Consider the following 144179-nt stretch of genomic DNA (forward strand, 5'->3'; position numbering starts at 1 on the left):
TTAATAACAACTGCTTTTGGTTTAGCCAGGGCTAGAAACAATGGAAAAAAATATCATTATAAACTTTCAAAACTTGGCTGTGATTTTGCAGGCACAAGTAGTTTTGGAAACTTCAGATAAGCATCCAAATACTTGGATCCATGTCCAAATAAAACCCGTACTCTAAAATTATGAGGCTTGTGCATCATCAACACATACTCCTCCGTTTACTTCCATTAGGAATTACTCAACATTTTATGGATTTTTACATGCCCCAGTTGGTTCACTGTGCTGGCTGGGATTGTTATAGTCGCTCTGCCTTTGCAACTATATAGACATCAATAAAGATGAATTAAGCTAGGCAGTCAGATTCTAATTTATGCTGATCATGTTGGATGGCTCAGGGCACTTCAGCACACATGCTTAGCCAGTGACCTTTCACACTCCCCTTCTAGATCAAAGCACTTTATTCGTCCACTTCCAAGGAAATCACAAAGACAAAATTCCCATTCAGCATGCCTTTATTAATCTACAAAGGGCCAAATCCTGACACCTTTAATCTGCTCCTACTCGTCACTGCGATGATTTAAAGAATAATACATTGCCTTCAGAGTTTTGAGCCCAAATCAGCATGTAGAATGGACAAATTCTCAGTTGATATAAATGATGATAGGACCACTGCTTTCCAGACAGATTCTCTGTATCTCTCAATATTCCTTTGAGCCCAAACCCTCTGTCTGTGAATTGCTAAGTCCCAAGCAAAAGTTAAATTTCACTGATCCATTTCTTTTACTTTTCTGGTTTCAGCCGAGCACTCACTGTCTTCTTGCAGAAATTTGTTGCGCTGGGTCTTGCCCGATTTGGGCAGTTATCATTGGGATACACAGGATACACAAGGCTGAGCAGGTCCTCAGCGCTTGGTAGGATCTAATTAGATAATGCCTAATCTGGGTTTCTGATAATACACACTGCTTCAGAACTCAGCATATTTAGACAATTTCTACCAGTGTTCATGCAAGAGGATCTATTTGTTGCAATCTGTTGGGGTCTCTGAGTCTCATTCTCGGGCTTTAACAGGCGAACTCCCACAAAACTCACTTCCAATTTACAACTGTGTCAATGAAAGGAGAATCAGGACATCTGATACACACACACATGACAATAAAAAGCATTTTCAGCAATTGCAGATTGGTCACAATTTCAATTTGCCTCCTCCTGATTAATTTCCATACTTCTAAAAAGACAAACTTCTGTTCACTCCTTATGTTTTATGTTTGCTTGTGTTCGATGCTACTTAAATGCACTTTTAAATATCAAGCAAGCTCAGTTTCTTTTTGATGCTGAGCTTTCTTTCCAATCTATGCTCTCAGTTTAAATCACAATTAAGAAGATGCACAATACAACTATTTATTTTTACTGTTTAATTTTTCATCAGTTCCAACAGCAGTTGCTAATGGCTGCAAGGATAAAGGAATATGTTAAAAAACATTGCAATGAATCTATTTCCCTCAACAGAGCATTTAGTTTTCTGCTGAGCACCTTTTCACAATGATCCATGCTTCCCACAGAATTGTCTGTTTTAATGAAAATATGTTTAAATAACATTGAAAGTTAAATATAACAGCTAATACTTTGAACAGCTGACAAAATTGATATTTGGATCCTGCTGAAAATAGAACTTTCCCCACTAAATATGTTTTTCAGGATGGCGCAAGGAATTTCTCTTTTATTAATGTTTCACCTGGCACACGATATGCCAGCTGAAAAGTGAATTAGTGATAATTATCAAAGATTGAAATTTCTGCCTACATTCATTTTTAATGATGGTTTTGAAATATTAAAAGCAAGGAAATGGGCAGATCAGATGACAGATTCATAACCCAAATGTGATGTCAAGGACGGGTTTAATAAAATGAAGATGAATACATGCTTTTAATGAGCCAGGAGAGAGCTAACATGCTAATGAAACATCAGTTTTCAGACATCTGACCAGAGAGAAGTTCCTTTCTTCTGCTAGAGTTCAATTGCAGGTGTCCATCACACACTTTAGAGGATTAGATAGCAAGAGGAGCATCTCTCGGGCCACTACTGCCATGTGTCTCTTTGGAGCACTGACATTTTCCTGCACACCATCAAAAACCACCGAAGACCACTGTCCTCAGCACATGGTCTGGATACTCCAAAGGTGGTTGTTTTACATGCTCAGAGCTCTTCTAAGAGGCCTGCAATGGCTCTAAGGGGTGTGAAAAAAAAACACATTTCCTAGACATAAACGCACACTAGTACAAATGGTGCAACATTAAACTGCTAGAGTCACAGCGAGTCAACATATGTGCAGACATACTGAGCCGAAAGGCTGTTACTTCATCTTGAGCTCACACTCTTGTGCCTGGCTTTTGCAAACATAACCATTATGGACAAATGGGTGCATATATGGAGTTTAGCATCATTTTGCAGTCTCTGTAGCACTTTGTCCTTTCATGGCCACAAAGTTTTCCACATGGTGTCTGTAGGATGGCTACAGGACAGAAGTGTGCTCTCATCTTGGTTTTGGAACCTTGCTTTGTGAATAATGGCTTTTGGTAATAAAAAATGGCCTTGACAGTAGACATTGCTGCAATCTTATTCTACCTTTGCAGTCTCAAAACCTTTTGTCTCAAACATTCAAGCCAAACAAAAGTCAATGTGATGTTTTAAGAGCTCTGTCCACTCTAAGAGTTTTGTAGACACAGTGACAGGCATTGTAAGAAGAAAGATATTTCTAATCCCCAGCTAGTTTCATTACTTCAGTATATTAGTTGTCTTGTCTCTGTGCCTTTCCCCCAGCAAGAAGGCTGCAGCAATGCTAAAGAAGAGTATTCCTGATGCAACCACATGTATTTGCTGTATGGCCTCGACAAACTGCTTTATCCTGAGTCTCACTCAAATTCATAGTGACTGCATTTGAGCATCTTGCTGCCAAATAGGTTATTTTAGACAAGTACTAAAAAGAGCCATGTTACTACCCCTGCTCAGGCCAAAACATTTGGCAGCACAATGAATGATTTTCAGCCCACTGGCCTGGCTTACATGATTTGAGTGCAATTCAGCATATCCTGGCAGGATGCTCACATTGTTGCTTGCGTATGGGTTTGTGCCAGCTAGATACTTTGTTCCTATAGAGGATGAAAAGGGGCCAGGAACCAAGTAGATGTTTCATCTTTAGAAGCCTTCTCCTGTCTTTTTCTTACTTAAAATGGTTTTCATGTTATGGCTTATTTACCTGCAGGACAGCATAACAATCTCTATGGTAATCTCTACGGGAATGAAGCAGAGGAGTTCATTATTAATGAGCTTTTGGAAACTGAGATCCACAACTCTTTGGTAAGAAAATGGTCATGAGAAACCTTGCGGAGAGTTAGCAATGGGTATCCCTTACAAACAACTCCCTGGCCTCAGAAACTAATATTGAGCATTGGAAACCCAAAAGGGGATCTCTGCAGGTATGAGAGTGTCAATTCTCTTCTGGACCCCTCCATCTAAATGAGGAAAACTTCAAATAAAACATCTGAAAGAGAAAAATCTGGGTCGAGCAGTTCACACCCATGTTACACTCTGTTATCAGTCATAAATTCAGTAGCATTTGTGCAAGGTATAGGGTAAAACTCAGTAGGCAAGCTGGAACTAGGGATATAAATGCATAGCACTGGCAAGGTCAAAACTCAGATGGTGTTATCAACCCATGAAGTTCTCTCATGAAATTGTTTTCCCAGCAGACACGTGTTCAGCTGGCTGCAGCAATAGTCAAAGGAGATGTCCTGCAGGGGTGAAAAAGCCTCTTATGTTCTCAGGTGCTACCATTACAGGCGTTTTCCTGGTTTCTGTGTAATGTTCACATGCTCCAAAGATGCTGTGCACTATGCAGGCAGGGACATGCTGCTGCAAACCAGAGTGGAGGACATGTCCCTGGACTTTATCTAACATCTAACCTTGCTTTGATGCTATCTCAGAAGGGGAAGGTCAGGGAAAATTGCTATGTTTTCCCAACAAATCAAGCAGATAACCAAAGTCCTGCAATACTGGTTGGCAAAGAAGAAGGTCTGACAGCCACTCACATTGGCAATGCTGCAAGGACCTGGGCTGATGAGGTCTCTGCTGAAAAGCTCTGAGTGCCGTACAGCTGACAGGAGCTGAGGCCATGATCCATGCAGCTCAGTGCCAAACATTTCAGTGCCCACTTTCATCCAGCCTGTGAGTGACTATAGAGCTTTAGCCTTGGGGTTCAGTCTCAGTGTGGTAGCAAGGGGCTGGTCTACAGAATAACCAAAGCACCAGAGACCCCCAACCCTCTAAACAGAAAAGGGAGGGAAAGAGGGTAGGAAGGAGTGTTCATCTTCACCCCCAAGGGCCTGGTGTGTCTTTCCAGCTCTTCAGTGCCACATAGGAGACACAACCACAGGGCTCACTGCTGCACCCCAGAACTATTTGTGGTCCTCTTACTCCATGTCCTTTCCATCCCTCCCCTTTGAGTGACCTGACACCAATGACATTGTCACACTGCATGACACACTGGCAGGGAATACAGTCACATCATGCAACCAGTACGCTGCAGGGCAAGCCCCACTATTCCACGTCAGAGGCTCAACTGCTTTCAACATCAGTAAGGACACAGGGTACAGCAAGCTATGAGGGACGATGCAGTATCATTATTAAACATACTAAGTAATCCATAGAAAGCTAAATTGAAAGTGAGGAGCTAGCTAGCTTCCCAGGGGAAGTCAAAGGATGAGTGTATATATATATATATATATGTAAGTGTATATATAAGTGTATATATTTATAATTTATATTTTTTTATATATCTGCTTATATATATATATATATGCATCTATGTAGAAGATGAGGAAGGTTTTAGAAAAGTATTTGCTAACACCCTGTATTTTATCTGGTACCCTGTTTCCTCAGACAGTGTGACTGACTGATGTGTGGGGGTTGCTACACATCTATTTCCTATTGCAGACAGAGCTATTACTTAGGTAATCAATATTTAATCTCTATTAGGGGGAGTAATTTTTAAGGCTATTTTAAAAAGCACATTTGCAGCTCTTGATATAAATCATAGCCACACAGATCTGTGCTTTACTCAGAATCTTCTCCTGCATCTCAAGGGAGGAACCAGACTTTTTGTGGAGAGGAGAGGAAGGAAAGTAACCCAAGAAACTGTGATAGCTCTATTTCAGGCAGTGGAGTGAGTCTAAAACAGAGCAGGCTTGATGGGAAAGGGTATCAGCATCTGTCCTGTGGTGAGCCAGAAGCTGCAGCCAGAGCAGGCTGCAATGATCTCTCTCCTCTGCTCCCAGAAAGGAGGCTTGGTCAGAGAGGAAACATTTTGCAGAGATGTCAGTTCATAGCTGGAAGGGCTTGTAACAGACTGGCAGAGGGAGGCTCAGCTACTAAAGGCTGTCTAGGAACGTGGAGGATCACAATTAATCCTTTCTCTTCCTAATTCAGAGTGATCTGGGATGAAAATGATGGCCTGGGTCAAATAGAGCAGACATTTGAATCGGTTCTGGTCAGACCTTTATTGTTTCTCATTCAAGGTATAGTTTGAAAGCAGCTTCAGCAGACTGAGTAACCATGGGTTTGCAGCATCCCCAGCACACAGCATCCGAAGGGAAAAGATATGAACTTCCCTGCTCCTGTATCTCAGTGGTTGCAGTAGTCAGACTGGTCCCAGTTCAGGAAGAGCTTACAGTGGTGTGTTTTTCCCTGGGCTCCCACTTCCAGCCTTGCTGCTGCACAGTCCACCCCATCTGCCTCAAGGGAGCATGAGGACTCCCAGCTTCTCCCTTTCGAAGACCTCCATCACCATACGGCACTATACATTTTTATGCTAAAATGCCCCTTTTCAACACTTCAACTATACAGAAGGTGAATTCAGTAGGAACTGGATGGTGTCGCTTTCCTGGATTTGAAGTGAAAGTTGAAGAATCAGGAAAAGAACAAGGATAAGACACATATGTGTGCCCAGCACTGAAATGTACCTGACAGACCAATTTTCCTACCTATTGCAGTGATACTTCTTATTGCAGTGAACTTCTGACTGCTCTTATAGAAATACACATAGTATTGGGACAAGTTTAACAGCAGAGACATTTTGTTTAGATGTGACTTGGCTAAAGACTTTGAGAAAACATTTAGGTATTTGGCATAAAGAAAAGGGGACGAGGGGCTGAGATTTATCAGAAATAAACACTGAGTCAACCCAGATTCATTATTTGCCGTCACGGTTCAAGGCCAGCAGAATGCACCAGGCACACAAGGGGCATGCCGGCCCGAGGCTGCTGAAAGCTAATATTGTGCAATATTTCTGCAGATGTGGAATAGCAAACTATCCCGAAAGCCAGTCCTCAGTTCAGCAGAGATCAAAATCAGCAGTGAAAATGAGCACAGAGAGCATCAGAAGGCAATATATAGTTCCACTCGTCCCCAAAATACCTAAACATTTATGCCCTTCGTTTTGTTCACTTCCCGATCTTTGGCTTCTGACTGCCACCAAGTGCATTCTGGTTTGCTTCTGGGCTCCTGTTTGGAGAGGATCTCAATACTTTCCAGAATAAAAAGCCCCCAAATACTCAGTGTCATCAAGGGAACAATTTATTCCAGTATCTGCTCCTTACAGACAGTGCAGATGTGCCAGGTTTGGCTCTGCTTTATAAATACCAGGGAAACAGGTTTTTCTTCTCCAAAGGGAGCTAACTTTGTAAAGCATCAACTGCTGTGGTCACCGCATCTCATGCCTGGCAGGAGTCAAAGGCAGTATAGAATATAGAATAGTTAGGGTTGGAAAGGACCTCAAGATCATCTAGTTCCAACCCCCTATCTTGACTTATTTCTAGACTAATGCTCTATGCTTGACATTTGCATCAGCCTGAAGTGGCAGTCCAGTGTAATAATGAACTCAAAGCCTTCTGTTGTGACAGTTCAACGCCTGATCATCTGTGGAGTTACCTTATGTCTGACAGCAGCCTCTTCTAGAAGCTGCAGGTGAAAATACAAGAAGCGCACAGCAAATGCTCATGAGATAATTTATGTATAGGAAAAACTTCAACTCCTTTTACAGGTGGGAGTTTCTTGCACAGATTGGTAGGAGTTTGTATCCCCCCTGAAAAGGAATGTATTGGCTCTTACCTGCTGAGTATGTTCTCAATAGGTAACGGATATGCCTTTTTGAGACAGTTTCACATGTTTCTCCTGATGGGAGAGGACATGAGAACAAAACACCCTCTGACAGAAGTTAACCACCTATTTTAGCATTCACCTGGAAATCTCCAAGATACTGAGAGTGAGGCGGGTTTAAAGAAGGGATGAAACAAGATGCCTGAATAAATCTGTGATGGTAGAAACACTTACAGGAGTCACAGAAAATAAATAGGAACCAAACTCTTTAGTTCTTCAGATTTTTCAATATCAAAGATTAAGACTGAAGGCTTGTTCATACTTTGTAGAAGATAGTTTGTATGCAGCTTCTTCAAGCAGTTTGTTTTAAATTCAGAGCTCTGTGTTGGGACACTTTATTTATGGTTGCAGAATCAAGATAGGTCTTGGCAATGCCTTCTCCTGCAAATGACAAATATTTGTAAAATGGTTTGAATTGTATACACAGAGATACTGGATTAATAGACACAAGACAGCAGAAGCTGAGCTTTTCCAGCAGTGTCTATACAGTAGTTTTGTGCTGCAACTCTGTGATGCACGGCCTTGCTTCAGAATTTACTGTTCCAGGCTTCTGCTCCAAACAGGGCTGTAAATTACCATTTCAATGGCTTAGCTTTAATTAACCATTTTCCCAAGGAAGATTCCAAATTGTAAAACTGGAGGCCATGGATATAAATTTCCAGGGTTTGCAATAGTATATAACTCTCTGCCTATTTTATGGGGGTTTATTATGTTTTTTAACTTTCCCTAATCCCATCTAAATGATGATTTTTTTTTTCCACCCCTAACTCTTAAGTGACTTTCTAAAACCTGTATAATGCCCAATATGTTTTGTTCCCATTTGAGGGTTTACCTTATTTCAGACAAAAAAAAAAACCCAACCAATTTCAGTGAAGCTGAAATGTATGGTTTTAGTTTCAGGGCTACCTCTCTCTAACATAAAACTACTAGCTTTTATTGAAATATATACGATTCTACCATAAACGCCCCCTTTATAGAATGCACCTGGTGAATATAATGGAAAACATATTTGTTTCTTAGAAGAAACTGAGCAACTGTTCTGTAATAACATAGTCTATTTGATATTTAAAAGGTCATAATTTTACACAAAGAGAAGAAAAATGCAGGCACAGTAAAAGGCAACGTTAAAAAATGTATCTGCACATCTTACACATCTGCTTTTGTATTGCGCCAGTAAAAGCATCTGACTTGCATACAGCATTCTTTAGTAACAGAGAGACTGAAATAATGTCTCTGTTCCTCAGTGGACCTCAGAGTTAGCATTTCCCAGTCCATAACAATTTAACCTCACAGTCCCTTGGGAGATAAGAATACGGTTCCCATTTTTCTAGGCGGGAGAACTGAGGTGCAGGATGAATAAACACATTTCCAAATGCCACACAGGAAGCCCGCAAGAGAGCTGGAGCAAACCCAGGTTTGCCAAGTGCAAGATCAAGTTCAAAGAGCGTCGTCTGAGTGTTTCCACGTAACATAGTATTAGGACCTCCAGTAGACCGTGTGCTACCTGACAGCACAAGGTCATGAAGAGCTTCACAGGTGAATACAAACCTACTTTACATACAAAGTGAGGTCCATGGGATGTAAAGTCTCCTGTGGTCCTGGGAGCAAGTCCTGACAGTGGGTATGCAGCACCAGCAGGATGAGCTAGGTCTTCTGCATTCCTAGAGCAGGTCTGAAGGGTCACCCCTACTTCCAGTCAAAACATATGGGGGGATCACAACAGCCTTTGAGATTTTCCACATCTAATTTACACTTAAAGAAATACAGATTTTATATACATTACATGTATGACAGCTCTTAGTGCATGACATGCAGCCTGGCTCGGTTGCTTCCTTTTAGATTCTCCTTTTTTCAAGACCAATAATAATGAGATAAATAAGACCAATGGTGAAAATTCCACTGATGAGCTCAGACTTGCTCTTAAGGCATAAAGGATAACTTATACCAGATACAAATTAAGGGTTTCAGGAGCCACAGCACTTAGTATTGAGAATCCTGTGGGAAGGTGGAACCCAGGAATCCTCACACCTGGGTCTGGACAGTCACATTTACTCCCCGTTTTGTACCCAGCAAACCTGTTTTTTGAAGGCAAAGACATTACTTCAAGAGATGGGGCTAAAGTTTTTTCCCAACCCAAAACTTCAATGAAGGAGACGTCTAAATACATTGAAAATATATCATGATACCTTGACAAGCAAGAGCAAATGGAGGAATCCTCTGAGGATGGGGAAATTTGAATGTAGCCTTCCCTCACGCTACCAGACTGCCCTACCCTGTTGGCGTTGAGGGAAGCAGAAGGTGCTGCTATGCTCTTGGAGGAGACAGGTACCCTTCATGTTCTCAGCACATTTAGCATTTAAATTAACTTTCAAGTGTTTTCATCAGCTTAATAACCCTAGATTATTGATGTAAAGAATGAACACAAAATTCCTATGTACACTTATGTGTATGGAAGGAAGGAAGGAAGGAAGAAAGGAAAGAGGGAAGGAAGCAAGGAAAGGTAAATGGATGTACGTGTGTTTTCTAATCTGTTTTTAGCATCCTCAGAGTTGTTCATACCAGCAATAGCAAACACTGCTTTCTTTGGACTACTGACTGCAGGTGATCTGGATGCATGAGCAGAAAGATATTTTCTTTCCTGTTTTGCTCTCCTTTTTGAACTCTTTTGGCGATTGCTTTCATCCAAGTTTCAAAATTTTGGTTCCTTTCCTTTACAAAACTTCCACATTTGTAAAATAAGATTAAATTCTGCTCTTTCTCTAAAAGTCCTTTCATATAGCAATGGCAGGCAAATATGAAAAAACAGTGTGTGCTAGCACTGGAAGCAGGATGAGATTGTCAGAGTTGGACTCCAGGGTTCAATATTTCAGTGTTCAACACTGTTGCTGTGTAAACCACTCAACAACTTTGTGCCTCGTTGTAGTTCTCCGTGAATTCATGCATAAAATGCTATTATTCCTTTCCCTCTCTCTTTTTTTTCAACTGAACTTTGGCTGTGCTTTGCATCACACCAAACACAATTCCTGCTCACAGGAAATACAATCTGGCAAGCAGTATTGTTCATTTAGTTTGTCTAGCCTTGGGTGTGCAGGTGATACAGTCTAGGGCAAGTACTGCATCTTCCTGTTTCTTCTTTAAAGAGCACATTTCAGGAAATGTAATATCACCACTGCCATCACAGTCTGGACCTACATGAGGAATATGAACAACTCCTATTGCCATGGGACTTGGCTGTTCGTGCTGACCTCCTTGAGACAGCCTTAAGAGGTAAGGAAGCATTAACACCAGCACGTAAACATGGGGTCTGGGTTTTCTGAGGCTAAGGGACTTGGCGAAGGTTACCTGGAAAGCCTGTAGCAGAGCAGAGATTTAAACCCTCAAGTGTAGGATGCCTTCTTCACTTCCCTTGGCTGCAGGAGCTGTATACTGTATCGGAGGAGGCTGAATTGAAGACAGTAGCCTGTTCACGGCACTGAGATGTCAGATTTGCTACAAGACCTGGAAAGGCTTCAGGGCCAACAGCAGCGCTGCAAAATGAGAGCAGAGGTGAATGTCCCCTGAGAAAGCACCGTGGCAGAGTGTTATCTGGGAGAGGATGGCTCTTACTCATGGGATACAGGTTACGTGTGGCACTACCAGCTTGTTGCAGTCTCGAACTGGGAGAATTTCCTCTCCCTTATCCCATTTAGTAGTATTGATGAACTTGGGTTAACAAGGAAGAAACTGGTCCTCCTTTTTTGCTTTGTTTTAGTAACTTAAGCTTCAAGGAGTTTTTGGCTTCATTGCCTTTGACTCCAGAATTACAATAAGCAAGAGTTTGCAATGGTGCATCAAATATGCTGGGGTTGTTTACAGCTTATACAGCAAAAAATGCTTGCCTTCAATTGAGACACTTCCTTTTCCTAAAGAAAATAAACAACTCCAGAGCCGAGCTCCCCAGTAAATGGTGTCCCCAGAAGCTGAGGGTTTCATGGAGAAAAGCCTGATGGGGCCCCCGAGTCCCTTGCCCAGGGCTGCCTGCCCAGGGGCAGCTGCAGCAGCCAGGCTGCCTGGTACTGTGGTCTCTCTGGGGGATGGATCCCCCTGCTCAGGTCCTGGCCCAGTGGGCTCTTCCCTCCAGCTGCTTTTCGTTTTCCTTCCCTCTCACTAGCGGATTTATCTCCCTCCCCTCCGTATCTTTGCCCCTTCCTTTGTTTTTCCTTTCAGCTAATCCCTTCCTGCTTTTCCCCCGGCCCCTTCTGTGTTACATATACACACACACTTTTCTATCCAGGGAAGTTAATTTAGATTAAGGGAAGGGGCGGATTTAAGAAAGAATAGCTCTCCCTGAAAAACTCCACGTAGAGGTGCCCTAATTCTGGAATAAAGGCATTTTCCAATGAACACGATCCTTTGTATATAGCAAATTAAACCAATTCAGTTTGAAATCCTTCTGCTAGGGTTGCAAGTGCTCATCTGATTATGCCCAGATTTAATTGGGAACATCTCCTCATGCCAAATTTGCCATAAAGACAAGATCCTGTTCCACTCCCAGGCGTCCACGGATACCCCTCCTAAACCATTCAAAGAAAGCAATACATCTGCCACCCAACCAACCATGAAGAAATCAGGGAGCTAACATAATATTTGCAAGCCAAACTCTGCTCACTTTTCTGCAGTACTTGTCTGTTTAGACTGCAAACTCCAGGGTGAGAAAACTTTCTCCCTGTTTTTTTATGTGGTGCCTGGCACAGAGAGATCCCAGCCTTCATTGTATGGTCATGGCACAGCAAACAAAGGAATCAGCAGAAAGGATTGTGCTTTCACAAGTGCCTCCCGGTCCCAGGCAAACTTAACTCCCTTTGACATCTGCAGGGCAGCAGTTTTCACCCCACCTGAATTTGGGAACCAACTTATCTGGATGCTTTCTGGAGGTGTCCTCTGCAGAAATCTGGGAGAAATGGCTCCTTGGGAGAAATGAGAGCAGAAGCCATAACCTGACCCATGGTAAAGCTTTTCCCCAGTAAATTCGTGAGCCACAGGACTCAGTAAATTACTTTACTGCCTCAGTAAAGTGCCTCAGGCTGGATTTCTGAACACATTCACATTCACTTTCCTCCAACATAGAGGAAATGTTATGAAGAGCAATGAAAACAGGGGGAAAGAGAGGGAAAAGGGGTAGAGAAGGGGTGGGAAGAGAATGTGCCAAGAATTTGCATGGAGCAAAGGTGGGGAGAAGCATGGAAGCCTAGCTGAGTGAAGATACAGCTAAACTGGGTAAGTCTGTAGGCACTGAAGAGCCCTGTGGCTGCTCAGTGCCTCACAAAGTGCCCACTCCAAGTTTACGGTAGTGATGGGATGCAGACTTTGTTTTTTTTTTACTCCAAAACTAGACCTTTGTGTTGCATACAAGCAGAAAACTTCTGTGCAACACAGGTACTACTGCAGAGAACTCCCAGTCCCAGCATTATTTATGTCTTATGCAGATCTTGGTTTTATTAAATGTGTGAAGCATTTGGAGATTCTAGGTGGATGGCTGCTGCTTCAATGGACTAGAGCTGCCCGGTTTTCCAGACATTGCTGGTTTTCCAGTTGTCCTGGTTCTGCTGGCCGTGTATTTTGACTGAGGAGGCATTCCTGTAAAATGGGTGCTGGATTACAAAATGAAGCGAAGCTCCCCATGAAGTCTTCCACAGCCACCCATCAGTGTGCTCCTTGCACTGAGACAACATGCGTGCATCAAGGCCAGAGTTAACAGACGTGAATTGGAGGCATGGCTCACCTCGCAGGTAGTGGTGACTGTGTCCATGGGTGTCTGACAGCTTTGAAAGACAATCCAAAGTATGAGCTCAGCCTTAAGGTGATAGCATTGGAAGAACTCTTTGGTTTTTGCAGCAATCTGCCATAATGATCCCTGACATGAAGATTTCCAGTTAACAGAGTTTTGTTTGTGTATCCGTTTGCCTATCTGTGGACGACATTTGCTACTTCCTACATAGGAAACACCCCTCACAAGCAGCCGCATGTTTTCCTACCTCTGTAAATCTGTTTTCTGTACTTTTGCTTGCTGTGCGTTACAGCCTGCTTCACAGTTACCCTGCAGTGCTCACAAGAACACTACTAGTCCTGAAAAGCTGGCTGGAAAGCTGGCCAGACCTCTCTTTACCATTGGAAAATGCACTGAAGTTCCAGATTTAATGGGAGAGACAGGAAATGACCTGCAGCATCAACAACCATTGACATTAATTTCAGCTGAAAGGAGACACCAGCAGCTGAATACCCGCGCAAGCTCATTTCCTCTCCTCCAGCTGTCGCAGGCTCCAGTTCAGCTGAAGCAGAGTTCATGGCTGTGGTGAGACAAGTTGGTCACATCTTTGCTTGTAAAGTAAACAGGAGCACAGCATGATCTACGCTTGTGTCCTTGCCCACTTTATTGTTTGGCCCAAGCACGGTGGCTGGCGCCAGGGAGAGGAGGTCAGCTCGGTTTCTCAAGGGTTTCTTGGTAATGGGGGCTCCTCAGCAGTCCAAGTGACCATGCTTGGTGGCCCCAGAGGTCCCACCCTGACTGCATGTCCCTCTTATCTCCCTTGCATTCATCTTTTTGCTCTCTGAACCACCACAGTCTCGTACAGCACATTAAGCCAGGGGTGCCCATGAGCTAGTGGACAAGTTTACAGGTTGATGGCCCCAAGTGACATTCTGATCTCAGAGACTCAGAGCTCAGTCCTAAAAGGCAGTGGATTTTCATTGTACAACAGAGGCAAAATCAGCATTTTCCTGAAAACCAAAAAACCCCCATGTAAGCACAACATGTTTAGGAACAGGACTGTGGCTGCCACAACTAAGAAGCTGTATGCTGTCTCCTACAGTTATTACTTGCTACTGTTAAGACAGAGAAATTTGTGTGCAATTGAGATGCAATTGTGAATAGCGTCCTGTTTTATTGCAGGTGCTAAACAGCCAGCTGAATACTGCTATTACCAGTCCAACATTGCTAAGAATTGAGGCATTGAGACCCAGGCAGGCTACTTGACCATCCTCTCATTTTTTTCTTTGAGGAGTTTTCACAAAAATAATGAACCTGGAAAAGGCAGGAACAGCAATCAATTGTTTTCCAGCTAAGCCATGAAGTGCACAAAATCCAGCAATACTTTCTCATATAATAGATACTGGGATCTCTTGTCCTTGGCCCAAGAGGAGCCTACAGGTGTCTGCTGCTGGCTTTTCTCTTGGTCGAGGCTTTCCTAAAACTTCCACAGATGTTTGCCTTGGGGTTGAAGCCTCTTCTTAAGGAGCTCGGTGCAAGCAGCTCTCACAGCACTTTGCCAGCATGGGCTGCTCTGCCGAGCTGACTGAAAGTTTCTCTAGATATTTTTCTTATTTGGAGGGTGATTTTCTCAGTAATTAAAATATGTGACTGAACTTGTTTATGTTTATTGTGGAGGGGGATAAAGCCATCTATGCAATTTCTCCTGTTCTGTTACATATATGTACCAAACAGGAGCTTTGGAAAATCCCACCCTGAAACCAGAGATATAAAGTTAGCAGTTAATCAATCCCAAGGGACTAATCTTCAGCCATTGTCAATCGACATCACTTTGACATGTGCTGGCTCGGGATCTGGCTCCATGGTGGGGGATTGCTGGGCAGCCTGGGACCAGAAAAGGACCCAGAGATGAAGACACCACTGCCATGGGGACTGTCTGAGCTGCTGTGGGTAACAGCAGGTCCCATTGTGGGTCTGGAGCTGGTGGAAATCAGGTTTCTTCTTATTTACATATTAATATTAATTTTAACATTAAAATTACAATGCTGCTTCTGCTTTGGGTGTCAGAGTCTGCTTCATGTCCCTGGAACAGCTCAGCAGTTTCTGGGGTTGCCTTCCCTTTTGCCATCCCCATCAGCAGCGTGTGTTTTCTGTTGGGAAAGAGAAAGAAATGAAAGAGGTTGGTCTGGGGGTGGAAGAGGTCACTCATTTAAGGCTTGTTCTTAATCCCTTTTCTGCTGCAGACTTCCTGTGTGTCTGTAAAAGCAGATCTAACCGAGGACCATGACACCTCTAATATCCTTTAGCAGATGATGTCTCAGCTGCCCCTTTATGAGACCTATTTTATCTCCTGTTCCTGCAGTGAAAAAGGCAATAGTAGAGGCATCCCACTTTTCTGCACGTTTTTTCCTCCCATATTTCAGGTAGAAAGGCATTAAAAAAAGCTTTGTTTTCCATGCAGTTTCACACTTTAAATTTCTTTCTTCTGGTTTTCTCAGTAGATTTAAATAAACAGCAGTTTTCTGTAAGGGTTTAGAAATCTTTTTCATCCCTTTTTCAACTGCAGATAGAGGAGGTTGAGGGAGTAATGAGCAGAAAAAAGGTAGCAATTAGAAAGGAAGGAAGGGAGAGAGGAAGGAAGGAAATGAGAAAAGCAAGAAAATATTTAATTCAATTAAAAATGGCTGTTCAAAAAGTACGACTTTTTTGTAAAAAATTGAAAACAATTGAAATTATTTTTCTGCAAAATATTTCATTACTGGTGAATCACATCTGAAGTATTCTTGCAGTAATAACCATTTGTTTCCATCCTTATTTATTGCTGCGTTAAATAAAAGTGAGCTGAGACATGGGCGATCACTTTGATGGAAGGCATTTTCTGAAATCTGTGTGCTGCCTGAATTCCAGCCCAGCTCTGTTTCAGACTTAACCCAAATTGACTGAAACCTGCAAAGTGTTTGAATTTCACCCATCACTGCCGTTAATCCTTCCTTTCTTCTGCTCACAAAAGAATAAAGGTTTGGTCTGTGTCCCTGGGAGGCATCAGAAGGACAAACCCCCTCCTTATCCCAGTTTTAACTGGTTTTGAGGAGATTCAGCTCCCAGAATGCTCAGGTATTGCTGGCCGGACTTTCTACAGGACTCTGAGCACGCGAAGGTGCCTTCCATTCCAGCTACAGGCAGCATCTATGCTGCTAATAGCCTTTTTGACTGATTGATGGGATGCAGATGCTGGTCCTAAGCCTCTCCAATCCTGCATCCCAAGGCAGACCTGGCCTGTCTCCCACAGGGATGCTGTGGTATGAGCAGGGCCAGCACACAGTAATGTCCCCCGCTGTGCTCACCAGCCACTGGCAGCATCAGCTCTGCCCTATCCAGGGGAGGCATCTTTGTCTTCAATAGCCATTAATTGATTTTTCTTCCATGAATGTGCCTGGTAGCCCTATGGCAAAGAGTTCTTCCTTTTAACTACACACTGGGGAGAACTCTTCTTTGGGGTTTTTGAGGGCTTTTTTTCTAAACTTGCCACTAACGAGTTTCATCTGATGTCCCCTAGCTCTTCTAATAGAAGAGACAGTAGTCATCTTCTATTCATATTTTCCAGCCTACTGGAAATGATCTCTATCATATCCCCTTCAGCAGTGTCTTTCCCAGCCTGAAGAATCTGAATGCATTTAATTGCACTCCTAGTCTGAGAGCTGAATTAATCTGTTTAATTATCTGTTTAGTCTATTCTTAACCTATTGTTAGGGTTTGATGGCTGGGAGCCACCCTGGTGTCTGGTCTGTGCTAGATTGCTTTATAGGACTCACCAAGAAGGGGACGCTCTGGACATAGAGCCTGGATTTGTCCCATGACATTTTGGATGCCAAAGCTCACCCTGAACGAATGATGCCAGTCCCACATATTGATTTGAAAGGCAGTCTAAAATGGTTACTTTCCTCATACAGTCTAATAACAATAATGCCAAAAATGATGAATCTGCACTCAAGGACACCTCTGGCCCAGCAGAAGCACAATGAAAAGATGTTGCCCTGGGGCTGCAACAGAACAGGAGCAGAACCAAGCAGGACACACTTCCCTTCCTCTCTTGTCATCACCCTGTGGTCATTTTTACCCTTTTGTGTATCCCTGTAGGGCCAACATCCCATGATCTTACAGGTGACTCTCATGCTGGGGTGACCCTTCACTGGTGGGGTGCTATAAGCCTGCTAACAGTACACAGCACCAGACTACACTGCTACTTATTTGTTCTTTCCTAACTCTAATTAATTGAATCTCATTCATTTATAATCATATTAAGTGCCAAACAATAATAAACAGAGGAGTAAAGCCTTGCTGGAGCAGAAGGAGGAGGGCTCAGCATCCCATGGAAGCTTTGTGGGATCAAACCTCTAAGTGGTCGCGATTCAGCGATGATCCAGCTTATTCAATCTTCATCTTCCAGAAACAAATGCCTGCACATGTCTCTCATACACACCACCTCACCGGGCACCACAAATAACTGCTTATGCTTTCTTTTCATCTATACCAGATGGTGGCTGTGACACTGGAAGCCTGTCTTTTTTCCATGCCATCCTCACAGAACTTGACAGCGTGAAGAAGAAAGGTACCTCTACCTTGGACAGACCTACCAAACCCACCCTGAAGACCCCACACCCTGCTCCTGCTAATTGCACCAACATTGTCTTGCTGCATGAGCCATTCCAGCTCTCTGTTTTCTTTCAAAGTGTATTTGTTTTATATCTGACATGTTTATATATGTTAACTGTTTGCTATAGATATCTGTCAGCTTCAACTGGCAAAAACCCCCGAAAAGCAAGAAGAAAAAGAGAGGTTGGCTCTGTGCCAGAGGTATGTTTCTTAAAAGCACTTTGCTTTTTGTCACATGGTTTTGCACAGAAAGAGAAACGAGGAGAGGGAGGGTGGACTGGCAAGGGATATTACGCTTTAAATGCTGTGAAAGAATTTCATACGAGAATGTACTCTACTTTTCAGATACTAGCCTAAGAGCCATAAAAAGTTATTTTATAGTCCTAGAAATGATACACAAACATCGGTATACTGTTTGTCATAAAAACTGCCCTAAAGAGGGAATCGCGCATTATGCTTTTCCAAATATGACATTTATGAGCTGCCTTTGATTGTTACCAGAATGTTTCTTAATGAAGTAGAAAATGTGTGTCTGTGTGTACATGTGTGCGTGTGGCTGCGTGTGCGTATGCATTTGTGTGTGTGTGCAATAAAGGTATGTGTCACTGGGAAAGAGACATCTTCCAAAATATGTTCTTTATTCAGCCCAGAGGTTTTCAACTTTCTCTCTTTCAAAGAAGAAAGACCGCAACCCCTCCTGCCAAGGAGAAAAAAGGCAGAAATGGCCATGTCTTCATATCTAGGGAGAAATTAACATGATTTCCTAGGTTTTTTTCCTTCCTTGCTTTCCTTTCAAGTAAGAATATGGGCTGGTACTGTGCACTATCCTCTTCCCTTTGAGACAGCTGCACCACTTGAGGATGAAGGTGGAGAGACGTGAATCTGTCCCCATGCCAAAGACGTTAGCTCAGGTTTCTTTTATAATAATGTTTATAAAGGGCTTAGATTGGAATTACATGATGCTTATGCCTTCTGCTAATCCGTACCCACAGTGCCTAATCACTCATAGTGATGGGATTCATTGCCTCCTTGGCATTTCTTGCTTTGTGAGGTGAACGGGCTTGTTGGGATGACACACTTTTTTCTATTGGACCATTTCATCACCCTCCCTTCCCAAAAGCTGGCTGGGGAGTCCGATGGTGACTCATCCTACACATCCCTGCTTTTAAAAATGCCTGAAGTTTTCCCAAACGGGCAACTTTGTCTCTATGAGACTTGGGATGCTCATTTGCTGGAGCAGCCTGGTTTTCAGGTCTGTTTTATTTTACTGCATGGGACTGCTCCTCACAGGACAGAAAGCCACCAACGTCTTGCAGGCAGACTCAGTCTCCTTTCATTTATGGCTAGGGCAGGGCTGAGTCCAAGCTAATAACCCAAAATGAGACACAAATTATTGCTGTTTCAGTGCAGAACCATATTCATGTAGCTTTGAAGCATCTGACCCATTAACAGTGGGTGTTTGAGCTGAAATTAGACCTGTTTGAAAGAAATGATTGAAGACTTTGTGCCTGCAGTTATGAAATGAGGGGTCCAGACGCCTGGGTTTCTGTTTGTGCCTGTTACTTGCACCTCAGTGATTTATTACCAGAACTTGGGATACAGCCCATACTGGGCAACCCCTTCTTAGATCTTGGGTTACAGATAGCGAGGGAAGGCAGACAGACTGTTTGCAAGGAAATCAAAAGCACTTTGTGTCTTAACTGCTGCCTGAATCATCTCACAAAACGAATATGGTACAGCAAACTGCTACCCTGCAGACAAATTTCATACAAAATGACTGCATAAAGCACCAGTGTTTATACATGAGGCTGATGTTGGTTGAAGGGCTGTTTGAAATGCCTGTGGCTAGTTATGTAATTATTTGAGAACGGTAGAGCACAATAAGGGAATATAAACAGTGAAGAAGACAATATGATTTCACTGGATGCTTACGTGAATCTGTCATCTTTGTTACAAATGTCTCTCTTCAAATATAAACTGTGCAATCTGTGGCCGAGAAATCATAGGTGTCCAGTTTCATTTGATGGGGAAAAAAGAAGATGGATGGGCGGTGTGAGAATAACTATCTTACATGTGGAAGGACTGTTGGGCATTTGGTGTTTGGCTGCTGCAACATCAGCTCTTTGGGCAATGTCTTGATGCTCAGTTGATTGGGTACCAGGTTTGAATCTGTCTCTGCACAGCTAGTTTATCCTCACATATAAGATGAGCTCTACAGAAACGTATGGAAATAATTGGTATATGAGAAAGAAAGAGCTAGTAGTGGACCTGTGGAGGTAATGGATGGGTGAACCATGTGGACTTCATAAACTTCACAATATCATCAAGAATGAAAAACAGGCGATGCATCTTTATGGGTAACTGGTGACAGGTCTGTGCTAGCAATTTCTGTGACAAGTAGGTTGTTTTTTCCATTTAATGTGATATCAACCAGAATGGCAGAAATTATTATGTGGAATCTTTTGGAAAGATAATAACTAAGAAAGATAATCCTGCGGTTAGTGAATCTGACTGCCTTCCCAGAGAGGTTTTCTTTTCAACCAGACATATTTCTGATAAAACACCCACTCTCTCACTGGTTTATTTCTCCATTAGTAAAATCAGGATATATACTAAAACCGTGTTTTTTCTTACTGTTTTCTATTCAGACTGAAAGTTCTTCAGGGAGAAGCTTTGTGCTTTTGCAGCACCTGATACATGGGGTCGTGTTTCACAAGAAGCCTCTGTGCTCAAAAGATAATAAATATACGTCACAATTTCTTCTGCCTCTTCTCTAGCTGAAATCATGTTTTTTATGCAAAAAAAAAAAAAAAAAAAGTAATTCAACAGCAAAAAAACTTTGGTTTTGTTTTTTTTGTCTTTCTTTTTGTCTGCATGATATGCTATGTATGAATGGAAGCCTGCCAGTCAACACAGCAAAGGGATATGGTTTAAATAATTATTCCAGTAGCATAGCTTCTCCTTTCTCCAAAATCAAGCACGTTATAATCCAGCAATGGTGTAATTCCTAGCAGGTTTGAAAGTATGTGAGAGCTGACATATACCACTGAGTGCAAATAAGGCATAGTCAGGGGCTCTGCCTGGAAAAAATAACTTAGGATTGGTATTTTCTGGACCAGGGCTTGCATTTGTCAGTGAGCTTATCTGTCTTAAACAACAAATGAAGCAGAACAGTTGAAAGAATAAAAAACCAAGGAAGGAAAAACAGGCGGTTTCAAGACTGATAAAGTAATTTCTTTCTTTCTTTTTCAAGCTGATGGCATCTGTTAAAGTGAAAGGTGAGGCTAGGAGTCAGACTCCCAACACACTTTGCCCGTGGATGGTTTGTTAGCACAGAAATTCAATGTCATGGTGACTGTACAGCATTAAGAACTGTAGCATTTATAGAATCATAGAATCGCAGAATAGTTAGGGTTGGAAAAGATCTTGAGATCATCCAGTTCCAACCCCCTGCCATGGGCTGGGATGCCTAAACTTAGACCATGATGCCTAAGGCTCTGTCTAACCTGGCCTTGAACACTGCCAAGGATGAAGCATTTACCACTTTTTTGGGCAGCTCATTCCAGTGCTTCATCACCCTCAAGGTAAAGAACTGCTTCCCTTTATCTAACCTGAACTTCCCCTGTTAAGGTTTGAACTCATTACCCCTTGTCCTATTGCTACAGTCGCTGATGAAGAGTGCCTCTCCAGCATCCCTTGTAGCCCCTGGAAGGCTGCTATGAGGTCTCCATGCAGCCTTCCCTTGTCCAGGCTGAACAGCCTCAACTTTCTCAACCTGTCTTCATACACAAGGTGCTGCAGTCCCCTGATCATCCTGTTGGCCTCCTCTGGACTTCTTCCAACAGCTACATGTCCTCCTTATTCCTGAGAAAAATCACAGCAGGTATCCCACTAGGAGAAAACATCCAGAGTAAGAACCAGTTTGTCTTGTGTCCAGAGCTAAAGGCATCCAGGTTTCTATACATATCGCTAAGCTGCCATTAGCAGAGTGGTAACAGCCACCTGACATCCAGTGGCAATATTGAGGCTGTCTTCGCAGTCTGCACCACAAAGTCAATCTCAGAGCCTTCCCAGGCAAAAATGGTTTTGACATAACTTCACTGAATGAAGAAATTCAGAAGGTTTTGTTTTCACTCCAAGGCAGATCCAAAACACATTTTTAAACCTTGGAAGCTGTTGGAAAATGGATTCATTGCCTTCCTGCCAGCTCCAGTCAGCTGGTTGGGCTGCAGATTAGAACAAAGAGTTGAGGAGCTGTAAAACACCCAAATTGGAGGAGAGCACGATTTTAGTTGCAGTGACCCAAACTTCTGAAACTCTTCTTGAAACGAAAACCCACTTGGGACTGTTCTCAATTAATGGGACATTTGTGAGTGCAACCACACATGGACAAGTTGGGGCTAGCCCTAGTTTGTGCTACAATGGGGCAGCTGCTTTGAATTCAGTTACATGAAAGTGGCTGAAGGCAGAACTGGTCCTGCTGATGTTGGAAATGCAAAGATCCTACTACTCACTCAGCACAAAGCCACAGATGCTGCTGCAAGTCATTCTGGAAGCCCAAGGAGTGATGTTTGGCCCTAAAGGAGCCTTTGTCCTGTGCCTGTGCCAGGGCATGAGAATGCAGTCTGCCCTTTGCAGGATAATCCATTGCACCAGAACAACCACTTCTGGCCTCTTCCTGCATTCCCAGGAGGATGGCTTCAGACTGACATCTAGGAATATTCTCTCCTCATGAGATTTTCTGAGGAATGAGGCACTGGCACAGGTTGCCCAGAAAAGTGGTGAATGCTCCATCCCTGGCAGTGTTCAAGGCCAGATAGGACAGAGCCTTGGGCAACCTGGTGTAGTGTAAGGCATCCTTGCCCATGGCAGGGGGCTGGAACTGGATTATCTTAAGATCCTTTCCAACCAAAACCAAAGATTCTACGATTCTATGATCTTCATCTGTTAATCAGCTCGGTCCAGAGATGCCCTTTGCCAGCCTTTGGCTTTCAGTGATGCTGAGGTTTTCCACCACCATTCAGACTGAGAATTGAAATATAGGGAAGAAATGCCCCCCATCACCCTTACAGTAGTTTTAATATTCTGGGATCTCAGTAGATTTCTCAAGGCTTTAAACCGGGATTATTGAAAGCTATGTAAATCCCCGAGAACAGAGCTGATGATTCTGCTGGCCTGGGGAGCGTTGCACTTATTTTAACACAGGTTCCTAAAACAAAGACAGCCATATGCCTAGAGCTGAATGAGGCTGTTGTTACCCAAAATGAGACCTTACTTCCAAGGCTTTCACCATGTTTTCTTAAATTTTTGAAGGACAAAACCCAGCTATTTTAATGAACCTAACTCAATAATTCCTAATCCTAAAGTTAAACACTAGCAGCGAGGCTCAAAAACTGGCCTCCCAAGTTTCAAAACACAAGTCATGACCAGAACCCATTGGTAAACATTCCTGAAAATAACTTTTGTTTTGTTTTCCCCCTCATGCTCTGCTGAACCTTGGAAAAACTAACTCACTCCTAATATTAATCCTAGTATAAACAGATTAGAAGCTCCCCTTCCCCCTGCCATGTGAAAAATAATGTATGGGAAAAGACTTCACATCAACGAAACCTGAACATTTGTCTATTTCACGGATTCCTTAAAAACAAATTTTCTTATTGTCTTAATTTGAAGCCTGAGTCAAAAGTTTCACAGGTTATGAGAAAGGTGATTTTTTAGTTTTGCATCCTTTTGATTTACAGAATTTGTGACTTTATCACAAATAGCAAGTTCAGCCCTTTTCCTCCCAAAATGGTGGGGTGCCAAGCATCCAGCCACAGCTATCTCCCCAGTTCTTTAGCAGTAACAGTGTATGATCACAGCCCATTAAGAGTATGCTGAATGAATGCTAGGGAAGAGTGGTTTCAGCCAGGCATTTTAGCTATAGTTTCATTCCTCGTAATTCATTAACTTCAAGATGTTATTTTAGTAGCAACACTACTCGGCAACACTTATGACAATGGAAAGAGACAGCATTCATCCTTGCAGACCTTGTACCCAAATTCTGATGTTATACAAGAAGCCCCTTCCTATTCAAGTGCAGTGCGACTCCTCTGGCCTTTAATGCATAGCATTCTTATGTCTTAGGCTTGGTACATTTACCCGAGGTGTAAGGTGAGGTACAGTCCAGGGAAATAAAAAAACCCCAGCTTTATTACATTGAAAATACTGGCAGAGAGAGTTTCCAAGAAGCTGAAGTTGTTGGAGAGAGCACTGATTTGTCTATGTTGATCAGATTCCCCTCAAGTTAGCTAATGTGCCTCCCTGTATCGCACATGACTGTTACAAATCTCAGATAACAGCATGTGCTCCAGATTTACAGCCAAAAATGGACATCTTGGGGTATGAAGAACTGCAGTTTATGAACATTTGGTTTTATGTTGGGTCAGACAGAGTTAAAAACAATCTTGGAGCATAGATTGGGCCATCTGTTGTCAAGGGAATGGCTGATCAGAAAGTGTTTGTACTTTAACACTTCAGGCTCAACTCCTACAAATGCCAAAGCTTAGAAGTGACTTTATTTGTGCATGTGAAGATGTTGTTCACAGATATAAACTTTGGAAGTTGGATGTCTTTGAATTAGGAAGGTGGCTAGGCAAGGCAAGGACCGAGGCAGGGAAAAAGAAGGAAAGAATGAAGGAAAAAGAAAAAAGAGAAAGAAAATCAAAAGAAAAAAAGATGGATAGAAAGAAGGACGGATGGAAAGATAATCTGTTATAGGGGAAAATGCTGCCAAGGTGTTAGAAGTTTTGACAGATTCTGGGAGGTGCCAGACCATCCCCCAGGCCAATATTCATGGGTGTCACCTCCTGAATCCATGTGCTGAGCACAATGACACCATTTGCAGAAGAACAACTCAATGTGTGTGTGCATGTTGCGATCTGACAGGGATTACTCACTTCCTGAGTGCATTAAATGTAGTTTCTTCAGAGTTATGGCATTAAGTGTAAAATCTTCTAGCACACAACAGCCTCTGAGGGAGGGGTAGTAACTCTGTGCTGTCCTGTAACGCTTGCAGCTCGAGCAGCTTAAAATGCTTTTGAAAAGAAGGTGAGGTTTGTTATGCCAATAAGGTTATGGGGTGGTAGCAGAGAATAAATATCTAATTTAAAGAAATGTCCCAACACAAGTACCATGAATATTCCTGTGAGTGGATTTTCATAGCAGTCTTTCTGCTGGAGAACCAAGAAACAGCCTTGAAAAATGGCCTGACTCTGACTTCCCCCATGGGATTTGTTTCCTTTTTACTGTGCAATCCAGGGCAGTATCGTGCTCATCAGGAACATGTGCTTAAGTTTCTTAATGTGTTTATCATCATACTAAGCTGAGATGGTTCTAACCACACTTGTGCTCTGATGCTGACAAGGACTGGCACACAATTTTGCATAGTTTTACCCTTGTTAAATATTATGGACCACTGAACAGCCTAAGGTTTCCTTCTCCATGTAATGCTGCCAAGTTTAGAATCATTGCACACAGTAATGACTGATGAAATTACTATTCAGCATCAATAAATTATAGCAGAACAAACAACATTATTAACCACATACTAATCCACTACGTGTCACTTTTACAAATTCTCCACAGAGGAAACCACAACTGTATTGCCTGTATCATTAGATGTACACAAGTCACTTTGACATGATACGTGGTATAATCCAGAGCTGGGAGATGCTGCTTCTGGTTGTGGTACCAGCCCAAGACCATTGTTTCAGATGCAGCGTCAATAATTTCTCCTCGCTTTCACACTTGAGTGGAAAGTAGCTCCCCCTGTTTAACTGAATCCCAGCCTGGGCCTTTCATTCCAATGGAAGCGCTGGATCATGCTCTAAAAGGTACTACTATTTATCATTCATTGAATAAAATCCCATTTTTACAGAATATAGGAAGAAACCACTGCAAAAACCATCAGGAGATGGTGCCTTCCTCAACTATTTGTGTCTACTTGGCTTTAAACAAGGGCTCCTATTTTAATTTTTCCAAGAGGTCTTGCAGGACCTGTTTTCAAGGTTAATATGAGTCTTCTGCTACAATTTTGTGGACTGTTTCTAGAGGACCAATGGTATTTGTCTAAACCCTGAAGGAAAACAGTCAGTGATGAGTCATTACTACTCTTCATTATTTGCTCCTTAATTAAAAGGAGTTAGAAACCTGCTTTAGTCTCTTGGAATACGTAAAGTAGTGGTCGAATGCCTGGCAGATAGAGATTTACACACAAAAGTGTGGTAAATGGTGTCAATTTTGAAGCAAAAAATTATTTAACAACTTCACTAAATTCCCTTTTCTATACACCATGAAAGAATGGTAGGTGGGAGCTGAGCGATGCTATGCTCACCCACAGGGAGAGAAAAACTTTGACAAATTGAAGAGATATTTATTACTTTAATCTCCTTTAAAGGTCTTTTAACCTCCATTTCTCTGCTATTTCAAACTATAAATTAGCTTGGATTTACATTGCTGATCAACTGTGGAAGGAGCTGAAGTGATTTTAATTGAAGGATTATAGACCTTGCCTCTCAGCACAGCCTTGATCAGACACCAGTGATTAGAGGTTTGTAGGGGTTTTGTCGGCTTGGAGGGCCTGGGGGTCTGCCTGGCTCAGTACTGGACACCCTAATTTCCCTGCATCGGCTACAGTCCTGGTCAGGCTCAGCATCTTAAATGATCTTCCAAAGTGGTCCCAAATCTGGAGCAGCTCCATAGATAGAACGGTGTACAAGAGAGATTTATTGCACACAAGCCTGGTTGGCTGGATATTGTTTTTATACTCTAGCAGAACATTTAAGGAATATATGATGTCCCCATTAAATGCTCGTAATTCACACTGCTACTGATTTGCTACTGGCCAGAACTACAGGAGTCCTGTCACAGTAAATCACCCTCTTTCCTTGTCTGCAGACTCAGCTGCATGGTCAGCTTTGGGGTGACACCATTAAAATATACTAGGTGCTTGGTGGCAGCCAGCATGGCTTCACTAAGGGGAAATCCTGCCTGACCAATTTGGTGGCCTTCTATGATGGGGCTACAGAACTGATAGATAAGGGTAAAGCAGTTGACGTCATCTACCTGGACTTGTGCAAAGCGTTTGACACTGTCCCACATGACATCCTTCTCTCTAAATTGGAGAGATATCAATTTGATGGATGGACCACTCGGTGGATAAAGAACTGGCTGGCTGGCCGCACACAAAGAGTTGTGGTAAATGGCTCGATGTCCGGCTGGAGACCGGTAATGAGTGGTGTCCCTCAGGGATCGGTGTTGGGACCGGTCTTGTTTAATATCTTCGTCGCTGACATGGACAGTGGGATTGAGTGCACCCTCAGCGAGTTTGCCGATGACACCAAGCTGTGTGGTCCTGTTGATACGCTGGAGGGAAGGGATGCCATCCAGAGGGACCTTGACACGCTTGTGAGGTGGGCGGATGCCAACCTTATGAAGTTCAAGGTTTGCTATGGTGCAGCTTGTGACTCCAGAAGGAATGGGGGCCCAAAGGAACAGGCATGACTTCCATGCGAGGTGATACAAAGCAGATGGGAGCAGGGAGCTGTGGTCTAATTGCTCTATTTATGGGACCACTGATCCTTTAGGATTCACTCTAAGCAGGACACTTACCCCATCAGCACCTCTCTGTTTGCAGCCTCTGTTGAAGGCACTTCTGCCTCCTTGCCGTTATATTTATACATCAGGAAGATGTGGCTAATGTAACACCCAGGGTGCTAAACCCACGAATGCTTTATTAAACCCTGTATCAATTCTATTAAAACTGTTTTACAGAACCGGCTTTAAAAAAGACATTTTAGATACCTATTTACAGGCTGAGGCTTTTTAAAGGTGTAAATGATCCCATAGCTTTCCTGGAAAAGAAGACAGACATTAAAATATTCCATGAAGATAAACGACTCTGCTGGCTTTTCATGCTGGATTAGTGTTTTTATGGTTTCCACACGTCTTTCATCTCCTGTGCAGAGGCGTGAGTCATGCTTTTTTATTGAAGAAGTGCATAATATTAAAGTGGTGTAGTTCTATACTAAAAACCCTTTCACAAGAGAGTGGAGCATGGGAATGTGTAAGTAACTTTCATTCAAGCAGGTTTTATTTCCTCCTCTGAATAAGCTGCATCATAGAGTCCAAGGATATGATCTGGAGGTCTAGACAACAACAGGGCTGTTTCTTTGTCCTCTAGTCCACCCTTTTTTAACTAGACAGAGATTTGCGCACATCCAGCTTCATGGTCTCAGCATAGGAGCAAAGCATTCCTGGTCCAGAGTCATCACCTGAGTCATTAGCAGGACAAGCTTGTCCCTCTGCTTATTTCAATGCAGAGACCCAGTGAAGGATACGCTTATTTTATGGTATATGAAACAGTGCCAGCCTCACAGCCTTCTTTCTTGCCTGTTTTCTGCCACCACTGCAGCTGCAGCCAGAAGTGTCCTTGATTGCCTGCATGCTTGTCACAACCCCACAAACAAGCAGCCTTTGCTGGGAAGGCACCAGCACCCAGCCTTCCTATACAGGCCCTAGGGCTGGTTATAGAGTTATCCTGCAAGCCACAGTGTGGATCATCTTGAACTCCAGCTGTGTCCCTGAACTGTACAGGGCTTTGCTCTGCAGAGCTGTGTGCTATCCAGGGGCAGGGATAAAATGCACTTCAATCCATCTCACAGGACGTGCATCCCAAGGTTGTTGGGTTTCTCTCCCAGAAAAGGGGATGAGAGTGGTGGCAGGGAACATTCCCTGGATTGAAGTAAAACGCTGCCAACTTTGTGACTTGCAAAAGCCAGTCCCCTCTTCACTCCCATCTTCTTCTCACTCCAGCAGTCTGGTCATCCCAAGTACCAGACTGGTCATCGACAGATTTAAGGTTTCCTTCTCAGCTCTGCTAATGTGCTGATGTGGCACACAGCTTCAGTCCTAGCAGGACTGCAAGTATCTGTGCAAGGAGATAAACTGTCTTGCCAGGACTCTCACCACTGCAAGGCAGACAGGATGACTCCTGAATATCTGATTTAATGATGGATGTAGCACTGAAGCCATCCAAGGGCTGACGTCTCTGACAAATGAGCTGGCAGGTCTCTTCAACTCACCCATCCATGATGCAGAACCACTGCATGCTCTATACCAGCTGTACCCCTTCCCAAAAACATAGCTGCTGGACACCAGAGGCTGAAGCAGTTTCTGTTGATGCTTAAACACTTAAATGCAAGATAAAAAATGACAGATCAGTAGAATGACATTAGGGCTGGTGTTGCTCACAGGAACAAAGGCTAACAGATAGCAGTATCTCTGGAGAACCCACTCTTTTGCTGATAGCTTTTAAGTGACTACAAGGGACATGTGAAGGGAGATAAGAAGTACATGGATCAAGGAGGGGCTGGTGTGAAGCACAGCAAAGATACTGTGAGAGTTTGAAGTTCAAACAAAAGCTGAGAGACAAAACATCCCCTTCTTGGTTGACTGTGACTCCGTCACAGCCCTACTGACTCCAAGATCATTAGTCCTTATCCACATTAATACAAAAAGTTCAGGACATGGTATTTCAGACCACCAAGTAGTTATATCCCATTGTCTGTTGTAATGTGATATTTGTTTGAATATGAAAACCAGTCTTCAAACATAAGAGATCTTATTGCTAATACTGTCTACCGAGAATGAGGTCAGTTGTGTAAATGAAATGGTAATCTTTTTGCTCCCTCTGCTTTCTTTGCTAAAATAGACAAACAACAAAATATTTCAGTCTCAAAGACTTGTTTCTGAGCAAGACAGTTCTCTCACAATGCCAGACATGAGGCTGGATCCCACTCAGGTTTGAAGAGGTGCAAGGAGACACCATCTACAGCCGCACATGGCCCTTGACAGGGCAAAGTGCAAAGAGATATGCACATCCAGCCTGTGCTGATGCTGCAGTGGCTGCTGTTTCCCATTGATCCCAAGTGCAAGATTCCGTGCAGATCGCAGTTTGGTTGCTTTCTCTGACTTGTATTTTTATTTTAAATCAATTCTAATAGACATGAAGAGATTCACAAAAGCGCTTGCCCTGGGGCTTGTTCATCTTCCTGAAGAGTCTTCTATATTCCATCAGTGTTCCCCAGGGGAGCTGAGGGAGCATTTCCATTTGTTTGGAACAGAAATGAAGATCACAGTTTTTTAAAGTTGTGTTTATCCCACCCTCACTGTAAGGGGAAACAAACACACGCATCAAACACATCGATGTGGGATTTTCATCCCTCTACAAAATGACTCTAACTGCTCTTCAACAGATGTGCTTATAATTAGTGAACACTGTGAAATGCCAAGACTAATTTAATACTGTGTAATACTGACAGTTGCTCAGTAGGAGACCTGCAGGTGTGCAGAGTGGAGCACTGATCTGGACTTTAAAGAAAATCAGACCCTGCAGAAGTGAATTTGTCCTAAGTCCAAAACATCCCTTAGGTTTGTAAAGACTCAAGCAGGTAGCAGGAACCTTATTCGTGTCCATGCATATACTGGAAAAACTCATGGGGGTTTGCACAATTTTGACACCAGGTGTAGCTGAAACTGGGCAAAAGTTCATTTTAGATCAAACTCTTCATCCCAAAATCAAGAGTGGCAAATCCACAAGAACCCCTCAAATTTTATGTGGTGGAGAAATTCCCCAGAGCCAAGGATTAGCTTTGGAGAAGCTTTAGGATGATCAGCACTAGTGGCATGACCTGTTAACACAGGCAGTTCTAAACTGTTCCTACAGTTTAGGATCAGAATATGCTGATCCTATTTCTTATTTCTGGAAGTATCAGGTCTTAGATGAGGTTTTGAAAAAAGATAAAAATGAATGGGACTGTCATTTGTTGCATGGCTGTTCCTACTGAGTGAAGATTTCCAGACATAGTTGTGCTGTCCAGACATCACATGGGCACAGGACCAATGCTTCATTCCTGTTGGTCTCACTACAAAGTTTGGTGCCTAAGTAAGCATCAGGAGCCCAATCACTCTACTCAAGTACTTTGTCAATCAGCAAGAATACATCACTTAGCGCTGCTGGATTCATTGACTTTTTATCCAACTTTAGACCCCTACAGTTTGTGAACCTCTTCATGTCTATTAAAATTGATTTAAAATAAAAATAAAATTTAGAGAAAGCAACCAAGCTGATACAAAATAAATACCTCTCCCTTTCTTCCAAACTTTTAATAAAGGAGGATGTTGCAGAGCCATCGCAAACACGATGTTAAAGGTTTGGATCTCAGAACTTATGAGAGATCTGCTTTTTTTCAACTCACTTTCCAGCTGTTTTGGTACAGCAATAAGTCAGGTCTACACACTGCCCTGTAAATGTTTGTCTAGGAGGTTCAACCTACAACATAGCAGGAGATACTACTGAAACATTTCTTTTAATTCTCATAGTGGGTTGTAATGATCAACAGCGGTACTTTGCCCACAGGAAGTAGCTCAGCAAGATGAGGTAAGATTTACACATTCTCTCTAAAACTTTCAGCTACTGCCTTGCAATAAAATATCACAAAGGAAATTGTAAAGAACATGAAATAAATAATTCCTGAGAATAATGCTTTCTTTAAAATAATTTAAGATTTATACTTTAGCTTCCACCAAGCTGAGCTCTGGTTTGATGACTGAGAATTTGGAAAGTAGAGTTGTACAACAAGTACATATGCTTTCTGATTTATTCTTTTTTCCTGTTAGCAAATCAGATTGTGGTTTCTTTCATCAAATATTATATGTGATTTTACCTACCTTAAATACTTGAATGTGGGAATTGACACATCAGGTCTAACAATCTGCATGCGTGGCTGTTTAAGGAACTGCACATAAAAGAATCATGAGTACTCTGGATTAAAAATATGTGAAACTTTGTGCAGTTACAAGAGAAACTTGGCATGTTTTCCTGACTCAGCCGATCTTCTGCTAGCCTTCCTGAAGAACATTGTGGGCTATGTCCCACTCTCTGGACAAAAAGACAGGGAAAAGTGTTCTAAATATGTTGGCTGTGAAACCTGAAATGATGTAAAATTTGCCTGGTCTTGAGTTTTGTTTGAAACTGAACTCATTTTCCCTCAAGGATTTGCTCTGCTTCCCACTCTTTCTTCAACAAATACAGTTGGGCTAATCCATAGTGATCATGGACAATTTATGGCTCTGCATCAGTTCTGTGCAGAACTCTGTGACTTCAGATGGTTTTGACATGAAACCAGATGAAGAATTCACTCAGTCCCAAAGCTTAGCATGCAATTCAGAGCAGGAACTCATGTGGATTGAAACTAGAGCAACTGGTTTTGTAATCCCCTTCAAAGAGAAACAACCAAGCAGAACAGCGATTCTGGTAATAGTTTAAGGAAGCTCTGTTGATTAATGACCTCGAGCTATCTACAAACAAAAATAACTGGAAATAAGTTCAAAAGGGATGTCACATTCCTGTCACTCGGGGAATTTTGACTAAAACCTGAACACGTTGACAATTGCGTAACTTTGTCTTGCAGTGATTTTTGTATTCCCTTGCTGTCACAAACAAGGATTATGCCACGTAGAGAAGTGTTACAAGGACATAATGATTTTTTCAAAACAGAGCAATGTGTAGTACTTGAAAATGTGGTACTAGGCTAGGAGTAGTGTTTTTACCCCGTTTTTGGCTTGTGCTTCCCAGAATTTATTTGGAAATGACCTGACCACTTCTGGCATTAGGATTTTAAAATGTGGTTTGTGGAATAACCAATAAAGAAGTGTAATTAACCAATTACAGTGTTGAGCACATGGCAAATCATGTAAGAAACCTCAAATCCCCAGGTAATACTAAGAAGTAATGTATGAGCAATACGTTAACTTCTGGGAATCGATAGTTCTGAAAGTGGTAGATCTAGAACTGGTCCATTATATTTAATTTTCAATCTATTTTTCTTCTTTTTGGCTGCAAACTGATATTTTTGAACTGCTTTCAAAGCTAATGAGTGGGTGTCACTTTATGCCAAGGTGCAGCCTGGTCATCTCTGTGGCTTTGTGGAAGTCATAGAATCATAGAATCATAGAATAGTTAGGGTTGGAAAGGACCTCAAGATCATCCAGTTCCAACCCCCCTGCCACGGGCAGGGACACCTCACACTAAACCATCCCACAGAAGGCTTCATCCAACCTGGCCTTGAACACCACCAGGGATGGAGCACTCACAACCTCCCTGGGCAACCGATTCCAGTGTCTCACCACCCTAACAGGAAAGAACTTCCTCCTTATATCCAATCTAAACTTCCCCTGTTTAAGTTTTAACCCGTTACCCCTTGTTCTGTCACTACAGTCCCTGGCAAAGAGTCCCTCCCCAGCATCCCTATAGGCCCCCTTCAGGTACTGGAAGGCTGCTATGAGGTCTCCATGCAGCCTTCTCTTCTCCAGGCTGAACAGCCCCAACTTCCTCAGCCTATCTTCATACAGGAGGTGCTCCAGTCCCCTGATCATCCTCGTGGCCTCCTCTGGACTTGTTCCAACAGTTCCATGTCCTTTTTATGTTGAGGACACCAGAACTGCACACAATACTCCAGGTGAGGTCTCACAAGAGCAGAGTAGAGGGGCAGGATCACCTCCTTCGCCCTGCTGGTCACGCTCCTTTTGATGCAGCCCAGGATACGGTTGGCTTTCTGGGCTGCGAGCGCACACTGAAGCTGGCTCATGTTCATTTTCTCATTGACCAGCACCCCCAAGTCCTTCTCTGCAGGGCCGCTCTGAATCTCTTCTTTGCCCAGTCTGTAGCTGTGCCTGGGATTGCTCCGACCCAGGTGTAGGACCCTGCACTTGTTGTGGTTGAACTTCATAAGGTTGGCATCAGCCCACCTCACAAGCGTGTCGAGGTCCCTCTGGATGGCATCCCTTCCCTCCAGCATATCAACCGGACCACACAGCTTGGTGTCATCGGCAAACTTGCTGAGGGCGCGCTCAATCCCACTGTCCATGTTAGCGACAAAGATGTTAAACAAGACCGGTCCCAACACCGATCCCTGAGGGACATCACACATTACCGGTCTCCAGCCGGACATCGAGCCATTGACCACAACTCTTTGTGTGCGGCCAGCCAGCCAGTTCTTTATCCACCGAGTGGTCCATCCATCAAATTGATATCTCTCCAATTTAGAGAGAAGGATGTCGTGTGGGACAGGGTCAAACGCTTTGCACAAGTCCAGGTAGATGACGTCAACTGCTTTACCCTTATCCATCAATTCTGTAGCCCCATCACAGAAGGCCACCAAATTGGTCAGGCAGGATTTCCCCTTAGTGAAGCCATGCTGGCTGTCACCAAGCACCTTGTTGTTATTCATGTGCCTTAGCATGCCGTTCAGGAGAATGTGCTCCAAGATTTTACCTGGCACAGAGGTGAGACCGACTGGTCTGTAATTCCCCGGGTCTTCCATTTTCCCCTTCTTGAAAATGGGGGTTATATTTCCCTTTTTCCAGTCGTCAGGAACTTCACCTGACTGCCATGATTAAGTCCTTTTAGCACTTTAGCCTTCAGAAACTTTCCTTGCTTTGTGCAGCTCAAACTGGACTTTTAAAATAAGGGGGTTTAGGCTGAACTAGAACAGAAGAAAAGTTGGCTGTTAACAGCAAAAAGTAGGGAAGGATGTTAGTGAGAGTAGAGTGGAGAGAATGATTGTAGGTGAGTCTAACACCTAAAAGGGCTTCAGTTCTGAAACACTGTGTTTCTTCTGATTTTTTATCTCTTTGAAACAATATATTCTGAAAACTCTTTTTTTTTTTTTCATTATCTGTTCATCTTGGCAGTGAAATCTTGTCTTTGAGTAGTTTACATGAAAGTGGAGTTACTCATGAATGGCTTTTCATACCTCCTATGAAGGTTTCATGCGTCGTTATGGACTGCCAGTAACAAGAGAGCAGCATACCAAGAGCTTTCATGTGCTGGCGCTCAAACTACTGCCCACTGCCCTGAGGAAATAATAAGCAGAAGGGGAAAACTGTGCTTTTCCTGCAGGCTTTTTTTTGTCTTGACCCATGAAGGAGCGGGGTTGTTGATTGAGAACCCAAGCTGTGCGTGACTGTGGTTCATTTGACAGCACTGACCAAAATTGAATATTTAAGGTTTAAGGAAATGCCCAAGGAAAACAAAATGACAGAAACAAAAAGTACCTAAATACGCGAAATGAGTCGTAGCATAACAAAGCAAAAGACTGCGCTGTTAAATTTATTTTACTGTTTCAGTCTGCATGGCATTTTAATTGCTTAAACTTTGAAATGTACATATTTATGTACACATTGAATATTTGAGATCCAGTATTAGGCTACCTCAGCAAAAAAAGAGCTCCAAATTCCCTGTGGTTTGATTTTTATATTTAATGTATGCATTTCTAGGATATTTTAAATGATTTTAGTTTGCTGATCAGGGTGAGATTAAGAGGTGTCTTGGTCACGGACCATAGCTGCCTGTAAAGGCAGTGGGTATGCGAAGGTTCAGTCCTCTTTAATTACACAGGCATACGCTTGACAGGGTGCAGTGGTTGCAAGCTAAAGTCAGGGAAAAGCTGAATAGAAAATAAAATGTAAATCTTTTTATGCTAAGCATAATCAACTATTGGAATAGTTTCCTGAGGATAGAGGTAAATTCTCTTCTCAGGACTGGATCTCCTTCTGAATAAATGCTGGACACCCAGCTCTCGGATGCTGGTTCTAAGCAAGGAACCACACTCAGCCAAATTTATTAATGGTTAGTGCTGTTTTCCCTCTGTTTTAATTTCAGTCTAACATGCAATTCCTTTGCATCGAGATAACTACAAGATGAGGAAATGCCAGAGGCAACATAAGGGAACCAAATTCTCACTTGGCTGTGAACTTTCTCCTGCAATGAGCTGGTCAGGAACAGCTATAGCTTGCATCTGAGTCCACTGGTGGCAACAGAGAGGGATCTTGCTGCAAGTGAAAGTACCAGGAGAAGGTGAAACTGTGTGAGATAGATAAGCTGCAGATCAAAGAGCAGAGGAGACAAATGTCTGGAAGCCTCCAAAGAGGAAATGGGAAAGAATCAGGGCTCCTGCTCAGTATAGGGTATAAAATTAATAGATGGAAACATTTCTCATTATGTGGCAATAATTTTGTCATTTTTGTGGTTTATGAAGTCACCAGAGCTCAGTGAAGGGTTTAACGCCTCATAATTCACAGATGCCTGTAGGGTGTGTGCATCGCTGTGTGCAAATGCCTGTGCAATGCTGTTTTCCACGTGTGAGTTGCTCCATTGGCCTGTTTGGGTGGCAGCACGAGCAGAGTAGTTGAGAGGATGCCTCTGAGAGGTGGCTGTGCCACTGCCCACAGGGGAACATGTCTTGCTGTGCCTCAGTGATCACATCAAGGAGGAAAGGCTGGTCCGCAATGGACCACATTGGACAGGCTACAGCAGTACTGACCCTTTATCAACTGGTTGCATTATCTCAGCAGCATCCACTATTCCTTTGGCAACAGCTGAAGTTACATTACACATATTTTCTTCCCTATGTGAGTGATGAGGCACTAGAACAGGTTTTCCAGAGAAGCTGTGGCTGCACCATTCCTGGCAGTGTTCAAGGCCAGGCTGGACAGGGCTTGGAGCAACCTGGTCTAGTAGAAATTGTCCCTGCCCATGGCAGCTGGTTGGAACTGGATGATTTTTAAGATTCCCTTACAAACCAAACCATTCAATGATTCTGTGACAGGAACACTAGGCTTCAGCTATGTTGCTTGAAGTCATGCATTCTCTGTGGCACCATTGATGGTGAATCTAGAAAGGCTTGGGGAATGTTTGAATAGACACTGAAGGGTGAGATATCCATGTAAACAAAAATGGTATTGAGAACTAGAAAACAAAAATTATTCCATGATGATCATGATGACATGCCTTGTTTCAGAAATGAAAAGGAAAATGAGAGCCCAAACACTGAGCAAGTTGAAGATTCAGGGCCAGATCCTGAGGCTTATTCATCATTCAGCTTAGTGCCAAAAAGACAATCCCATGCTTTTGTAGATCCTGAGCTTTTTCCTATTATGCATTAATCGAAGGCATGAAATGGAGTAGGCCAAGCGGCTCTTAACATGCCCTGAGTGTGAAATGCCCCAGAAAGTTGTCAAGCACAATGTTTTCTAAGACAGAAGGATACTCTGACAGTGCTCTTTAGGATGGAAAAAGGCTCAGAGACTCCCGAGCTTCTGAGCACCAGTGACTTCCCCAGTGCCATGTGGATTCTCCAAGAAACTTAGGGTAACTCAGAGAAACTGTGATAGTATAAAGCTGCTCTCCCCTACATAAGAATCAGGCTTTCCTCTGGGCCAGAGTTCAGTTTTTTAATACTTAATGACAGAAGGATCACAGTCAGGTTTATTCTCTTTATCGTTCAAGCTGGACGACTTTCAATAAAAGCTTGTGAACTCACTTTGATAAGCAGAATTCCCACAGCCTCTATCTCACAAACAGCAATTCCCATTGATAAAGTGCTGTGGGATCATATTCCTGATGGCTGCTTTTTAGCAGCTTTTAGATTTGTCTGCACAACTGACACAAAGATTTCATTTTAACTCCAAGGGTTACCAATGTATTTCTCAGAAGCAGCTACAGTTCTGTATGAAAACTGGAATAGAAATGTCAAAGCCACAGTAAATTGTGTTCCTCTCTACCAATTTGTGACTTTATTACTAATTGAAATAGTGAGGGATTCGTATTATCCATGCCTGATGTTTCTTAGGCCTGGGGGAAAAGGAGTCAATGCATATTGCTATAGACTGACTGGCTGATGACATTTTATGAAGCAACTCAAAATGACAGGCCAGGTATGTTTGGTGAGCTGCATCGTTTGGGTGTTTACTGGTTTTTTGCTGAGAGCCAGTAACCCCTCATGACCCACATCTGTTTTGCCAAAGAAACCAATAGCTTCTTTCACTGGAAGTGACTATTGGTAAAATCTAGGGGTTTAGTGACGTTGGTAAACATCACTTGAGCATCTGCTCTCTTGCTGGGATGGATGAATTAATTTGACTCATTTCAAACCCACCTGGAAAACTCTTGGATGTGATGCTAGGGAGCATTTTGCTGTGAAGGGATTGAAAATAGGGAGAAAAGAAAAATAAAGAAGGGGTGAAAGACAAGGCAGAGACATAAATAAGCATAAAAATAAATATTACAGTGGTAGGATGTAGCATGTGTGGATGTTAATATGACACCTCCTACTACTGTGTTACCTTTGGAAGAGTCTTTCTATTCCTAATTCAAAAGACAATCTCCAATTGAGCAAGGGAAAAGTCACACACACCCTGCCAAGACACAGAAAAGAAAAAGCTTAAAGTGTACAAAGAAAGAAATTTTGAAATCTCCATCTGCAAGAATGAAGTAAAAATTCAAAACCACTCATTCTTTGGGATTTGATCATTGCAGTATAGAAATAGTTTGCATTTTAAGGCATGCATGTGCTTAATCTCAGGCATACCCTGAGGGTCCTTACTTAGGGGCACAATAAGGAGAGAGGGACAAGCTTAAGCCAGACCTACAAAGCCAGGCCCCTGGCAGTCACAGTCAGGGCAAGAAGCTTGCAGGTATAAAGCAAGCATGGTTCAGTCTGATGTGTGAGTGTCTGCACAGCTCAGGCCCATTTGTTTCTCATCACATCACAAGGCTGTTGAACAGTCCATGGTTCGACTGGGATACAAACATCCAAACTCACACTCACTAAGAGAGCAGCCTGATGCTTCATGTTTCTGCAAATGGGGAAGTTTAAATAGGTGTCCAGCAAGACACAGTCCTCTTTATGCCTTTGTTCTGAAAGCATTTGTCAGTGTTTGGCTGGTTTGCCCCTTTTTCATTTTTTAGTTCAAGAGGCACTTTGCGAGCTGCACATGCCTTAAGTTGCATACAGCTAATTCTGATGAAGCTATTTCCCTTTAGGACAAATTATTTCCTGTGACCAGTTTTCATGGACTTCTCTGATTGGAAAGAAAGCCGGTTTGATCCTATGGACTAACTAACCTAGATCAAAATCCTAGGTTACCAGAGTCTTTACAGATTTAATCATGTCACTGCTACTGGTCCTGCCTGGTATGGACAAAACAATCCCTTGACTGTCTCCACTGTGGTTTGAGAGGAGGGTTGTGGTGTGGCTGCTGCACTGGAGCTGGCAACACCCAAGGGATGCTGCTCCATTCACAGGGCAGGACGCAGCCCCTAATAGCCTAGAATAAAATCATAGAATAGAATCATAGAATCAACTAGTTGGAAAAGACCTTTAAGAAAAACAAGTCCAACTGTTACCCCAGGACTGCCAAATCCACCACTAAACAATGTTACTAAGAGCCTTATCTAATGTTTTTTCAACACTTCCATGGAAATCCCTCATTTCTCGGTCTTTTCCACTGTTGTTAACTCAGCTCATCAGATTAACACCATTGGGAAATGCCCAGTGGCATGATGGTGGGTCACAGCCCATGCACATCGGCACAGAGGTACAGACCAGCTGAGTCTGCTGGAGGTCCCCAGTGCCCATGTTATTTTTCAAAGTAGGAATTACTCTGATAAGTTCCCTTATTATTTTCAGACTTTTTATCAAAGAAATATATATAAAAAACTGTACATTTCCCAGTAAAATTGTGAAAAGTATTTTCACAATTGTGAAGCTCTTTTTCATTGAAAGCAGGCATTGCTAATGAAATGTTCCAGAAAGACATTCTGTACTTGGCTTACCCTTGCAGCACACAGCTTAGCTCCATTTCAGATCACATACAGATTGTCATCAGCCCCAAATTTAGCTTTTACCCCTGAAAACTTACTTCCTAAGCCATGGGAAGAGTGAGGGTGTTTGCAGAAAGCAGCTGGCTATGGATAGCTCTGTTTCTGCTTAGCTTCACCAAGTGATCAAGGAACCTGCTGTACCTCTTGTCCTTTATGAGGAGAAAACTGTAGTATCAAACAGGTTGCTATTTGTCTTCAAGTCCTCTTTAGATCAAGAGTCAAACACCCTTGTTTTCTATCATTTAGAGAACCAAGCAAGGTAAATGCAGTATACTTATCCAGGCCTTGATTTTAACCATGACTTTGGGTCTCTGTGAATAGCTTTGAAAAGGCAGATAACAAGTATCATGGATAAATACTCTGCTTTGAAGGTCTTGTGGTAGAACTTCAGAAAAGATGATCGGTTTCTGATCTGCATAGCTTGAAATCATAAAACTCCAGAGAATAAACCATGGTCTTACCTGTAACCTGCCTCACAGTCCTCTGCCTCTGCTCCCCTATTCACTTACCTGTCACCATGCAAAAAAAGCCTGAAAAATATTTCTGCTTTGCCTTAAATAATTTTAACACCCTCTCTTTTGTCTTTACCAGCTTTAAGGACCACAGGGAATAGTATTTTCTCATCGGGAGAAATGTCAACAGAGTGAATGTGTATAACATGTTGGTTGGTTGCACGATGATTTCTTTTTCATTGATGTAATCCTGCCACAGTTCATCTGTTCTCACAGGGAATTTATCCTGAAATTTATCCTTGTTCTTTGAAGAAGCCAGCCATTAACAATCATCGCCAAATTGCTTCAAAGCTACTTTTAGCTATGTTTGCATTCCCACTCAGTTTTGCTTTTAGCTGTCCTTAAAGCAGTGGAGTGCTAATAGCGTGTAGGCAGCATTGATGGATATGGGTGTCATGGTGTATTCAAAAAGATACAGACTTTTGCAGAAGGTGCATCCTCAAGTTCTCTACAACGGGGATTCATGAACTCTTGCCACCACTGGAACCCAAAGGCACAGCAGTGCTGTGGCGAATCCAGCATCCACCTCCTCCCTGCGTGCCAAAGCTGCCCTCTGCCTCTGCAAGCACACAGCTCTCCCCAAAAGGCTGGTGTGTGACAGCTCAGCCCTCTGACAGCCTGTCCACCAACATGTTTGCAGACAGGCTGCAGCTGGGGTCTGCATAGAGCCGTCCTGGGTGGGAGGCCACCGCCGGCCTCAGGGAGCCTGCTCTGGCGAGCAGGGACCTCTGCTTCCACCCTCCTCTTTGTTTATCTCTTCCTAGCTAATGAGCACTTGTCCTCGCAAAAGAAAGCTATCCAGAGTGATAGTAAAGATGAGAGCTACAGTAAACCAGGGAGAGAGCAGTGGGGAAATGCTTGAACTCGGGGTCTTCAGCCCGGCTAAGTGGAGAGTGTTGTTGCAGTGAAAGGACTATTAAAAATACAAAGTACAGACTCTCTGGGGCCTCAGATGTTGTTTTACCCCATGAAACATGATTTCTTATTTTTAAATAGCTGTCATGCTTGTTAGTTTAATTTATCCCTTCTCAGCTGCAAACTACAACATTTTATGAGCCTGACAGGGCATTTTCACCCAGGCTCTGTGGCTTTGTGCACAGCCCTGCCAGAGTCAGGCTGGGCTAAGCCACGGTCATACTTTGTACTCAGTAATACATCTGCAGCCCAGCTCATACCAGTCCAGAGCTCAGTGCAAAGCCCACGAGGTTACTCAGCTCTTTAAAAAGGGGTTTGGAGAGGAAACACCTTGAAACTAGCTTGTGGTGTAGGTTCCCTTGTGATATCAGAGACTTAAGGGTGGATGATGATACTGTTTTGTTTTTGAGGGTTTTTTCTGATTGTGCCCAACATTTTTGTTTTCTGCTAGATTTTTGGAGCGGTCAAATAATCAGGTCTGCTTTAAAAAGTGACTGCAAACTCTGTTACTGTGCTGTTAGCAGGAATAAAGCCATGAAAACACTACGAGCGTGTGTCAGGAGCAGAGTGCAGAAGCACATGTTCTCACTTGGTTTCAGCTGGTGTCTAGACCCAAGTGGGCAGTGCTATGTCAATGTTAATAACAGCAAAGGCAATTGTTAACATGCTTGCTGTTAATGCAGAGCTTGGTGAGCTTAAAAGCTCCCCAAATGTGCACAGCTTAGCTCCTCCATACGAATTGAGCTGCTTGGATCTGGTGTAGTGGATCTAGCCTTATGGATCCAAGGTATATGTATATTATTTTCTACTCTGTGCTGTGAATGTGCCCCAAACATTTTGTCCTGATTGGAGCAGGGATTTGACCTTTGAGTCATTCAAATCCCAGCTCCTTGCCTGAATCCTTCCTTCTTGTTCCATTTCTTGCCTGAATCCTTCCTTCTTGCTCCATTTTTGAAGTAGATGTGTGCTTTCAAAGGGCTCCAACACACGTGTCACAGTTACTCTGCTGAACTTCCTTTCTAGCAGGCAGATGGGAGCGATGGGCACAAGTACTCATTGCCTTGAACGTCCCCTGTGCAAAATGCTTGCCAGGTTCACAAATGAGCTGAATCTGACTTGATTTGGTGCAGAACACTGCAGCAGATAAAAGCTTTATTTCAGGAAAGACTGATAGCTTGAGCTGCAGGAACGATACAGGCTGCAACTGAGCCTAATTAGAAGGGCAAATGAAATGAGAGTTCCTCCCTGTACTCTGCCTGGGCAAGGCCCGTATGCCTGACCTTAGTTTTTCATCAGTTGCAGATTCATTCAGCAAATCTAAAACTGCCTTCCAAGGGGGAGTGTAGGATTAGACACAGAGGAGCCAGAATTGTTGGCTGTGATCAATAATCTTATTGTCGGTTCCTAGGTTTTCACAAAACATACATTGAGTTATGTGAAGCAAAAGCAGAAGCAGATCTTTTTGTAATACATGGGAGGGCTTTACAGGGAGCCTTCCTTGAAGCAGACACAGGCAGGAGGTATCTGGAAATCTGGAAGACATGAGAATGAAACGACGACTGATAGAGAAAGAGAGACCACAGAAGACATCTGTAAGCCTAACCACATGAGAGACCCAGAGGCAACTTCAAAACCGCTAGTACAGCCACTCTTGGACAGCTTCATTGAAGCAACATGCTATAGAAATATCATTCAGGGCTTTGTATTGATACAGGATGATGACTACAGTATGGGGAAACCAACCCATCTGGACTGAATGAAGTGATAAATACAGAGTGGTTTTATTTGTTTATGGCACTGCCAAGGCTCTAGAGCCAACTGTCTGGGTTTCCATTGTTTTGATCCAATTTGACTTTGGTCAAATCCCCCTTGCTTTCACGCTGCTAGAGAAGACACAGAGGGTATAGGAAAAGGTATGGATTTTGGATTTGGGGTATTTACTAAAGTATAGGTGAAAAGCTGTGAAAATGTGAAGGCTGTTAAAATGCAGTATGAGTATGATAGCTTGGCATCATTCTGGTGGAATCACAGAATCACAGAATCCCAAGGGTTGGAAGGGACCTCAAAAGATCATCTAGTCCAACCCCCCTGCAAGAGCAGGGTAACCTACAGTACATCACACAGGAACTTGTCCAGGCGGGCCTTGAATATCTCCAGTGTAGGAGACTCCACAACCCCCCTGGGCAACCTGTTCCAGTGCTCTGTCACTCTTACAGTAAAGAAGTTCTTCCTGATGTTAACGTGGAACTTCCTATGCTCCAGGATGTCTTTCACTCTTATAGTTAAGAAGATGCTCTAATGCAGCCCTTTGGAACTGGAAAAAAAAAAATAAATTAAAACTAGTACATATCTGGCTTTAGGAAAAAACCCTAAAGCTTGGAGCACCCTCAAATTACTTTGATTTTCGGTTAAAACTAAGAGGTCGTTTACCTTGATAGGTGAAGCACTCCAAGGCTCTTTGGGGAGGGAAAAGCACTCTTTCTAACTTGCATCAATTCCCAAGAGCTCATTGGGAAGAGTGGGAGGTGAAAGTGGTTTCGTTAAGTAGCAGCCCTCTCTGTGATGTCATTCATTCATCAGCAAGAAATAGCTGGAAAGATTTCTTTAGCTGAATCTTTCTTGTCTCCAAACAATATGGGAGTAACACCACACACTGCTGCCTGCCAATGGCAGGTTTAGCTGGGGCTGGGGCATTACTTACAAGAAAGGGCAAACTGGTAAACCCAGTGCATCTGAATGAAGAGCAGTGTCAGGGGCTGTGAATGCAGAGGATTCCAAAAGAACTAACATATATCTCAAAATACTTTCAAATAATGTCTCACCCAAAGCCAGTGAAAGGCAGTGAAACATATTCCATCAGTCTTCAGAGGTGTTAGATGAAATCCTTATACAATAGGAGGGACAGCTGCGGGAGAAAATGCTGGTGAAATATAGCCTTGTCTCAGCCATGATGAGAGCCAGCCAGGATGTCTCCTCCAGCTCCATGGGCTCTGCAACAGGTCCCACGGCACCACGTTGTCTCTAAATGACTGTGATACCCTATACATATCATCTACTCATCATCCCTGTAGTATCACACAGTTACTAATAAGTCTGTCTCGTAATTAAGGGATGGCTGTATGGAGCATGTAGCCAGTCAATAGTTCTCCTAAACAGCCTGTCTCTCCGAGGAAGGCTACATAATGAACAAGTGTCAGTAGGTCACGAGTTAGAAAGATTTTGTCTTGCTGGGAAAAGTTATGTTTACCAATCATTCATTAGGTGTCCCAGATGGATGCCGCCAGGCAGAAGGATGAGGAGGGGGATCACCACAGCCCTGTCCCAAGTGACCCTAAAAGAGCAGAAATATTAGCAAATGGTTATTGCTTTTTATTGCTTTGTTTCTGGGTACATTCTAGTGAAAAATGTCATGCTCTCCCTCATAAAAATAGTAATGACTTTTGCAGTGACTTTAACTAAGGCATCCTGCAGCTGGTACTGTGTGGATGGCTGATGCGATAACCCCAGCTGGGTAGTGCCTCATGACCTTTTCAACATGGTCAGTTGGGATATAAAACATACCTGGTCCGTGAAGAGAATTTTTTATTTCCTTTCCAGCTCAACGTGGGGGCTCCCTGTGGATTTAAATGCCTTTACCTACACACTGATATAGACGTATTTTAGCACAGAACAAACCACAGAATTAAAAGGAGAGTCCTCTCCAGAGCAACTAGAGCTGGGTTTATGAATGACGGTGTTTGTTTGCTGTGGAGAGATGATGCAAAGGAAACTTCCACCATGTATGATTCAGAACACACTCCACACGTTTGAATTTTTACAGGATTCAAACACTTCTTTTACTGATCTGCAGATCATTGTGACAACTGGGGAGAATGTGGGGTGAAGCAACCCACGGTGTATGGTGCAAAGATGTGAGGTGGCAGCAATCAAGGGGGATGTGGGCTATCACCCGGCTGTTTCTGGAGGAACTGTCTTTTTTTCCCCTTTGTGGTCATAACTAATCCAGACTCTTTTCTGTGCATCTGTTTGTGCCTGTGGGTAGTTCCTTGCCCATCACAAGTGAGGAGGCTGGGCCAACATGTGGACAGAGCCCACAGATGTCAGTGAGCACGGTGAGAGGCAGGACAGGTTTGTTCTGCTGGTTTGCAGGGGGAGAGCACCAAGCTGTTGAGATGTCAGGTCTTCAGCAGCCTCATGAGCGTAGGCTGGGCTCTGCAGGGAGCTCTGGTGTCTCCCCTAAGGCCCTTCTCCCAGGAGCCAAGACAGAAGTCATTTGACCATGGTGTAGCTCTGAGCTCACTTGTGGTTCCCTTCACACCCAAAGCAGAAGAAAAAGATATTCTTAGGGCAAGATGAAGGGAAGCGTAAATGCCCATTTCTCTGTGTCAAGTAGAGCTGTTGCATCATGTGTATATACATTTACATTTTCCATGGCTCTCTCATGGCTCAGTCTGATGAAGGGCTGAAGCAGCTGAAATTTAAACAGATATTCTGCCTAAGGTCTGCTTTAAGTGTTTATTTTGTTCTTCCTCTCCTGGGAACCTAATCCCAGATGCCCATTGATCTAATTAATTCCCATCATGACAAGGCAGCTGTATACATCCCTCAGCTGGAATCAAAGCAGTTAATTTAACTGTAGGATTGGCCCACTCTTGATTATGTTGGCTCCATTGGAGGTAGACAGGCAATTCTGGGCGTAAATAGACAGAAAAAAAACCAACATCTCTACAACACTGTCCCATCAAGCTGTGATGACTCAGATGTCTCTGGGCCTGGATGGGAGAAACTCCTTTCCATAGCTTGGTCCAACTTGCTTTACAAATTCATGCCAGAAGGCAATGAACCGTGGTGCAGAACACAGTCCTGTGTATGGGTAGGTGGGTACAGACGTCACGAAGAGTAATCTGAAAATCACTGATTGTCTCTCGTGTGGTCCCAGGGTGGAGTGTGAAGCATCTGAGGAACCTGGGATAGGCAAAGCTGAACAAGTTTCCCTGGAAAATATATTTTACCTTAGCTCACTGTCCATTCTTGCAGAGAAGAGTCGACTTTGCGGACAATTCAAAATAAATGCTGGATGTTGCCAGCTAGGTTGACCCTCAGTGTTTAAGCTGGTAAAATCATCTAGGAGATTGTGCTAACAGAGCTCTGGGATTGCTAACATGGCTGTGTCTAACAGAGCCTTACCAAAATCCCATGCTTTTCCATTCCCCCAGGTATTTTGCTGCTATTTTCTCCATTTTGCAGATGGAAAACAGATTCATGACAAGTGAGCATGAAATTCATTCGCGCCCAAGTGGCACGCACTGCATGTGGCACAGGGAAAACCTGTGCTGGAATATAATGCTGACTGCAGGGGTTTAACTCTCATGCCAATGCCCACCAGACTGCCAGTCTGTCATCAGCAGAGAGAAAATCCTCAGTAACAAATTCACTCTTCATGTCACCATAAAACATATTGGCTCCAGATGAGTGGAGCTTTGCGTTTGGCTCTTCGTCCTCATCCCTCCCTGCTGTGAGAGCAACTGGAGGGCAGGGAAGGGAGTGGGGAGTTAGAACTGAGATGCTCTCCAGGTCATTAGAGTTGTAGGAATCCCCATTATTCCCAGGATGCTTACACAGAAGCTGTTTGCATTCTGCAAACCTCCCCAGGTACTCAGGGTGGATTTACCTAGTGCAAGGTAATTTGTAACCCCCTTGTCTGTGTATTTACTTTGAGCTGTGCACGCTCTAAAAGCAAGTGAAAAATCTCAGGGATGGTGGGGGGAGACAAAGGAGGAGGGATTCTTTGCCTTGATGAATTGAAGTGTTGTTTGAAAGAGGCAGACAGGATTCTTGATATTGCTTCGAGTTTGGAGGCCACAGTCAGGAGGGGGAAGGGGAAAGGACAAGTCCTTTAATGAGAAAGGGTTAGGGTTTTTTCCTCTTTTTTTCCTTTTTTTTTTTTTTTTCCTTTTTTTTTTTTCCTAGCAATTTTAATTATCACTAAAACCTCCAGCCCATTCAGGCTCTTGAGAATACAGTTGGGCTCTCAGCTGAGGTCTGCATTTATTAGAATCCACCCGTTAGGCTGGGAATGTGGGCTGGTTTCTGTAGTGGTGTCACCGCTGGTGTTACGGGTCTCCTGGTTCTCACATTACGCACCACGGACTCCACCACTCCGCATTAGCGAGGCCCAATTAAACCAAGCAGTTGATTAAACAAGCCAATCAGGGTAATTAGTTTAATCAGATTCCCTTGGTAGCCAGCACTGAACTGCTTGTAAAAGGCAGTTAAAGAATGAAGTGCACCTACTTAAGCTCCTATTTTATTTTATTTTCTTATGCCTGAGGTAATTAGAATTACCCATGGCGAGCCGAAAATCCAAAGGCCCAAATGGGGAGCGGGGAGGACGATTAATGAAGGCGATGATGTGTGAAGCAAACAGAAAGGAAGACAGGATGTGTGGTAAACAAATGGAGAGGAGGCAGCCCTCTGGAAGGGGCACAATGGGCAGCCTCTCCACCCACTCAATGGCTCTGTCTGAAGTGGCCGGAGACGCCAGGGCTTTTGGGGGAGAGAGGGGCACGTTCCTTCTCTCTCCTCGGTGCCACCTCTGCCACCAATCCTTGCATGGGAAGACTGGGAGGAATGGGAGGGTTTTTGCATCCCACACTGTCTCACGTCTGATTCTTTTGCATCCTTTTTGGTGCAGAACTTTATCTGCTATGACACAAGGGTGAGCCCTATGGGTTAGATGGGTTGGGTCCCTGGATCTTCTCTTCCTCCCAGGAATTCTGGGCAGAGGGATGGGACACCCAGCCACTCTACACTATGGGTCCACATTTCTAAGGCTGCCTTTCTCCTTTGACAAATGCTGGAGAGGGACTCTTCACTAGGGACTGTAGTGATAGGACAAGGGGTAATGCGTTAAAACTTAAACAGGGGAAGTTTACATTGGATATAAGGAGGAAGTTCTTCACTGTAAGGGTGGTGAGGCACTGGAATGGGTTGCCCAGGGAAGTTGTGAATGCTCCATCCCTGGCAGTGCTCAAGGCCAGGTTGGACAGAGCCTTGGGTGACATGGTCTGGTGTGAGGTGTCCCTGCCCATGGGAGGGGGGTTGGAACTGGATGATCTTAAGGTCCTTTCCAACCCTAACCCTATGATTCTACAGCTCTCATTTTGGCTTGCTAATTCTACCTGCCTTTGGGGTACTGCAGTTATGCAGAAAAAGCTGAAGCTGAAGAGTTTTCAGTGGTTTTTGTCCCACTAAACAAAGCCCAGACTTTTGACTTGGTGTCCCTGCTTGGGATAAAAGTAAATTTCGTAGGCTCTGTTTGTCCACTGCCCACAGTCACCAGGGATAGGACTTGGGAGATGGGGATAGTTCTACTCCTGCCACTGTTGTCATCAGCTGAAGAGGGTAGATAGGGAAGAGAAAAACTTCAGGATAACATACAGTGATGCTACCCCAGAGCATACCACCTTCCAACAGTCTGGGACTTGGGACCTTGGGAGCTTTTCATTTTAACTGTAGCATGTTCTTCTTGAATCTCAGGGATTCATTTCACCATATCTAAATGCTTTGTAAATTTGCTTTCTGCACCCACTGCTTCTGCAACAAGGGTTTCCACAGCTGAACCATACATGGGGCTAAAAGCTGTCTCCTTTAGCTCATTCTGGTCTGAACAAACCTAAGAGTTTTCTCTGTGACCATAATCTCTGAGGAAAAGCACCATTCTCTGCCTCTGACTGTCTTATTCCGTACTTCTGTTATATGCTTTCCGAGGTGGACATACCCAAACTCCTTACAGTGCTCAAGGTGTGGATGCTGTATGGATTTGTACAAATGGATGTCATAATGACACTTTCTGTTATATTCCTACTTATTTGTCTGAATGTGACTATATTCTTTGCCTCGGTAATGTACTGTAGCAATGAATTTCACAAGTCAGATCAGCAGCTTGGACATGCTATTATCTGTTGTTACCCTTGGAAACTCAGAGGTGGAACAAGAAGGTCTTAAATTGTTGTTCAAGGCTGTGGATTATAAGCGGTATGTTGGCATAAAGCATCCAAACCTGTCTATTCCACTTGTTTATGCTCAAATCATTGCATTGCAGTGTACTAAATTAGCCCCAGCTGTCCAGAATGAAGAAGAAAAGAAAGAATATGACAGTATACCCACAGGTTTGCTCTTGGTCAGCAGAAATCCATGGGACCATCAGTCTAGAACTGCTAACACTCTGCTCAATGGATACTTTCTTCATTTAGAGCTCATGCAATCTAATCTCACTCCACTTACAGCACCACACACTTATAAAGATTTCCCATGACATTTAGTGAATAGCCAGAGCCTATCACCCCCAAATGGTTATAGGGAAAGTTCTGTGAAATACACGCTTTCTATTCTCGTAGCTCATTATTTCCTCACACAATAATTTTCAGAACTATATCAAATACATTATCCAAAGACATTCTTGCAAAGCACTTACAGTAATTACTTTTACCTAATACACTGCAGTGTAGCACTCAGAAGAGCTAATTTCCTCAGCAGTTTTTACCTATCAGTGGAGGAAAACAGCCAGGCATTGCCAGGCTGACTGTTGGAGTCTGATAAAATTGAATAATTAAATGTTCTTGGCTTGTTTTACCATGGAAATGTTTTGGGTTGGTCTTTTAAAAATCATAACCTGCTTATACCCGTCTAGCTATTGCAGGAGAGACGTGCTTGTAAAGGCTTCATTCAAGCCTTACAAGAAGGAAACCAGACTCAGATGTGGCATAACCAGACAAATATCTCTTGCACCTTATGCCTATCTGTCTCAAGCACATAAACTGTGCCCACACTTCTCACAAAGGACTGCAGTAGGCCCTTGACCCTGAGACCAACCAGCATGGGCAGCACAGCAGAGTGGGGTTTATGGCATAGCATATAAATGGGATTGGTGGTGAATACACAGCTGAGTGGCATGGAACATTTAAAGATGCATAGCCCGCTGAGGTAGGTTTGCAGGACTGAGAAGAACAAAAAAAGAGTCAAATCTGAGGCATCAGATCAGTTTCTGGAGAGAGACATTCCCGGAACTATGCCTTGGTTAGATTTCAGAGAGATCTGACTGGAACAGCCCAAACCAGACAGGAAGCAAACTAATAACAAGGCAAATCTTCACAGACATCTCTTTATCAATGTAGATGCACCCAGATAAAATGCTCAAGGAATGGGACAGAATGTAAGTAAGACAGAAAAACACAGAAATGGGTCACAAGGGAAAGAAAATGGTTTTCCACTGAAAGTGATATACTCTGGCCAGGTAGATCTCATCTCTGGATCTTTGGACGTTTCCAAAGGTTGTTAAGTTTTTTAATGAGCTGGGAAAGTAAAGGGCACCAGTAACACCACGAAAACAGATGACTTCATTAAGAGTTGGCTGAGCTGATGTTTTTTTTTTCCCCCAGGAGGCCAATAGATTTCATTAGGAAGCAGGAAATGGCTCAGAGAGCTGCTACAAGCTTTTCATTCCAGGTGGAGATGGAAAGGACCAAGAATGACTGCTGGAGTTTGGGACACGACCACAAAGACCATGAGATGTGGCTGGGAGTAGGGATAGCAGGCAGTCACAGCTGACCGAGCTCAGACAGAATCAATGTGCCTACAGCCTCAGCCGCATCATTTAAACTGCTTAAGCGTGCAGCTCATACAGGAGGGATGTCCTGGTAAAGCAGGAAATCCTGTGGAGAGATCTTGCAGATTCCCCTGTTACTAGACAGTTTAAAGTATTTTGCATGTATTGTTCAACACGTAGGTGGTATTTGAGTGAAGTGTTATGGACTGACCTTTTAAACTCCTCAGAGTTATATGTTTGGCACTAGAGTTTTCCTTCTGATGGTCTTAGAAATGGTGATAAAAAAAAAAAAGCCCTGAAATTTGAATCCAAGTCCTAACTCCTCAAACTGTCCCAGAATAGGTTTTGGTTCTGTGTTTGAAATAAATTTTAATTCTCCCAGTGCTCCCTTTGAAAACACATGCAAAATCCTCCACCCCTGGAACAATGACAAGGGACTGGGAACATCTGCACTGGAATGGCCATAGCAGGCATGTTGTACAGTACCGTGTGTCAGCCTTACAAATTCCCATTAATCCCACCACCGAACTGGCTTTCACCCGTACGAAGACAACCGCCTCTGCAGCAACGCTAGCGAGCCACTCCTGACCTCGTCCTTCTAACCCACAATGTAGACGAGATATCTGTGATGCTGAGAGAATGAAATGCTTCAGTTTTACATGAAAAAAGGGTATTCAGGCTTCTAGGCCCAGGAGTACAAATTATTAATCACTCCTCACAAGGAATCCGCAGATGGATGTTTAGCACTATTCACCGCGACATAACTGCAAATCAATTAGTTCATTTTGTCCTACCCTGAGGCTGTCTGGCAGACAATAGCAATGTCTTGTGCAAATGCTTTTATAAAGAAGACACAGGGGGAAGGAACCATAAAGGCCATTGGTTCTAACGAGCAATTAGGAAAGTGTGCAGGGCTCGCTTTCTTTTTTTTCCTTCTTCCCCCTTTCTTTCTTCAATTCATTCCGAGGCTCTAATTCTGAAAATGATGCTTTTCTTCCCGACTTCCTGTTTGTCAAATGAAGTGCTAATCAGCGGCTTACAGCTCTCTAGCCAGCAAGGGGAGGATGAGGTAAGAAGGAGTTGGGAAAAGTGGAGAGCAACGGAACAATGTGGGGGAAACAATGCTCGCTTATGCTCTTCAGGCCTTCTGGGCAATGGGGGCTGCATGCAACTCCCAGGAAAAATAACCTGCCCCTAAAACACTTGGTGGTGATGCTCAGAGGAAGGAAGCCCCTTGCTCCAGGGAACGCAGTGAGTGTTACCCAAGTGATTTGGTCCCCACTGATATGCCTGAAATGCTTTCCTTTGCTCCCTGTGCAAGTAATAGGGAAAAGTAGAAACCCAAGTCCAAACTGGGGGGATCCCATCTTCCCTCTGGAAGGGATGGATTCCTTCCAGCACTGACAGAGAGGCCCGGGGAAAGACACTTCTGACACAGACACCTTGTTACATGTCTCAAATTAGGAGCAGTGGAGCTGGGCTTGGCCAACCTACCTCCACTTGCAACTTTGCTTGGGAAGAGCTCAATGAGAAGGGCCCTGAGGTGTCTCCGCTGAGGACAGATCTTTATCATGTACTGCAAGCAGCCCCTGCCTCTCTGGCAAAGACAGCAATATACACTACCACACTGAAGATTTGCTTATAAACTTTCATAAAGGTATTAGACCCACCAGTGAATTAAAGGTAGAATTTCTGCTGGAGAGATGAGCCGCCTCAAGTATATGACCTTCCCAGAAGAGCACACTTTAGGATTCCCTTCTGTTTGCCTTTAAGGTCCCTATGTGTCACAGATGCTTGCAAAGTACTCCCAACAGCAGACAACAATGCCTCTTGGGGCAAAACTCCCTGATTTACCATGCCTGTTTCTCTGCTCTCTTACATTTCATGTAACCATGCAGTGAATATCAGACACTGGGGGAGGTGGTCTTCGACAGCTTGCAGAATCTAATGCAGTGAGAATGGACCTTGATTGAGACATTTAGGTGCTATTGCAATATAGATCTCTGGCTGGGCATTACTGATACACTCTGGGTGCCCAGAGATCAGCTGAGAAGGGGTTCCTTCGCAGTGCATTCCTAGGAGATCCCAAGGCACATTCTCTCCTCTCAGCATTGCACTGTGCTGAACTGGACTACAAAGTGTCTGCCAGTCCTCTTTGCTCTGCTCAGACCAGAGACTGATGATGTCTACAACTGGATATCCACAAGCACTGCATCATATGAAACCTGTATATTTAATTGTGTGCTGCCAATAGTATTTTATTTCTGGCTTGCCATAAGCATTCATAGGGGTGATGATTGGGATTTTTGGTAGACAAACAGTTAAAACTGTGCAAATATTATTTGCATTAAGTTTGAGCAATATATGCAGCCATCTGGAAAGTCTGTTCCAGATCAATCCCTGCTGGCATCACCTTGCTCGGAAGGTATACGTGCTCTCCATGTGGCTGTCTAGTTAGTAGGTCTGGTTATTTGAGTTGTGGTTTCTGGACAGGTTTCTTCATACTACACTTGCTTTTTCTTCTTCTTTTTTGCTTGCTATTGCTTGAACTTTGCCGCTTGTCAAGTGACTGCCTGGTGACTTGTAGGAAATTTCAATGTCATTCCTCTTGTAGAAATGCCTCCTCTGCAAAATCTGCTCCCGCTCCTCAGTAAAAAGGCAGGTACCAAACTGTGCATTGGCAAGTCCAGGGCTTCAGGGGGCTGAAGCAGACGAACTAGATGGAATTTGCTCTTTTCATGCAATACCCTTTCAGGCTCTAAGACTGTTTATTATTGTTATTATTTCCTCAGGGACATAACTTACAGCACTTGTCTTTTTGGCTCCTGCTGTGTGAGTCACATTTCTTGACGCATTTATTCTTGCAATCTCTGTGTCGGATAAGGACATCTTATTTTGCCATTTTACTAAAAGAAGAACTGTGAGAAAAGCTTTCAATAACTCCCATGAGTACAGCTGGGCAAATTTTTCTATACAAATATTTTTTTTTTTTTGCCAGAAAATGCATTTTTGACCAACTGAAGCTGTCTGCGCTCGTAAATCTCTTGAAGGAGAGGTGAAAAATGTGAGCCAAAAAGAAAAAAAGAAGGAAAATTTCTGGGAAGAGTTTGACATTCATTAAAAGTAGTAGATAATTTAGAAAGGGTCGGCTAACCTTATTTTGAAAAAGGAGGAAAGAAAGATAAAACCAGACAGTTTTAGGAGCTTTTCCACCTTCCAGCTGAGTTGATTGTACTCCCTGGTGCTAGAAGGGATGATCATGTTCACCTGCACTTGCTAAATCTTGTTGCTTCCCTTGTCTGATGCCATTGCTCATTTGACCTCACTGTGCATTCTATGCCCCCAAAATATTACCCCTTCACCACCAGGCTTGGGGCAAGTGCAAACAACCAGTGAGGGTAAGACTGGAAATCAGCCATCCCTCTCGGTAGCATTCTTGCAGCTGAGCATACCTTTAGCTGCTCTGAAAAAACCTTTCTTTTTCATCTTTACCTATGTGAAAACTGTAAAAAACTGTATGACGAAAATCTCACCTAAACCACTTTTGAAGTACTTCAATAGTAAGCTTGTAGACCCTGGTAGTTCAAGTCCTCTGTACCCTGGGCACCTAAATACTCTGAAATACTTCAGCATTTTGTTTGAAGTAGCTAGAAGACCTTTGCCACAGCAAGTCTTAAATAGTGAACTTCTAAATCTTGGATTGGCCCCCAAACCACTAATCATCCTTTCTCCCTGTCAAACTCAACATCAACAGACTCAGGATGTCTGAAGAGAAATAAACAGTGCAGCAATGAAGGAATGATCACTAAATCTGTTCTGGATTTCACCCATCCTCATCTTTATGTTGGAAATGCTTTGCTGAAATGATAAAATGGAGAATACCACCTTAAATTTGCTGCCGGTTAAACAAAATGTTGCTTTCAACAGGTGATCATTCATTTCTGTCAATGGTATTTTAAGACATAGTTAAAGGATGCTCTTTTGTCTAGATAGCTCCTGTCTGAGTTTGATAAGAAACCCACCGAAGCTGCATACCTTTAACCTAACCCCACTAGGCTTTGCATTGGGTTTGAGCATGTACAGGCTTTGAAACACGGTGGTAACAGATCTTGCTTTCTTGTCATCAAGAGCCTGAGTGCAACCATGGTCTGAAATAACGCAAGAGAGGTCTTTGCTTTGTCCACATGGAGTGATCCCCTTGGGATCCTGTCACCCTCCCAGAGCCAGGGGATCTGTGCTGTCAGCGCATAGGGCTGCAACCAAGCAGAGAGATACAGAAAGCAATTCCTATACCACGTGAAGGTGTTTTAATGCCACCAGCGAGAAATTAGGTTGATCACAACCAAACATCTATTGCCCTAGAAGCTGCTGATTCACCCAGATTACAGTGTGCTGTGGAGATAGTTGAGTTTCGGAAGGCCTTTGCCAGCACCAGCATGCTCCTGATGGAGCTTCACTTGCAGCACAAGTTGCACCCCTTGCCCACTGTTCCTGGTAGTTATTTTGACAGGGTGCTTGGCAACCTGGGCTTCCCAGGTCTGGGAATTACAGGGGCATGGTGATCCTGAGCATCCCAGGGAGCCCAAATACAGGGATCAGCCAGTATATCTAAAGCAGAGGGGGTCTCTGGCCCCAGCTAGATTTGCCCTGGCTGTCCCCAAACAGAATTGCTGCAGCAATGAGCAGAGAAAAGCAATTTCATCATGTGGGGAATTTCAGAAGGTCCAATTTTCATCCTACATCTGAATTAAAAAAAACACAAACCAAAACAAGCAAAACCAGCTTTGGAAAACCAGGCAGCTTGGAAATCATGAATTCAATTTCCTTCTCAGCTCAAATAAACAAATTATGCACAATAAAGGAAGCGAAACACTACGAGAAGAGGGAGGGACAGAAAAAAAAGGGAAGTCAAATAAATGAGGCTTTCTTCATTCCTCAGTAACCATGAGCCAGCCCCACCCAGGAATCCATGATCCTTCTTGAAGAACTGCTCCAGAGACCACAGCTATTTGGCAGGACCAGAGCTGAATGCAGTGCATGGGCATCTCTGGGGGAGCATGCATTGGATCTCCTTTCCTTTGGAAGGAGTCCGTGGCATCCCTACATCCTTCAGGTTCCCTATCTCAGTGGATGTCTACTAGACTTCCCGTCCTCATGGATGTGGCCAAAGCCTGGGACTTGTACTCTCCCCCTGTGGGAGAACGAGGTGGGAAGGTGTGAAGGAAGTCTGCCAGTGAATGGTCATCACCCCTTTTACCACCCCTAGCAGCAGTGACGACCCTGCACCTCTCTGCTTGACTCAAGCAACCTGCTCCCTCTCTGGTCAGGCTCGTTTCTCCGGAGTCTCCCAGTTGGCAAACGGCTTGCATTCAGGCACAGTCAGTATTAGTTAATCAGCATGTTTAATACATTAGCATGCACATATTTATCTGCATCCACTGAGCTTTGTAAGCAGCAACTCTTGTAGCTCAGGCTGGAAAATTAGTTTCACAGCTGCGGAGGGTAGCTGTTCATTTATTTACAGTCCTTGGAGACCTCGCTGAATGCAATGGCACAAAACAAAATGAGGCCTCTAATCCAAAAGCCAGGAAGCTTAAGCACCTGTAGAAACAGTTTTGCATTCCAAGGGGCAAATTATCTCTAATCTTGTTAAATGACTGCACTGCAAAACAATCGCAAAATGCTTTCTTCGATGGCCCATAACCAAACATGAGGGGTCCATTACTGCTCTGTGTGAAGGAGAGCCAGTAATCCTACAGGAGGACACAGCTGATCACAAAACAAGGGCTTCAGTCACAAATAAAGAAGAAACGAAATAAAGCTTGAACTGTTTGAGAACGGATGCTTCCAATTTTCTAAATTACAATAGCAACTTGTTGCCAAGCAATTACAGTTTCATCTGTTTTTTCCTTCTTTGCCCCCCACCTCATTTGTTTTTCTTCAGCAGATGCTGTTTCTGAACTTTGTCATTCATGTCCCTTTCTCCACCCCCTGTAATTTACAATTGATAATGAGCCACCACCCAGACAGTGCCACCTAAAAACAAGCTAAAAAGAGGAAAAGTGAGATGCCTTTGTGCTCGTTCTCACTCTGACCCTGCAGAAGCACCTTTGCCAGTCATTTTAAATCACTGCTTTTTTAAAGCAGGCTGATGGATTTTTTTCTCACTGTCGAGGACAGATGCTGCACGTAACTTTGACAAACTACCAGCAACTATTCATTACACCAGTAAAAAAGAGAACGAATAAATAGTAATTATGGTCTATGAAACTCCAATGATAATTAAAGTCTGCAAATCTCCTACAAATTAAAATAAGTGCTTAATTCAAACGGGGCTCACTGGAGCCAGACACTCTGCGGGTATGCTGTTTTCTGTGAGGATGGATTTGGTTTTGGTGACAGGGCAGGCAGTGTGAGTAACCTAGAGTAAACTCAGATCTGGAGAGGGTGTACTGGCATGTATCCAGCCCTGGGTAAGAGGGATGGCACTGGAGGCCCCCAGCCAGGGTATACCCCAGCCCAGCACCCTGCCCATCAGTGGGGCCAGTCACATCAGCTCAGCTATGGCATAGCACTGAAATCAGAAAATCAGATTTTCAAAACCAGGTTTGCTCTCCACGGAGCAGACCCACTGACCACCCAGTGCAGTATGGATAGGGGACAGGGACCCACCTGGCGCTGACTCTGGGAAAGCTATGGGCTGCATCTCACCCTCCAGTCTTTCCCACTTAACTGGGCAAGCTTTGGGGATGGCACTTTTCTATACGTTTTACCATTCTTTTAGGGGAGTGTCTACAGCTTGAAAACATGGAGAAACTTATGCTATAATGCCTCACCGCTTCCCTGGAGAAGAGGCACCACTGGTCAGCATTTCTGGGCAGGGCCACACTGCCTGGAAGAACACATCATAGTGGTGATCACACCACTCTAAAGCTATGCAGGAGAGTTATTCACTTTATGAACAAGCCAGCATTTTTCTCCCCTGTCCCCACACCAAGCACCGTTTCAGAAGTCCCATTAGTGGCACATCTACAACCTTGGGTAGGGTGCACGTACAGATAAACAAGTGTGAGTAGACATGACTCATCTTACAGCTCTTCAGCTCTGTCTTCTTGTGTGAACTGAAGATCTGCTCCTTCTTGCAGCTGCTAAGATATCTAGCCTTAAGAATGGGTTTGTCTTGCTTTTGAATCATTGCTCTTCCAATGTTTCTGCAGTGCAGGAATATTGGGAGTACTTTCTGAGAAGAAATTATTTGCTGAATTAGACTAATGGTGTTCATGTCTCTTGGAACTGGGTTGGATGATTTGGTGGAAATGAAATCAATGAAGTTTCATTGATCTACATCAGCTGGGATCTGAATCCAAAAGCAACCAGACCTGACGTACTCAAAGTATTAGCCTCCAAATTAACGATGAGTGGTTTACCTGGAAGGGATATGGCCTTTCTTGGCCAGCAACATTGGCGGCATCAACAAGGTATGGGCATGAAGCAGGGAAGCTGCGCAAACAAATCGTACAAGGAAAGGAAGTGATTATCTCCAGCACATCTGCTATGCAGTGCTTGAGCTCACTTTTGGTTTTTAAACGGGCCAAATTTGCACACCCACCCAACACAGCTGGCTGTATTTTAAGCCTATCCTTGCTTTAAGTGAAATAATGAGGTAGGATTTAACCCCATACATCACCAAAGCCTCTGGGTAGCTCCTGAATCCCTTATCTCCAGCCCTGGAACTCTACTTTAATGCAAGATTGAGAATTCTATGCAAAGTTCAAAAACAGATTAAATCATCTTTACAGGCATAGTTGGAGCAGACAGCAGCCTGCTAAACCCAGTCTGCTCCCTCTCCACAGCTTCCCAGAGCTTTCAGACTGGCCTTATGACTCCTTCTACTTTATCCTCCTCTTTTCTGCCTCTTTTCATGTTATTCCCCATTTTCTTAAAGGACCTGAGAGCTAATAGATCACTTCAGAATGAATGCAATTGCTCCCCAGCAGCGAGACGCTGTGTTTCCTCTACACCAAATCTATGCACTGTTCCACTAGATAAACAGCACCAAATGTCATCTGAGAATCACATCCTGCTTTCATTCTCCCTCTTCGCATTCGAGGCTCTAGCTTTGTGTGAGAATGATTCACTTTCTCAGTGAATGCAAAGTGAAAGCCCATTTTCAGCACTCTCCCAACACCCATGCACAACCAGCTATTCATTTCCAATGATCATTTGTATTTCTTTTGGAAGACCTTAAACACCACAGGGAATGAAAGGAAAACCATTCAAGTGAAAATAAGACTGGCAAAGATAATACATTGCCCTGCTGTCAGTACTTAGCTAAAGATGAATACATATTACTACTTTTTTGCCTGGTTTTCTAATGTAGTTGGGATTTGTATGTGCTGTGTGTGTATTTGCTGCTTTTCCTAAATAGCTATTCAGCCATGTAGCCAATTTTAACTAAGTTTTTGAGGATCTCAGAACTATCAAGTGCCTACAAGATTTTTGAACACAGATGCTTGAGTAGAATAAAGAGACAGCAGTGACAGGAGAAGAAGTGTGAGTAGAGCCCTTATTAAACACCAGAAACTATGCACTGTAACACATCCTACAGATACTGAATCCAAAACCCAGGGTTAGGCTATTTAGAAACCAGATCTCTGATGTTCAGAGGAAACTTTTCTAATAGACCATAACTGTGGCTCATACCCGGCCTTAGGTATGAGCAGCATGCTACTTTTCTGCCTAAGCTACATAGATGAAACCAGATTTGAATTCCAAAAGCCACAGTGTGATCCACAGCTCCCTCAATTACCAAAAGGAGGAAGTAACCTTGGCCAGTTATTCCCATATGGCAGATGTGTTGGAGGAGAAAACAAGGTTCTCCATGCTCCTTGTCCATGTACATAATGCGCGACAAGGTTGCTTATTCATGCAGGCACTGATGGCCAACCCCTACCAGGTCCTGAGCTATAGTTTTTTGTCAGATATAGATAAAGGGATATGGTATTTCACACTGTTTACATCAGCCTAAGAGGAGGAACATCATATTAAACACAAAATGCCAGGTGATGTTAGCTTGACCTGCACTACTTTTGTCATATGGTAGGAGCCGTAAGCAAGGGAGTTTTAATAGAAGAGTGGGCAAGTCTGTCCCCTTTTCATCAGCAGTGGGTCAATGAAGCAGAAATAGAAGTGGCCCAATGACAGGGTGAGATCAGCGAATGCAGAATATGCTAGATGTATCTTGGTTGAGAAATATAGGGACACTTATGCGTAGTATTTGCCTTCCCCAAACAAGAGAAGGTAGGAAATCTAGGGGTGTCATTGGAGACAACAGTGGAGTTCAGTGGGGGAACTGGAAGACTGTTGGAGATGCATGGAGCCTGCAGGGACAGCTCAGGTCTGTCAGATATCTACTGGAAAAAGCACCTGAAAAGGTAACTATCTGTTGATTGCAGTGACTTGTAGAAGTAAATGTGTAAAGTGAGGTAAAGACTAGCAGAGGACTGACAGGGCTGAGGAATAGGTCATTACATTGCAGAAAGGGAAGGAGAGACCAGAAAGAAAGAGAACAATGAGTAGTTCAGCAATAAAATAAAATAACATGAAGTTATCCAAGGACCCATAGGGCTACAAAGAAGTGAGAGGGTAAAACAGAAGGGAGAAGGGATAGAGGAGTATGCATTCATCCACCCACCTGAAGGTAAAAGAAAGAGCACGGTCAATTCATACAAGTTGCAGAAATGCAGGAGACTGGAGGGCCCTTGCCAAGAAGACCTGACTGACCTGTCATTGGAAAGGGTCCAGAGGGGAGAGAGGGAAACAACATGGATTTGTAAGCTAAAGAAAGTCCTCAAAGAATGTGAGGGGGAATCGAGAATAATGACACATTCAAAGAAATAATTCTTGTATGTGTCTTTCAACCTCTGCAAAGGGTAGGTGAAGTCAATGTACAGAGGTCAACATGTGCCTCAAATGTTCATCAGGAAAGATGGTTTTGATACAGTTGATTATGGGGAATTACTAATGAAAAAAAGAGATTCAGTGGATGGATTTCACCTCACTAAAGAGAGTTGTATTGTAGGGTTGAAACTAGATGTGTAAAGGTCTTGTAAGAAACTGAAAACGAGAAATTGAGGAGAGAGTTTGGGAGACATCTGTGTAATCTTTACACCTGGGTTCAGCACAGAGGAAGAAAACATTCAGTGCATGAAGAATAAAAGATGGTGTGTATACTGGGTTATAAGACAATAGAATGGATTCTGTGGAAAGGAAAAGTTATTGCTGCAAGCAGTTATTAAATAAGCAATTTGATAATAAGTAGATTTTGTCTAATGCAGGTGGAAAAATTACATTGTCCAGTAAAAAACATTGAAACATTTGTTCACTGATTAAATAGGCATTAGCAACAAAATGTAGGAACTTGAACTTCCAAAGCAGTGTAAGGCAGGATATTATGAGGATAATGATAGAATAGCACTGCATCTGGAACACTGGAAGAGAGTGATAGGCACTAATCAGGAGAGACAACAACAAAGATTAGAGGGAGATGTAGTGCTGTGAGGTAATGGTAGGAGAGACTGCTAGGAAATAAGAACTGACTGTGTGGGCAGAGCAAACACATTTGGGTCAAAGTGGTGCGGTGTAAGCTGGCTAAAGACATTCAAGCTGAGTCATACTAGGAATCTCCTACAGGTTCCCAGGCTGGACTGTAAGCTAAAGATTTTCTTATATGCATATACATATGAAGCAATATATAGAGATGTGAGAATTGTATCATTATGGGAAACTAATTGTGGACACTTACTGGAAAATAAATGCTACCAAGAAAGGCCCACACAGTCCTGAGTGTGGGCTGACCCATTCACTAATCCGCTATAGAATACAAGATTAAGAGATTTTAAATTTGCTTTTGTAGACAATGAGAAAATAGTGACTTTGGAACTGTGATCATGAGACGAATACATGTAAATAAAATGAAGTATTAAAAAAGGGATCTGTAGCTTAGGTTCAAACGGGAGAATTTAAATAAATTGGAGGAATTAGCTGTAAAGCCAATGAGGCTGAAAGAGCTCTAGGACTGTTGTGTCAGGATGTGCAGAATGCTTCTCAGGAAAGGGTTGCTCTTGTACCCTGCTCAGGATAGGGACCAATATTGCAGAGGAAGGCTCCAGACTGAGCCAAGTGCAAGATCAACTTCAAACAGGATATTTGGAGCGGGCAGAGTGAAAGGTTACAAGGGCTGAAAACCAGACCTGAACAGCAAAAGAAGCCACGTCTTAGAGGTCAGAAAGCATAGAGGGCTTGTGAGAACCGCCAACTGTCAAGCTGAGTTAAACCTTGCAAAGGAAATTAAAATCAAAACCAGAAGGCTTTTCAGCTGGAGGAATAGGAGAGAACAACTCAGTGAGAGCAAAGAGATTAAAAATATGGCACCAAACCTGAACAAATGCTTTGCCTCAGGGTGCAGTTCTGTGAGATAGGGTGAGATGGCTTAAAAGGTTATTTATCTCTGCCAGCAAGCAGAGGCTCTGCTGTGCTTTCTCATCTCCCCACTGTGGTCACACAGACTCACCCCATGCCAGCTTCCCAGCCCATGAGTAAACTACTCCAGCAAAGCACACGGCCACTTCTTCTGCCATTTTAGCAAGTTGAATCATCTCAGGAAACTGCTCCACAAGTACCCAGCTTGGTGCCACTGATGAGTGGGACCACAGCGAGATGAGGGAGGAGAGAAGCAGGTTCTTACCATGGCTGCCTATGCGGTGTTAGACTGGCTCAGCTGCTCATGACAGCCCCACCTTCATTTTGATTAAGGACATGGGTGAATTTGCAAGTGAAAACAAATGAGGATGAGGCTATAGAAATGGGAATGACCACATGGGAAGAGGAAGGGAGATTTGGGGACAGATAGTCTCTGTCCTCAAATTCTTGAAGAAGGATTTGAGTTGGCCAGTCCAGTAGCAACGATGCATTCATTCAACCATGGGTTGTAACTGGAAAATAGGATTTAGGCTCCATGGTTAAAGAAAAGTAGGGAGAGAATGGGATGCTCTGGGCAACTAGAAAGCTGAGAATTTGACCTTAATTTTATAAAAAGTTTTAAATATTTTTTTGAAGGAAGGAAAACTGAAAATATGGAAATTAATAGGAAATGTGATAAAAGACAACCAGTTTATCAAAAGTATGTTGTATCCTTTTCACCTACTGTGTGAGCTGATCCTCTTTATTCAGTCCTAACACAGAAGCCAGGAATTGGCTGGTTTTCTTCCGTCAGGATTGTTTTATTCATTGGCCATTCACCAGGAAAAAAAAAAATCCTATTTCAATAGCCTTGGGAAATGGATGTTCAGCAACATTCACTGTAGCTCACTGGGTTTCTAAGGGCCTTACAAGCAATAGGTACAACACAGTGATATAGCTCGGCAGTGGTATGGTGGTGCTGCATGTGTATGGTCAGTACTTCTTATAGCAGGATGCCTGCAAACTCTTTCAGAGCAAAAATCCCATCCCATCACTGCTGTGGCTTTCAAAATGTCCTTCGAAATACAGCAGAGCGCTCCAAATAACATCAATAATTATGTGTTCTTCCCTGGACTCCCCTTGGTTCTTTATTACTATTTTTGAAGGATTTTGCTCAGAAAGGTCTTTATACTCTGTAGGCACTGCTGAATTGGAATGGGAAGCAGGGTTTCTTCTCATTGTAAGGTAGGCAGGGCTGCCTTCCAGTTTCCCAGCTGCAGAGATTTATAGCCACTACCAGCTTCACTAGGTGGCCAAGGTTTTATAACCCAATTGAACAGAATAAAACAATTTATACTGAAGGCAGTTTGATGCAGGACTCAATGACTTTTGGGAACTTGATGTATTACTGTGATCATGTAAGTTACAAATTACATATATATGTATATATTTGACAGATAGTTTTTTAAAACAATGTAATTATTTGGAATGATTTAATTAGGGTTGACATGCTTGCAAAACATTCCTGGGAATAAAGCAGAAATCTTGACGTGTATGGAAGATTTTCAATCTGTGCTAAATCCTGCTCCAAAGAGAAGGGGTTGGTCTCCTTCCCAAGGCTTCAGCCTCCCTTGAATACAAATTCCCTTTGAGCATCTCCTGGGTTAGGTTCTTCCAGCCTATTACTGCCCTGTCTGAAGCTCAATGCAGCAAGTGACAGTGGCATCGCAGAAGAGACACCTACCTTCAACGTCCTTGGCCAAACATTAGGGAGACCAATGTCTTCAGGGCAGCTGGTTAACCCAGAGCAAGTGGAAAGAAATATTAGGACACCCCAATGCTTCTCTTCCAAGGGTAGAACTTGAGGTAAATGGGCTGGAAAAGCCACTTTTCTGGAGTTAAAGATAAGTCCTTAACGGAAATTAAGCTGGTCTCTAGCTTGTGATAACTGTAGGCTTGGTGAACTTGCAAAAAGCTATTGGGGAATGCATTTATATTCTGCACGGTATCAGATATGCTTCCCTGTCTGAAGGAGTTTTGTGTTCAGCCAAGTAAGATGAGCCGTATTCATTCTCTTTACTACAAAAGTATTGGGTCTAAATCCAAACAATAGCTTGCTGCATCTTATTTGCACTCATAAGATGTGAATTTTCAGGGATGTTCCAGATATTTTGTTGCTATTGCTCCATCTGCCTGCCGTTGTTTGATGGACTTTCTGGCTGAAGGCTCTGATACCCTTGCATTTCAGAAGCCAGAGGGTCCAGTTGTATTAAATATTGACAGGTTCCAATTGTCCTGTGACACAGACTCAAGGAAGGCTTGTGTGGTGATCTCAGTGAAATCATAAGTATGATGCATCTGTAGTTAAAATGAACCAAAGAGACTTTTCTGAGTTAAGTTTAAGCAACCTGGGCTTAAACATATCTCCAGGGATGCTTTTCAGGCAGTTTCACTATGGGAATGGGTACTGGCCTGCTGCCCTCATAGGATGAACGTTTCCATGGTGTGTTATGAGTCTGTTCTGCCAACCTGTGCTGAGAACTGACTGTGCATTGATAGGAGGAAAATACACGTCCCTTTGATACAGTAATGGAGGTATTTGGAGTGGCTGTGAATGCTCGTGAGTCCCCAGCAAGCCTGCTACTGCAAAGTCATTTGTTAACAGAGGAATCTGGTGCCTGAGAGTAATTGAATAGAAATGAAGATGAAAATTAGAGATAAAAAGCTACGAATGACAAGGAAATATCTTAACAGGAACCTTATCTTCAAGTCTGGGATGTCTTTCAGGATAAAAATGGTTGCTAATGAATTCTCTCCATATAACCAAACACGTTGGCGGCTCCCACCCGGACGCCTGCCGCTTATGCTTCCCTGCAGTTTTCATTTGCTTTATTGCTTTCAGATGCTGCTTGGTATTAGTTCCTCTGGTAGCTGTGTCGTTGCCACCAGCACTGGGGGAATGCGGCTTCAGCTGACTGGGCTGCGAGGCGTCAGCCCTGCCTCTCCGGGGACTGTCTGACACTACGGCAGAGCTGCCTAACTGCAGCCAGATAATTAAAAACAATCGATGCTATCAAGTAAACGCAAACCCCGACAGCTCTGGGTATATTCTCATGTGTTAGGGCATACCCAGGCGTCAGGAGGGGAGGCTACTAATGAAGTAACTGATGGGAATAACACCTACAAGGGGAGTTTTTGCTGTTGTACACACTGCTCCTGCTGGGCCTTTTAGATCTGTCCCTTTGATTTAGTGGTGCAAGTTAGCTAAAAACTCTGCATATCTTTTCCTTCTGGTTTGAAACACTCCTCCACATTCATTTTGCTTTTGCCCAGGCTCCTCAGAAATCTTTCCAGGGAAAACAATTCTGGATTTATTTACAGCACATCATTATTTATTTAAGGCAACCCTTTTGGGGAGAAGGGAAAAGGAGATCTTAGCTCTCCACTGAGGACCTCAAAATGAGCTCTGTGCTTTCAAGGTAGGGACATTTTAATTGAAGGGTTTACAGGGGAAGAAGAATGTGGACCCAGGGTGGGAGCTTGTTTCTCTCGATGCTTTCCATGTGCTGTGTTTCTGTAGTGCAAAATCCAGGAACACCCCACAGAGAACTGCGAGGCAACTTGCTGTCCTTGGCAATGCTCCTGCCTCGAAACCAGAACTAGGTAAATATTTATGTTTGTTTGTTTAGTTTGTTCTCCATAGTTGCCTCATGTATTTTGTTTTCAAATCCCCCTACGCGCACGTGCACTCTTGCTTTTTTTTCTACCTTAGCTGAAAAATGTCAATGAATTAAAATGAGACATTTTGATGCTCTGGGATATCCCATGGGAAGAGTTTTGTACTAAACAATTTAAGGCTTATGCAGAGTGAAATGAGCATGGAGAGAGGAAAAAGGGTGTTATCTCTTCCTATTGCCTCCTTCCCACCTTTTTTCATTTGCAGTTATCTATAGAGAAAACTCAGTGAAAACCTGTCCTTGTCCCCATATGGCTCTTAAAGTGGTAGCATGCTGAAACCGTGGAGGCGAATGCATGCACTAGTGAAAGGCACATCACTTGGTTAGCAATGGCTCTTCTTCCCTTCATACAAGCTATTCATCTGTTTATCGTCACAGTAGTACTTAGAAGGCTCAGCTGTGCTACAGGCTGGTGACTGAAGCCAAGGGTTTTCAAACTGCAAGTGAATACAAACCCTTTGGATTCATGAGCTGCTCTAAAAAGGCAAAAATGAAAATGGTGAAAATGGAAGTCTATTGTCAGGAGGCAGAAGTTTTTGCTAGTGGGGCCTGCACCTCCGCGAGAAAATGCATGGGGATCTGCAAATCAAACTGATTACCTCTATAGCAAGGTGTGGCTTCACAAGGTTATCTGCACTAAAACTAGGGTGAGACCCTAGCATTGACATCCCCTTGCTATGCCACGATTGTGATATTTGCAGTTTCTGACCTCCTCTAAGAGGCCAGTCCTGTCCTGAGGAATTCTGCCCATCAGCCTAGTCAACCTTAGAGCATCAAACACAAAGTCATTACTGGATGCACACTCTCAATTCCCACTGCATTAACTTTATTGCTTATGACAGGAGGGTTAAAGTCAAACAGGCACGCTGACTGAGCCCAAGTAAAGGCTGAGTTTCAAGAATGCTGTTTACACAAAAGGCTTGATTCTGATCTACCATCAGCATAATTTTCATTTATATCGATATAAGACAGATCCAAACGAAGCCTTTGGCTTGCAAAATATTTTAGGGCTCTTTGGGGAAAGGCAGCTTTGTAAAAACACAGATTATGAAGAGAACAATTGCAGTACTTAATTCAAAGGAAAACCATGGGAAGATGTGCCTTTGATGCTAATCTTCTGAAGAGCCTAGCACTGCCAGTAAGGTGCAGTATGCCTGGGCTAGACTTGAGTTGTTGACAGTTGTGGGGCTCCCTGTAGGTTGGTGCGACTGTCTCAAAATTGCCCCAACAGAGATGCTAGCTCATTCTCAGTTTTGCTGACATAATCTCAGTCCTTACCTCCCAGTTCAGTTTTGCCTGTGAATGCCTGAAGATGGTTTTGTTTCAGAGTACCTGCAATTTTTAGCCATTTCAGCTCAGTAGATAGCTGTGGTGACTGAGCTTCTTGGGATACAAAAACTTTATAAATGAGCAGAATGACAGGGAAGGAGTGGAAGCTTCTTTCTCATAATCTACTGCCCACTGGAGTCAAATGTCCTTTCCTCATAGGCAGCTCTCTTGAAGTATCCAGGTGCATATGGATGCAGATAGGATTTATTAAACCATTCAGGTAGACTGTCTCCTTTCCTTTCATGACCCCTAAGAATCTGTGACTTGTATATCACTTTTCCACGAACTTCATAGATATCGTGATGATCACTGTAGGCTATGCAGTCATTCTGGAGTGAGTTTCTCTGGCCTTGTTTTTTGTTTTTGTTTTGGGATTTTGTTTGTTTTTCGTTTTTTAACTCATTGCTACCAAGATCTTAGGGCCTGTCCCGCATGCTAATCAATATAACAGGATCAAAGGCAAAATAAGGCTTTGAATTTGCCTGTGGTTTGGTGGGAGGACCATGGGAGAAAACCCCTAGGAGAGCAATAGCAAAATCATCAAGATAATGAGTATTGTTTGAGGAAAATACTTTGATGTTTTTGATGCTTTTGGGAAAGCCAGATTGAAACCCTCAAATTGATGAGACCTTCAAGAGTGACCAAAAACTCAGGAAGGTTCATGATTTCTCAAAGACATAATCCCACCTCATTCCACTTCTACAAGGTAACTAGACTTATCAATACTTGTTCCACCGTTGTTGTGGAATCTGAAATAAGTCTTTAAAAACTGTTTAGATAAACAAACAGTAAGCCTATTTTATGTAGGACTGATTCTTTCCTGTCAATGAACTATCTGAGCCCGTGAATTCCCTTACAAACACAATTGCAGCAGTCCTATAATATGCAAAGTATTACAGTCTGCATGATATTTTCTAACGAGAGATGACAGAAACCAGGAACTGATGAAGTCAATAGGTAGCACATAGTCATTTCAGCACAGGAAATCACTTCCCTAAGAAAATAACAATCATTGGGCCAGAACTGCACTGAGCCTAAATTGTTACATCTCCATTGACTCCACCTTAATGATGTGCATTTATATCAGGTCAAAATCTGACTTATTTTCTGTTTCTAACCTGACTGACGATCCTGTTCATCAGCAGCTCTGTCATGAAAAATCCATTTCTTTAGCACTGTTCTCCTGGAATGAGAATAGAAGGCTCTAAAATCAGAGAGGAAAGCTGAACTCCATATCTAATAAAGGTCTCAGTCTAGCATAAAGAGTCTTCTTGTTTTTAACGACAAACCAAACAACCACAGACTAAGCCTTAATTACCAGGTTCTGGTATTGACATTAAAGAGACTTTACCCCACAGACTCTCACTGGAATCAGTGGGAGTTCTTGGAGAAATGCTAGATGATTCAGTGGAAGTGTCTCTTTAAGAATGTCTTTAAAGTCAATTTTCTAATGCATCCCTTTAGTAATTGGCTATATTCTTCCCAGAAACACAGTACTCTCTTCCCATGGAAACAGCAGTACCTAATAAAGTTGATTTTACATTCTTCTCTCTATTCCAGCTTATCAGGAGGCACTTCAGAGACTTCTGAATGCCTCAGAATTAAATTACAGATAAGAGCAACAGAGTCTCAGACCTGAATGATACATTTAATGCAGTTTGTATTCTGAACTATGTAGGAGAGGAACTGCAGTCAGAAGGAAAAGAACAAAGAGGTTTTTGCTGCTCAGCTACATGGGTGCACATATGGACTGCCACTAGGGTTTGAAGAAGTTTCACTGGAGATCCTGGGAGGACAAGCAGGACCCTTAGCTTCAAAACTCGATCTGAAGGTCACTGAAATTGTATGGAAGCATCATCCTTTATTCCCCCTGGGCCAATAGAGAAGTTGTAGCTTTAGTTTGTACATTCTTCCCATGCAAATTCCATGCAATTTTACACCATTGTTTCCAGCCCATTATGCTCAGTGGTCCTTCTGATTCTTCTTTGTGAGCAATATTTCAGTTGTCACTGGGGCCTGATGCCATCAAGACAGCTTGCAGTACTGGGAGATCTTCAAGAGAAAATAAAACTGTCAAGCTCATCTGGTCTTCTCTAATGGATATAAATGAATCTAGCAATGCATGCCAAGCTTTTTATGAACTGTATGGTGTTATAAAAAACATGCTGCCAATGAGGTTAGAAACCTCATCCTTTATGTCTTGTGGTTTAGGATATATATACCGTACTGGAATGCTAGAAATAGCAAGATGTGTTAGTTTAGGCAGTTTAATAAGAATGTCTAGGTTTATGAATTGGCTTAATTTGAGTTCTTCTCAAGCAATATTAGTTCTCCCTGTCTTGAATTGTTCTTTTTCAGTGGTTTAGATACCACTACTATTACTGGCTCCTGGCTGACTGCATGCTTGACAAAGTTTATCATGAGGTCACAGTGTTCCGGCATCTTGGAAGAAGTAGTTATGGAGCGACTGCACAGAAAGCTTGCTGCCATCTCAGAATGCACGTGCAACAGTGAAGAACCCAAACTGCAGAACCATCCCATACTAAAAATTAATTTTTGTCTAGATCTCACCTTCAGCCTGTCTTTGCTTTGATTCCCATTTGCATAGTTATAGTAGCAATTACATTGGCTAGAAACTGTTGGGTTTGGGTTTTTTTTTTTTCCTTGGGTTAAGTGAACTTAAGGTCCTATAACTCTGAAGAGGTAGCAGGTAGACTGAGAGAAGGAAAGGCTAGCAAAACTGCTCAGATTCGTGAATGGGTGCAGAATAGAGCAGGATCCTGTGTTTTCAGTCAGAGATGCTCCACCACAGACTGGCTAGACTGTCTGGTTATCTTCATGCATGGGCATTCATGTGGTACATGTTTCCTTGTGTTCTCCATCTCCCAGGCTTTGCGCAACACTGCTTGTCTTGGGTTTCAGGACTGGGAGTGTTTTCATGTTGGTTTGTGAAGTGCTAAGAGCTCTGAACCAGAGTGGATCTCTATGAGTCTCCAAAATTATCAAGCCAAATAAAAACTTTATTAATATCACTGTGATCTGATATTAAAAACTCCAACAAAACAAAACACCCAAACCCAAAATCCACCCTATTATCTCTTTTGTGTAGGTCAGAACTGAAGCTTCCAAATTTGAGAAGTTAATGTTGTGGACATGTGGTCTTGGTCTCCCAGATAAGATATTAGCTCCCTCAGCCCAGCTTGATTTCATTTCAAAGTTATGACTGCTCAGCAAGTTGCTATATTTGCTGGCTGCCCATCAGCTGATGCTGGAAAATGTGATTCCAAACTTTCAGCAAGTCTGATGAATGTTGTATTTAGTGACAAAATTTTGGTTTCCAGCTTCCACAGAATGGAATGGTGAAATGTTACCATAAAATAGAGGTTTTAGATAACTTGCTTGGAGGTTTGAATGCCACATTTGTGCTAAAATAGGTAGATTATAACTTTGCTCAGCAACTGAGTTCTATGTACCCTGCCAAGGACATGAGAGCCTTATCTTTATGCAGTCAAAGAGATGCAGTCACTGCCACAGCTGCTCCTGTAAAACAGGTAACCAGCAATAAGTGACCAGATGTATTAATAGCATACTTCTCCATACAACTGAAGATAAATAGTCATATACATTTCCTCATCTATATTAGAGGTGCACTTCCCATTAAGTGAGACTTCCTGTGCAAAAATAGGTCTATGCGCTCCAACAAGCAAGATCTAAAGTGTCAAATGCTGTTCTGGTTCCTGCTAAAACATCAAAAGGATTAAAAGCATCACCTGTGTTGTAGCTCCCATAATTTATCATGGCACTGTGAATAGAGTTATTTATATCTCAACAAGATGTTCATACAGTGTGCTCTTTTCATCTCCACCTCATCTATTTCAGAATAAGGCTTTTAATACAGGACCTGCCTCTGTTTCCAGAAAGCATCTCAAACTTCTTGAGCATACCTGCAATTTAAATCATTAACAAGAATATTAATATATAGTAGCACACAACCAAGTGCATCCCAAAAGATGCAGAGATGATTTAATGGAGCAACAACATAGGATTAATTTAAATTAAAAAAAAAAATCATTCATTTAATCCCGATATTAAATTTATGCAGCTGAAATCTCTTCTTCCCAAAACTCAAAGTCACCTCATTTAAATTACCAGCTGAGGAAGGTCCCTGGCACTTTCTGGAGAAGACTGTTTGGGTACATGCTTTGCCATCATTCCATTTAGAGAATGAAGAGACAACCCATGGGCACCATTCTAAATCCCTCAGCAGAACTCATAAGGACTTTGTCCTGAAGAGACTATCTGAGTCACCAAGTCTCCCTTCTTACTGCTGCAGGTGATCTTGCAGTACACAGTAGGTCCATCAGGTCCATATCAACATATAACAACAAAATGCCAAAGCTTCAGTGTTGGAGTTTCTTTAAGCCACTGGAGCAATTGCATGCCACAGGGGAGCAAGAGAGATATGTTCAGCCCTGACAACATCAGGGAATTCCTTAAATGAAAACACACAGATGGGGCTATGAAGAGGACAACCCTCCACTCTGCACAGGAAGGCAAGAAATTCCTCCCAGACCCAGCATCTGGCACTGAGTTTAACCAGGTGTATATGATACTCATCCTTGGTTTGGTATAGCTTGACGCTTTCAGGCAATCCATGTGTCCCATCTCCAGCTGTGATCAAGCTCTTAATCTTCAGAGGAAGGTGAAAGAAAGACAAAAAGGCCAGTCTATAAGCCAAGTAAGGTCTCAATGGGGGAACATCTACATCCTTCTTATTAAAATATCACATAGCTTGAATTCATGGACACTAATATTTTGCTTCATTTCCTGAGGAAATGAGGATTATGCAGCTGTGCTGTAGTTGTTTGTTTGTCAGGCTTCCCTCCCATTTAAGAATTACTGAGGCTGTTGGTTGTTTTAAGCGCAGTTTGATGGAAGAGAAAAGGCATCACAGTCTTATGCTTTAAATATTCACGAAAATTAGAAGTGGGGTACAGGACAGAGACTAAGTTAGTGGGAAAGGTCACAATCTGAGCTCAGCATAGTTATTTGACATGAGAGAACTTACATGGAAGGGAGCCACCGGAAGCCCAACAAATATTCCCTAAGTCCCAATGCTTAAGGAACAACATGTTAGTGCATTTTTTCCTAATCCTGCTAGAATTGTAATTAAACTGGCCTATTCCCCAGGATTCCTTTCAGATCCCTATTTTCTCTTCCAGCAACTCCACCTTTAGCTTAGTGCAGTCCCCCACAATCCCAGAACCCCTCCATCTACGTGCTGCCCCCAAACAAACCCTAGTTTGACCTTACAGGTCACCTCGAAGAATAGCCCTGGCTGCAACAACACGTATTTGCCTTTATTCTGAGGTTGGTGAGCAAGAAGAAAAAGAAAGGAAAATCCTTTTTCTCGTACTTTTAGGAAATAATAGCTTGCTTTGTTTTGGGGGTTTTGTTTGTTGACATCGAGACCTTTTCTTTTGCTTGCTGGAAAATTTGGTTCTAGATGGTAATGAACAACATGACCAAAATTTCTGATCTCCATTTGGGTAAAACAAGGTGTTTGAGTCACTGTAGTCATTCCAGAGTGACTGTCCTGATGGTCCTTTAGAGCTGTTCACATTGTCCTGCGTGTCTCCCCACTGTGAAATAGCTACGTGCCTTAACAATGGCTAAGGCACTGCGTCCCCAAAACATGGTTTTCCCCTATGTGCAACTTTTCATTAACTTCAAAAACAGGAGGGTAAGGTCCAGCTGGGCTTTGTTTCATCAGCTTTATTTAGTGTAGAGAAAGGAAGGCTGACAGGTCTCTATAGAAATAAACCAGTTTTCACAGTGTGTATGCACATACACACATGCCTACACATCCACTCACCTGGAAAAAAGGTTTCAGGGAAACACCTGAAGGAAGAACTGTTTGAAACAATGTTGGCACAAGAAGAAAGGAATATGAAATGGCTGTAAATAAGCTTGTGCCTGGAAACTGGGGGAATACTCCTGACCATCAGACTGTTGAGGTTACTCAACAATATCCCAGTGGAAAGAGCAGAGGCAAACAGCTCGTTGCTGTTTGCTTGTTACTGTGGGATTATATAGTGGGATGGCAGTGAGAGCAGAAGCTGTACCCACTTTGATCTTAGGAAGAAGATGAACAGTAAAGATGAGAAAAACAATACATTTGCCACTTAAATGAGAAAGTTTTAAGCCCTAATTTAGCCTCTTGGCAACTGATTATATTTAATGTAAGTCCATGGTTAATCCTGCTGACTGCATTTCATGCTGAGCTGAGCGCACTCTGAAAGGCACTCCAGAGGTGGCTTTGGCCTTTCCCTGGTATAGCGGAGGACATAGCCACCACCTCTAAGATCCTTCCCTGTAAATAGTGCTGCCATTTTTGCAGGAGGCAGAAGACCTTCCTCCACTGGGACATAAAGCACTGCAGCTCACTTTTTCTGCTGGCTTGCTAACTTCATTTTGAACACAATACAAAAAGTTTTCCTCTTATCTCTCTAGTGGCGCAGAACACCAGAGGATCCGTATTATTGACTGAGCTGGGTGAATATCAAAACCCTGCTGTAATAAAAAACATGTCTCTGGCAGCAGTCGTTCCCTCTGCCAACAGCAGGACCTAGATCGAATCTGCGGTACCATTCACCCTGCACTGGGCCGACTTGTGTCACACCATACTTGGTGGCTGTCCCGTAGAGAAGATGTTCCTTTAATGTTATTGTACTAGCAAAAGGGAGAATGGGCAAGGGAATAACCCAAAGTACAGCATAAACTTGCAATTAAAAACATCATCCTCTCTCAGCCAGGCAAGTGGGGCAGTGGAGCAGGACAGCTGTCTTTCAGTGCTTTCAAGATACATTTCAAACTCTGCACAGCTGGAGCTATTCAGTAGCTCGCAAAGGAACTCTGTACCCTTGCCAAGGCTCCGCAGCTGCCAAATTTGCCTTTATTAGCAGCAGCATTTCTCGTCCTCCATAGCTGAATGCAGAACAAGACTGACTTTATTTTTCATTCAACCTTCCCAAGCATTCTAAGAAAATCACAATAATCACTTAGTGTGTGTGTATGCATGTTTTAGAAGTGTTTTCTTCTTCCCATACACATGTATACACTCCCACACTTATAATAGTCTGGATGCAGAGCCCTGCTAGAGCGCTGAACATCTCTTTCTTATTTTGGCCAGTTATACATCTCATCTACATTTAAATCTCTTGTTATTCATTATCTGTGAGCTCTCCCATGAACAGGTCTTTGTCTAGGCCATGCTGCTCTTTGTATGTGGCATTCCCATGCATACAAATGGCTGGAACAGCCCTTAAGTCCCTCTTAAGTCCTATTTTAAGGATCTAAGTAGTTCTCAAGTGCTCTCCGTGCCTCTTCTGGAGTGAGGTGAACTTAAGCCTGCTCAAATACCTGCTCTGCAGAAGTGAGCCAGGGTAGCTGTATGTAAGTAAACTCAGTCTCTCTTCACTATCCTCTGCTGCCCATTCATGATTCATTGCTGGTCACCTACCGATGTTCAGATTTTAAAGAGTCTCTTCAGTTGAGGACCAGAAACAAAATGAGCTAACTTAGAGGCCAGTCAGGCACTCCAAATGATGGGAACGCCATTATTTGTCTAAGAAAGGGTCTTGGCTTCATTTGGCACCTGAAACCTTTCACACTGGGTTTCAAGCAGGCTTGATGTAATGGGGCATGTAAAGGCATGAAAATCACCTCTTCTGAGTAACACAAACTTCACAGACAAGTCACAAGCAACCCATAGGCTGTCCTAGCTCTTTAGGCAATACTTAAAAGCACATTTTCAAGAATTAAAACCCAACTGCCAATGGCTGAGTATTATTTCTAAAAAACCAGCTCCAGCGTTGCCATTTAATGGCTATTTGTAATGTTTTTAAATATGAGTATGACATTAGACCTCTAAGGACTGAAGCACTTGGCAGACAATGATGGCGTACACTACACAAATGCCACTGTGATTAGACAGATATTCTAGTTTCCATTTTTCAGGCAGAAAAATGAAAGCAGGGAATTCCCATGGCTTTCCCGTCCCTGTCAGAGAATTTGGTCTAAAAACTGGGAATAAAGCAAAGCTATTTTACTCCCGTGAACTGTGTAAATCTTATCACAGAGTCATGGAAACAGAATGATGTGTGTTGGAAGAGACTTTTGCCAATCTTATAGCCTGGCCACTTGTTTAGATCAGGTTACTCAGGACAAATTCCAGCTGAGTTGTGAATATCCCCAAGGATGGATATTGCACAACCTCACTGGGCAAATTGCTCAAATATCTGACTACCCTCGTAGGGAAATTGTTTTCTTAATATCTACCTAGAATTTCTACTCTTGTGAGCTGTCTCCATGGCCTCTTGCCCAGTGTGAACCTCTAGGAAGGGTCTGGCTCCATCTTCACTATATTTTCTTCTCATAAAAACAAATTATGACCACTTATTTCACCACCTCATAAGATTTTCAGCTTTATTGCTCCCTTTTTAATAGCTGTGGTAAAGTCTTCATTTTATTAGAGATTACTTCTGATGACACACTTAAGTATGTTCCAGATACTGTAGAAGAAATTGTGTTTGGTGTGGTCACTCGGTTCACTCAGTGAAGTAGAAATATGCAATACATACATTAGGTTCCACCCTTGCTTATGAAGATTTCCCTGATAAACTCTGGCTACACTAACACTTTATTCCAAAAGAAATTTCTCCTGGGATGCATCCCCTGCAGATGGAAACTGTCACCACTCTATTAAAGTCAATGGGATCATAATGAATGCACTTGCCAAGGTGTATCTAATGAAGCTTTACCAAGAAAAAAAAGGCATGAAACAGTATGAGAAAGTATGTCATCTACACCAGGGAACCTGGACAGCATTCTTTTGGTAGAATAAATTTATGCCTGCTAGGTGTGATGGTGTCTAATACAGTATTTTATATTAAGCTTGAATAGCTATCAAGTAAGCATATTAATGCTGACATAAAAATCTATTTACTTTCTGTTTCCCATGCTAACTGAATACTAATTGGCAGTTATATACATATTACAGAATCATAGAATGCAAGAATGGTTTGGGTTGGAAGAGACATTATTGATCTTCTAGTACCGACCTGTTTGCCATGGGCAAGGACACCTTCCATTAGACCGGGTTGCTCAAAGCCCTGTCCAGCCTGACCTCTAATGCTTCCACGGATGGGGCAGCCACGGCTTCTCTGGGCAACCTAGTCCAGTGTCTCACCACATGTAGGCATATGCTTATTACTAGCATATAGGTGTCTGTAAAATATATAGAATATATCATGTATGCCTGAGGAAGATGCAATTCACCTTTTAAGGATATAAAAATACTTTTGGATGAAGGGAAGAATATAAATTTGTAGATTCCATTAGATCGTAATCGTTCTCTTATTAAAAGAAGGCAAAAGCTGATACGCATGTTATAGTCACGTACAGCAATAATGATATCCCAGATTTGGAGGCACCTAAAGCTATTCATATCTTTCTCCTTTATGCAACAAATTCTAATAGAAAATTGTGTCAGGGAGTGGCTAATTTTCATTTTCACTTCTGGAAACAGCCTTTCTCTTGGCTTTGCTGGTGTACTGGGAGCAGCTGTATGACAGAAGGACCACATTCAAGCATCATTGGTGTTTCTCTCTTAAGTCCCGTGCTAGCAGGGGCATTAATACAAACCAAGTTTGGCCGTCTGCCTTTTTAGCTCATCCTCCTAATGCAGGGAATTATTCTGACAAGTATTTCTGTGCCTGCTGTGGTGGTATCCTCCAACTGCCTTTATCCTGCTGTTCAAAATTAGTGACACAGAGAGAAAGAATAACTTCAACAAGCTGAACACTTTATAGGACAAGTTCCTCTGAGCAAATGCTCTAGAGCTGCTTTTAATGGGAGTTTCATGCCATCCATAAAAAGCTGAGCAAGCTAGACCCCTCTCAGATGCTTGTAGCATAGTTGCTCTTTGTTATTTAGTTTTTGGAATAGTTTTTCTTTGGTCCAAGAAAGTCATTTATTGCAACTGACGTCCCTTGGAAGAAGAGTGAAATTCCACCAGACTTCAAATGAACTCTAATTATGTAGCAAATAGGTGGCAGGAATGCTCCCAAGTTTAACACTAAAGCTCTGCAACCAGCCAAAGTGAGATGGATTTAATTTTAGTCTGACTATGGATTGTTTGGAGTGTTTTTATTATTTTATTTTACAGCTATTTCTAAAAAAGCTATTTCATAACAGCAAACACATCTGGGCTACATATTTCCCTGTGTGGCACTGCAACAGCTTCAGTCAACGAAAATTAATGAACTGTAACAATATGGTTAGAATTTAAATGCAGAGTTGGCGCCAGAACCAGGAAACGGACAACATTCCCTGACTGTAGAAGTGTGCAGATCACCTTCTTTCACTTATGCAGTGTTAAAAAGGATATCCCTATCAGTGTCCTATTTATACTGTCAGCATTAAACACATCCATAGAGTGTATTGTAGTGATCTGCCACCTCTGCTAAGATGCACCAGACTGACTCACTCTGATGATGACATGAATTTCCCTCAATTACTAAACATGAATATTTGCCCAGGAATATAGCTTCCATAGAAGAGTTTGGCATAGAGGAAATATTAACAGATTTTACTATTCTGAGTCATAAATTGTGTGTAGCAGTCCCAGTGGTCTCATGCATGAGATATTGATCTCCCAAGGTGCAATCATGGGTTCAGGTCCCTCTTGGGTAAGACTTTATTCTCCCAGTAAAAAGAAGCAAGAAAAGGGACTGCTTAACTTACAAAGAAGAGTAAAGGTCTACATTAAATGAGTGCTGTGCAAACACATTGAGAAGTGGTGACTATGAAAAGCTGCAGCTTTAAATTAGGTCAATAAAGACTCAACACATATTTTCAATTTAAAATAGTCTTTTGAAGGAAAAGGACAAGGCTGTACTGGTCTGGGTTGTTTGGGCAGGCTGCATGTATCCTGTCACGAAAGGGCTTTACGGACAGGACAGGCAAACCTATGGAGAATGACCTGCTTATAGCAGATACTGGACAAACAGATGAAGACTAGATGGCTTCTCAAGACCCTTCTCCACCAGGTGGTTCAACAATCAAGGACCTCTCTAGTCACTTTGTTTTGAAAACTGTATACATACATTAAAGGATTAGTTTTTGATTGCTGCATGAGCTTGGTAATAAATCACAGAGACACAATCTTTAACACCTGCTCTGGATAGAGTATTACTTGTTACAGGTGAACAGGTTTTTCTGATCCAGCCAGATAGAGCAGTGTGAATATCTACAGGACAACAGGGCGAGATTAGCCCAATGAGGTGTTCATTTTTATTAGACCATATGGTACAGCTGGAAAAATTAAACAAGTGTTTGGGTACACAAGACCTCCCTCGAGTCTGAAATAGAAGCAGCAGGCTTCAAAGCTAAACAGAAATAGGCAACACTTGCTTTCCTGAATGTATTATAAGTATTTTTTGAAAGAAAAGGTATAAGGCACCTGTAGAGAAAAGAGGTATTGGGATCTTGAGGGACTGAGGTGATAAGGTGACTATCTCCTAGGAGCCAGATGGAGAGCCATGGCTGTTGGTGTCTATTGTAGCTCTGAGTTTTAGCTGCCAGATGCGTCTTTGACAGATGTTTTTGGAAGTTCCCATTGAAGCTCATGGAAAGTTTGAATGATGATCTTGAAATTCCCAAAGATGGGCTTGCAAGGGCCTCGAAAGGGTTTCTTTTCTCAGAAGTACTTTCTTCTTTCATATCCAGGAGCCAGTGCCTGTCCCCAAAGTCAGGATCCAGCGAATCCTGACTAAGATACTTGTGAAAACCCCTATCAAGTAGCTATGTCCAGTAGTAATAACCAGTGGAGCTGCTGCATCTCCCAACTCACAGCATGCCAGCTGAGGCTCAGCAGACAGCAATGACTATGCTGTCAACCTGCAGTGAAGGGGATGTAAAACGCATCAGCTTAGGCTTCAGCAAGAGTCCTAAACCACTGTGTCTAAGCTGTCATATGCAGCAGCCTTAGGAAGCACACACTATGCATTAACACAGCTCAGTTGCTGCCTAGTGACAGAATTGCATATCTAAACCTTAAAAAGCATTTTAAACCCATCATTTGCACAGCTCGCATCTCATAGGAAGGACTGGGTATGGGTTTTCAGGCTTGCCTGTGCTAATCAAACTCCCCTTCTTTTGACCTCAGAAAAAGTAAGAGCCTTAATGATGCCAGATTCTCACATTCCAAGGAATACGTGAGGCTCTGCTCAGGGAGACCATGAAGTAGAAGAAGCCAGAGATGCAGAGTGTGAGAAGTGAAGACAAGTAACTTAGTATTTTAGGACATTCTGTTCCTGGTCCAGGACACACTCCATTACTTTTACAAACTGAAATGCCACAGATATTGGGAAGGACAATTTAATTCCTGTCCCTGTGAATAGTCAATACAAGTGGTCTGGCTCTGAGTTTATTGTTCATTCTGCTTATTTTACCAGTGCCTTATCTGTGTTCTCATTGCAGACTTGCTAACCTCAGTCACCTGGAGTGTCCTGCCTAATTTGGAGATTCCTACGACAAGCATCCAAGAATTGACATTTGACTGCTTTCCCATATGGATTTAATTCATTGTATTTTATACGACTAAGTGCTTCCTGTCTGCAGATCAGAAGCCCTCTAGGCCACCGACTGCCATGAATAAGCTGGCCTCCAGCTTTGGAAAAATGGCTCCAAAACCTTTTGAGTGGGCAAGAATCATGTTTTCCAAAACATTGCCAAAGGTTACAAGATGTTGACATTTTGGTGTTTTTTTCCAAGATAAACTCATCGATAACCTTCCCACGTGACATTTCACAGCTACACCTTATACTCAGGCTTCTGGGAGCACTTGGCTGCAGGACTCATTCGTTTGCAAGTACAACTGATGTCAATTGGTTGTTCCAGTGAGCAGGGCAGGCTGCCAGCTCCTTCTGCAACAAACTGATTTTAATGCTATCAGATTTGCATTTCTGCTGCAGTGGATTATGTACTTTATTGCTGAAATATGCACAATGGCACTAATGATGGATTTACTGTTCCCCTGAGGTGTGCAGGTGAGGAAAAATACCCAGGCCTTGGCTGGCTGGAGAAACTCAACACCTCCCCTATAGCTGGGTGCATGAGCACGGACGTCCAGGAAAGGTCCATTTCAGATTTGACCCTTCGGGTGCAAGAGTGGCCCAAAGCACCAATCTGAGGTACTACAGGCAATGAAAAGAGGCAGGTAGCTTTGAAAATAAAGGTAAAAGGGAGCAAGGTGCGGCAGCTCAGGATAACATGTTTTGAACCATTTGCCATCTCCTGGGCTCCTAAATATTGTTAGCTCCTCAGCCAACTGAGGATGCACAATAACAATGATCTGTACACTTCCTCGGGTGTCCCTACATGGGACATGGGAAATATTTGTTCCATTATAATGGTAGGTCAGATGTCCGTAGCTATGGCAAACACTAAATGGGAGAACGGTTGTTTTCAGGAGCACTCACATTTAAGTGCGTCAAAGATGGCAAATGAGAAAAAACATCAGTTATCCCACACCTATTCCCCCCTCGATAGTCAATATTTCAAGGAAATACTTATTTGTTTTTCCTTATGCTGGTGTTAAGTTGACGTGGTTTTAGTGGTAAACCTGCAGTCCCCTGATAGTCACAGTTTTAATTTAAAAAACCTAGATACATAGGCCCTCCACCATTGCTCAACTAGCAGTTTGGCATCTGCAACAGCAAAAGTTGTTTCTACATAGCTGAGTGATGAAGACACCAATGCTCTGCAGGTAGGTGGTGGACTAAAGGACACTTCTTTCAGGAAAGAATTTTAGCACATGCTTAATTCCCAATTAGGTGGAGCTAAGCACATGCTTAAAAGGTTTTCTGAATAAGGATGAACACATGACCATGCTTAAGAGATTTCCTGAGTCTTTCCATAAGGTGGCTTTTTCTGGGTTCATTAAGATCTGACTGGAAACCAGAAACCCTTTTCCTAAAGGCTGTATATTTGTCCAAACTTTGCCAACGTAGGGGGGTAGAATGGCATTTAAACACGAAGAAAATGAATGAAAGGAGATACCAATTGAAAACAGAGACTCCACCATGGCAAAAATGGTCATTTAATTTTTCCTTCATATGTTATTGAATTCAAGAAAGCAGTAAAGTAGTAAAAGCACTCAATTTCATTAGTTTGAAATAAGTGTATATCATCAATGGAGATATTAGGTTGCATGAGTGTCATCACCAAGCTCTTTTAACAGCCTTCCATTACTAAAGGGCTGAGTGTTTTGTTCTGAGTGCGTAGCTCTAGCTCCTTTTAATTTCAATGGACACATGCTTTCCATCTGTGTGTCTGGGATACTTCCTAACGATTGCTTCAAAAAGGAACATTTCCCACATGCGCTCTTCTGAGCTGTCAGAAACAGCCCTATAATTTATTGATCTGACCTGATCAAGTTAAATGGGTTCAGCTCCAACCAAAGAAGTTTTAATAAAAACTGGGTACAGTGCAAGTGAAAATGTGCACAGAAGGCTCCTGAAATAAGGTGCAGAAGTGAAATGCTTCTGGCAATGTGTTCACACAGTTGTAAGCAAAGAGGACAGTGCAGCTCAATGAATTGCACTTTTAGCCAGCTCCAACTAACTGGATCACTTGCAAAGACATAAATGCTTCCGGACATTGAGATCTGGCTGGATGTAGGGCAACTGTGCTTTATATATATATATATACATATATATATATATATATATACCACTTACAAGAGAACTAACTTACTACTTTCTGCAGTACAAACACAGATGGCAAGAGATTCACCTTGGCGAGGAAGTTTGCAGCGGGGTATAAGCGCGCTGCATAGCAGACCCTTGTACACAAAGTCTCACTTTAAGTCGTTTCTTGCAGCATCTCTATAGGAAAAGAGTGTGGTGACAGAGGATTGAATGGAGCAAGGATTTTCTAAACCCATAAGGATTTATTTTTGAATTAAGATGTACATATGTGTACCACATATTTTGTTTATATATTTTCTATTATAGAGCTGTGCGATATAATATCTCTGTGGACATGCCACGGTATTATCCATATCTAATTATTTAATATTTTTCTTGAGAACATTATACCCACAGCTTCCTTCCTGACAGGTATTGCAACCTTGGGCATCTCTCGGGGGCATCTGCCTGTTCATTTCTAGGTTCAATTTTGGGAGAGGAGTTTTGCTGTCTTTGAAATTCAGCCCAGGACTGACCTGACCTAAGTATTATAAAGGTTTGGTTAAAAAAGAAAGGGGAGAAAGGGAGAAAATCTTATTGCTTATGAAAGCAAGTTTTGCTTCTGTATTTCAAAGAGCCAAGCCTAAACTTGGTACCTTGTCTGACTTGACTTTGTTAAAGTTACAGTGGGATGATGTCAGTCACTCAGCCTCATCCAGGAAATGGTTATTTCATGCACTCTGTTAGGAACAGAAAGCCTCAGTCCCAGAAAAAGGGATTAAGAAGATGCAATATTCTAGAAAACACAGGCAGACAACTGAGATAAGCAGTGTGAGAGTGAGTGGTGTTAAGTTTTATAGGTTGTATTTGGAAATCTTCCTTGGAAAAGGTCCTTCTCAGGAGCCAGAAGCTGACTGGCAGCAACCACAGCCCTGAGGAAAACTTACTGGCAAAGTGCTATCTACCCATCCTTGGAGATGAGGGATGGGTCACGGAAACTGTCTCCAGGAATACCCTCAAAAATCCTGCCAGATGCAGGGTGAAAGCCCCAAACCCAGCAAACAGAGAGAACTTGAGGATGGCAGTATCATGTGCTGGGGGGAGCTCTGGGATGGGAGGGATTGTCAGAAAGGAACATTCCCTGCCCCAGACTCCCTCTGCTCTGCAAAGACCGCCTGCCAAGGGCTATTGAGAAGTGAAGCAACACTCAAAAATGCTGCACTTGTGTCGCTTATGAGAACATATCCCTCACGTTTTGCACCATGTGGTGTGAAGTGCGTGTAGGATACTGAAACTTGGGAAAAAGGAACAAAACCTCTGAGTTACATTGGTGCCACCCGAGCCTGCTGTTGCATGTGCTTAGCACTGAGCACCCTCAAGTGCTATTGCGTTCTCTGGCTTGCCCTCTGCAAGTCAGTCACTTTGGATTTAGTAGGAGCTGGGAAAATGCATGCAGATAAATGAAGTTTGGCTTGTTCTGGAACATGAAGTTTATGCCTTTGTGAGGAAAGTCCCAAATTGCTTTATATATCTTAATGAAGTGCCTGGTAGAGTGATTAGGAGTTCAGTTGTCCCTCATGGACCCTCTGTAATTAAAGGAGAGATAGAGAGGCAAATTACAATATCAGATCCATCCTCTACACTCCACTGTCTTTATCAACCACAGAAACTCTGAGGTTTTTACTAGAATAAAATCATAGAATCAACTAGGTTGGAAAAGACCTTTAAGATCATCAAGTACAACCATTACTATATTAGTGCAAACACCTCTACATGGATCAAAACCAGTTACGCAACATGGAAAAAGCCTTTATCGACATTTGAGATATGCTCTTGAGACAGAATTGGCCCTCCGGGGTCTATAGAGAGCTCTTTCAGGAAGTCACATGTAGCACAAAAGGCTGAGGTTGTTGAATTTAATAATTTACTGGCAGACATATTTAGAGTCTAAGGTTTAGCTTTATTTTTATGTATCAGTTCTCTCCATTGACCCATAAGGAGAAGATTCTCTCTTTTACAGAGACACCAGTAAAAACTTCTGCACAGAAATAGTCAACGTGACCAGAATTAACAGGCAGTGGTTGGGAGGTGCAGTGCTGTAATTATATTAGAGATGATCTGAGCCTGAATTATTGTTGTTTTTTGCTATATGAATAATCCATGAATATGATACTTATATTTACTCAGTGATCTCATGAAAGAATTATTGTTCCTCCTTTCTGGCAGCCTTACCAGTGCGCTCGGCCCTGTACATAGATGAAGCAACACACAGCTCTGGTCACTGAGAGTAACATGAATTTTGAACACAACCTACATTTTAAACTTCTAAATTTGCTTTCATAAATTAGCTGAGCCTTTGCTGTGCACAAACTTTCATGCTCACATCGTGCAGCTGTTGAATATTCACAGAAAGTGACTGTGGTCAAGTCCAAATTAATTTTTCAACCTAACTTAATCTAAACCACCGTTTTTCCACCTTCCCCTGCCCTGCATATTCATGGATGATGCATCTAAGCGACACACTTCCTCATCCACCTAATTTCCACTGAATTTCGGGCATGTGCTCATGTTGAACAACTACTTACATATGTTTTTCTTGAATGAGGGAGCAGAGCCTTGGCCCCAGAGCTGGGGAGGATGCAGTCTGACTGGAATTCCTGAAGTTTCAGTGGGAAGTTGGTGCTGGGCTCACTGTGTTGCCAAGGGCTCCCTCACACAGCAGAGCACCTTCTGCTTCTTGCCATGCCTACAAAGGGTGTCGAAGGAACCAGCTGGGAATCGATACCTGATTTTTTAGGAAACTTGGGTTAGAGCAATGAATCTGAGTGTATGCTCGCTTCACACTCAGAGCAGAATAGACTGCAAGCAGCCATTCCAACTCTAGCCTAGTTTGGGTTGCAACTCTATTTTTTCTGTTCAGTTAATGAGAAAATACCAACGTTGTAATGCTTGTGTCTTATAGTATCATTCCTGGAAGAGAATACTGTACACTGTAACTTCCAGAAAGGGTTTATTTAAAAAATCTTTACTTACTCATGAAGCTTTTCACAGAAATGTACCTTTTTATTTACCTGAGTTAAGTTCTGGATTCTGCCCAGGTTTTTCTCTTCAGCTTCGCTAACAGTGGGTTTCTGTCTGTTCTTACAATCCGTCTGTGTTCTGCTCAGAGCAGCGCCTTCTCGGAGCAAGCCCTGTGTTTGTGGAAGATCTTGCCTTTGGAATAGGGGTCCATGATTTCTCACGGTCAGGTTCAGTGATTAAGATGGCATCTACTTCAAATCCACCTGTAGAAACAAACAGCGCTGCAGCTGTGGGTTTGCTATTGAAATGAAAAACCACACTCTCCAAATACAGAGTGGGAGACTGGCTGTTCATGGTAACACTTGGGGAAGGCGGTTTCTTCTGCACAGGGAGTTCAAAATGTTTTCCAAGTACTCACTTACTGAACACACCTATAAGACATATACATGGGAAACCATGAGCCTCCTGTTACACAGGTGGGGAGGAGGAAAATCAGAGTTTTTATTTAGATGTTTAAGCTGAGATCCCTCTGGTATAGTCCTAGACGCTTAAATTTAGATATCTGATTTTGATCTAATCCCTTTTTTAGGATTAAATAAATTACTGTCAGAAGCTACCCACTTGCCCCCAGTTCAGAATCATTTGCTCAGGCTTAAGCTTTTATTTTTCATATGCCCTAAATATTTTCCCAATGGGGATACAGTCTTTTATGATGCCTACTACTTGTTACAGTCTGGGAACATTAAGTCAATCTCACACCAAGTCCCAGAAATTAAGAGCCATGACTGGCTTGCTTATTTCATTAGCAGTGTCTCCCTAGTCTTGTGCATTATACATGGGATTACGCCGTGACCACAGCGCTCACTAAAATGGTATTTGTGGCCTTCTTTCAAGGACTTCTATCCTTGAAAAAGTGTAGGCTCTGGGGGATTTTAAGGTTTCTTTTTGCTTTGTCTGTAAAACAGGGAGAGAGACAGAAACAATATGTGGGATTGCAACGTGTTGTTACAGGAGTCCTTGTTTTCTGGTTTTCCCCCCCGAGGCTGTTCTGGGTGCCCATGTCTGTTCTCCTGTGATTTTCAGACACTGTGTGACACAACATAACAGTAAAGTTCAGATAATGATCTTAGTTATTAAAATGTTGTGTTTTTGCCTTTTTAATTATCTAATGTGTGAAATACATGAAAGAGTAGGTCCAATACTACTGTCATCCGGTTAGGCTCACTGAAGATTCTAATAACATATTTTGGTTTTCACCACATTAGACACCATAAGCCCATCCAAAAGACAAAAAAAAGTCAACTTCTTCCATATGCCAACGGTCTGATAAAATACTCGAGCTGAGAAAGAGAATCTGTTTGGTGACAAACAGCTCTGGGTTGGCAGATGACCACATTCGCTTTAGGATTTTACATCGTGTCTGAATTAGCTGATGCAGGATGAAATCAGTGAATTTTGACTCAGGTTAGCTGGTAAAATCCAACACTTAGAGGGAGCCACAGCTAAAACCCAGAGTTGCCTTTTATTAACTGTTGTTAATAAGTATGGCTACAATAACCAGATTTGGTAGTAAGTGGGGGAAGATCAGTCTACCCTAGGAATGCTCTTCCATGTGACAAAGCAGAGAGGCAAGGAGCTAGAGGATGCCCTGTTTGGCAGAGAATGACTTTATTTTCCTTGGCTGGCAAATACCAAAGTATAAACACTCTACTCCTAGGAGGAAGGGCAGAATAGAAGACTGAAGGCAAGCATCAGGAGTAACCCTTTACAAAATCAGGGCATTATGTGCAAACTGGTAGAAAGTAAATAACTCACCAGTTCTTGTGTCTGAGCAAAATGATGCAGGACCACAATTAATTAGTAAAAGGTATTGACTGTGGAAAATGGTTAAGTGGCAAACTGAAGGCCTGAATGCGAATACTTTGTTAGCCTGCTCTGAGATGTCCTTCACTTCAGGGTTGAGCCGAAACACAGAGACCCAAAGATGTTCACAGTGTTGGAACAGCTGCATCTTAACTCTTATTCTTAGGTTTACTTGAATAAATATCACCAAGGCTGAGACCTATCATAAAGGGCTTTAGAAAGCTGACAAAGTAACAAAGACGCCTCACAAAATAGGTCTCAGGCTGAATGCCGGGCTAATATTCTCTAATCCCAAAGGACTTTTCAAACAAACATATCCCCACAGAGGTCTATTTACTCAACAACTGGCATTTAAAATAGGTATATTACCAGGATCCAGCATTCCGTGACTCTGTTTATATTCTGAAAATCAATATCACAAGAAGAGGAAAGGGTCTTTGGCTGTTATTATCCCTGTGACTTTACAATTCCTCCTTTCCCCATTCCCTCCTGAGATGTCTGTGAATAGCTGGGAATGAATAATATCTTAATTGCCCATGAAAAGTATACTTAACTGCTAATATAAATATATACTCAGAATGAGGACTTCAAGCTACAGAATGTCTTATTATTTAGGAACTCTAATTATTAACTAAATGAGTAAATGAACTGAGATTTGCTTGGCTTCTCAAATCCGAGATTGTATCAGATTGTTTATAGGAATAAAACAAATTTTACTTTGGTTTTAGTTTATTTTTGTTTATCTTTTCCCCCTGATTCCCAATGTGCTAGTTAAATGGAAAGAAAGATGATGAAAGAAAAATAAATACATACTGTATTTCATTATATCAGCCATATACTGAATCTTTGACAAAAAAGCAGTAAGTCCACAGATACATGTAAGAGAGAAACAACTAAGTCACCAGGCTCTTTTCACATTCCAGACAATGATGAGGGGCTCGTATCACACAGTTTTAGAACTTTGAAACTTCTATGCTTGTCTACATCTTTCAGCATGTCTCCTGACAGGACAGAGTATCTCAGTGAGCAAAGGTGTACAAGACAGGGAGGCATCCTAGTGCTGTTCTCCAAGGGGCTTTGGTCCTGCTGGTTCCTGCCATACACTTCGTTTAGCCTCACAAAACATACTGTGGTCACTGTGAACTGAGCATGAATTTGGGCCTACTTTTCATGTCTGATGATGAGCACCAATGAGGTATCTCCATGCATCTTCTGACTTTCTAAACACAGTTCCAAACAAGTGGTAAAGGCCAGCGTTCAAGGCCAAGTTGTACAGAGCCTTGGGTGACATGGTCTAGTGTGAGGCATCCCTGCTCACAGCAGGGGGAGTGGAACTGGATGATCTTAAGGTCCTTTCCAACCCAAACTATTCTATGATTCTGTGAGTGTAAATCAACATTGCCTTGTCCATAAGGCAGTGCCACTGATGCTGATGCCCCACTGACCCATGGTGTCGTGGTTTAAACAAAAATCAGCCATAAATCACACAGTCGCTTTCTCACTCCCCCCCCCTTCTTGCCCTCCTGGAGGGACGGAGAGGAAAATCGAAAAGAATGCAACTCCCACGGGTTGAGATAAGAACAGTTTAGTAACTAAGGCATAACACAAATCACTGCTGCTACCACCAGTAATAATAATGATAAAGGAAATAACAAGGTGAGAGAATACAATACCACAGCACCAGCCAACCGATAACCCGCCCCACCCCCACTGAACATCTACCGATATCTCATCCAACCCTGCAGTCCCTTAGCCCTTCTGGGTAACTCCCCGTTTGTCGTGGTTTAAACCCAACCAAAAAGCTCATTCACTCACTCCCCCCCACTTTTCTTCTTCTCCCTCTTTCTTTCCTTCCCTCCCCTCCCCAACCCTCCCCACTCCCAGAGGGATGGGGAGGAGAATCAAGAGAATGTAACTCCCACAGGTTGAGATAAGAACAGCCCAGTAACTAAGGTATAACACAAATCACTACTGCTACCACCAATGATAATATTGATAAGAGAAAATAACAGAAGAGAATACGATACCACTGCCGAACGAGTTTGACACACCCCCCCCACCACCACCCCCCGAAGAGAGAGCGTGCCCTTCCGGGTAACTCCCAGTTACCTCCCTGGGCATGACGTGCTGTGGTATGGAATACCTCTTTGGCTAGTTTGGGTCAGGTGTCCTGTCTGCTTCCTCCTGTCTCTCCCTCCTCCCTGGCAGAGCATGAAGCTCAGAAAGTCCTTGGTCAGACTAAAACATCGGTGTTATCAGCTCTGTTCCCAGGCCAAAAGTCAAAACACAGCACTGCACCAGCTACTAAGAAGGAGAAAAATGACTGCTACTGCTGAACCCAGGACACATGGGTTAGCAGCCACTCTCCTGCACCTCTTCCTAGCTGTCTCTCCATTGGAAAGTATGCAAATGACAACTGCTTTAGCAATCACACGATCTTCGGGGTGCCAGAACATGGCTTTTCTCCAATGCAAGAAATGTATTTACTGGGGTTTGCTCTAATTTGTCTTACCCCAGGGATGTGTTTGAGCAACAACACTCATTTTAATCATGCTACCTGCTATAATCTAGCTCTTGTTGGCAGTAGAGTTCAAAGGAACTCACAGATCTGGAAAGCATTGCTACACTTGGTTTTGGCCATATGGAAACTGAAACATGGAGATAACAACATTTAGGTCAATAAACAGCATCCCTGGTGCAACATCAGTTATCGTGTATAATCCTGCAGAAAGCAACAGCACTGTAAGAGGAAAACTCTTTAGGGAAGACTGCTGGAAAGTCCTCATTTATATGATTTGAGTGTATAACGCATAAAGAAAGAACACCTCAAAATAATTCTATCCCAACTGACAACCCCAGAGAGGAGCAGTGATCTTTCATGCTAGGGGAAGATCTGTTGTTACCTGCTTGAAGAATTCTTTGCTCTTTATGTTGGTCCTACCTAGTTTAAGGGCTAAATGCAGCCAAGGGAACATTACCGATGTGCTGCAATGAAGTTAAGATTATGAGATGTCAAAGCAACTCCATCACTTTGTACGGCCAAGCCCCTGTATGTGTGACCCAAATGCAGGGGAGAGGAACATGCCAGAAATAACCAAGAGCCTGGAGAAGAGAAGGCTGTGTGGTGACCTCATAGCAACCTTCCAGTATCTGAAGGGGGCCTATAGGGATGCTGGGGAGGGACTCTTCATTAGGGACTGTAGTGGTAGGACAAAGGGTAACGGGTTAAAACTTAAACAGGGGAAGTTTAGATTGGATATAAGGAGGAAATTCTTTACTATAAGGGTGGTGAGGCACTGGAATGAGTTCCCCAGGGAAGCTGTGAATACTCCAAACCTGGTGGTGTTCAAGGCCAGGTTGGACAGAGCCTTGGGTGAGATGGTTTAGTGTGAGGTGTCCCTGCCCATGGCAGGGGCATTGGAACTGGATGATCTTAAGGTCCTTTCCATCCATAACTGTTCTTTGGTTCTATGATTCTATAAGGTAACTCAAGGGTATTCTGATGCCTTAGCTGAAGGGATAGTCTGCCTAACAGTCGGGTTCAGAGTCAAAAAACAACATGGTGACAATGGCTGTAGTCACCAAGCCCTAGAAGCATAGAATAATTGAGGCTAGAAAAGACCTTTAAGATCACTGAGTCCAACTGTAAACCTAACACAGCCAAGTCTACCACTGAATCATAGCTTCAAGCCTGAACTTGAGCACACGACAAAGGCAGCAGACAGCTGGTGAAGATCTGTAGACCAAGAAGGTGGTTTTTCATCTGTTGACCCCATTCTCTGTGTGTTATGATAGCTCACAAGGGCATACTGATTGAAGTGCATATGTACTGACAGCTTCGTTACGTGCAAAACTGTGTTGTTCTGTGTTTTCACTTCCAGATCTGGAAGATCTGATTGAATGGGAACAACGGGAGGTTAATTCCAAAAGCAGACTTGTGTGAGGAGTTAACCTTATGAGCCATCTCTTCCCTGTGGATGCATGATTCCTTGTACTTGTAACTCAAGACTATGTACACATCTTCATACTACCTACTCTCATAGTACTGAGGACTCTGTGGCTGCTAGTATCACGGGGGATGAAAGTATTGCAAAATGTTGCCCCTTCATGTTGTTCCAAAATAATGTTCCAAAGTCTAACAGAAGGCAAGCTCAATTGTGTCTCATGGTTTTGAAGAGTCTGCGGTGAGGTTTTGATCTCCACTATATGAATTAGTAAAGTTCCCTGTAAATAAACAGTTCTTTGAAGACAACATCCTCTCAGTTCAATTTATACAGCCAACGTATACCGAGGGTGGGCTCGACTTCTCCTCTGGCTGGACTAGACTTCCTCTCAAAACTAAATGCTGATGGGTTAATTTCTTGCAGACACAGATCATCCAGTGCCAGCATTTAGCAAGAAAAATAATGCAAAAGACCTGGCATGAGTACAGAATAGAGAAACCCCCAAGTCACATCGCCCACCTCTGCCTCTGCCCTGATGCAGCAGCGGATACACTGATTAATGTTGATAATTTTTCTTAAAACTTCCTTTACCTTGGCAAAAAGTTACAAAAAAGCAAAATAACAAATGAAGTTGTTGTCAATATTCAAATTGTCCTTGGTATTACAGAATTTACAGAGTGGAAGTCACACATGGTTTTGTCTGCAACTTTCCGACGGAAAGACCATTTCAAACATCACAGACTAAAAGAAGAAAGATTTGGGCAGAAAAAAAGCCACTCATTCTATCATTTTTTTCAGTGGTAGAGAAATAGCACATATATAAAAAATATCTATGTATTTTAAAATGGTAATATCCCCCAGAATGGTGCCACAAAACTGTTCAATTAAAAATGAATAATTTCTATTTTTTTAATTTCAGATTGACACTTCATGTTGAAGGTGTTAGAGTTCAAAAAGAAAAAATATTTATTTTTTAATAAGACCCATTTTCCAAGGAAGAAATAGCCACATTCTTCATGCAAGTAAAGGATATGAACATCTTATCATGAAGGATATGAACATCTTATCATGCTGTCTGAAGCATCCACTCTTTTAGATGCAGTTATCTTTAATGTTTGCTGGCAGCCATGGAAACTACATGTGTTTCCCCTTTTGGCACCATAATGACTTTATCAAGACTCTAAAACTCTGGAACTTCTGTGTTGGAGAAAAAATAAAGAGGAATTGAGCTCCTCTTGTGAGTCTTTCGTGCTATCTCTATAACAAGTCTGACACTCTTCTGCTTTAGAGAAGTGATAGCATCGACATCTTTCCAATAATCCCTAAATTCAGTGAGTTCCCAGAGAAATGGAGGTACGAGTATCTCCTATGTTGCAGGTGAGGCAACCTCTCCTGGAGCTGGATGGCAGAGCAAAGGCAGGGCAGTAGTGAGAGGTCACATATTGTCTTAGACTTGCTTGTACAGTTGGAAAGAAACAGAAAACCAAGCTAGGTTTTGAACTGTTCAGGACCCAAAAGAAGAAAAGACCTGCTCCGACAAGCCTCTTCTCACAGGTGGGTACTGCTTTGGTAAGTGTGGGAAGTACCCGAGAATTTACAAAGTGAGGGAAATGTTGGGCACGCCAAAGCCTGTAAAGGTGGTAGGAAAGTTTCTAATGGCAGAGGGATAACTGGAAGAAAACTTCTCAGTCTTTGCTGGAGGGAAGGAAGGAGTGGTTTCAATGTTCTCATTCTGGGTTGCGCACTGCAAAGGGGCATTCCATGTTTTGTAGGAAAGTCCAGACTAGAAGGATTTAGGTAATTGTTAATTTGCCTCTGAGGTGATTCATCTCAATCTATCCCTGTATTTTGAACTTCGTGAAAGTAGCATTGTTTTGGATAACACTGAGGGGCTGGACAATTTGACCATGCAGGGTTATAGGGTTAACATCAACACAGAAAATGTTAGCATTATTGTTGAGGTCCAGATTCCTTAACTGGGCCTGGGCCTCCTCCAGTTGCCATTTTTGTGATAGCAGCTGCCATCCAGAAGTTATGATCACGAGCATCTTGCCATAGGCTTTAACCTCAGCCAGCTGATCAGTGATTTTATTTGTCAGTGTGAACAATCTAGATGATACAGCATGCAATCTGTTGCAGCAGGTACTGGAAAATCCAGATGGGGCAAGAGAAATCCTCAATCTTTGTGCCATTATACCACATCAAACTCCTGCCTCTGGAGCACAAGACTAATCCCAAGACTGACTGGAGGCTATAGCTTGGCTGTGTGGCAGCTTCCCAATCACATCCAGGCAGGTTACACCATCCTCTTGGGACCTCCCTCCAAGGGCAGTGCAGAGATCCCCAAAGATACTGATGTCAATGCAGCAGCAGGCAGCTGAAGCAAAGCTACAAAACCCATTTCATCCATTAGGGGTTTCACCAGCAGCTCCTGATGTGCAGTGCTCCTTCTGCTATCACTGCGAGCACGGAGTGGTACCCCTCTGCTATGTTTCATCCTGCTTTTTCAGGCAGAGCTAACAGAGTCAGCAATGTGACTTGTCCAAGGCCACCCAGAATGAGCACAGGGCTTGGGATAGGATCCATGTCTCCTCACTCACAAGTTCAAGGGGGTGTTTGCCTTTTTTTGAAGAACATGACCTTCCTTCCTGTAGGTTGCTGAGCAGCCTGGCACCAGCCATAGCAAACAGCCCTGCTTCGGCTCTATACAAGAATAAACTGGGCACAATTTCCAAGTGATCCCAGGGCCGTCTGCTGGGACACAGGGAAAGAGCCTTCCAATCCAAACAAAGCAGGGAAAGCGCTATGCAAAATCGCTTCTTCATCCCCTTCCTTCACACTCTTTCTCTTTGAATCTTGTTGACAGAGGATGTTTCTCCTGGCCGTAGCCTAGTAGTTGGTATACCCTCCACATGGGCTTCTGTGGCCCCCAGGGGTAGAAGTGCTATATCACAGAGTTTCAGGGTTTCAGGAACTGGCTTCATTTCACATGGGTATGAAATCTTGCCTTCTCTTAAATCTTCCACAAAGGAAATGCTGCCCCCCAGCAAATTTATTCAAATGAATAACTAGATGGATAGATAGAGAAATAAAAAGAGAAATGTATTTTCTTGGGCAGTTCCAAATGGTTCATTTCAAGGAAACTGGTGATTTTTTTCTTTTAGATATTGAGTGTTTCTACAGGGTCTGGCTGCAGGTGAAGGGTTTGGAGGGCCTTGTGTAACACCCCCCTGCTCCAGCACTTCTCCAACGGAAGTGCATCCGCCAGCTTGATAACAAAGCATGTGGCACAGGAAAGAGAAAATTTAAACCCAAATTTACATCCCAAAGAGAAGCCAAAGCAAATTTAATTTAAAATGCCAAAATAGCACATTTGGGCACAGCCAGAACTTTTCCTTTCCTTTTTATATGATCGTGCAAAACTTTTAAGTTGAGATGACTCTCGGGTCGCTGAAGGACCTCCATCAAAGCTTACCAAATAGCCCAAGAGGAGATTTTTTCATTTCCTGATAAAACCAATTTTCTAATGGATCAAACACTACTCTCTTGGTTTTTCAAATGCACTTCTGCAGGGAGGACTAGGGAAAAGGATTGACTACAGGTACCCTCAGTGCTGAATCCTGATTTCAGCTTTGGCACTTGTTCTGCTGTGTTTAGGGATGTCCTTTGGCACAGCCAGTTTTTCCCGTGAAAAACAAAAGAAACAGCTTTTGCAAGAGCCTGTTTATAGCACTGTCAGGAAGCACCAAGCTAACCGAAAGTACCTGTGTGCTGTATGGGAGCAGCCTAGCTCATCCCTCAGCTGTGTCTACAGATGCGCTTGGCAGAGCATGGCAGAGGTTCTGCTCTGCTTTTCTACCTCTGTGTTTTCTGGAAATCAGAGAGCAGGAATGACTGGAAACACCAGGGACTTGGGATGCACAGGGATATTTGACTTCTTGTTGAAGCTGTGCAAATGGTCTCAAAAATCAGGCCCTCCTCTAAGGCTTGAAATCTGGCATCAAAAGACCAGATCACCATACACTATTAGCCATTTCTGGAAATCTCAGCCAGTCCTGCGGAGAATGAGAAAACCTGCCCCTGGAAGTTAAAAGAACAATCCATACATAAGTGGGTTTAGCAGCTACTGTGTGTCCTTGCTGAACTAAGTTATTTAACCTGAGACTAAGTTTCTTCCCAGGATCCTAGCCCTGCATGGCATGTTTTCTCTGTTGGAGATTCAGTACTTGTACATCATGTAGTAAATATAAAAAAGGAGGTTTACAGCCCAGTGAATAGAGAAATCTCTTTCCAGGTCAATGCAAGAAATTATAGAGCATTGGAAAGCCCTAGTTTTATCTCCTGCCAAAGGAGGGATTAAGCTACAATGATTCCCAGGCCCAGGGTCTTTTTTTTTTCTTCCTTTTGCCTTTGCCTTCTTTGAGTGCAAATTGACAGAGACGAGTTTTCACTCCAAACAGCTGTCTGTTATTTGAATGGAGTCAGTTCCTAATCCCACACATGACTGCCATCAGAGGCTGCTGTAGTGGAAATGTTTCTAGTATCAAAACAAAGCCTCTGGCACAGAGATCTGTTTGAGGGGGCTCTGCCTGTAACCTCTGCTTTCAAATACTATCTTTTCTCTGAGGCATTGCTCTGCTGGCTACCAAACCAGTCATTACCCATTTAATGGGCAGTTTGAGCGGCAGTTTTGCAGAAGGGCTTGCAGGAAGGTTGCTGAAGCACTGCCAGCGAGACCAGGGAGCAGTGGTATCCACCTGGCAGAAAGCCATGGCCTCTCAAAGCTCTACACCAAATGACTACTGTCTTGAGGGGTAAGGAGAAGTGGTGATGAGTTCCTGCCAGGTGCAGCAGGCATCTCCTGTGTGATTGCCCCATCTTCTCAGGTGCCCTCACGTAAATAGTAGGAGGGTCTACAAGTGGAACCGAGTGATAACGAGGACAGTGGTTCATTTAGCATGGAGGTTTCACTGAGGTTAAGTAATCCTATGCCCTGGAGGTTAGCAAATGTGACACTCACCTACAAGAAGGGCCAGAAGGGCAACTACAGACCTGTCAGTCTGACGTCAGTGCCAGGGAAGCTTATGGAAAAAGCTGCACAGTAGAAAAGGACCGTGCAGATGCTGAGTGATGCTGCTGACCATGAGCATCTTGTGCCCAGGCAGACAGGAAGGCCAATAGCATCTGGCCTGTATAAGCAATAGAGTGGCAAGGCAGCGATCATCCCCCTGTGCTAGGCATTGGTGAGGCTGCACTCTGAATCCTGTGTTCAGTTCTGGGCCCCTCACTACAAGAGAGACATCGAGGCACTGCAGTGGGTCCAGAGAAGGGCAATGGAGCCAGTGAAGGGTCTGGAGCACAAATGTGATGAGGAACGGCTGAGGGACCTGAGGGGGTTCAGTCTGGAGAGAAGTCTCAGAGTGGACCTTATCACTCTCTACAACTGCCTGACGGGAGGTTGTAGTGAGGCGGGGTCGGTGTCTTCTCCCAAGTAACAAGCGATAGGACAAGAGGGAACTCTTGCCTCAAGCTGCAAGAAGGGAGGTTTTGATTGGGTATTAGGAACATTTCTTCACTGAAAGAGCTGTCAAGCATTGGACCAGGCTGCCCAGGGAAGTGGTAGAGTCACCTCCCTGGAGGTATTTAAAAGACGTGTAGATGTGGCACTTAGTGACATAATTTAGTGGTGGACTTGGCAGTGTTAAGTTAATGGTTGGACTCAGTGATTTTAATGGTCTTTTCCAACCTATGTGATTTTATGATTCTGTGAATTAAGAAAAGATGCACTCTGTTTTGCATAATTATAAAGGAGGAGAATCAATATAAGATGCTCAAATGAAAATCAGTTGTTGGAATCCTCGTATTTATTTTTGCTTTTAATGTGTGTTTTCCATCCCTCAATTTTCATTTGGAAATTAGAGCTTCAAGTGAAGTGGGCTGAATAATGAATGGGATTGTTCTGAGAATTGTACTTCCCAAAGATCAGTTGCTGGAAATGCTTATACCAACCATTAATACTAAAATCTCTAGAAGTTTGTGTAGAATAAACATTCTAGGTATTTCTCTAGTTACTTTCCAATCCGTACTTGTTTTTCAGAAACTCAAAAGGTCATGCACTGTTGATCTACATAACATTTAATTCCAAATATTGCAATCTTTGTTTGCCTCAGGAGAAATAACCTATCAGGCGCCATAATGCTACCCAGTACTCTCTTACCCCTCCTGTTGACAATTTCCACCCCGAATTTTGTCAAAGGACTTGCTCTGTTTCCCTCACGACCTATCTGTATGACCATTAACTTTTGTTGTTCAAGAAGTCTGTCCATTCATTCCAGCAGGAACTGTTTCTTACAGCAAAGAGGATGCTGCATCTCATCTTGCCCACATTTACACCAAGAAGACTTGTCACAGAGTTAAAAACACACAGAAGCAAAGAGCATGAAGAGACAGCTCAGAGAGGTTGGTCAGCAGAAGTGGCCTCCAGAAAAGAGCGTGCTGCTGTGGAGCACCCTGTTTAAAGGACGCTCCCTTTCATCATACCCAGCTCACAGACACACTGACCTCTAATTTCTCTGCCCTTATGGGGAAAAGCCAGAAGATAGAAAGTTTTCAGTCCTAACTGAGTAACCGTTGTCAGGAGCCCAGCAACACCTGATGAGGAGCAATTTGTTATTAGCCCCTTGGGAGGCTTCTGCAGGAGGTGGCAGCTGGATCAGAGCCACAGACATCTATGAGCTGTGGGTTTTGTCTGCCGTGGAGATGGAAGGGCCAGCAGTGTGAGGACCGATCTGGATGATGGGCTCCAGAGTCTGCTCTTGGGCCATGCCAGCAATTGGACCAATCCACTGATCTGTGGTGCAAGTCCAAGGAGAAAGCCCCTAAAGGGGGGCAGGACACAGAAAACAAGGTTGTATGGGGAGCGATGTCTTCTGCACACCATATGCTGTGGTTTTCTGCAAAGAGGCCATAAACCCAGAAATATTTGTTTGCTTCTCTGTTCTTTAGGTGAATAGAAATTCCCCTTTTCATCACTGAAATAACTGATCATCTCAGAGATGGGATCCATACTGCTTTCAAAACTCTCCAGGTGACTTCAGTCCAACAACACTAAAGCCTTTGCCTGGGATTAGGGGAATTTTACTCAGATCTCTGTCCTGTGTGACCTGAGATGTGCCCTGAGGGTGGGAAAAGGCAGGATGAGAAGTTCTCATCACTTCCCACACCTCAGACATTGGCCTCTGCTCCTGCCTCAACAGTCTGCCTCAACTACCCCACTGCATGGTAGGACAAAAGCACTGGGGTAAAACATCTCCCTGTAGCTTTTTTATTGAAAGGATGTTTTTAACCCCATTTCAAGGGCCTGAGGCATCTGTCCACAGCTATCTGTCCTGGCCCATCAGGAGCAACAGCTACTGGCAGCACATAGGCAGGAATGGGTGAGATTGCTAAAAAATAAGGACATCTCAGGCCAAGCTCTCCACCAGACCTAGCGTTTTATAATCCAGCCCTTTTATTTAGCTTCAGAGACTCCTGTCTTCCTCTGTAAAGTGCAAATAAAACTTTTCTTCCTTTCAACAGAGGGAGGTCTAGAGGGAGGTATTGATCTCTATTGACAGATGCTGTTCAATCGTCTCAGGTAGGCAACACTATCTGGAAAAGGTTATTTACATGTGCATTTTCTCACAGTTTGGGACAAGGGGATAGTAATGAGAGAGAATCTTCAGACAGCAATGAAAACTTCAGTCTTTACCTGATATCACAGCCATGGAAGTGGGACATTAACAAATTCTTGTTTAACCATATGAAGACAGGCTGAGGAAGTTGGGGCTGTTCAGCCTGGAGAAGAGAAGGCTGCGTGGAGACCTCAGAGCAGCCTTCCAGTATCTGAAGGGGGCCTATAGGGATGCTGGGGAGGGACTCTTCATCAGGGACTGTAGTGACAGGACAAGGGGTAACGGGTTCAAACTTAAACAGGGGAAGTTTAGATTGGATATAAAGAGGAAGTTCTTTACTATAAGGGTGGTGAGGCACTGGAATGGGTTGCGCAAGGAAGCTGTGAATGCTTCATCCCTGGCGGTGTTCAAGCCAGGTTGGACAGAGCCTCGGGTGACATGGTTTAGTGTGAGGTGTCCCTGCCCATGGCAGGGGCATTGGAACTGGATGATCTTAAGGTCCTTTCCAACCCAAACTGTTCTCTGGTTCTATGGATGTTTTTCTTTGCAAGTAAGCGACAATGTTCACTCTGACAGTTTATTTGGGGTAAATTTGTGAGGTTTTAGTTTTTAACATTTTTATTTTTTTTATTTTTTTTTATTTTTTTAGAATTTTGGAGGGACAACTTTTCAAAAGCAGCAAAAAAATTGAAGAAGAGATTTTAATGAAAAATCACTTTTGGACCTTTCCCCAACTCCTCACCTGAAGAAGACCGTCCTTAATCACGATGTTTCCAGGATTTTTGTATCACTTTAAGGAACAGAAAATGGTCAAAGCTTATTTGCAGGGTGGGTAGGCAGAGAAAAACTATTTATCTGTGGTGTCTTTAATACAAATGGCACCATTGTAAGACAGTGAATAAGCACGTTCCATTCATCCAAGCGGTAAGCTGAAACATTTGCTTATTTTTCTATGTCTTTCCCAAGCAGCTTTGCTGGTCTGTAAATCTCCATGGATCATGTTCAAAATGGCTGCACAGGTCAGTTTGTGTAGCATCCCCCAGACTTGATCTGCAGTGGTGTTACTTTGGGGGGTTTTGCCTTTCCTGACAAGGAACAGATACGTGGAGATGGAGGGGTAATCCTGAAATGCTTTAAACAAATGCTTTTGTTAATGCACATCCCACAAGCCACAAACCACAAATGCTCCAGGGGACCTTTGCCAAGGGTTTCTTAAATGTCTGTTCTGAGAAACAGCCCCTCTTCATCATCCTCCTGGCCCCTCACAGCCCAGCAGAAGGTCAGGGTGGTCTGGGAGACCAAGGCATCGGAAGGGAGGATGATGGACTGGACATTGCTGGCTGGGTCCTCGGTTGGTCGTGTAGGACCACGGAAGGGTGGGAGGACATCCCTCCTCTCTGGGCATACAGCATGTGTGCACACACACCATCGGACGTGCAGGAAAGCAGGTTTCTGCAGCAGGGTCCTTCAGATAAGGATGTCCCAGCTCTGCTTTCTTCCACAAACTATCAATCTGCTTCTCTGCCACAAGCCTCTCCCTTGCTTTCCCTGCTTCAAAACAAAAGGCCTGTTCAGGGAATGACAAAGTGCAACTGGATAAAAATGAAAAAAAGGCCTTCATCTTTCCTTCTTCTCCTCTTAGGGTGTCGGAAAGGGCATGCTCTGCATGCAAAAAAACCTGCTGACTTCCCACTCCGCTGGAGAAGGCGATCTGAAACCAACAAAAATAATTGTCACTGTGTTTAGCCAGAGTCAATAAAAGCTCTAAGGGCCTGGCAGTGTCAAACTCGGGAGAAAATAAATTGCCAGTTCATGAGGACTCCTTACAATGTGTACTGAAAAGAAGTTTTCTTTCCTTTCTCCTCAGAAAAAGGTGATGGAGAGGGAGCGGGAGAGAGCTGAGACGGGGGAGAGCCTGGCAACATATATTTCATGTCTATTGATATTGTTTTAGCAGTGAGCAGTAAATTGTGGGGTCTTGAATGACAGCATAAGAAAGAATAAATAAAAGCACTGCTCACACTGATTGCCTGTTGGATCACATAGTAAATCTGAAGTAAAGTGTCTTATCCGTAGAGACAGGCAAAAAAGTTGTAAAAGCAATAGAGCAACATGATCTATCTCTTCCTATGATTTTCAATATCCACTCTGAGACACAGTCAAGGGGCCTGATTTCAGAATCAAGAAGAATCATGAAGAGCTCAGCATAGTCTCCTTACTGCTAGATAGCAATAAAATGAAGATTAGGCACCTTAATTTTTCAGTTTTATCCCTGAAAAATGAAGGTGCCTGATTCTACACCTATGGGGGATCAGACTCGGAGGGGATCAGACTCTATAACCATGCCTGATTTTACTCCTTAGTTCTGCCAATCTCTCTAATAGCACTGCCCTCCCCTTTACAGATCTCTCCTCACCTAAAACCACCAGCCTCTTTAAAAAACTGAAGGCAAAACCAGAGTTCTAATAGCTTCCAGATACCACAAGAGCAGGAGGGACAGTCGTGTCCAGGTGATGTTCTTATTGAATGTTTTAACAATATTAAACAGAATATGGTAAAACGTAGAGATGAAAAGGGCAGAAAATAAACAGTGCTGTTTGTGTTTCCTTTTCTGTGTTGTTTGCCCTTACCCTGGGTAAACCTCCTATTTTAGCCTTGTTTGTCTTAGCAGTGTTAGGTGCACAGCATGAGGGACTTAATTTTCCACCTGAAGCTATGTCTTCTGTGTTGTTAGACATCCATGCAGACCTTAAACATGCATGGTATATATGGACCTACCTCTGAACATCCTACTTTGTGCAGGAAATACTTCTTTTCAATGAAGGACATATTGCCCAAACAATACTGACCTGTGTCATCTTTTCATAGTTTAAGCAAAAAATGCTCATTCAGTGATTGCAGAGTGTTCTGGTGGGCATGAAGGTAACACAGAGAGCTGAGGAGCAGCATGCACAGGGATGGGGTTGAAAGGAAGCAGCCAAGTGACCATGTTTTCTTTAGAAACCTCAGAATAGATGGAAAATGCTGGCCAGCGAGCAGGGTGGGGAGTTGTGTTTATGTGTTTCTTTGGCCCATCTGCCACGGAGACCTTGATAACCCCAAGAAGGAAGGAACATCCCCACCAAACAAATAGGTAGAAATACCATCTTCCCACTCCCAGAACAAGAGGCCTATGTTGCTTGGACAAGGTGACCATCATTTGCACCCTTGAAGCTGGACCTGTACTGAAGAAGGCTGAACCAAAAAGTGGGCTGTTTTTCTCCTGTTCGGATCTGCCATCCCATGGCTACAAACTGAGGCGGCTTTCAGAAAGGCAAAATGAGTTTCCATAGAGAAATGCAAAAGGCTGAACATACAGCTACCCAGCACTGGAAAACACCCACTGCTGCACATAAAGCCTCGTACCATGTTTTTAATTAGATATGACAGCTCATGGTTCAAGCATGTGAGGAATTCCAGGCTAAATGAAAAGTGAACAGGCAGAGATCAATAGGGATAAAGAGGCAGCGATAAGGAGAAGAACCTGTTTAATCTTGTTTTTATCTCTGTTTATTTATCCTCTGTCAGCAGTGCCCTCCTGATCAAACACCCAGGCATGTAGAATCCAGTGCACCTAGTCCTTGTGACATGACAGTAACAACAGAGCTGGCACTCATATCCCTGTCCACCCCATCTCTTGGCAAACAGTGTTGTGGGCTGGCTGACAGGCAGCCATCGCTGCCCGTGTTTGCTCTCCAGCGCTCATCAGCTCATTGAGGCACTCAACTCTGCTGTGCCTCCTCTCTTTTCCTTTGCAGCTGATAGTGTGTCACTCCTCTCATACACCTTCACACTTGACAGCTTGCATAGCAGCCAGGCTAGATGGGCAAGGAGAGCCCATGAGGTGTTAGAAAATGGAAGTGCTTGTCCCTCACCTCCTGTCATCTCAAGCAGCCCAACTCTTCTCAAGCTATTTTTACTCTCATTTTATTTTTTAAGGCATAGAAATTGCAGCTTGCATCGCCCTTTAAATAAAGCATTCTGCAGATGAGAGGGTGAGGGTCTTTTGGGGATCGTGGGGCTCAAAGACAGGGCTGGGCACTGGTTAAGTGGGGATTTAATCTCTGATTTACACTCACCCTCATGGCTCTGCTCTATGTCAACTCCAAATTTGGGCCCAAAATATATTTCTTTGCTCCTTGGGGTTTCACCAGTCTGTTTATACAAGGCAGGGGTGCTGGGCAGCCTTTTCAGTGGAGAGAATTGCAGGAAAACATGGCTGGGATTTTCATGAAGCATGGAGACCAATATTCCCATCTGTACCAGGGCCCTTTCCACTGCCTGAATACACAATTAAAGTAAGCCCCAGGGCAGTTGCTTGATTTAGAGCAGCTGAGGGTATAGCTGGATTTTCGGAGAGCACACATGCTGTGACTCCAGAGGAGCAACCAGTCTCTAAAGTACAGAATATATGGCAGCCCATACTTAGCCATATATTCTCTGAGCTATTTCCAGCCCTGCAGACGCATTGAATAAACCTAATTCAAGCAAGGCTATTTTAACGTATCATTGCATCTATTTCCAGGATGATTTGTGTGCCAAAAGTGTGACATGGCTTGCCTTCCATACAAGGATTTTCTACTGAATATTGCACAAGGTAAAATATTTCCAGCTTTGTCCTAATCGCCAGAAATCTGTACCTGCAAATTAGCAGCTTCTGTAAGGCACTGGAAAATATTCATTATCATAACTGCTAGCATATCATAGGTTTAACTTCCAGTCTACGTCAATGCAAAGGGAAGATGTTGATGGCACATTTAAGCCCTTGCATTGAAAGTGACATTACCAAAGAGTTAATACAGCACTTTAATAAACCCAGATTAATTTCTTCCTAAATTTAAGATATTTCATTGGAATACCCAAGCTAAACTCGGTGTAGACTGTTTGTAGTCTGCAGAGGTTGCCCAGAGAATGAGCTGATCCATCTTGCATCTTTTAGTGGTGCCTCATTCTTTCTGCTGTCTAAAGAGACCTTGAGTGATGGTGCTGCTTGCTTAAATAACTACACTTGTAACAGATGAATCAGGTCAAGGCATTTTTACAAATTACTTTTTAACCTCTTCAGCACCTTTGAGATAAGCAAAGGATTCACAGATGTTCTATGCCAAGAAAAAAATGCTGTTTTCTTTACACGTTTTCCAATGTTCACTGGGGACAGAGGGTGTGTTTGAGATGGGACTGGCAGGATGTTGTTGTTTATCTGTCCAAATCAGGCTAAAAAAATCTCTTTTCAGGATCACTAGCCAACAAACAGCAGTGTGTTTGAACAACATAAAGCTCTTAAGGTTGCATTCATAGATTAGACTTCCAGCTGACCCATCTATAACTATCGTGTTATCATCCAGGATGGCCCACGTCTGCACTATCAGCACAACTACTGTGCTATCAAAACTTCACTGCTAACCCTCATCCTCCTTCAGAAGCAAAAAGCCATGGGGCTGCTAAGATCTCCCTGCATGTCTCCTCACCTAGGTCCTGCAGCATGAAGTCGTACTGTGTCTATCTGCAGCCCTTAAAGACAAGCCCACTAAGCATTACCGTAAGTCACTCTGTTCAGGGCCATCACTTCTTGGTGGGAAGAGCAGTGATTAAAGCTTTATTTTTTGCCATATCATCAAAGACTGTCCAAGCAATGAGAGGTAAAAATCCTCAAATTACCAATTGTTCTTCACCTAAGTGTTCAGTTTCTTCTCAACAGGTTTGACTTCTTTCACGGTGTGTTTGTACTTGAAGAAATTCCATGTATCCCCTTCTAATCCTTTCTTAAACTTCACCCTTACCATGCCTCTTGTCATGACCCATGGAGCTATCAGAGAGCTGTTGACAACTCCTTACATTATCAGTCACAGCTATCTTACTATCACCTTGCTCCCTTTTGTCCAATTAGCTGTCTTTACCTCCAGCAGGTAGGCACAAGAATCAGATTTCTTAGACGCTATGCTGACACAGATAATAACTACTTGAAGTGTATTTGGGGCTTGCAAGGGCTGTAGCAGTGAATGGGGTGAGGAGTATCATACCAACCTGATGAGCTACCTGGGATCTGGATGTGCACGGGAGGAGCTGGGGTATTTAGGCTTGGGCCGTTCCTCACCAAGGCACCCTTTTTATCATTCCAATAGATTCATATTAAGTAATTTTTAATATTATTTAGCTCTTAGTCAGAAAAGAAATGCAAGCACCAAAGCTGGCATTGAACCCCAGCACACAGGATGAATTCGAGTCTGTGTGTCCCTCCTCAGCTGAGGATATGGACCTCATCAATGTTTACAAATATGTGAAGGGTAGGTGTCAGGATGATGGAGCTAGGCTTTTTTCAGTGATATCCAGTGATAGGACAAGGGGCAATGGGTGTAAACTGGAACATAGGAAGTTCCACGTTAACATCAGGAAGAACTTCTTTACTGTAAGAGTGACAGAGCACTGGAACAGGTTGCCCAGGGGAGTTGTGGAGTCTCCTACACTGGAGATATTCAAGGCCCGCCTGGACAAGTTCCTGTGTGATGTACTGTAGGTTACCCTGCTCTTGCAGGGGGGTTGGACTAGATGATCTTTTTAGGTCCCTTCCAACCCTTGGGATTCTGTGATTCTGTGATTCTGTGATCCAGAGTCCCCTGTAAGAAAAACAGAGGCAAGTTGTGAAATACAGGTCTGAGTCATGTTCAGAGCTAGAACTCCCAGTGTATTCAGATCCAAGAAATGCAGGAACCAGGAAAAGAAAAAAAAAAAAATAGAGAGAAAGAAGGAAAGGAGGGTGAAGAAGAGAAACCAGGGGAAAAAAATCTTTGCTACGTCTTGAAGAAAGCAAAGCAAAGCACTTTATTAGATGTTAGTGATACATTAATATTTGGCTGCATATTTCTTTCTGTTCTAACACCTTTGCTGTATTATTTCTTTCTTCAAACTAGCTGTCTCTCAATCTGCTGAAGAAATACATCTTCCCACTATTCTTTAAGTGTAAGGTGCATCGAGCAATGTCTGCCAACTATTTTTGCTCCAGCCAGGGACTGCAGCCCGGGCCTTTGTTAGCATTTTCTCCTCTCTGGGTTCTCATCCATGGCTGATACTTACGAATGTGCCAAGTGAGAGAAGCATGTAGTTTTGCTTACCCACATAGACTGGCACTTCTTGTCCCAGACCCTTTGTGTCCATTTCTATTTTCTTATCTGTTTTATTTTCTGATCCCTTTGGCCAGTTTGGAGCAGTCAATGGCTTTTTGTTACAAGTGAGTGGTGGTACAAGGTGTTCAGCACAGACCAGAGCACAGAAGAGGCAAGAGTGTATAACTCCGGCCAAACTGGGATTAAGGAGATCTTTTAAGAGGTACGTTTGTATTTCTGTTGACCTTTTAGATGCAATGACTGGCTTGCCTCATTTCTTCAACCAAATCTGGCCTGCCTTGTACTGCACAGGCTTGATGAGCATGCATCTGGGGTGGTTGCTTTGCATCCAGTGGCAGGAGTACACCCACAAGCAGAAGAAGCCTGGCAGTCCACGGTTCCATATAGCTTTTGGAGAACTCGTTATCTTCCTGAGAGATCATGCTCTTTCCACTGCTCACCTGTGTAAATGGAGGAAGGGATGGTTTATATTTATTTATGTATTTATGTATGTGTTTATTTATTTATTTTTAAGAGTGCTTTACTCACCCTGATGCCCCCAATGAACTCAAAATTTTATCCTCTGGTTTCTAAAAATCAGACCTACTGATGCCCTATCAAGACTGAATTCACCTGTAGTGATCAAAATGCCACCAAGCATAGCCATTATTTCTATACTAGAAAGGGGGTGTCCATGTTCATGCTTGTGTGGAGGGGAAAGGTGAGGAGCTTGTGCTTCATTTTGGCACCTACCAGAACAATCATCCTAAAGCAAGTGTACTTGTATTAATATGTTGAAGTTTCTCCCAGATAAAGCAGAACTGAAAGCAGAAACTTTCATTGCTAGTCTTATGTGCATGATCTCAAGATTGACATACAAAGCACCTCTAAACTGGTCTGGTGTTTAGGAGACCTGGTTTTCCACTTGTCGCTGCCTTCCCACCATGTACTTCTAGGATTGTTCCTTTGAGACAGTGTCCTGGGTTCAGCAGTAGCAGTCATTTTTCTCCTTCTCAGTAGCTGGTGCAGCACTGTGTTTTGACTTTCAGCCTGGGAGCAGAGCTGATAACACCGATGTTTTGGTCTCTGACCGAGGACTTTCTGAGTCTCATGCTCTCTGTCAGGGAGGAGGGAAAGCCGGGAGGAAGCAGAGACAGGACACCTGACCCAAACTAGCCAAAGAGGTATTCCATTCCACAGCACGTCATGCCCAGGATGTAACAGGTACCTACCCGGAAGGGCTAGTACACTGTGGGGTTGGACGAGGTATCGGTCGGTGTTTGGTTGGGGTGGGGCGGGTTGTCGGTTGGTGGGTGGTGAGATGCTGCATTCTCTTCCCTTGTTATTGGCTTTATCATTATTATTATTGGTGGTAGCAGTAGTGATTTGTGTTGTACCTTTGTTACTAAACTGTTCTTATCTCAACCCGTGGGAGTTGCATTCTTTTGATTCTCCTTCCCATCCCTCCAGGAGTGGGGGGAAGAAGAGGGGGGGGTGAGTGAACGAGCTGCATGGCTGGGTTTAAACCACGACAGACAGGCCCCATCAAGTCCAGCTCCTCAACTTGGCAGTGGTCTGGTGCTTCTTGGCCATGGATACTGACCCTTTGGCAGAAATCTGTCATTAGGAAGAAAGAGGCAGCATACCTTACTGAGCATGGTTCACCTGCTGTCATGTGGGCACCTTTTAAGATGCTCCAGGGGTGTCCATGAACCATAAATCAAGCCATTGATGAGTAAGTAGCTCATTGGGTGTAGGTACATCTAGTGCAGACATCTAAGGGCAAGTGAGAGTAAGCCCATGAGTCTTACTCTCATTCAATACCTAATGATATTAAGAGTTAAAATTCCCAAAGTGGGGATTGCAGATGTGTTCTGTATATTTATCATTAGCTAATATAGATATACCCCATCTGACAGCGATTAGATGTCTAAAGGGGGATGCCAGCCACAGATTACACAGTATAAAGAATAAATAGAAGTGCTGTTCAGGCTGGTTCATTTTAACCTTTTTAATAGCTTGATTTTTTGAGGTAGCTCTATGATCCATGAAGCACTTTTGCCTTCTTTTGTCCTGCCTCTGAAACTCAAGGCAATATTTGAAAATACTAGAATTAAGGGGAAAAGCTACCCAGATGTGTAAACTGGGCATAGCACACTGACAGCACTGATGTCCTAGTGAGCAGAAAATGAACTGATACAGAATGAGTTTCAGAACTTAACAGTAGATATAAGGAAGGATCTGCACACTGTTCAATAAATCTAAGACTCCTGGTGATCCAGATGGTCCCTTTGCTCTTTTACTGATGTGTGATCATTAGCAGAGATGTGTAGCCCATCAGTAAATCAACCTAAATACTTTGTTATAATAGTCCTCATTACAGAACATTGATAGATTAACTGTGCTCCATTTGAGTTTATGAGCAAAGCTCTTTGCTCTCCCTGGCAGTGTGATTGATGTGAGGTTCACATACTTAACATTAGAGACCAGTATTTATAGCCTTAAAAACATCAAGAAAAAAGCAAAATGTCTGCTGTGACAGCATATATAGTACAAGTGTCAAATCTTATCATGGATCCTCTCATCCATTATAGCTTCAAGAGCTGCTATCTTACACCAAGCTGACCTAGCAGACCTCAGAGCCTCATTGTAACATTCTTTGTGTGGTAATCCAGTTAAGAGCAAAATGTGGGCTAAGTGAGACATAGCTTAACACTTTCATATACTCAATAAAAACGTTACTGGGAAAGAAATCATCGGCAAGTCAAAGTCATTCTTCTCCAAGGGGGAAGGATAGAGTGAAACTTAGCTAAGTGAAGTGATTTTTTTTCCCTTCCCTGCTGTACAAACAAATTGTGCTGCTGCTACTGATGTGTGTGTGGTGCAAATGTGGAGGGGGGACTGTAGGTTAAGGTTGAGGCATGGTCCAAGCCAACCACCACACCAAACTTTGCAATGATTAGAGTTGTTTTCAGTGATGCTGTTCTTTTATCAAGGGGGTTTGAAACTTAGCAGAGGCTTGCAAAAGAGTTATAATGAGTTTGTCTACATTGCAGCTTGGAAGTTTCAGTGAGCACAATCCATGTTTGTGTTGGACTCGTACGGGCCTCACAATCCAAAATCTTGAGTGAGGGAAATAAATATCTCAAGTTTGGACATCCTGTTGCAAAGTCAGACTTCTCAAACAGACTTCGGTTGCCCTCCACCCCCTGTAATAGAGATGTGCCTGTAATAGGCACGATATGCTTGCAGTGCTGACCTGCTCAGTGGTTGCCATCGCAATGTGTTTCATAGATGAGCTCAGAGATAGCTTGACCAGGTTGATTTATTAATATGCTCCTATAATAGGACAGGTGTTACCATATGAATAATACTGGCTCTATTCAGGATACCAGTTAAGCACTCAAAAGCACTGAAACATGCACGTAATCACAGGTACTCCTCAGTATCACTGACTTCAAGGAGACACCAACATGCAGTTAGAGTCAACCACATGCTTAAGTAATTTCATGAATCACAGCCATTAAACTGCTTGTGGTATTTGTGAAAATACTGACAGATTGTGCAAGTTGCATTGACGTAAGGTTGAGTGATTATTTGTCCAGAAATGTGAAGGACTATCACCCAGCTTCCTCTTTTTGTCCGAACTGGTTCAAAAGACTCATCTCTCATGTGCAGAAGCTCCGGTGTGCTTTGTTTTCAGTGCACATTTCCGTGGGTTTAAAGCACACAATGAAAGCTAGGTTCAGGGATTGTCATTTCTGGACATGTTTTGCCGTGTCTAAACCCAAAGAAACTACGTGCAGGATCAGGTGAATCAGTGAAGTACAAACAACAGATAGGACTGGGCTTGGAAGGAAACTGAACTGCAGTTAAAGATTCAAGTAGCTTTATTCACAGGCCTGTGCAACAAATGAGCAGGCTGTTTCTCAAAGGCAAGACTTCAGCTGGCATCATAATATATACTAACCAACTTCCATCCAACAGTAGATCCCATGCAAAAGCTTTCAGGCGGTGCTGTTTCACATCAACCCCATGATCTGAGGGTTAACATGCTATCCTCCACTAGCTAGAAAAGGGTTTGGATATTTTCTGCTTTGGAAAAGCTTCTTTTTCATGATAAAGAGCTCTCAAATTCAGCTGTGAGTTGTAGTTTAAATCACTGCTTCTAAATGCCTGAGTCAGTGGCAGCTTTACTGAGTTGTGCGGGGATGGGAGCTTACAAAATGTCTCTATCTGATGTAAGGGGGAGGACTTGCTGAGGAGTTCACATTTACCCAGAGATTTATTGGGGAAGAGGGCAGGCTTGTGCCAGACTTGAAAGAGAACATGCTTCTGCGAGATAAATTCATTTTCGTGTTTATTTATCTAGAGTAGAAAAACGGTCCTGCCTAGTAGAGCATATGCTGGGCGTAATGAAAGACAAACGTCGGCTTTTGAAGGAAAACACCCATTCATCAAAGGACACGCAAGAGCAAACAACTTCTTCATTAAAACACAATTGAAAGGTGGCTTCTCCACTCCACCTGCTTTCCCAAGTTGGGGGTTGTATGGGAAACTGCTGCTCTCTTTACTTTGTGCTTACTCTCTGCCTTGGAACAGATGAAAGGTCTTTCCCATCTCAGAGGTAGGGAAAAAAAAAAAGCCAACAAAACAAATAAACCAACAAAACAACTAAACCTGGGTCCACAGTACTTCACCAGCTTTTCCTTCACTGCTTCGGAGAAGACCACATCTGCACTCAGACCCAGTCTAGTGTGATAGATTCATACTGAAGGACTGACTCTATACCTGAGCCAGACTCTGGAAAGCAGTTTGTGCTCTGAGCAAGCCCCTCTGACAGGCACTGGAAGCTGGAAATGTGATACATCCCAAGGATCCCTCTGAATAGGAGGAAGCAATCAAAATCTTCTAAATTTTCCCAGGATGGGAAAGCAATTTCCTCCTCCAGCTGTAAGTATGGAGCAAATTCAAAGGTCTCAGGGAAAGTAATTATTGCTCTTTGATGAGTCTATCAGGAAGCTGAGGCTGGCTCATTGGTGTGAATAAACATTTTTGTCTGTGGCCTAATTGTCTTTGTAAATCCAGCAAAAAATAATCATCGGCTTAGTGTGTCTAGCATCTATATCCCTGCATAAAAAGTTGATTTCTTTTCTGAAGTATCAATCATACAGATATATGGGCATAAATAAGTAAAAGAATAAGGCAAATAGCTAACTCATGTGGGGGGTATCTCAGATTAATTCACCAATGTTGCAGTCTGCAATTATATTGTTTCCCATTGCTCTGTTCATTCTCTGTGATTTTCCTGGCTGGTCCTCAATGACACTTTTGGTCACGTCTGTCATAATATCAGTCATCCACATCGCTGGGAGCCATAATTGATTTCGCTAATCCCATGAAATATGAAGAGAAGTATAAGTGTTGTTATGGCTGTCCCTCAGACTGTCTGCAATTATAGCATCACCCATGAAAACTTGAGATTAAAAACTGAATCACTGGTTGATTTTTGCACACTTCTAATATGAAGTCACAGTTCAGTTCGGTCCTTTAAAAAGGGGCCAGCTGAGCCCAAAAGATCATGTTTATAGTTCCCAGTTGTCAGCAATGACTTGCTGCTTAAAACTAGGGGAGACTTTGAGACTCCTCTTTAAGTATAGATTAGATATAAGAAGAAATGTGTGGAAGAGAGAAATTCTGCTTTGCATTGAAACCTGCAAACTGAGAAGGAGCAATACAGCTTCAATCCGGGAACACCTTGTAAAACCAAAGCCTAGAAAAATGTGAGTAGGTAAATTTACTCACCATCCTGATTGCAAAACATCAGTGTTGACATTTCTTTGGATGTAACTGGAAACTTAACAACGATGATCCACTTTAGCTGGGGATTTTCTTAACCTATAAAGTTCAAGTAGGTGTTTCTTCTCCCCAGACCACTGATCTGGCTTTGCTGACTCTGAGACTAAATAGATGCCTTGTGTGAGTGACCTTATTGACAACTCTTGGCACATAGGCTTCTATTTTCAAGAAGTGAGCAATCAGACACCCAGGTTTAACTTGTGACCTATTAATATATCTAGCTGGGACACAGAAAAGCCACAGGCAGCTCAAATTGTACATTCATTTGAATAGCATACTACTTTGTGCCCACGCACAGCCCAAGCCTGAGAGGTTTGTGGGCCAGGAGGGAGGTGCAGTGTAAGCTGAACTGCCTGGGGAAGAGCTGGGACATAAGGAGACATATTCCTCTTTTTCAATGTTTCTGTTTGGTTTTTTTGTTTTGTTTTTTTAATTTTTCTCCTCTTTTTTTCTGGTTCTCAATCCAGGGAAGAAAATCCTGGATGAACCCTCCAACTGCATTGTCTCATTGTGTTTGGGGTCCCAAGCTCACCTCTTTGTACCCATATGAAAAGGAGTAGCAGCCCTTTCCACACCTCTCCTTCCACCTCTCTTCATCTCACCTGCTGATCACCCAGGATGCTGTTAAGGAGAGGGGAGAAATAACAACTATTATGTAGTTGATAGTAAGTGTTTATACGAGAAAAAGCCACTCCATTCACCTGTTCCTTCCCTGTCCCACAACAATTTGATTCCACACCAGAGGGTATACCAGTCTACTTTCATGCTCCTCACAAGTGCGCTGCCTTTCCTACTGTCAGGTTTCATAATGTCAGTTCAAATAGTGACAGTGAGTAGCAGACACCTCTCCCACCTTTAGCTGGTCTAACAAAGTCCCTATAATCAACAGGAGGAAAGACACTTTCCCATAATTAGTAATTTCCACGTATCTCAACACAGGATGATGGTACTCATCTCCCTCTACTGAACAGAAAATAGGAGAGATCAATACCCTTCCATGAGTAGGGGGTGAGGGAGGATTGCTTTTTATTGGCAAGCACACTAGTCTGAGCTATGCAGCTGGAAAACATCCTCTCTTGTAGCATGTTCTACCAGCCTCCTTCCAGGGTTAACCTCCCAGCCCCATTTGCAGAGCTGTTCACATGAAAGCTCTGTTGACCACCTCCAGGAAACATCCTGAATAGCTGATCCAGCCTTTTCAATGACTGGGCTTGTCTAACATGATAAGTGTTATAGTCCATATTTGCATGATCTAGTGTGCTGGAAGAAGATGCCATGGTATGACAGCTGTGCAGAGACAGAGAAATGATCAGGCACTGACTGGAACCACTTCCAAAGGCACAACTGGGGCCAGAAAAGTGTATATTGGGTAACAAGATAAGCTAAAAGACTTCCAGGCTTTTCTAGTTGTTCAGAAACTAAAAGTCATTGCAAGATTTGAGGGCTAAAGCTTGTCTGCTTCAGTAACTCTGTTCTGCTTTTCTTGTGCCAAGCAAAATGAAAACAGCAATTCTAGAGATAACCAAGCATTCAGATGATTGAGGCTTAGAGATTTGTGCATATAGGCACAGATCTAGTTTTTAAAGCAAGCCAGGAAGTTCCACTCCTCGGAAAAAAGATTAGCGATATGTCAGGCAGAGCAGACACGGTGGTGGAGACAGCTGCTTAAAAGCAAATAAATGAATGAGAAAGGCCTCAGGTAGCAGATAATGTACTAAACAAAAAATCATTTAATTCAAAGGAAGAGATATCAGAAGCCGCTGTGTCTCTGCTAGTTGTCAAGAGCCCTGCTCATGGAGCAAAGCCCACAGCGCTGAGATAGCTGAATGGCCGTTGCATCACAGTGGAGTTGGATACAGCTCTAGACCAAACTCAGGCGCCTGCTTAATGCCTTGGGGGTGAAGCTGCGTTTGCTGAATTCTCCAGCAGCAAAATCAGTACACAAAGTGCTTTTGCACTCCCATCCACAGCCACCTATCCCTTCTCTCTCTTCTTGTTGCAAGTTATCATCTCATCTGTCATGCTTGTTTGGTTGTTATCCCAGATCTAAACTGGGTCAGTAAAAGTCCAAGGGAATCAAGAACTCGTCTCTTACCCCAAATGTATGACATGGTTTTGAAGGAAAAGGTCTGATTCATGTTTACCTTTGTGACCCCCACTGTCCCCTTGCTCCTTAGGTGTCAATAGGCAAGAGGAGACACTGTGAAAGATTTCTCAAGCCACATGGAGCAGAGGTGAAAGGCAGACAGAAGTTCAGACAGAATTTTGGATCAGGTTTCTCACTTGAGCTGAACTGCTGAGGTCTGGCCATTACAGATGAAGCAGCAAATCTCCATGGATTTATTTGGTGTTTTGGCAAGCTAAGATTCACTCATCTTAAGAAGAGTGCTGTATGAGAGTGTTTAGCTCACTTGACAATACATGGCACTTCCCCTGCTGCTTCCGCTCCAGGGAAGCGGTGACATGGTCTTGTTGAATCTACTCCCTTAGAATATGGCTTTGGTTGCAATTCAGAGTGGTAGGCTTCCAATGAAGTGATTGCCTCAGTGGCCAAGGATAAACTGATTACATGGGGCATGGGTAGACTTGAAACAACAGGCCCTACTGAACTAGGCATGTTCCTATGGGGCACAGCAGATGCATCTCCGTTGGAGAACCCAAGCATGCCAGCCCACCTTAACTCAAGAACTGGCTGTGCAGAGCTTTTTGTGCTACCAAAAGGCACAGATCTGTAGTTTAACTAATCCTTGTGTCCTCCATAAGCACTCTAACTGCTGTGGGATTTCAGCTGCTCAGGGCACAAGAACCACTGTCTCTGCAGAAGTATCTGCCTTCCTCCTTGATGGGAGACAATTTTGCTTTACAATAAGTTGTACAAGTGCATCTTTTCCATAAGGAGAAAGACTCAGCTTGAAAATGAAGAAAAACATTATGTGCCCACATATGGAGATCTACACAGAAGCTTTTTCTATTCTCATATTGTAATGAATGAAGATCTACCGCATTATTTGATTGTGTAACACAGGTGTTTAGTAACCTTTCTGATGCCATGGAACATCAGGGCTGGCAGGTTCAACACATGCCATGGTGGTGTTCCAATGGTAGGTAGTCACATGAGACAGCAGGAGCATCTGAGATGGCACCATAGACCTGTGACTTGTGCCCCTGGTCCATGCTTTGACACTAAATTTTAGAGCTCAAATCTGTTCACCAAATCCCACCCACCAGTCCAGTGCAACCCACCTGACTTTTCAGTAATCCAGTGCATCCGTGTGTGATGTCAGGCTAACAATTTTTGTCCTCACAGCAACAGTGCAAGTGGGTACGTCTCATCCTCAAGGAAAGACACTCATCTGGAACCACTGGCATAGTTCCTGTTAGGAATGGGTTACTGGACTAGACACACCTTGGCAGCCACACATGGATCTCAGCCTCCAAAAGCGGGTTAATTCATTTCTACAGTCTACAGTAGCTGGTACCCTGCTTAAAAGAAAGGCATGGATTTCTAGCCTGTAAAGGCTGAGGTTGAAAATTAAAGAATACTTTTCTGAAGGGCATAAGGAGTACTATTACTCTCCTAATTTTGGAGAGTAAGCTGCATGGCCATAAAATACATAATTTCCACAAAAATATACTGCTCACATCCACATTTTTACATGTTCCTCTTCAGTTTCTTTGACTTGAAGAGTAGAAGAAATGTAACGTATTTTCTAAAAACCCTTACATCTCCTGCAGGCCCTTTCCATGCTCTGTTCCCAGCACAGTTAAGCCTTTTGTTGATGTTGTTTTGGAGCTGTCCTACAACCTGTGTGACACTGTTAAAGCACTTCAGCGAAACTTATCCAAACACATGAATGCAAATATTAGGAACATCAAAAAGAGCAAATAATACTGTGAAAAATGGCTGCCCTTGAGGAGAGATAAACTCCGACCTCAGTGGGTGTGTGGGGAGGGTAAGGGATGGATCAGGATCACATGAAATTGATGGGTGGTTTAGAGCAGTTTTCTACCAGTTTGATGCAGCTTTCTTCCTCTTTCTGAGTCTGCAGGCCCAAATTTGTCAATATACCAATATTTTCCCTGTCGTTGTTTAAAATAGTTAATTTGAAGGCAACAAACAATGAAAAAAACCTTATAGTGGTGTGGAACCTTGAAAAGGGCTTTAATAGATGTAACTGCACAGGCATGTACTGCCTGTACATGTCTGTTTCTGGGTTTTCCTGAGGCTTCAGTTCTTGCTTTCACAAAGGGGAATTGTGTGGTAAAAGGCTCTCAAATTGTATGTTTGCACATGGGATTGAAGAATGGTGTCTGCAACAGCTAATGGGATCTGGCATCTTTTTTTATTATGGCTGTTCATATTATCAGTGTTATGAACGTGTACCCCATCATATATATTTATTTGGCCATAAGAACTCTTTCAATAGAGCCTCTAATTTTGGCCCACGTCTGTCGATTCCAAACTCCTTGGACTGCTTTTATTAAATAAAATAAAAAATGCTTTCTTCATTGCTTTTGAACAGAACCGACTCTGGCGGACTGCCACGCACTTCACAGGACACAGGATTTCTCCCTTGTCATCTGTGTAGCACTTTGGGTTTTCACAGACAGAAAGATCTATTACTATTTTGATGTAAAACTGTGTTATGGCATTTGAGTTTCCCTTCCAGTTGGGTAAAAACAGTGCTACAGACAGCATGAAAATACATCATGATGGCAACCAAGGTGGCATTTTTCAACTGTTTCCCATGTGGGTACCTTAAGGCACTTCACAGTCTCCAGAACAGCAGTTCTTGCTTATCACTAAGAGCACTGAAGTGAGTAGAAGTTGATGATTTGTTCTATGGGGAATGGATGATGAAGCAAGGCTAGAGAGCAGGCTTCTTCAAGGCCCATTCTTCTCCTTAGCCCTTGGTTCTCCTCCTTTCTTTGTATCAGGCTATCCACAAACATATAGAGAAAGATACCTTTTCTGCAATAACCCCTTTGCCACTGATAAGCAATTTTCTGTGTGTTTCTCGCCACGGCAACATACAGCCTTCCCAGGGTAGTAAGAAATACATCCAATTTCTCCCACCCACAATGCTGAGGTTTTCTTTGTGAGCCCAAAGAAAGGTTCAGCTCAGTATTTGCAATATAAAGATTAATATACACAACTGGCCTGAGTTCATAAAGTAAAAAATGTACGGAATGAAACTAGAACCATTTCAAAAATGTGAAAAATATACATTCAATTAGAAGTGGATCAAGATGATTTATTTGTGCAGTAATGTTGAGAGTATATGTTGGGGAATATTGCAGGACAGTGTGTCTTAAGGCTAGTGGTGAACCTGAGTTACCATGCTTGGATCTGAGTGAACTTTCCCACAATTTAGGATCCCATTAACTTCATTAGGGGGCATTAACTTCAGTCTGTGAAGCTGTTGGTTTTGGGTTTTTTTTCTTGTTTTTTTCAATAAGTCTCCTACCTGGAAATGCCATAGATTTAGGTCCATGCAGTCTCCTGCAGGAGTTCCCAGCTGGTACAGTAATGCTTCTCCTCCCTCATTGTCCTGATGCAGCAGAGGATGGAAGAAGTTGGGAGAAGTGGTTGCTTGTCCTACAGAGAGAGGGCTTGGCTCTTTGTCACCTCCCTCCCTTCACAGCCAATTGCCATGAGCACAGAAGACCTGAAAGGTCTTATATAATCTCATAAAAATTATTATAATACTTATAGCATTATAATTATTATAACATTTATATTAGGCGATCCTCTCATCCTGGCCTTTGCTGATGGCAGTGATGCTCCAAGCTGTGAAGCAAAAGGGAACTTGTTTCTTCTGCAACAGACAGCCCAGGTAATTGCACCTTCTCATCAGACACCTCCATTGAGACAAACATATGCTGGTCTACAGATACAGGCTTGGCTGTCGGGCATTCTCCAGACAACTCCATCTTTCATTTTTATATCCTAGCAAGATTTTTCCTTTCAATATAAGATGCTCCACATGAGGATGAACAGAGATCATTCAGAGCAGCAACAATGGAGAAGCTATTCTGCTTGTCATGTAAGTGACCAAGTATTCACCGGGCAAGAGCAAAACTGTTTTCAAAGCCCAGAAACAGAGCACTCCATATAGGATGGGAGGTCAGGATCAGTACCCTGGTCTAAATTAGGCAAAGCAGAATTGAATGTGTGTTGATACATCTCACATGGATGTTTAATTGTTAGGCTGCTGTGTGAGGGTTATGTCTTTTAAGCTATTCTAGGATAAGGTAAGTCTCATCCTTCTCCCTGACACAAAATTTCATCTTTGTTAAAACTTTTCATGGGAATGTGCACATTCCTACTATCTGAAGTTTTCATCAGAAAGGGGATCAGAAGCTATCCAGTAACCTCTATTAGAAACCTTGAAGTGTAAGTTAACAGTTATTGTCAGCGCTCAGGATTTGAACATTTCATTTTCTGGCTATAAATATTTTTATTTAAACTCTACTTTTGCAAGATGTGGAATATTGTTGCTGGATTCTGATTTGTTGTGTTTTCGTCCTTCTTTAGATGTAGAGCAGTGTTTTAAAGAAAGCACCTTTTTGGCTTTTCGACCTGCTCTACCCAGAGGGCAGTAATAAGAACAAAAGACAGAGTAATTTCAATGTCTTGACCATGTTGGCATGGTGATCATTAAATCAAAACTCTGGCATCATTGCAATAGCTGCTACTATTATCAGAAAATCAAGAGCACCATTCCCCATGCATATAAAGCTGAGCAAAGGAGGAAGATGCGACTTGTCTCAGTCTGACCAACAGTAACGGCTGATAGCAGTGTTTGTATTCTTTAAGGTTTGCTTCAACAATTGCCTTGTCCCAGCAAGGAGTGGATTTGGCCATTTGGTGACAAGGACTCAACACCCACACTCCTCTATGTCTAAGGAGGTTTCACTCTGGAATAGCTCCAGTCCGTGCCAGAGGACTGAACTCTCCTTGGCTGCTGGAGCGCATGAAGTACTTTCCTGACCCACAACTTGCCAAGCCATGCCCAGCATTTACGCAGAGAGCAGCTCATTGCCAGGACCTTATTAGGGTTGCTATGATATATGAAGGCTGAGGCAGCATTTTGCCCCATCTCCAGTGTGCTATTTGCTTTTTTTTTTTTTTTTTTTTTTTTGCTTTCGTTGCATTTCTGTTGCTTTTTGTTTCTTGTGTTTATTGAAATCCCTGCTGATGGGCTGTGGAAACGGCCACAATAATTTGTAGTCCAGAGGCAGAGGAAGCTCCTGGGAAGCTGCGACATGTGCTGTGGGTAGCAATGGATGTCCTCCAGGTCGCCAGGCTTAGCAACACAACTGTGCTATAGCAAGGGAAGGAGTTTCCCTCACAATACCCAAAGGACATTGATCCATCTCTGAGAAACAGCTGTTTCTGCTAGATGCTGTTGAATATTGTATAGAGAAGGATTGTTGAGTCTGTGCATTTTTCAATGGGTTATTTTTTTCAGTAACTGCAGTGTCTGAATTCGCAATCTCAGCTACCTAAGCACAAATGAAAAATGCCTACCCTGTAAATAAATAATCAATTAAACTAAACCCAACCTTGACGTACACAACAGTGACCAGTCATCAGAGGTTTCTCTGTAAAACTTACACGCTGCCATAACTTCAGGCTAAACAAGTCTGAACCAAGAAGTGTTTTGTCCCAGATCTGTATATTTTACGGGAAGCTGCTGCTTATTTTCCATGGGAAACTGATTTTTCCAAAGGACAGTTTCAGCCTGGCGGCTCAGCACGGTGCTGCTGTCACAAGCTGCTCTTTTAGCAGAGCTGACAGGTTTCTCGTTTTTATTTTTTTGAGGAATATTTATTTTTTCAGCTAAGTCATGAGGCCAGTGACAGGTCCACAGTGGAATGAAACAGAATACAGGGAAGCACACGAGAAAACATGGAGGTTGGAGCACAGCCTTTTTCACTGACATAGCCAGATAGGACGCAGGTTGAAGCCACATTTATGTAGCTCTTAGTAGAAAGGCATTAATTACGGGGTAGTTCAAGTTTGCTGACCAAAATAAAGAACCTGAATGGAAAATTTTGTGTCAGGTAGACTCAGAAGTTATTTTTATATTTTCTTGCCAATATGTAAGATGTAAATGATTTTTCTTGATCCAGACCTGCATTTTTTAGGCTAAAAAAAAATATAAATCAAGTCAAAAATACCTTCCAGCTCCAATCGGACATTTCTGAGAATGAAAAGTTTGGTGTCAGTGAGAAGAAGTTTCTGTCTGCTCTTAACCTGATTTACATTTCTGACATCTAAATGCATCTCAAAGAATTGGGTTGAAAACAATCCAAAAGGCTGAAAGACACATTTCCCACAGATTAAATGTCTTCTGGAACTAGTGTATTTCAAAGTGTCTAATATGAAATGAGACATCTGAGCTTGGACATTTACTCAAAGTGATGCTTAATAATAAAAGATTTCTCAGACGAATCAGGACATGAACATCTCGTAATGCGTAGATTGATATTTTGGGTCCTGCTTACTCAGTTCTCCCATGTACCATGAGACCTCAGCCACTGTCTGCTGTGGTGATGGTCTCTGGGAAACAAAGTCTAGAAAGAACCTTGTAACTGTACATCCTAGAGGACGTTTCTGCAGGTACCTTCCAAGCAAACGGCTATTGGTCACTGAGAGCTGCCCAAAATAAACAGAAATGGAGCACAAAGTGTACCCAGTCACAAAGATCAGCTTCAAATTATCTGCTCATCCCAAATCCCTTCCCATAAGCCATCAGCAACCTGAATCATTATTCTCCTCCTGAATTCTTCCTCATGGATGGAACTGGCATATACTTTCTCCTTCTCGCCTTTGTTACTGAGTAAAGCTAATTCACCCACAGCTTTCTCTGGGGGCATAGTAAACTAATTTCATCCAATGTTATACTTTCCTCATGCACTGCAGATTATTTCAGCACTAAAAAGAGTTCAGGTGTAACCACAAATCCTCATGGAACAGAACTTAAGAGATAGATACCCAATGATCATGAATCTTTAGAAACTGAGCTGGATTTTGAATTACTGGCTTGTAAGCAGATGACTTGTGTAAAGAATAAAGGAAGCTTTAGAAAAGCTTTGCATGTGAATAAAAATAAATAATAAAAAATAAATCAATAAAAAATAAAAATAAAATTTTCTTTCTAGTTTTCAGTCATAAATTTCTGTACATTTCTAGAAGTTATGCAAAAAACAATTACTTGCCGAAGTAGGCAACCACCTGAATTTAGGACTGTATAGTCCACAAAGGCTGGCAATTTTAACTCATAAAGCATTGATTATATCAAGCGGTGGCTGGTAAATTGGTTCATACCACACTGTATTGACTTCATACTGCTGTTTGGAAGGTCACTCAAGCACACTGGAAAAGCAATTAGGGCAACAGTTGAACACAATGCAAGGTTTACAAGATGCATTGATTTGAGCAGGCAATTCTCTTCGTTGTTCTGTTAATGAAGTCCCTGAAAGCAATTGAGTTCTACAAATTAATACATTCCTCATCACTCAAGAAGCTCAATGTGTCCAGAATGATTAAACCATCTGTTGGTACGGGTATTAAAATAGTAGCAAGAAGGCTCCCATGCCTTTCTATTCAAACTGTCTTGCAGGTAGGAGGACTCGTTGGCCTGACTTGTGACTGTGCCCATACTGAAACTGTGTTCCAGTTTGAATGAAACACAATCAACCACTCATAAAGTGTATGAAACAGTCCTTTGCAAACTTGCACCATGTGCCAAGTAAACCTCTCCAAGGCAATGCCCCAGCATGACTGGGGATATGAAACACTCCAGGCGCTGTTCCCAGCAGGCAGCTGGTCCCAGGGCCAGGGACATTCCTAGGGTCATTCCCTTTACTGGTACAGGCACAGCTTCAGCATACAGCTTTCCAGTCAGCATAGAAGTGTCATGCTCACAATTCCATCTGACTTAACTCCACTATAGCTAGTCTCCTTCAGCTCATTTTATGGTCCATGGAGAAAAAGAGGAGCCTCTACAGTTCAGGTTGTTTCATCTCGTGCTTCCTAGCAAAGCCAATCTTGTCCTAGAAAATCTTTCTCCTTCCCATAAGAGGACCAAGAGGCAACTCACTATGTAGCTGGTGAAATTAGGATTACTCAAGTAGCAGGACTTATTTTTGTGATTAAATTTCAGGTGAATTTCTTTCAAGAGCATCCCATTTTTGCTGACTAGAGATGTGACTATACTGGCAAACACACTTGTAAGTATGGACAAAAAGCTTGCCATCTGACAGTGTCAACTGGCCCCCTATACTGCGCTATCACACACTTTGCCGTAGTTTCCCAGACCTGTAATCCCACTTACCTCAATCTAAGAAAAAGCCCAGGACCAGATTTCCTTCATATGAAGAAGTCTTCTTTACCCGGGAACATTATCAGAGTGCAAAACAGCATTTTAGGTCAGTCTCCAGAGAATTAATCTGCATCTAACTTTTTCTCCAGGATTTTGGTTGCTGTTTAGGTGCAAAGAGTTTCAGTCTTTCCATTTCATGCACAGTAGTACTCAAGGCCAACAGTCTGCAATGTTGTTTATCCTGGTTAAACCAGGAATTAGCTCCTACACAGCTTTAGAAAAGATTTGTACTGGTTTTCTCCACTTCTCATTTGAATTCCTGATGAATTCAGCAGACTGCCTCTCAGGAACTGAGACAGTGAGATAGCTCTAGGCAAGCAGGGGCTGTATAAGCAGATAAAACATGCCAAAGAAACTTGGTTGGTGCCTTTTACAGAAGGGGTTAGCTCTTCCTACATGTACATAGTTTCCCTCTCCTTCAAGGGACAACATGATCTGAACACTACAGCTCAATCTATTATTGAACCATGAGGGAAAAGAGAAGCAATGAAGGTCATCACAGCAAGCAATGACACAATGGAAGGTCTAAAGATCTGCCTTTGACACATCTCTTCAAACCTTGTTAATACTCATCCTTTACAGCCATCGATATGCTCAGTGAAGGCACCTGGGGAAAACAAATGAACACCAGATGAACCACAACAAACAGGGGCCTTCAATGCATAAGACAGATGAGAGAGAATTACTGTTCCTTGAGCATGCTGGACTAGGCTTCTGCAGTGGCTGGCCTTGCACTGTACACTTGCACAGTGGGGAAAAGGCACACCATTGTGGCTGCTATGGTGTCATCACCATGGTGATAGGTATGGTGATAGGTAGAGCTCCACTGACCCTAGTTTACAGGGCAAGTCAAACTTTTTTTCACTGAAATATGTAGTATAGAAGCACAGCTGCATCCTGCTGAAATACCGATTCAAAGATCACCTCTTCTTTACTTGAGGTTCGATATAAATTTGGCCAGAACAATTTGACAGAAAACTTTAAATGGAGATTGCAGTTTCGTAATGAAAGTGAATGTGATGAGAAGGCGCTGAAAGATCTCCACTCTGAGATATGTTATATGCTGAATTTTACACAAAAAAGAGCATTTCTTTATTAACTTATTTCCCAGTCTCCATCCTACTTTTATTCCAAAATAACTTTTCTAAGTGACATCTTTAATGCATAATAACATATTGACTTCCTTCTGAGCCTAAGCCAGGATGCAGGATACCTTCATCTGGTTTCCCGCCCCAAACTCCCTTAAAGCCTAATAAATCTGTGACTATTTCCTCTCTGAAGCCTCGGAGGATATAGAATTACTTCACAATTCCCCGAGCCCGGAGCCCTCAGCGTGGCTGATGGAAAGCCAAGATCAGAATGGAGCTGCTGAAATTAGGAAGTGAAACAAAAATAATCCCCTGGAAAGGAGCAAAGCGCAATGACAAAAGCAAGTCCCACTTGGAATTACAGCATGATGGTTATCAGACATCACGGTGAAGTGTTTGCCTCTACAAACTGTTAAAACAGTAGCAACTGTCATATGGTTCTAGTCATAGCCCATCATTAACAAAAACCCTGTAACAGCACTTGATGTAGTCACGGGCCCATGCAGTTCAGTTTTGTCACTGTACAGTCAGCAGTTCCTTACTTTTCCTGTAAAGGGATAAATTATGTTTCAGCTTTAATTTTATATAGTGTCATTTAAAAAAGAGCCACTTACACTCCCCACATTGCTGTTTTATTGTATGATCCATGTCATATTAAGCTCCATCTTTGGCATAATTTTTATTGAGTATTACATTACTGCTGGCTTTGAAGTACAATTTCTTGTACTTGTAGGTTCAGACCAAAGAAAGCAACAAACTGCTCTGGTTACTGCCTGCATATGCACGTATCAGTGACTGCACCACACACTGTAGTGTGAAGAGTTTTCTTTTCCAGCGCTGAAAGAACAGGTTTTTGCTTGTTTCTCCCACACCTTTCTAACAAGAGAGAAGTAAAAACCAGTGTGTTTGAATACTCTTTCTTTTGTATTCACATAAGGATCAAAGTGCATTTGTACAAATCCAGTGCCTGTGCAAAACCATCTGCTCCTGTTCTCCCGTGCAGGGAATCTCCAAGGGCAGAAGCTTTAGGTTTTTTTGTGCATAGTATAAGAGATGGATCTCAGGCAAAGTGTGTGGCAAAAGGCCCCATACATTTGCCCCAATGTTCTGGATTTTTTACAACTTATTGCCCTGTATCTATTTGAAGACATGTTATTAACGGGATTTTGAAGACAGAAGGGTTTTGTATGCTAAGCAGGCTGATACTTCTGAATCATGTCAGAAAAAAGGGATCTTTCTTCATCAAGACTGTAAAATGTGACAGAAGTGGGTAGGGAGATCTATGTTGTGGCAGGAGAGCAGGTAATGGCTCCACCAATATCGGAATCTCCACCAGGACTCCATCATCTCTGAATATCCTGACCTGCTATCCAGATTTGTGGTTACATCTGTGGGTATGTCACATTAGGGTCTTTTCAGACATTTCAAGGCCTCACTTCTTACTCTGATAATGCTGCCCAGATACTCTGCATCCCGCAGTCTTGCTCACCAAGTTGGTTCTGCAGCTCTGCTTCTAAACAGAATGAAGGAAAACTGGGATTGTCCTTATCAAAATGACTTTCTTTAATGTCTTTGTGCATCCAGAGTAGGATTTGTAAACATATCACTGTAGTTTAATGATCCCTTTCCTTTCTGCTGTGCACTCCTAGGTTTACAGAATCCGAACCATTAAAATATGTGTTTCTCTCACAGCATGGCTCTAAGTATTACTTAAAGGACATGGGTAAACACAGGAAAAGATGTCTCAGCGGGAGGGAAGTGATTGTGAGGACAGTATGTTCTGACAGTTATACACAATTACCAGTAGGTTGCAGAGTAGAAAGTCGCAAATAACGAGTTGTTTTATTTAAATAGCCAGCGGGTTTCAGCCCAGAGAACAATAGAGTCTGCTCCTGCAGCCAGTGCTCTACACAGGCAGGGAACTCCATTTGGTCAAGCCAATAAAGACAAGAAAAAGGCAGATAACCTCTATGAGGGCTGCATCAGGCTGAGAGATTGGCCCTGGTTCTCCTTTTGCCCACAGCAGAGAAAATCATTTAAGGTGAGTGGCAGGACTCCACTGCAAAGCTAGAAAGCAGCAAGGCAAATCTGGGCTTTTCCAGATTCCAGATGGTTTCTATCCTTCATTTAAACACCTGCAAGGTTCTAAGGCCAAGATCCATACTCACGCAGTGTTGGGAAAGGTACATGTCACAGTAATTAGAAAAGCACCCAAACACTAATGGGGATGCAGGCCTTATCTGTGCAGGAGTTTCGTTTACTCCACAAGGGGTTGTGAACTTCCAAACACTAATGGGGATGCAAGCCTTATCTGTGCAGGAGTACAAAAGAGGACAGGTGGACAGCAAGAGGCATTTCTAGCAAGAGGGGGACTGTTCTGCTTTAAATAGATCTTTTTCTTGCTATGTTCTCATTTCTCTATTGATCCCACCTTTTCTTGGTCACCATCTGCATCTTCATCCTCCAGTCCCACATCTCTCTGAATCCCCTCTGGGCAGCCCAAAATCTCTATCCCCACTCTTCTCTTCCTTCTTGAAGCAACTCCCAGCATCACTGGCTCTGCTCAAACTCTAAGAGAGTGCCTTGCAGTGCACTTTAGCTTTGGCTTTGATTTCTGGTACCCCTTTGGCATCAGTACATCCTATAAGAGATGTGTTTCATGGACTCTATGTCCTCTCTATAAGGAATGATAATTTGGAAGAGTTTATTCATTGACTATTCTATAAAAGGAGGTTAGGCTCTTATGGTCTCCTCTATGAGACCTTGGAAAAAGCAGATATAGTGTTGGACAAAGAAGTGCTTTTTCTTGTCTTTGGGAGACTGCACAGCACACTCCAAACTAGGCAGGGGCTGGGAACAGTTTCTGTCTAATTTATATTCAACAAGGAAACAATCTGAGAGAAAAGGGTGGTTAGTAGCTGCAGCCATTAGCCAGTGGGACAGGAAGTTCACAACCCCTTGTGGAGTAAACGAAATCACCTGTTAAAGCAAAAGGGTAATCTGGAGGATTGTAGGCAAAAGTATGTCAAAGACTCTCCACCTGCATGCAATCTGTGATTTTCAGTATCTGGTGGAGTAGTTAAAGTGGTTTACATAAATGAGTTCCTGTATTAATTGCATTAACTCATAGCAGTAGCGCAACCATACCTGTTGTCTAGGAAGATATTATAAAGTCAGTGAGAGTGTGGAAAATCATATTCTGTCGTTGAGTTGACCTCAGTCTGGAAATACACTACTTGAGGAAAGCAATAAACCATTCTCCCCAACTCCCTGGGGACAAGAAGGGAAAGGCTGAACCAGCAAGAAGAAATATTTCAGTTCAGCATTAGGAAAAAGGCCAGAGGCTGAGTTTAGGCAAGTCATGTAGTGCCCATCACAGGAGCACTAGACAAGTCTCTGTACCAAGTTGGCCAGATCTAACCAATCTTGTCCTGGGGCAGAGAAAGGATGAAATAACTTCTAAAGCTCTCTTCCAGCCTTATTTTCCATTTTTCCACCTACGAACTATTTTCAGACAACTGTGATGCCTTTGTTTCTTATTTTCCCTAAAGAAGCAGTTGGGAAGCTGTCTGTCCACTCAGCAGAAAGCTTGCCATCTAAACCCCTTGAATGCATGAGCTGGCTGCCATCCATTTTGACTAAGACTCTCAAATTGAGCCTGGGTAACTTGAAGTCCGATGAGATTACCAGTCAGAAATGGCATTCTTGGATGTGGGGAGTATGCTCCTCTACTTGGGGAATGAGAAATGCTCATGTATTTCACGTATACCACCAGAAAAGCCACTCAAGAGGAACAGTTTATGATTGGGTGATGCTTATGATCAATAATGATTGGGGTGGTTCTCAGAGCAGCAAACCCAAGATGAAAGATTTTGTATCAGATTACCAACCACCCAGCCCAAGTGCGCCAACAAAATTAACAGAAACCCTTTGGAAACACATAGAATTCAATTATTTTGGCGAAATTACCACATCCATGGCAAATTACAGGCTGTCTATTGGAAAATATCTCCTCTAGGTCCTGCCATTTTTTGTTCTTCAGTTCTGTTTATGTTCCCAGCATTTTCCCATCCTGGCAAAGGCCCAGTGTTTTTTGGGAAGGACTAAAGATAGGCTTTTGCTCCACAGAACACTATTTAGTGGTTGGACAAGGCTGCAATTAGAGACTGTGGTCTTCGATTCCTCTGCAGCCCCGTGATATCAAGCTTGCAGCATGACCTAAAATACTATATCCAGATCCAAACCTTGCCAGACTAAAGCAGTGCAGAAAATCTGACTAGTGTTTAGAGGGGGCTGATGAAGGCCATGTAGTCACAGGTTACCAAAAGCCGCTTCTTATCTGGAGTGGTCTTCAAGGACCTGGGACAAGGATGAAGGAATTCATTGATGTTAAACACCTCATGGATGGGAGAACCCATTTCTGGCCATTGATGCACAAGAAGCCCAGGGAAAGAAGACTGCAAGTGCCCAAACCTAAGCAAAGTCTGTACACTGCTGAAAGCAGGGAGACACCAGCTTGGGCTTCAGAACTTGTGTTAGTCCAGCAGCCAGCAACCCTCTTAGTGCAGACATCAATGGGGTTCAAAATACTCCAGCTTTTCCAAACAGTGCAGAGAGCCTAGAGATAGACCCAGAACTTTTCCCCAAATTTTAAGCAGTGATTTAAGTATTTGCTCCTCTGCTCATTTCTTTTGTGCATTTGAGATTTGATTTTCACTCTCCAATCTGCAACCACGTGCCGGAGGTCTCAGTGGGCAGAAGGGAGCTCATGTAAAACACATGCTCAGCATAATACGTATCCCACAGCAAATGCTTCACAGCCTGGAGAAGCAAGCAAGGAGCTCACATTCACATTTAGAAATCATCAACCTTCTTAGGCCAAATAGGGACATCTCGGAGTAAACGCTGTATCACTAACTGCATGTGTCTGGTGTCTGTGCTCTGAGTTATCCTGTGACTTCTAGAGAGGGGGCAAACGCATTTCTCCCAGTATTGTACTGTCTAATTGTTTCCCACGTTTGAATGCATTTAGCATCATATCAGCCTTCTGGGATATGGGATAAGAGGTGATGAATTGAAGCACAAGGTCTCAGGTCAGGTTTTTAAAAGATTATAAACGGATACACATCTCATTTACATGTTAAAAATCCAGTCCCACAAAAATGACCCAAGAAGACCATGATAGAGCAGCGATTTTCTCTTCCAAAACCCTCTCCAGATGCACTCCCACATTTTAATTTCACCCCTTTGAGGCTCAAAATCACAGTCCGTGACTTAAAAGCAAGAATTTTTGTAACAGCTACAAAGTATTCTGAATATATTCTAAATATTTCTGAACCCAGTGACACCCATGATCAAATTCAGCAGAGTTTTCTAATAATGCAGCTAAAGTTTCCTTAGCGCACATGTCACTACGGTATCTGTCTCTCACTGCATATGGAAAGGTCTGAGGAGGGAAAAAGAGAAGACAGTGAAAACCAGACAAATTAAATGAGAGACACAGAATTATTATGGTAGTATTTAAACTCAATTACATTACATAATGAGAGACTGCTCCTTTTATTTATGTTTTTCCACACAAGTCACTGTGTTTTCTAACATCCTAACATGGCTCCCTATAAATCATCATAGCTGTCGTTCACAATACTGCCCCATGTAAAACAGGCAAAAAAGAGTTGAACAAAACTATTAAGATAAACTTTTTAATCCATAATCTGTGCAGGCTATTATTCCTCAATGAGCACAGGTTTATCTGGAAGCATACAGAAGGGATGAATGAAACCCATAGAAAAGCTCCAGTTCAATCAGTTCAGCTTTCAAAGCCAGATGAAATCTGAAAAAGTTTCATTTACCCCAGGGAATTTGTGGAGAGAGAGATTCTCACCAAAGACAGCGATTTTACATTAACCTCCAGGTCAGGCCGATGTTGCGTTATTAGCATTATTTAATTAACAAAATTCATGCTTTGAAACTTTAAATATTTGCAAATTCATCCCCTATAATGACTTTCATTCATTATTATTTATCTAGGGCCACAGTCAGCCTGTAGCAGCTCTCATTTCCCGCAGCAGGAACAGCTGGGGGAAGACAATCCAGTCACTCTCTATAGGTGTTTAAATGGGAGCAGAGCTCCTCCAGAAATCTGGCTCCAATTATGAGCACTACGTGCTTTGAAAACCCGGCCCTCGTGCTCAGTGTCGGCTAGACATTTTACAAACAAGTCTGATGATAATGGCAGAGTCATACAGGCAAAGTGCTCACAGCATAGTCACAGCGCAGGCTTGGGGCTTTGCCAACGCAGCTATCCTGGTGTAGGATCACACCTCTTCATACCACCGGGCAGTGTGCATTAGCAGGGCTCTGCAGCACGGGTACAGACCAAGGGAGCAGCCAAAACCCCCAGATGACCATGAGATGTGTGAAAATCTGCCACCAAAAATGCTTCAGTGTGGAAAGCTCAGGATGGTGTTGGGAGAAAACCAGGCATTCACATTCAGTTTAATTTTTCCAAACGTCGAAACATTTTACTAAATTTGTTAAGGGAATTATGATTTTTTTCATATTTGTTTGCCTTTTTTCTTTCTTTTTTTTTTATTTTCCCCCAAATTTTGGATTTAAAAAGCACACTCAAAATATGTCATTTAACTTAAAGAACTTTTGTTTCATGTTTGCCAAGCGCTGCTCCACCTTTGTCGTCTATTCTCTGGATGGCCTGAAACAAAACACTTTACCTCCTACCAGCTCTGTTCTGTTGCTGGTTAAAGGGGGAAGTGATGCTGACGTGCTTTGTAAGTGCTTGGAGATTAAAATGCTCACACTCCTGATAGATGGAGCGAGTCTATGGGCATGTACACAGGAGCTAATAAAGCTTTCAGTACTGCATGCTGCCACCCTGGACCTACATCTGTGAAAATGTCCACTGATGGTTTTCCAAGTGCTGTTTTCATATCTGTCCATCTATCTGCCAGATCTTCATGACCATGAGAAAGTATTTAAAATGTACGACTGGTGCCTGTAAGTACAGCAGCACTAAGGAATTAAGCTGGATAATGACATCTCCTAAATGCTGTTCTAGGCATTAAGCTCAAAAATCATCCTTTTGCTGTCCCTTTCCCATGTACTGGGACACCATGGCAAATTTGGAGATGAGTCTCATCCTCCTTCATGGTGAGAGTGTGACTGGATTTTAAGGAGAACCAGAGAAGAGGAGCAGAAGCCTGGCTCATCATTGTGCCTCAAGATAGGGGCAAAAGCAGTGCCAGGAGGGGAGTGGTGAGTTTTGATAGGATCCAGTGTGAGAAATGACCATTAAATGTGGTGGCAAACGCAGCTGATATCTGGGTACAATCCACTTGCTCTGGGAAAGCCACTCTTCTCCCATAGGTTTTAATAAAGGACTTCTAAACTTGGCACCCCTGAGCGGGGACTGCACTTGCTTCTGTGATGCTAGAGCTTGCAGGGAAGCCTGGATGGATATACACCTACATGCACTAGTCCCACTCAGGATGCCAGTGTGGACACCGGGTATGGTGGTCCTTGGGGTATGGGCTGTCCCTTTATCTGTCCTTGCCATCCTGCCTCTGGGGTCCCCCAACCCTGTCTCTCAGAGCTGGCTGTGCTGGGCATTTTGGTGGGAAGTACAAGAAACCCTCTAGTGGACAATTAGAGGGAGTGGGTTTCAGCTCCAAAGTGTGAATATTTTTATTGCTTATTAGGTTTAACTCCTTCCTGATCTTGCAAAGACTGTTCTTTCTAAGGGGACACCTAACTCCTTTTTATTTGTGGGATTTCTCCTTCTTTCTGCCACACACCAAGCCAATGTCCTGATGTGGGCACCGATGCTTGTCCTGCCAGGGTTGGCGGCTGTGCTGTGGATGCGGAAAGCCAATAGATCTCCCTGTGGCACATATCCAAGTGGCAATGCTGTGAGTGTGGAGGCCTGGGCTGCTTCATACTAACTGCAAGTTAAATGGTGGATTTTCAGAGGAGGTAGTCAGGCATGTAACTAAGTAAGTACCTGAGATTTCCCTTCTGCATCCCCGCAAATCCAAATACCTTGGAGGGTTTCCTAAAAACCTTTTGGTACTTTAAGCCCCTTTACAGCTCATTAAATATTAGGTAAGAGCCTTGCCAGGGTCCCAGGTTGAAGCACTATCTCTCTTATACCAGTGGTAAGAGCAGGATGGAATAAGGATTTCCTCACATAAATTTTCTGGGGTTGAAAAGTCCAGTGTTTTCTGGTCCTCTCTTCCTGCAGATTTTATTTTTGGCTGAGCAGGACATCCTTTACTGAGAGATACATTTACCTTAGCTACTGCTTCCTCAGCCTAAAAGCCTCCTAGAAAAGAAGGGCTTTGCCTTTCTCAAGCATGTCCCCAGAGAGCTGGCAATGAACATCACCACAGCTTGGCCCTCTTACCCTGAAGAGGGGATGCTGCAGAGAGATTTGGACACTGCTGAGCTATGCATGAACATGCCCAGGTCAGTTTTAGCTTGGGCTAGCTTGATCTCTCAGATACATACCTTCCTCATGGTAAGTACCCTATTCCAGCACCAAACAAACCAGCTGAGTTTCTTTGTCTCTATTTGTGCATGATATACAGTACACAGTCAGTGAAGCATGGACACAACTGTAATCATCCAGATAGGTGGGTCATTGATAGAGCCTTGGCAGCACCCAGAGGTGTTATTAAGGGTGTGCCGGGGATGCTGCCGGAGGTAGGAGAGGTTGAAGCAGACGATAATGTACGTTGAGTGAAGCTTTAAGATTGCCACTTTTTGGTAACCTTTAATATCCTTCCCTGTTCTGTACGCACTCCAGAGCTGGTCACAGATGCCAGACTAGCTCAGCTCTCCTTGGCTTCAGGCTAAAGTGCAAGCGCTCCCCAGGGAGATGGAGAAGTGCCTCCTGGTGTACAGAACCTAATCTTCCTCAACAGCATTAGAACCAGATGCCCAAAACACAGCCAGGAAGCTTTCCTTCGGATAACCTTCCTTCTTCCTTGCTGCCCATCATTTACACATCAGCTGAACTCTCAGGAACCAAGACACCCGCACTTCTTTGGCTTACAGAGTGCAAACACCCCTTTTCCCATCTTGCGGGGAAGTGCCTGCTTCCCCCAGGCCATGTAGGGGGACAAAGGCCTATTTCAGTTCTTCTGAATACAGCTGCTCCAGCGTGGGCAAAGTATTTAAACTGCATTACACTAGTGAGTCAGACACGGTATGGGAACACACCTCTGTGCTCTGAGGGCCGGGGCTCCTCTAGAGGAAGCAGAGTGGGTTTTTCCTCTTTGAGTTTGTTCCTGAGTTTTATCCTATTCCTATTTTAAGCAAATACATACTCTAGTTCAAGTAGGTACAACAGCCTGCTGCACCAGAGCAGGCTTCAACAGGGGTCTCTTAGTTTCTCACTGGTATTAAGGTGGTGAGTGAGCTGCCATGGCTCAGTGAACACCTTAGAAAGGATGCTTGTCAGGTATAAGATAATGTTAACAAATTAAAGCAATTAAATTTAGGATGTGGTATGTCAGAAGTCAAAGAAAAACGCAGCTGCTGGCATCGCATCGGGGAGCGTTTGTCACATAATATCAAGAGGAATCCCAATAGATAGAGGGATCTTTCACTGTGCACAGAAAACAAAACTTTCATGGTCATCACAGGTTATAAATGGGACTGTTGTTGACTTTCTTCATGTGAAGGTTGCCTGCTCCCCAATAAAACATCAACGGTCCCAGAAAAAACTCGCCCAAGCAGATTTTCTCCCCCATGAGATCCCCCTTTCAGGCACAGCCATGCCCTCTCCCAGCCCGGACTCCAGCTCAGCCATCAAAGTGCCTTTTGTAGTCCCTCCAAAATAGTTTATTCTTCTCTGGCAAACAACATCATTTAGCACTAGCTGGAGGAGCTAAACAGGCTCAAGTTAGGGAAACCAGATGTATTTGAATCATCCGTCAAAACCAGGGGCCAGCACTTGATCTATGGCAAGGTAATGAAAAGAGTCACTCATACACTAATAGTGCCGAGCCATAGGAGTGCCGCAAATCACGGAGTGGGATATTGTATGAATGTGTCAATGTTACTGATATCCAGGGGCCTGTTACTGAAACACTCACTGATGAAAGGCTTCGTGTGTACGCCCAGAAACAAGCCAATAAAGTCCTGCTCCTTGCAGGAAAACAAAAACAAGATCTAAAAGGCGGCACAGCATTAGAACAACAGTCTCCTGTTACCCTTTTTGCTGTCGCTGGAGCAAGACACTGGACCTGAGAGACTTTTTTTTGTTATTTTTCTAAATGTTTTTTACAGACTTAACAGCCAGCCTCCAAGGTCATGCCATTGGGAGGCAGAAGTGATGACTCAGATGCCATCAGTGAGTTTAACACCCTGTCCTGTGTTGCTGTTATTTATAGCTGGTTTTATAGCCATGTTGTTGAGGCCCCAGCTGAGGCAGAGCCTCAGTGCATGAAGTCTTGTACAAATATACAGTAAGGACAGCCTTGGCCAAGGGCTCATGGTCTGTAAAAAGGGGCTGCAAAGTGTGTCTCATGTATGGCGAGTGGTAGGCTGACCATCTCCAGGAGGTACACAGAAGCATCTCTCCACAGTCTGGAGATGCTTCCTTATGCACCCAAGAAAGCCCCAGCACGATGACAAATGAAGATGCCAGTGTGAGGGAATGAAATAGGGAAACACTTGGAGCATCAGTCAGAGTACAATATATGTGGCAGTGACAGACAGGACTGGGCACAGACTTGTATATGTGGTGGTTTGTCTTGCGTGATGTCTCTGGTCTGAATGTTATGATCAATGGTGAATAGTTGATAAAGGACACAGTCAGAGTCACACTGAACATTAAAAGGCTCACTCAGGAATAAAACCCAGACTTCCTCAGCCCCATCAAGGTGCAAGGCAAATTGGTGCTGGAGGATTCGGGTGACCCCTAATAAACATCATACTTGTGTTATTCTCATCGGATTTGAATGGTGTCTGGCAAATAGATTAGAAAATGTTTCGAATCAGACCTGCAGCTAACACCCATCAAGAAAGCCATCTTCTCTTGACTTGATTTAGCTGTCAATATTTGACACCAGCCTACACCAACAGAGGGTTTGGCCCTCTATTCTTGGCAAGTGATTTACAGTGAAAGAATGTGCATACACTGAGGCAGCTTGGACCTTTATATTTTAAGATTGTGATTCGTTCCAGATTGGTGATTAAGTTTAGTTCTTTTGGTGATAGGAACTGCTCTGACACCTGCAAATCATAATAATATGCATTTGTGTACATTTGTGCCTACACGCTTGTGCATTTTTGCTGTTGTAGCTAAGAGTACAGTCAACTCCTTACGTACATTACACTGTATATTTAAAACTTTCTTGCAAAGAGCCAGTGCTTGCATGGTCAGGAAAGCTGTGATCTGCTAAAGACACCTTCACCTCCCTCCCAGAAAGACCTGTCTCCAGACAGGAACATCTCCATCTAGGACGCTGGTTGTCCTAGGACATCACAGGTTAGCAGAAGGGCTACAAACCCAGAATTAAGTGGTTATTTCTTCTGATGTGCTGCCTGCCTGCTGCAGTGCATGTGCATGCCCCACACTGCTCTATAGAGACTAGTCCCAGTGAACTGGGACTATTCTCCTGTGTACAGGATGGAGGTTGGGGAAAGGATGTGAGAGCTGTTAGCAGCTGAGTGGTGTAATCCATATCTTCCCAGCAGTGTTGGCAGGTTGCTAAGTGAAAGCAAGAAAAAAACTGGTTTAGGAAAAGCATCCTGCTGGGGCAGCTTATCCCAGCTGGAAACACCAGCTAACCAGGACAGTGTTCTCTGCAGGGGCAAGGAAAATGTTCAGAGCAGCTCCTGGGCTAAGGCTTGTGCTAATCCTGATGTGAAGACTTGTCTGAAACAGCCCACCCGCCCTACTCAAACACGAGCTGCAAGGCTTATGTTTGTGTTTGGATGGTAATCACAAGTAGAAATGCCATCAAAACGTTGCTTTAGTTCTGGAAATTCAGCATAATTCAAAGCCGGTTTTATGATGCTGCCAGCCCTGTTTCCATTGATGGAAATTAAGGTTTCCCGAAAACCGAATGGAGGAGTGACAACGTGCCAGTTTTAGTCCTCCTAGGTGGTGACATCGGTTGCTGAGTCTAGTATCTGGGTATGCAGCAAAGATTCTCCACAGATTCCCATTTGGCTCTGGTGACCGACAGCCACATCCTTGAACCCCACATAACCCAGTCTGCAAGCCTCTGATAGATCCACATGATAAAATCCAGCTTCAGTGGGATTTATTTTCATCCCTCTAATGAAAGTGTTTTGATTCAGTTTGCAGCATGGTTTAGAGAGCAGGAAATTTAAAACCAGCTCAATGTGCTGTAGGCTTGAATGCAGTGATTTGCTGTCAGCCCACCCAAATGAAGTGCAGGCTGGTAAGTGATGGGAAAGACAGACTGGGGGCTTCAGAAACACTTTCCTCACTGTACTGGTGATTCACTGCTCAAAGAGCAGAGAGCCATCTACAATACCTCTGCCTGACTGTGGGCGAGAGCCTGTCAAGCAATTCAGTAATTCCCAAAACCTGACTGAGATTCTGCTGCAAGCTCAAAAAGTACAATTAAAATGCAGCATTATGGTGAGAGAGAAATTATCAGCTATGACTGTTTGAACAGGAAAAATGCAGCATTTACAATATATAGAAAACACCCTGGTATTCTTTAAAACTTGGGTCATCTACTGTATTCATCAGGTCTCTCTACTCAGGCCCTACATGTCACTTTTACAGGAGTAGCCCCCATGAGTCATAGAGCTGGGAGCATAGAGCCGAGTCACACAGCTGAGCAGTGGTAGATGACGGAGGATATAGAAGAGCTGGGTCTTCAAAAGGACATCTATGGTACAGTGTAAGGCATCCCAGCCCATAGCAGGAGGGATTGGAACTGGATGATCTTAAGGTCCTTTCCAACCCTAACTATTCTATGATTCTATGACATGAGTGCTGGTGCTGGGCTGTTGGAGAGCTAAAACCATCCTGCTTGACAAGCAAGGGACTTCTAATCTGCCAGACCTAATGGTGAGCAGTGAAATGCTAGTGAACAGAGGTAAGAATTCCCCCAGCTTGCTTGGTCACAGACAGACAGGACAGCACAGCACAAATCCTGCTTTGCATCTACCAGAAGAAGGGTTTGGGTCTGAATCCAAAACTGTGGGAACCACCTGGCTATTAGATATAAAGTGAAGGGCAAGATCACCTGGTGGGGAGCAGGTCCTCCTGCTTCTGCTGGGGTGAGCAAGGTTATATTCAGGCCCACACAAAAAGGTCTGCTCCTGTGGATTTTGGCTACCACCAGGTATTTCCCTCCAGCCCAGAATTAAGCACTTTGATCCCTGGGGACAAGAGTGTGGCACCACACCTTGGACACAGCACATCTTATGGCTGGCCCAGGCAGACCCCTGCCCAGCAAAATTGCACCATGGCCCTTGTTTTAAGGGCTCTCAGTGCCTTACGACTTTTCCTGGGGCAAACACATCCCTCAATTCATTATCGGGAAGGGGGAAAGGTGGTATAATCGTATCTTCCACGCCTTCCACCTCCTTCTCCCAGCCAGTTGCCACCACTGGTAAATATGAAATAGCCTTTGAACTCCTGTTTTTCCCTGTCAGAGCATCAGCTGAATTTGGATGGAATTTAGAAAGCTAACAGGAGCACTGGTTTCAATTTTAGGGGAGAAAAAACAACCCTCCTAAGCTTGAGTTTGTTTTCCAACTTCCAAAACAGCGACCACATCCTCCCTGTTTTACTTCTTCTCCTTATCTGACAGACAGGGTCGTGCTGCAGGGATAAAACAATATACTATCAACGCAGAGGTCTCACATGCTTATTGGGAACAGCTACATCCCTAACCTGCTCAATGTGGTTTTGAAAACATCTCTTTTAAGAGTTTCTTTGATGGCTGGTATTGGGGTTGGGTCCTTTACTTCTTCAGAGAAAAGTGACCTTTAAGCCTCCAATTTTGAAAGCTGTTCCAAACCATGGAGCCCCGAGTGCCAAAACCTTTTCACATTCAAATCTCTTTCAAGCAGAACAGGGAGAGGAAGACCAGAGTTAGTGCACTCAAATAACCTCATTTGCCACATCAGAGCACAGAGCATTTACTCTATAAAGAGCATCAGTATGTGCGCAGTATCCAGGATGTCTTGTTAGCCAGTTTTTTCAATATTGCTCCTAATAAGCCTGCTTTTATATCGTATGGTTTGGCTGGGAACAAATGTATGAATTCTACAACATGCAAAACGCTGAGGTTCTGATCAGCGAAGCCACTTTAGCACATATGTAGGTTTCAGTACACAAATATGGAGATCATAAAAACTTTCCACAGAAGATGTTTTCCAGTGAAAAATTAGCTGCTGGGTATTTTGGGGTAAGAGGGTCTATTTTTTTTTTCTTTATTTTCAGAATTAATTTATTTGTGAAAGTTCTGGTTTTTGAGGAAAATGTCGAGTGTTCCTTCATAATTCAAATACTTCCTTTGAAAATACAATGTTCAGATTCATCTTGCTTTCCAAAGCAAATGGTGGGGGCCTCAGATCCCTTTATATCCCCATTTTCTTTTATGGGCCTGGCCAAGTATTATCTCCCACAACATGACTGTTTTTTTTCACATCATGAGAAAGAGAATCTTTCACATCACAAGAAAGAGAATCTGAGCGAGTCTGGCTGTTTGAGGCAAATATGAGTATAAGGCACCTAAACAGCCGTTCCTGCAGGGTGGCACACCAGCATTCCTAACGTGAAAAAAAGAGATTAAAAAACCCTGCTTTCTGCTGTAGAAAAATTTTCCCTTTATTGAGAAAAGCTTAAACTTTACTGTGTAAAACACTAATGAAAACAGCTCTGCTCTCGTTGCTTTAAAACTCCCAAGAGAAAACCATAGAATCATATGAAAAATGAAACGTTTTGGAACAGTTTCTGAAGCAGCAGCTTCTGAAGAAAGTCAAATTGGGTCAAAGAAAAAGGTTTATTTCTGGGTAAATCAAAATAATCAGACTTCAAAATATGTGTCAATCAGTGGCTTTGCCTCACAAAGTCACTCAAGCTGAGGCACCTCACGAGAAATAGACACTTTTCTAATCCCTGAACTGTGTAAATTCATCAGGAATGTCAGCCTAATGGAGGAAGGCTTAACTATATGTGAGAGTAACAATTCCTCATAAAATAATGCATCGTGTGCTTTAGCATCATCAATGTTCACATCTCTGCGACTGCAGGACTATTAAATATAGCCATGTGTTATCCTACTGGTTGCAAGGAATAAGGCACACTATGAATAAACCAATATCTGTGTGGGATGGGGCTGTACTGTTGGAGCTGCTACAGTGAGAGATGTCTCACACGCAGTTAAAAGCAGGCAGGCTGCACAGTCCTGACCAGGATGCTATAACAGAGGCACTGCTGTCACCCAGGACTTGCACTCTATGTGTCAGGGCTCAGAAAGGCAGGATGTGGCTGAGAAACCTGGAGGAGGGATTTCTTTGGAATCTTTCTAATTATTTGAGGCTTAACTCAGCCCTTACTCACGTGCTTTGTTCTGCAAAGCATTTTGTTCACCAGCAGGGCTCAGTTTCAGTGGAGAGCTCTGAAAAGTTTTGTCTTGCCCCAAGCTGCCCTGAAAGATATAACTAAGGGAAATAGTGCCCACAGCTTTTACCTGCAGATGTTCAGCAGTTTCTGTTGGATCCTTAACCCTGTATTGATGAATGGCGCACAGCAGCAACCTCCATACATAAGGGACGTCATGGTTCACCTGGGCATAAAAACATAAAAGCAGAAATAGTGGCAGTGCCTTATATGAGTGCTTAACGCTAAAGGCCGTATCTGACACTGCTTTGCTTGGTCAAGAGAACCCTAGCACAAGGCACTAATAAAAGCAAGAAGAATCAGCACATGTGTCCTGTGTTCAGCTGAACCCAGGACAACAAGCTTGCATTTCAGGAGAGGGGAAACAGATATGGATGGCAATGCTTTTCCTGAAGAGCTGCATTAGGTGGACAGCACAGGCAGGATCAGCCCTGTTTCAGCAGTCACATTCCCCAGTTGTCTCTGAGGAAGGAGCAGTACAGATGGCAAACATTTCCCTCTAGGGACAAAAGAAAGCCTGGTCACCCCTCTCTCTTAATGCAGGATTTCCAATGTGTTTCAGACTTTCTGATGTTTTGTCCCTGTTTCTCCCAACCCTGTGTCTCAGGACTTAGCAAACAGGGACAATATAAAACTATGGTACCAGTATCTTGTATAGCCAGTGCAGACTGTTTTAGGGAAGAAAGCATTGATGGAAATGTTTTCCTTTAATGTAGGAACATCTCACTCCCAGGACACGCTTGCAGAGTACTCGGCAATGCCCACAGAGTTACCCAGGCTGGTGGGTAGTGAGTGTGACTGATACAAGGTCAAAAGGATGTGGTTCAACACTGTCCAAGTGGATAATACAACATTTTCAGGGTTTCAGGGTGGCAGAAAGAATCTTTTCCAGTAACTAGATGATCTTGGGGTCCTTTCCAACCCTAACTATTCTATGAACTATCGCTATCTGGAGCCTGCTGCCCTGTAAGCAGATGCACGGTACAGCATTTCAGCTCTTCTACTAGGGAGTAGATTTACAGCAGGAGACTGAATCTTCTAGAATAGCTGATGTTTATCCCAAGCAATGTTATCCTGTCCTCTGTCTAGAAATCCAGGACACCTTATCTAACCTAAACTTCCGCTCCATGGGGAACGCAGGAGACAATTCTGTCTTGTTCCATCTTACTTTGTTGTAAGCTCTCTCTGAGTACCTGGAGTGTTAATCTTTGCACCTCTTTCTATTGCAGCTATTGCTGCTAGCACAAAACCCTTGATTTAATCACATCGTGGAACACAGATGGGCGTAAGAAAAGTTCTTCATCCCTTCAGCAACTAGGGTGTAATGGGAACAGCAGACATCGCCTCTCAGGCTAACCCAGAGCACTCAGTGCATCGTTACCCCCTTGGAGATTGCTGGGATATGTGTAAAAAATATAGAATGCCAGGACCAAAAATACCCCACCTTCCATTCCCATGGTGTACAATGTACCTAACAACTAGCTCTTTCAGAGCACAGCCATTAAAATAAAAGCCCCTCAACAGCTCTGCTGGCAGCGAACACAGTGTTTTCCAGGTATCGCTGATAGCTGGCTGACACTTTAGCTCTCTGTGCTTCTGAGGGAGGAAACACTGGGCTCTTTTTACTTTGAGTTGGAACTGCTGAAGGTTTATTCTGTTGTTGTTATCACTTGCTGCTAAGTGTTGAGTGAAAGGACATGGAGCCAAAGAGGGGGGCTCCTGGAGAGAAGTGAGGACCACAAATGCCTTCCACTTTGAACCAGACTGAGCAGGGGCAAGGGGATTTGGGGATGTAGAGGCTGGGGAGATCATTAATACTGCTGGGAGCTGGCAGTTATCTCCCAGGGTGACAGTGGCTCAATGCCCTCTCAATGCATTCATTTCACAGGGCCCACAGGGCCCATCGATCGTGTTGTGTCCCTCCTTTTCCAAATGATGGGTGGAAGAGACAGCAACCCTAGGGATGGAGTTGGTGACCTCTCCTCCTCTCCATGTCCATATGAGCCTTGCTGCATGGGCGGTGTGTTCCCAGGGGAGCCATACTGAAGCCATAGGAAGCACAAAGGGAGAGGGGATGCTGGAGCAAGAATGGGTATGGTGATGGGAAGGTGATAATCCCCTTGGAGGCTGCCACCATCCTGCCTTCAGCAGTGAGACAGTCCTATCTCATGCACCTTTGCTGCAAGCTAAAGTACTTACAGATAAGTATTTTTAGGTATTTTCAGCACCATTAGGCTAGATAACAATCTGCAAAACAGGAGCAAGTATAAAAAATCAGGCTCCTCTCTAATACATATAGTCGAGGTGACAGGTTGGATTAAACCCTAAAGCTTGTGGGGAAGCACTTTTGATGATCTTCAAGCTCTTTTCCAACCTAAATGATTCTATGATTCGATAATTCTGTATAGGGAGACCTATTTTCAGTTCCCAAGTGAGTCTGGTTGGATCCAGGCCTTGGATAACAGTTCAGCACTTCAACACGTGCCATGTTTTAAGTAGGTGCGTAAGACCCGGCAAAGTTCGTAGCACTTAATTGTGTATCCAGAGGTAAGTGGATACTTAGGGGCTTTGCTAGATCAAAGCTCCAGTGCTGGAGCAGACAGCTACAAATCTGAGATGCTCACAGGGAATCAGTGTCCCCTCTCAGTCTCACCCAAGAAAGCCCTCCAAGAAGAAAAAGTGATATTTCATTCAATTCTTCTATCAATCTTCTATCTCAGCCTCATCGGGGACCATCCTCAGGAGTGTGCGGCTGTCTCTGGGAGACACACAGACACCATGACTGATAAGGAATCCTGACTGATTAACAGGGGGTGGGGAGGAAATAAAAGCAAAGAACAAATTATTAACATTTGGGCGCATAAACATAATATCAAAGAGAAACCGTTTGTTTCCACAAGGAAAAGATTCACTTTTGCTTCTGGAATTAATTTTAATGTAATAAATGTTCGCTAATTTATTCAGCACTACAACAGTTAGTAACCTGGTGATAAAGATCTTCAGTGTTATCCAGGGGTTCGTTTCTTTACTGGTATCTTTCTCAGAATCAGCATGGTATAGTGAACAGTACTAAATGTTATCTTTGTTTAATTTAAAAAGAAGGCATTTCTTAGGCCAAAATTATTTACAGAAGAAGGACCTTTAGGGATTTCTTTATTCTATGAAGGACAAAGCAAGGAGAGAGTCAGATTAGGATCAAGGCAAACAACACTGCGAAGAAATACATCATCTCTGTACTCCGAAAAGTCCCAGTTCAGGAAGGTATTGCAGTATGTGCTGGATTTTGAGGAACAGTTTCAGGGTTTCAAGTCTGGTGTAAACCTGAGTATCCTGCCAAAGGGGTCTTCCACGGAGGTTGGATTGCCTATGCAAAGATCCTTTAGTTCAGATTTTCATGGTGTTCATTTCTGTGGTCCAAGAAGGTAACACACAAGCATGCACACATGAAAATACAAGAGATCATAAGGCTTCATTCTCAGGCCTGTTTTATACGGCAGATCAGTTCACCACCTTCTGGAAGTGCCTTCCTCCCTCCATCCCCTCCAAGGGCAGCTCAGGTTAGGTTTCTTTATTTTAAAGTCGCAAACAAAGAGAACAAAACCAGACCACTGTGACCTATTGGAAATCTTGCAATATCTCCTGTTTCCCCAGCTCCTAGGTGGGAGTTCCCATTACGGCTGGATTAGGCTAAATCAGATTATGCACCATAGTCAATGGTGTCTGCAGGCTGCAGACAAAAGGTGTCAGGGCAAATCTCTCCTTAGACCCACTAATATTGTACTGCAGGACTGTGAAACCAGTTCCCTAAATCAATGCTCCTTTTGTGGGCAGGCTAGAGTGTAACAGATCAGAAGCCGGCTGTACATATTCTGTGTCATTATCTATGGAAATAAGCCTTTGCCAACACAACTACATCTGCCTCAGGTGAAAATAAAGAGCGATATATGCAATATATGCCAGCTACACCAACCAGCATCTTTCCCTGATTATTTTCCTTTATTCCTTTATTTGATTTATAGGCAACCACAGAGCAAAGCTGCAGGGCAAATGCACAATTTGGGCAAAGTACTAAATTTGGCTAAGCCTCACCAAGACTGTCCCCAGCTTTTCAAGTCCATCAGCTGGCATTAAAATGCCTGGCTGTGCAGTTGCAATGCCACAGGAGCATTTATGCCTCCTCTGTGAAGGGCTCTGTGGGGTTTGGGGATGCTGCAGCAGTTTGAAACACTGGAGATTTTCCATCTGTGTGTGCATGTGTGAGTGTCTGCGTGTGTCTTCTTTTTAAAGCTCCTTAGATAATTGCATGAAGCATGAAGCTTCACAGGCCCTGCTGAATTAAAGCTTCTAATTATTTTTATTTCCACCTAAAGCATAGCTGTGGGGTTAGTAATTTATAGTTTCACATTAAGATACTCATGAACTATCTGGGCTGGTTTTTATGACTAAACCCCTTTATATACGTTTCTCCACTTTAAATCTTCCTGTCCCTAACAAATGACGCTCCTGAGCAGGCATGGGCTACTAGATTAAGTGGTTGAAAACTGTGGTCTTTAGCAGCGCCTTGAATAGAAAATCCCACTTGATTTAAACGCTTACAGTTGCCTAGTCATAACTGTTAGCATAACAGTAGTTACTTCAGACTAACCCTCTCTTTATAAGAAGATGCCCTTATTAAGGCATTTGGAAACCACTATAGTCTTTTCTGTCCTCAATCAGGTTTTGCAGAGCTGAATCCTGACCTACATTACGTCACCTAACCTTGAATTTGATGTAGACCAGGGTGAAAGCTGGCTTATCGCCTGTCTTATAAACATGGAAGGCCTGAGAGCATTTTTCCCCCTCAAACCTGGGCTGATGTCACTGTATTGTGTGTGTATTACTCATGTCAGAGACTTCTGCGAATAAACTTGATGCCCAAGAAAACTACAGGGCAAAATCTACCAGCCACTGAATCCATCCTTTGCTGACCACAAAGTTCACGAGTAAAATGGAGAGACCATTATCACTACCAAAATGCCATTAGTAATCAATAGAATATTTGCCTTAGATTCTTGTATTATTTCAAAAAAATATAATAATAAAATCAGCACAATCTTTTGCAGTAGAGCAGCTTTATATACTTCAGACCAAATGAGATTCACATGCAAAATATTTTTATTAACATATGCCAGATTTTAGTTTTCGCTGGAGCAATGATAAGATAGATCTAACCCTTCAGTGGCAAAACAACTGTGAGCAAAAATGGCTGAAGTAACTTGATAAAGTTTTCTTCACTCTTTCTGAGATGCCAGCAGGTAAAAACGCCATAGAGGAGACAAAGACATGGTCCTGAAAACCAAAGGGGTTATTCCTGGACATCCCCACACTCAAAAGGCCAATGGATTACCAGTCTCCAGAGGTGACTGAGAAAGCGTCTTTCACATTTACTGCTCATATGTTTGGCTCAAGCTGACCTAGCCAGAGCCATGGGTGCTTAGCAAGGTATGCAGCACAGGCTAACTTAGCCTCTTCTGTCCCCAGGGCTCAGAGACTGCTCTAATAACTGATGGCAAACACTTTGGATGTCACCAAGAGGACATCATGGCAATGTCCATGCAGGGGAATTATCTCACCCACAGGCTTCTCCCTCTGGGTATAAGGGGAGGCCTGCACTAGCAGCATGAAAACCTGACATGAAGAATCTTCTGATCTCCCCCATACAGTCAGAACAGCACTGCTGAAAAAGGATATGGACTAAAATGAAAATACGACAAACCAAAAATGTTTATGTCCCAGTAATAAGCTACATTCTAGTTACATTTCTAGTTACTTTTCTTAGGAAGGCTACCATAGAACCATAGAATGGTTTGGGTTGGAAAGGACCTTAAGATCATCCAGTTCCAA

The 144179-nt window shown here is 43.0% G+C and overlaps 3 long non-coding RNA genes across 3 annotated transcripts; all 3 read left to right on the forward strand.

The window, feature by feature from the left end:
• The first annotated feature begins 10260 nt into the window (after positions 1 to 10260).
• On the forward strand, positions 10261 to 20342 carry LOC136007431 (uncharacterized). The gene is made up of 4 exons (XR_010609697.1): positions 10261 to 10464; positions 17478 to 17552; positions 17725 to 17797; positions 20245 to 20342. It is a non-coding gene; the product is annotated as an uncharacterized LOC136007431 (long non-coding RNA).
• A 10675-nt stretch (positions 20343 to 31017) lies between these two features.
• LOC136007432 (uncharacterized) lies at positions 31018 to 90811 on the forward strand. The gene is made up of 3 exons (XR_010609698.1): positions 31018 to 31076; positions 79466 to 80034; positions 90441 to 90811. It is a non-coding gene; the product is annotated as an uncharacterized LOC136007432 (long non-coding RNA).
• Positions 90812 to 98050: 7239 nt separating this feature from the next.
• Positions 98051 to 99962, forward strand: LOC136007433 (uncharacterized). The gene is made up of 3 exons (XR_010609699.1): positions 98051 to 98139; positions 98826 to 99004; positions 99819 to 99962. It is a non-coding gene; the product is annotated as an uncharacterized LOC136007433 (long non-coding RNA).
• The last annotated feature ends 44217 nt before the right edge of the window (positions 99963 to 144179 follow it).

This window comes from Lathamus discolor, chromosome 1, assembly GCF_037157495.1.
Source record: "Lathamus discolor isolate bLatDis1 chromosome 1, bLatDis1.hap1, whole genome shotgun sequence".
NCBI lineage: Eukaryota > Metazoa > Chordata > Aves > Psittaciformes > Psittacidae > Lathamus > Lathamus discolor.